This window comes from Rhinichthys klamathensis, unplaced genomic scaffold (assembly GCF_029890125.1).
Source record: "Rhinichthys klamathensis goyatoka isolate OS25496 unplaced genomic scaffold, OSU_Roscu_1.1 h1tg000150l_1, whole genome shotgun sequence".
NCBI lineage: Eukaryota > Metazoa > Chordata > Actinopteri > Cypriniformes > Leuciscidae > Rhinichthys > Rhinichthys klamathensis.
The window spans coordinates 2,580,799-2,724,977 of NW_026606685.1; the positions used below are offsets into that span (position 1 = coordinate 2,580,799).

A 144,179-nucleotide genomic window follows, 5' to 3' on the forward strand; every position below is an offset into this window, starting at 1 on the left:
GTCATATTCCACCCCAAAATCCTAAAAAGATTTATTTGTGTATTGGAGAAAACCAAGCCTTTTTTAAGGACCAAAAAGTTTTTTTTTCTTTTTTTTTCTTCTTCTCCTCTTTTACTGAATTTTGTAACAAAAAAAACAACAACTCAATTTCACTGCAATAATGGTCTTTATGATACATAATGAGAAATAGACTTTTTTTTAAAAAATAAGGTGTTTTTTTTTTGTAGTGAAACATGACCTGTATATATGTTTATGAGAGGTTTTGTGACATTTGCCTAAAAAATTGTGAGTGTGCCATTTCTTTTTTTTTCTTTTTACTTTGTGTCAGTTCCCATCACACCAATTCATTTAGGTTGAGATGTAGATTTTTAAATGCCCTAGCAGCCAGATACCCTTATTTCACTCTTTAAAGTTTTCAAATATACAGCAGTCTTCAGTTGTTAAATGCTTTTACCTGGCATGAGATGGTACTACAAACCTTAATCAAGATAGTCCAGAGAAACATGAGTGTGTTACTGTTGATACTGTTCAAATTATATCAAGCACTTTCCTCTGAGATGGAATCATTTTTGAAAGATGTCTCTGAGGGGAGATATATAGGTTATTGGGGACCTCATATGGCGCATCATGAATAAAAGTGCTGCGTTATCATTTTGTTTTTATTTTTTAATTTTCACCTTTATAGGTACAAAAACATCCTCTTTAAGCTCACTTTCCATGTACAATTTATTTTGACATGTGTTGCTTCAAAATCATGATTAAATTGTAATGTGTGGCGTGTGGGTGCTTGTTGATGCTGGTGGATCTCATGTAGTCAAGGTCACCCAAAAATTAAAAGAAAAAATAAGAAAATGAACTTTGCATAAAGTATTTTAGGATACTTTTTTTTATGATTTACCATTACGTAAACATACATTCCTCTCTCTCTCTAGATATAGATAAAAACAAGGCTTGGACAATGAAACTGAAACACCTGGTTAATATGGTGTAGGGCCTCCTTTTGCGGGCAATACTGCTTCCATTCGTCTTGGGAATGACAGACACAAGTTCTTCACAGTGGCCAGATTGATTTTGAGCCATTCCTCTTAGAACATTGGCCAAGTCACTATGTGATGCTGGTGGAAGAAGACGTCTCCTCAAAATACCCCAAAGTGTCTCAAAAATCTTTAGATGTGGTGACTGTGCAGGCCATGGGAGATTTTCAACTTCACTTTCATGTTAATCAAACCATTCTGTCACAAGTCTTGGTGTGTGTATTGGTGCAATATCATTCTGAAACACGGCACCTCCTTCAGGGTACAATGTTTTTGAACCATTAGGTGCACATGGTACTCCGGAATAGTTCGGTTGTCCCTGGCAGCGCCCATCAAGCACAGTTGTGAATGCCATGCCCAAACCCATCACTTATCCACCTCCGTGCTTCACTCTGGGCAGCAGCAGTCGGGAAGTTAAGCCTCTTTGGGGCTTCTCCACACCGTAACTCCCACGAATGTGGGGAAGACGGTGGTCTCATCAGAGAACATGTTTCACATTGTCCACAGCCCAAGATTTGCACTGTTGGCAGTTGGCACCAATGAAACTGACTTGGCATTGACACGAGTGACCAAAGGTTTGGCAGCCCGACCATGAATGTTAACTCAATGGAGCTCCTGACAAATAATTTTCTTGGAAACAGGAGAGTCAAGGTGTGCATTTAATTCTGCTGTATTTTTCTGTTTTTTGGATACAATCCGGGTTAGTGCCTGGACATCCCTTTCAGACAGCTTCCTCTTGCTTCAACAGTTACTCCTGTTGGATGTGGTTCGTCCTACGTGGTGGTATGCCAAAATTACCCTGGATACAATAGCTCTCAATACACCAAAAAGACTTGGTGTCCTGGTCACAGATGTGCTAGTTAGGGGTGGAACGGTACACAGAAGTCACGGTTCGGTTCATACCTCGGTTCAGACATCACGGTTCGGTACGATTTCGGTACAATGGAGTGAAAAGCAAAGCAAAAATGCAGAAGGCATTTTTATAAATGTCTTAAACCTTGTATTTTTTAAAATAAGTTTTATTAATAAAGGCATAGAACCAGTTTATTTGTAGTGCACTGACAGTAGTTTTATATAATTAGTTTATTAATTAAATTATTAAAAAGACGAAAAGACCTTGAGATATGTTTGGTAATTGTACCTGAATGAATTTAAAATTAATTTGCTATTTCAGATCAAGATATTTGTTTTCCTTCATTTTAATTAACTAACTTTATTCTCATCTGAATTATAAATAATTGATTTCCGTATAAAATAATACTACCATAAAAACTTTTGTTAACAGTTGTAGGTTACAGTTTGACAAGAGTTTAGAGTGTGACAAAAGCACAATGTTGTGTTTTATTGCCAGTGTACACAAATATAAGTAAACAATTTGCAGTTTTAATGATGTCCTGTATGAAAAAAATGACGGAGTATGTTTTTACGTTTCCACTGTTCGATCGCCCGTGCCTCTCTCTCTCTCTCACACACACACACACACACACACTGTTCATCGCGCGATTCGCGCCCGCGCCTCTCTCTCTCTCGCACGCGCGCGCACACACACACACACACACTGTTCATCGCGCGATTCGCGCCCGCGCCTCTCTCTCTCGCGCGCGCGCACACGCGCACACACACACACACACACTGTTCATCGCGCGATTCGCGCCCGCGCCTCTCTCTCTCTCGCACCCGCGCGCACACACACACACACTGTTCGATCGCGCCTCTCTCTCTCTCGCACACACACACACACACTGTTCATCGCGCCTCTCTCTCTCTCTCTCTCTCTCGCTCTCTCTCTCTCTCTCTCTCTCTCTCTCTCTCTCTCTCTCTCTCTCTCGCGCGCACACAGACACACACACTCCTGCATTGCAATCTTGATCGCAGCCTGTTCATTGCTGCGTTAACAGTCACACCAAAAGCGAATAGAGCGAAATTTATCGCTATTTAAGAGGGTTTTTTTTTTATTTGTACCGTGTATTCTGCGTGCAAATTCGTGCACCGAACCGTGACGCCCGTACCGTTTCGGTTCAATACGAATACATGTACCGTTCCACCCCTAGTGCTAGTGAGACTTGTCTTCTTTTGAACTCTGATATGTCTCCCATTATGTTGTGTGGATTGCAATTTTTGATGTACAGCTGTGCTATTACTCTGCTAATTCAACCTTCACACACTGCTCTTACTGACGGAATGTAAAATCAGTTAAGATTGGCCACCAGGCCTAGCATAAGGTATAGGCGTGAAACCTTCAACACTATATTGGACAGTGTTTCAGTTTCATTGTCCAACCCCTATATATATATATATATATATATATATATATAGTCTTGAAATTGTCTTGATGCAAAATCTACTATTTTTTCTTCTTTTTTTTTTTTAGATGAAATATGACCCGCATATGTTCTTGACAGATTTCAAGAGGTTCACCCATCCCGCACTGGACTGATTATTCAAATAAAGTAAACATGGTTCTTCCTCGTCTACTTTTTGTGTCAGCATCCCTCAGTCTAGGCTGAACAGACTAGAAAAGGCTGAAAAGAACAGAGCAAACCCACTGCTGGATGCATCACAAAGAGCATTCTGGCCTGGAGTTAGTCAGCGCTCAAATGCAGATCTATTGTTATAATTGTAAATGGGGAAATGTGCTGAACCTGATGGACAGGTAGAGCAGATCAGAGGGCTTTTGTTTTGACGATACAGAGATCTGTTGCTCTTAAAAGTGTAGCGTTTTAAAATGTTTAGTTTTATTTAAAATTATTTCAGACTTCAGTATGATAAAACTTAATCTTCTTTTCAAAAAAATGTGGCTGTCACTGCACTGGTGTTTCTGATGCACAGATTTTGTCCAGGAGCAGCAAAAAAAAAAAAGGATTAACTCTTGCTGGTATGGTGAAACTTCCAGTGGAACAGAAATAAGCAGCAACAAAGGTCACACCCCACATGTTGAACAGCAAATTGTGTGTCGGACAAAATAAACGATCAGCCAATGGCATTGAACTGGGGAAACATTTTCATCACGTTCATAATTAGAGAGGAGGGCATTCAGTAATGTGAATTTCCACACTTTTATTAATTAAATAAATTATTAGTCATTTGTAATTATGTAGCTCCTTACACTCTGGACTTTCTTTCAACCAACTTCACGAGGTGCTGGACACTTATTTCCTCTTTTCCTTCACTGTTCAGTCATCCTTTTAAAACAAAGTTTAGTACTTTATATTTCTCTTAAAAACTCATTTAAAGAATGTTTATATAATGTTTATATATTTCATATATATTATAAAATTTAATAAGTTATACAGGTCAATTTCAATGATATACAATCATATAATTTAACTTAGCGAGGCCCCTAATAAATCATAGCATAATAGACTTTAGGTTTTAACCTAATAAATTATTTTCTACTACGATTACTACGTCTATAAATGTACATTAACATAACGACCACCAAATACATTAAAGGAGTCATAATGTGCAATTTTCACTTTTCCATGAGAATCAATGTATGTTATGATTGACTAACGATTATACATTGGCCGGGATGCCGATATCTATGACCAGAGCTTATTTTTATCCAGCCAATTTTAATGATAAAAATGACATGCATCATTCATGAGACATTGTACATTATAAATGCCATAAACTTTTTTTGTGGATTTAAATAAAGCACATAATTGTAAGAATGAATATATAACTACAGCAAAACAAACCATTTAGTTTACAAGTAGAAAATGATACGTGAGCCGTAAACCATGGCCGTAAAACGTGAGAAGGTAGAGCGTGCGCGCGCACGCACGCAACAGTCGCGCACGCGTACGCTTGACCTTGTTTTTGTTGATGTTTGACTAGAGTGCGGCTGCGCGCGGCGATGTACGTTGTCGGATGACGCGTTTTGTCAGGAGAACGACGGACAGAGACAGAGAAAGAAGATAGGTGAAAAGTGAGCTCGGTGCAGGGGAGGGGCAGCTGTACCGTTGTAGCTCCTCCACACAGACGGAAAACAAACAATCCTGCCCTGAAAAAGATCTCAATCAAACGGATCGGGGATCGGCCACTAAAACAGAGTCGGACGGTTAACGTTATTCGATTCATCCTCGGCCGACGCGACTCCATTGGATTCGATTAGTCGCGCCGCTTTACCAGCCCAGAGGCCGCCGAAATAACCCCATGGCCATTATATGATCCACTTCCCAGCGTCGCTGCTACCCTCCATGTGGGTGAGGGAACTGTGCGTGTCGGGCTATGGCGAGAAAAACAGTTAGCAGGAAAAGGAAAGCAGAGGAGCCCAAGGAACAACAGGTAAAAAAACAAAAACAAACATCTGTTATACCTAACAAAAACACTAGCTACATGCTAACCTCTCGTTTGATATGAAATGATAACCACGTATAATGTAAAACAGAAGCTCGAAATGTGACAGTTTACAAACAGGAACAGATTGCAGTCTAATGTTAGCATCAGTCTGCTGGCTAAAGGCTAACGTTAATGGTGTGGTTGTTAACTTAGTTGTTGTTGACATTGATCTGGCATTGGTGAGCTGGTTTATTAATGTGTAATCATTTATCAGTTGCCTTGGACGTTGAGGTTGTGTGTCTGAGTACGTCTTAATCCTGCAATAGATTACAGGATAATGGTACTCCTGCAAGAGACAGACAGCATTAACGTTAGCTGGTTAGTCGCCCTGTAGGACTGAGATCTGCTATAGTTCTCTATTATTTCATCATTAAGATGAGAAATATCAAAAACACAATGTGTTTTTTTGCTGCACAATGATATAACGTTAGTCTCAAAATCAAGATTAATGTTCTTAACATATGTATCAATGTATTCGATTGTCTCTTTATTGATATAACCATAAGCCACATTTCTTCAGACTTATTAAATATTTTATATAATTAGATATATTTTTAAACATAAGAAAACGGGCATATAAATGCAGTCTTTAAAGAAACATTACCACTATGTCCTGACAGCAGGAAGAGTTTAATTTTAGCCAGATTTCACAGATGTGTCTGTACTTTCTGTCAAAAATGTGACGTTTTAATGAAAACATTTATATAATAACTTAAGGCAATATCAAAGTCAACCTTCATCCTGAAGGTCCTCTTTCTATATTCCACCTGCTATGAGTTCAACAAGGTCATATAACGTTAGGTGCTGTTGAATTTGTATCATTTAAAATAATTGTCAATGTCAATATGTTTAACTTGTCTAGTTTTATCAATATTCCTGATGAATATCTGACACATTCTTTTGAATCTGTTGATTATTGATCTGTATGGATTGATTGGCCAGTAATGGCTTATTATGGCCTTGTAGTGATGTAGATGTGGATTCACAGGACAGGATACAGATACAGTCCTCATATGGGCCGGGGAAGGTGGTCTTCAGTGCAACACACTGACTACCGGTAGTTGCTTTCCTTATTTGGTTTCGTTGAAGGTTTATTTCTGTTATCACAGGTTAACACTAAACGTGTCCCTGTGTGACAGCCATATCTAGAAGAGAAAATCATTCAAAAAAATTCACTGATATATCATAGGCCTCAACAATTGATGTTAGTAGTACCTAACTAGACCTTATGAGGTGAATGATTGTCCTGACTTTATATTATGTTCATCTCACTGATTATTTAAATTTCATATTATTTTATTACTATAATATTGTAAATATCATATAATAATACAGTGAGTTTATGAAGTCTATAATTTAAAGAAAAGTTTTTTTCATGCTTCAAAACTTTCACATATCATAGCTTAATATACAGAAACGGTTACATCTAAGTAAGCCGTTTGCAGGTTTATTTCTCTAAAAATGTTTGTTTGTGTATCCCGACCAGCACAACCCAGCATCAACCAATGTGTGAATTTGGGGGCGGGACTAGTCAGATGAGATATTTTTGTAGTACAGCTTGATTGTTAATGTTGATTCTTTGAGGGTTTCCCACAGCTTTAACACTCTTGAAGGGTTTTTTTTTTGGTATGATAATACACTTGCAGAGTTTGTGAATGGGAAGGTGGCCGTGTCTTGACTAAGATCCTATTCTGACCTACTTGGCCGCTAGGATCTGGGTCAGTCAGATAGGACCGACGTTTACTGGCCTGAAGGGGGATTGGAAGAGCTTTACAAGAGTAGAAACGCATCAGTGTTTATGACTAGATCTCGCGTAGGACAGATTATGTCATTTCAGCGAGAGTTATTTATATGGGTGATGATGTCTTGATTATAAGCGTTATGATGTCAGTGCTGTTTAGTGGGAACAAGCATTAAAATGAATGAGTCTCCGTCTCACACACACTGATTGTTGGGCCTACGGGAGCTGATATACTTCAAGCCATTGGTTTTACACACCCCTGTCATGGCTATATTTGATTTGTCGATGCTTGCCGGGAGCACAGAATCGCTTTGTCTGCCATCTGGCGTTAGCATAAGATGGATGCCCTCACTTTTGTTGTTTGGCTGTTTTGGTGCAATATATTGTGTTTGATTGTATAGAGTGCTGTTAGCAGGGTGAGGTGATGGGTTTTCAGTGCCACCAGGTGTTTTTCTTCGAATGCAAGCTGTTTTTAAAAGCTGCAAAAGTGCCTACACAGTGCTGGATTGCAAAGGAGCCACCTTAAACCTGATGTCCTGTGAGATTTTTCTCATAATTTATGGTTTCTGTTTGAAAAAAAGTTACATAATCAGAATGAGAGAGAGAATATGCAATTTACTACCAAAGAGCATTTTTGTGAAGTAAAATTAAGGTTTAAATTAATTAACAAAGTTTTATGAAGAGGATCTAATGCTCACTCAAAGTTACTCTTGTAAACACTAAATTTCCAAATTAATATCCATTTTTTTAATGTTGTGATTAAAATGTATTTGTAGCATTTAACATGATTGATTTGAATTTTTAGTGGTTTATTTAATTTATTTAGTTAATATATTTGATTTATTTTGTGGTGATTTTTGCCCATTTGCACAGAATAAAATGCATATTTGAGCAGTTTCAACTAAAAGCAACTTGCAGTGACACATCTTAAAATATGTCAGCGCCATTATTTTTCTAAGACACATTTATGAAAGCTACTTAAATGTCCTAATAACCTAGCCCTGTCTGTGAAACCATGTCGAAAATTATTATCAGTAACTGCCAGTAAATGCTTTACAGTTTGTTTTAGGTCATAGCATTTTTTAAAATCACATTTATTATGAAAGTAAATTGTTTTCATTTAGATTTTTAACATGTTGTGGAATCACTCCTTTTTGTCCCTCTGACAGTTTGACTGGTGTCAGAGTGCGTTCAAGCGTGCCCGCGTGTCCAGCTCAGCGCGTCATGCCCAGCACTGGTGGCAGAGTCGGCGGTCGGTGGTGTGCTCTGTGAGAGGGAGGGAGTTTCGCCCCCAGCAGCAGCACGAGTGGAGCTTCCAGCGGAGTCTGCGCGGGTTCGCCGCTGGACGCATCCCCGGGATCCTGAGAGAGAGAGAGTTCTCCCTCGGCCGCCTCAACAAGGTGTTCGCTTCCCAATGGCTCAACCACAGACAGGTGGTGTGCGGGACCAAATGCAACACGGTGAGGTGGTTTATGATTAGTACTTCATGTAATGTTATCAATGCTGTACTGTTCTTTCCTCACATTTAAATCGTGATATATTTGAAAGTTTACTGTTAATTTTGATGTTTGGTGTAAACTGGAAAATAGTTTACTCTATTTCACAGTTTACACTTTCTTTCACTCTTTTGCTTTCACTCCCCACACATACAGGATGCAAGTTACTTTTAAAACCAGATTTACTTAACCGTACTTAATTTCCCTTAGCCTGGTTAAAACCAGACCATTCTCAGTTGTAACTGAGTTATGGTCTGGCAAAGCGTCATAGACAAATCATTTCCAGAGTGGCGTCACCAACGGACGTCGCGGATAGACCTAAAACCAATCAGAGCGATGAAGGAGATGACGTATGCAGAGCGGCAGAGAAACATCTCCGAGTGTTGTTCTTTGCTCGGTTTTTAACAAAATAGGAAACGCTTAAATCGCTTAAAACAGACGCGATAGCTGATTCGAACGAGTGATGTTCGACGGCGGCATCCATCTTTGTAATGTAGGCTAAAATCTGCTTCAAAATCCCAGCGCTGTCGTCACCGTGTAAAGCCCGCCCCAACGTTTCTGATTGGTGCCTCGATTTCGACGGATTGGAAATGGGCTTGAATGAGCTCTTTGCCAGACTAACTTTCAGAGCAAATCTAAATTTGCCGGAAGTTGTCTGGGTTTTCCCAGGCTAAATTTCCCTGAGACACTTGCAGGATATAATTCTGCATATGAGTTGGGTATTTACATTATTAAAGTGCAAGACACAAATCTTCCAAGAGAAAAGGCAAAAAAGTAGACCTACTATTATTATAGTTTACAATCTATATATATTAGGGCTGGCAAACGATTAATCACGATTAATCGCATCCAAAATAAAAGTTTGTGTTTACATAATATATGTGTGTGTACTGTGTATAATTATTTTATATATAAATACAGACACGTATATATTTAAGAAAAATATGTTATTTATATATAAAATGTTTATATTTATATAAAATATACATTATATATAGGCTACATTCAGTCTATATACATGAAAATATTTCTTAAATACACATGCATGTGTGGGTATTTATGTATTAAAAATAATTATACACAGTACACACACATATATTATGTAAACACAAACTTTTATTTTGGATGCGATTAATCGCGATTAATCGTTTGACAGCCCTAATATATATATATTCAACTAGTATTTTTTTTAAATGACAAAGACACACAGCAAAATTAACTAAAATTTAAAATATTAATAAAAATATTGAATCTCATTGATACTAAAATAACTATCCCTACCAGTTTGCAAAAGGATTTTCGAGGCACATGTCACCCTACAAGAATATTCCTGGTTAAATGAGCTCTATTGACAGCTACTGTGACATGCTGTTGATTGAAACAGAAAATAATTTTGGCCTGTAAATTGATGCTCTTATAGAGTTTAACTTATTTAAAGTCCCTCTTAAAACTCATCTTTGATCACCAAAATGATATATTTAAATGTTTTTTCCTGTCAAAATAATTTCTTCATGCCCTAAAATAGCTTCAATGTAACTCTACACCCTTGCTTCATTTAGTACGTGGAATCATGAATATGCATATTAGTCTCCTCCTCCACTCAATCACACGCTACACGATTGCAAGAGGAAATACTGGTTTAATTCAGCCATATATGTTTGAACCAGAAACTGATTCAGAAGAAGTGGAAAAACGAATTATACAGGCTTTTCTACAAGTCGATTATAAGCCTTTGGCTTGACTACTTTAGCAAACAACTAATAATGTGTTGCTAATTTTACATGTTCAAACCATGTTCCCGTTCACTATCTCAGTCAGATGGCTGCCTTCTGAAAATCAGTATCTTAGAAATGCTTTTAACAACTTAGAAAGCCTGTGGAGAAAGGCATATAGTCCATCACAACATAATATATATCATGAACATAATTCTACCGCTCTATTGCTAAATGTACCTGATTTTTAATATCAACAGAAAAATATACCGGGATAACCTGGCTTCTCTTTTAGCATGATATGTTAAATTCCGCCCCGCACGTTGACGGGATTGTTTACAACATGTTTGTGATGTAGAGAAGTTTTTGAGGTATTTTTTTCACTGCAGTTTTAAGGAGAAAATACTCAGCAATGGTGTTGACTGATGAATTTGCACATGATTTGTCTTAAAGCATATTAAAAACACCACATAGACATATTATAAACAACATGAAAAACTTGATTTTCATCACAGGGGGTCTTAAATATTCCTTTAAAGGTACAGTTCACCCAAAAATGAAAATCTCCATCATGCTTTTCCATACAACTAAAGAGAATTGCAACTGTCAAGCTCCAATATGACACAAAAGTACAAAGAATATGCCCAGCTGTTTTGCTATATGCTTCTAAGACTTTCACCATGGTTCTGAGATGTTCCAGAGTACAATTTAGAGCTTGATAGATTTGACCTATTTATGTGTTTTATTTGTGTGTGGATTTCCAAAATGATCTAATTATTTTTGATACAGAATTCCTACAAGGATGACTTTTACTAATCCTGTTTTTCTTGTTCTTTTAGCTATTTGTGGTGGACGTCCTTTCAGGACAGATAACCAGGATACCCATGCTGAAAGACAGAGAGGGCAGGGGAGATATCTCCCAGGGTTCGGGTGGAGTGGGAGGCCATTTCCATTTCCAAAATCCAGGATCAGTCGGTGGCCTGGATGTCCAGCAGGGATGTGGCATCCACGCCATAGAGCTGAACCCCTCTCGTACTTTGCTGGCCACTGGAGGTGACAACCCCAACAGCCTGGCAGTGTACAGACTTCCCACACTTGACCCTGTCTGTGTCGGGGATGTGAGTCCGCCCTTTGCTCTCTTTCTAGTTGTGCAAGTAGTGTAAATGTCAAATGGATTAGTGGCTTCAGCCTTTGGCTCCATAAAAAGGAAAAACAAAAGTGCTCTTAGTGGCTAGCTTTGACTATCGTAATTGAAAACAACTCTGTTATTTAAAGACTCAAGTTTGGTTCTATATTTCTAACAGGATGGGCACAACGACTGGATATTCTCCATTGCGTGGATCAGTGATACCATGGCAGTCTCAGGTAAGAAGCTTGCAGATCCAGTTTTTTTTTTTTATTCTTTTTCCCCCCCAATTTTTTACATAGTGTATACATTTAAGAATACAAAGAAAACCAGACAATACAAACATAACAGAAGAAAACAAAACAAGAGGGGGTAGACTAGCATAGACAAGACCTAATCATAGATGAATTATTACAGCGAGAACAATAATTATACACTATTCAGACTTGAGGAAATCCACAAAGGGCTGCCATACAGTTTGAAATTGGCGATGAGATTTGGACTCCAAGGAACGTATCCTCTCTAGTTGTATGACATGAAACAGTTCACATAACCAAGCTATGAACGATGGAGAGTCTGACGATTTCCAGTTTAAAAGTATTGTTTTTTTCGCAAGAGTCATGCCCATCAATAGAGATCGTTGCTGAGATCTTGGAAGAGTATTCAATGTCACAGAGGATCCAAGAATTGCAAGACCATTGCAGATCCAGTTTTGAGCAAACACTTAACACCGTGTCCTAACACATTAAGTGCGAGTGTACATTTCAAGAATTGCCAAAATCATATTTCACCCCAAGCAGGTCATATTTCACCCAAAGGGAGAAAAGAAATAGAAAGTATGTTTTGCATGAAGAAAATGGGGCCTAGTTCCGGAACATTAAGATTTATATTACTTTCATTACAGTTTAGCACAGCCTGGGATGCATTTCTTAGTAACATACTGTAATGTGAAAATGACTCATTCTCATAACTGTAATGTGATTTGTATTTTTTACATAAATCTATTTCCTTCTGATTTTAATAAAAAAAAAAAATGTCATTAGTTTATTACAGTAATGGGAATGACATCTTGAGTTCTAGTAATGATTTTTTTTCTCTAAATTGTCTTGAATTTGTCACAGTGCAAAAATACTATTGAAACATGCATTTTTTTAATGCAACAAATTTATATCAGCCATGACAGTCAGCAGAATTGCACTTTTTGTGTTTCATGTGGTAGTCCTGTCGATCATATAATCTTATTAAATCAAATTTATGCTACACATGGATGTCTGCATACTTAAATATGCATGTTTTAATTATTCCTGTAATTTTTGTCATTTTGCACAGCTTTTCACTTCCATTCAGGACAGAAAAAGTGTCTGATACTTTAAATTTGATATGTTTTAACAAGAGGGGTAATATGTTATCAGGTTGTTATCTGGAATTTTTCTTGGAAGTTATCTGGAATCTTTTCTTGTTCCTCTTATTAACAATTCTTTTCACAATATTTCACTGTCTATTCGTTTGTTTATTTTTAGCTGTGTGATAAGCAGGATAATGTACAGTCAGCCAGTCATAATCACTCAAATAACCTGTTTAAAGCTATGCAAGACCCCTCTACTTTCCCTGACTACCCTGTCTGGGTGTATTTTGAGATGAATTATACATCATCTCTTGTTGTACACAATCCTATGTTGTACATGGTTTACAGATTCTACTGTTCCATTAAAGGAGAATGCATTTTTGTTCACTGGAGCAGGATCTCGTGATGGTTCCATGGGTCTGTGGGAGATATCAGAGGAGGTGTTGTCTCAAGCGGAGAAGCGTCAGAATGTGGAAGGGGTTCCTAGTTACTCCCACATTTCTCACCGCGCTCTCAAGGACATCCCGAAAGAGTACACCCACCCCTACAACTGCAAAGTGCGCGCACTAGCCTTCAACAACAGCCATAAGGTCAGCGGCTGTCTTTGACTCATGTGGCTGAACTGACTCAAAATTGATTGTCTTTGTGCGTCATTCAAGCTCACCGTTTCTCCAATTCTACTTTTCTTTTTCATTCATCCATTAGGAGTTGGGTGCCGTTTCTCTAGATGGATATTTCCATCTGTGGAAAGCACAAGACAACCTGTGTAAGGTACAGTTATCAGTATCAGTACCAGTATTTTTCTCTCTCTCATATATTGGCTTTTTATGCCAAGCTCAATATTTGGTTTCTCATGACTGTTTTTTTCCGTTAAATTCGATTTTCAGGAGCTTTCTACCAAACTTCCTTACTGTAAGGAGAATGTGTGTCTGGCGTACGGGATGGACTGGTCTGTTTATGCAGTCGGCTCTCAGGCTCACGTTTCCTTCCTTGACCCCCGGCAATCGACTCAGAACATCAAATCTGTGAGCTCCAGGGAGCGTGGCAGTGGTATGTTTGTTTTTTTTCTTCCAAGATAGTTCAGACAAAGTTAAAAAGTTATATTTTGCCAAGCAAACTGGTGTTCAATTTTCTGTTTTTTTTTATTTTTATTATTATTTCCTAGGTATTCGCTCTGTGAGCTTCTATGAACACATAGTGACAGTAGGCACTGGCCAAGGTTCCCTGCTCTTCTACGATATCAGGGCCCAGCGTTTTCTGGATGGCCCATCCAGCGCACCCGGCGGGTACCGGAATCGCACAGCAGAGGGCATCCTTAAACTCTCCACAGGGAGAGGATGGCTGGTAAGATTGTCCATTTTGACCCTGATTCTCTCTGCCTTGCATGCTGAAATTTTATATATTTTTATTTTATTTTATATTTTACATATCGATTAGACTAATATATGTATCTTTTATTTGATGTAGGCCATTGTTTATTATTATATTTTACATACATTAGAGCTGCATGAATCCGGAAAAATTTAGTTAAAAAAAATAAAGATCAAGATTCTCCCACGATTCTGAACAGACAACTAAAACAAAAAACATGTAATTTACTAGAGGTTCTTACTAAATGTTAGTTGCTGCAGTCTATTTAAAAGTGTTTAAATAAATGATTCAATGACTCTTAAAGACTTCACCTGAATGATTCAATGTCAAATACATTTTTAACAGTCATTTGTTGCCACCTATTGGCTTACCGTAATTATGTAATTGATATAATCTTGTCAAGTTACTTTCAAAAGGTGATTTACTCGATTTTGTTCACTACTGTAAACATTAGTGTTTGTATCTGAACTATAAACTTATCTCAGTACTTCTGTGATCTCAGCAAGGCTGCATTTCTTTGATCAAAAATACAGTAAAACCGTAATATTGTGAAATTATTATTTAAAATATTACAATTTTGATACATTTTAAAATGTAATTTATTCCTGTGATGTCAAAGCTGAATTTTCAGCATCATTACTCCAGTCTTCAGTGTCACATGATCCTTCAGAAATCATTCTAATATGCTGATTTGCTGCTAAAGAAACATTTATTCTTATTATTATCAATGTTGAAAACAGTTGTACTGCCATATATTTTGTGGAAACCATTATACTTATTCTTTATAAACATATTTATAGATTAATAAAAAGTTCAAAAGAGCAGCATTTATTTGAAATAACATTATACTGTGGAGTGCAGTAAGTGAGGAGACAAGAGACGGAGATGCGTCGAGTCAACTTTACTATCCACTTCAATAATTCTATCACACAGTACAGCGAGTGATATCAAAACAAAACACAACGTCAAAAAACGGAAATCGTCATCGACTAACCTCCCCTTCCTTAAAGGTACAGTCCCTTGGTGAATGTCTCTTTCAGACTTCCTTGTGGGTCACTACACAGGCCCCCCCAGAATTCACCCATAAACAGGGCCAGGCTGAACATGTACCCCAAATTAAACATGTGACACTATGCACTAGTGCAAAATAGAACAGTCCAGCACATAACAGTCCCTCCAACAAAGTCAACGTACAGGGGGGCGGACTGGGCGGCCATAGCGGCTGCGCTTAACAGTAGAGGGGCCAAGGGCAAGGGGCGGGGCAGGGGCAGGGGTCGAGGTTGCCGCAGGTGGGCGCCCTCGCCGTGGGGGCAGGGCCAGCTGAAGCGGTTCGCCAATATCCACATGAGCAGGCTTGAGACGGTCAATAGCCACCCGCTCAGGCCTGCCCCCCATATCCACAACAAAGTTCTTAGACCCCCCCACCAGGACACGGAAGGGCCCATCGTATGGGGGCTGCAGCGGTGTCCGATGGCCATCATGGCGGATGAAGACATACTTGGCTGATGGTAAATCCTTGGGCACATAGGACCGGGGAAGGCCATGGTGAGACGTCGGAATAGGAACAAAAGCATCTGCAATGTCCCGAGATGCAGCCCGATGTGAGGCAACTGACCACGGGGCCGTGGCATCTGGAAGAAACTCCCCCGGAACACGCAGAGGCTGGCCATACACCAGCTCGGCCGATGAGGCTTGAAGATCTTCCTTGGGGGCGGAGCGAAGGCCAAGCATAACCCATGGGAGGCGGTCAGCCCAGTCGCTGCCCGTAAGGCTGGCCCTGAGCGCGGCCTTCATGTCACGATGAAACCGCTCGCACAATCCGTTGCTCTGTGGGTTATAGGCTGTGGTACGGTGGACCTTCACCCCAAGGACCTCGGCGACCGCAGACCAAAGCTCCGATGTGAACTGCGGACCCCGGTCCGAGGAGAGGTCGGACGGTGTGCCAAAACGGGCCACCCAAGCCATAATGAACGCCCGGGCCACTTCCGCTGATGTAGTGGAGGACAGGGGAACTACTTCTGGCCACCTGGTGGTCCTGTCCACCATGGTGAGGAGGTAGGTGTAACCACGGGAGGGGGGAAGTGGGCCCACCAGGTCCACATTCACATGATCAAAACGTCTCTCTGGCACTTTGAAGGGTGCCAAAGGAGCCTTGGTATGACGAGTCACCTTTGCGCGCTGGCACGCCACACAGGCCGCAGCCCAGGCCCTGATGTCCCTCCGCAGTCCCGGCCAGACGAACTTGGCCCCCACCAGCTTGGTAGAGGCCTTCACCCCCGGGTGGGAAAGACCATGGATGGCATTAAAAACTTTATGCCTCCATCCAGCAGGTACCATGGGGCGAGGTTGGCCAGTGGAGACGTCGCAGAGGAGTGTAGCGTTGGCCGTGTCAAACATCACATCTTCCATGAGCAGCGCCGTGGGGGCCGTCCTGTAGGCTTGCACCTCAGAGTCCGCCATTTGATCCGCAGCCATAGCCGCATAGTCGAGGCCCAAGTGGACGGAACCAGCGACTGCCCGGGAGAGGCAGTCGGCGACGAAATTGTCCTTGCCAGCCACGTGCTGAATGTCAGTGGTAAACTCGGAGATGGCCGAGAGCTGACGCTGCTGTCGACCAGACCATGGCTCCGTAGACTTGGCCATAGCAAACGTCAGCGGCTTGTGGTCAACGAAAGCCGTGAACCGCCGACCCTCCAACAGGAAACGGAAATGACGGGTGGCAAGGAAAAGACCCAGGAGCTCCCTGTCGAAGGCGCTGTACTTCCTCTCATTGTCCCGGAGCTTCCTGCTGAAAAAGGCCAGCGGCTGCCAGGCCCCGTTCACCCACTGCTCACACACAGCCCCCACGGCGTAATCAGAAGCGTCCGTAGTAAGAGCAACTGGGGCGGTCGGGGACGGGTGCGCCAGCAGAGCAGCGTTGGCCAGCGCAGTTTTGGCAGCATCAAACGCATCAGCCATCTCTGGGGACCAAGCCAACACGTCCACCGGTCTCCTACCCCGCAAAGCGTAGTACAATGGACGCATGAGCTGGGCCGCACGGGGGAGGAAACGGTTGTAGAAGTTCACCATGCCCAGGAACTCCTGCAGGGACTTCACAGTGCGTGGGCGTGGAAAACTGGCGACGGCCTCCACCTTGGCAGGGAGGGGAACTGCCCCCTGTGGGGTGACGTGGTGGCCGAGGAAATTGATGGATGACCGGCCAAACTCGCACTTGGCCGGGTTGATGATGAGGCCATGCTCACTGAGCCGGCCGAACAGCTGCCGGAGATGCGTCCGGTGGTCGTCTGCGGACGCGCTGGCCACGAGAATGTCGTCCAAGTAAACAAACATGAATGGCATATCTCGCAGCACCGAGTCCATGAGACGCTGAAACGTCTGCGCTGCCCCCTTGAGGCCGAAAGGCATCCGTAGGAATTCGAAAAGGCCAAAGGGTGTGATGACTGCTGTTTTGGGGACATCCTGTGGGTGGACAGGCACCTGGTGGTAACCGCGCACCAGGTCCACCTTTGAGAAAATGGTGGCGCCGGCTAGGTGGGCGGAGAAGTCCTGGATGTGCGGCACTGGGTACCGGTCGGGTGTGGTGGCATCGTTCAGGCGACGGAAATCTCCACAGGGACGCCATCCGCCATCAGCCTTGGTCACCATGTGCAGGGGGGACGCCCACGGGCTGTTGGAGCGGCGCACGATGCCGAGGTGCTCCATGGTGGCGAACTCCTCCCTGGCGATAGCGAGCTTGGCAGAGTCGAGGCGCCGGGCTCGTGCGTAGACTGGGGGGCCCACCGTGGTGATGTAGTGCTCCACGCCATGCTTAGCCACCGCCGATGAAAACGTGGGTGTGGTGATGTCAGGGAACTCAGCAAGTAGGCGTTGATACAGGTCCCCGTTGGCCAGCGTGTTCGACAGACAAAGCGCCCCTGTCCCTCCCAGCGTGCAGGGGTACGAAGCAAAAGAGAGGGCATCGATCAGGCGGCAGTTTGTAACATCCACCAACAGTCTATAAGCGCAGAGAAAATCCGCCCCCAGGAGCGACGTAGACACAGCTGCCATGACGAAGTCCCAGCCGAAACGCCGCCCGCCGAAACACACTTCCACATGCCTCGTGCCATAGGTACGAATGGGTGTGCCGTTAGCAGCGTCCATCGGGGGGCCGTGCCCGCCAGCCATAGTGTCCACAGGCTGCGCCGGCAGGATGCTGCGCTGAGCCCCAGAATCGACCAGCAGCCGCCGGCCGGACAAGGTGTCAGTGATGAATAACAGCTTGCAGTCACGGCCAGCGCCCATAGCTGCTAATGAGCGCCGGCCCTGGCTTTTCCCTGGGCTCCGAAACTGCAAGGCTGACGACACTGCTTGGCTTTTGCCCCAAACCTGGAATGGTAATAACACCACCCGTCCTCACGCTGTCGGCGGGCCGTCACAGCAGCTGCAGTGTCTGGGTCGTCCTCCGAGGGTGGAACAGACGTGCGCTGGGTGGGCAGCAGTGCATGGACAAACTGCTGTCGGTTGGCGAGGAATATCCTGTCTGCCTCCACAGCCAGTGCTCGGTAGTCCCTGGAGGAAGGGAGGGGGGAACTAGCCAGTGCGGTGCGCACGGGTGCTGGAAGCTGCCGCAGGAATATGTGCGCGAAAAGGAACGAGGGATCCGCCGCGCCCAGCACCGCCAGCATCCTCTCCATTAACTCGGACGGCTTGCTGTCGCCAAGGCCGTTCAGGGACAGCAGGCGGTCTGCCTTTTCCAGTTCTGACAGTTCAAAGAGGCTCAACAGGAACGTTTTAAGTGCGTCGTACTTGCCGTCAGCTGGAGGAGCCTCTAACAGCGCCATAGCCCTGGCCGTCGTCGAGGCATCTAAGGCCGCTACCACGTGGAAATACTTTGTAACGTCCTGTGTTATTCCTCTCAGCTGGAACTGTGCCTCGATGTGCTGAAACCACGGCCGTGGATTGTGCTGCCAAAAGTCCGGTAACTTGATGGTGGCTGCGTAGATAGCGCCGACATTAGCCGCGCCGCTAGCAGCGGCCGGCGCCGCGGCCGCAGCGTTTTCACCACCGTCGTTGTGTGACATAATTCAGCCGTGTTCAACTCGCGTCGGGGGTCACCAATGTGGAGTGCAGTAAGTGAGGAGACAAGAGACGGAGATGCGTCGAGTCAACTTTACTATCCACTTCAATAATTCTATCACACAGTACAGCGAGTGATATCAAAACAAAACACAACGTCAAAAAACGGAAATCGTCATCGACTAACCTCCCCTTCCTTAAAGGTACAGTCCCTTGGTGAATGTCTCTTTCAGACTTCCTTGTGGGTCACTACAATACATATCTTTAGTTACTTTTGATCAGTTTTTAGCCATCCTTGCTGAATAAAGGTATTAATTTGTTTAAAGAAAGTCTAACTATTACCAAACGTTTTAAATTAAATCTGATACCTAAACAATTATTGTTTTGCATTTTGAACTTTCATACTCATTTGATGTACATGTAATATTGCTATTTTCTTCTTTTGCTTTCTACACCAACCCACTACCTAATTTTTACCATGGGCAAACCTTGCAATTAATTAGTCTATATATAAGCTCCTTTACAAAGTGCTTACTTTAGCAGTCGGTTGCCTGCAGCATCAGCCTCTGCTTACCATATGGAAGTTCATTAAGCAGAAATGCTGTCTGCTGCATTAATCAGGAGTCCACATGGAAGTATAACTGCTATTTGATTGGTTTAATTGACCCACTTAATTTGCTGTTCTTTTGAACTTTCTATTCATTAAAAAAATCCAAAAAAAAAAAAAAAAATGCATCACAATTTTCCCAAAAGTAGCAGCACAACTTTTTTCAACATTGAATAATAAGAAATGTTTTCACAAAATCAGCATATTAGAATGATTTCTGAAGGATCATTTGACACATAGAGTTGATTATGATTTCACTTTTTTAACTTTAGTAAGTGTGTAATGTTTGCTATCTGCAAAGTTACAACGCTCAAAGTTCAAATCAAAGGGAGATGTTTGCTTTTAAAGAAATAGTTTTTTACTGTTTATACTGTGTTTTTTATCAAATAAATGCAGCATCAATGAACATAAAAGACATCTTTCATTTAACTTGAACCAACATTTAAAAATATCTTACCGACCCCAAAATGAACGGTAGTGTATGTATATTTATTGAGGCTGAAATAATATCAGAAACGCAAAAATATCAGTCCATATCAGTCAGGTTCTTGTACCGTTTCTAAAATGCAGATTCTTCTCCCACAGAATCACGATGAAACGTGGAGAAGCTACTTTTCCGACGTGCGCTCCTTCCCGAACGCCGTGTACACACACTGCTACGACGACTCCGGCACCAAACTCTTCGTGGCCGGCGGACCCCTGTGTTCTGGCCTACACGGAAACTACGCCGGCCTCTGGAGCTAACCTCCGTCCATCATCCCTCCATTTCGCTCTCACGTACCATGGGCTTATATGCCATCTTCCATTTTTCTCCTCACTCTTTTTTACTTTCAGTTTAGCTTCTATCCAAGATCATCCTCTATTTCTCAAAGGACTCAGGAGCATAGATGTGATTCTCAGCTGTTTTTTTTTTTTTTTTGTGCTTGTTCTTCTGTCTTTAAATTTTCATTTGCCTATTGTACTCCTGAATTTACATCTGTTTTTGTGTGTGGCGAAAAAACGGCAAAGAAAAAAGCAGAGATGTGACCCTGGCTGATGTCTGATCTCCTGGAGAAGTTTGTTTGAGTCCTGAAAAAAATGGAGGAGGTTTTCTCTTCTGTGCATTGGCTGCCTGAACCTTTGAGAACTGTGGAATAGTGTAAAAATATATGGAAATATTTAACAGTCTCGCTGGGCATTACGCTTAAGATTTATTTTTGTTTCGTTTGCTGGTTTTTTAAAAAAATTTTTGGTTGCTATAAACATGGCGTGTTGAGTTTTTGATGTGTGATTTTCAAAGACCTGCTGATCAGCCCTCTTTCTTGGCTCGCAGTGGACTGACATTGTGCATCCTGAAAAGGCTAAGAATCGGCATTTGGAGATGAATCTTGGTAAATTGAACGGACAGCCTGACCTGTAACCTCACTGTGCAGTACTGGACACTGGAGTCAAGACTGCACATATATGAAGAGCACGGAGTAAACATGGACATGAATCACATAGTGGTCAATGAAGACTCGCCCGTTGTTTTCATTTTTCCCTTATGTTTTCCAAAATAATGGCAGGGAGAGACAATTGAAGGAAATCAGATACAGTTTGTGTTCTGTTGGAGGTATCTTGCCGAATGCCTCTTTTATTGCTGATTCTGAACTAACGCACGCACACACCCGCATCAAGATTGCAATTTTCCCTCTGTGACATTTAGACATCTTATTTATTTTGTATTGTTGCCATCACTAGCACTCATGACGTTCAGGTACAATCATATTTGTTAGGATTGTTGCTTCTTATCTTCTCTGCTCAAAGGCAGGGCAGTATTGTGTGACATTGTTGCCTTTCCAGAGTCTTTCTGTGAAAGACTTTTGCAGATTGAATTTGTTTAGGCTTTTCTTTTTTCTTTCTTTTTCTTTTTTTCTTTTTCTTTTTTAACATGAAACTTTCATGAAATTGTTAGTACAATGACCACAGTAACAGGCATATATTAAGCAGAAATTAACCATCACTTTTAAAATGTATTTTATATATAAAATGTATATGTATACATATTTGGAATCTAATAGAGGGAGAATACAGTTTATGTAAATGTCAGAGGATATATGTGCGTGTGTGTGAGTGAACTAATCTGTCATTATTTTGGTGGTGCCCTTTTTTATACACACTTCCTGAATGTTTTTACAGATTACCGAAGTGTAAAGATATTGTACAATATAAAAACAAAACAAGCAAAAGAACAGTAACATGAGACATTCTTCAAAAAGAAAATGAATAAAACTTTATTGATGTATTTTTCTTCCATTCTGGCTTTGCATCATGATGTGTCTTTATGCTGAAGACTTTTAAAGCTTTTAATATCAATTTATAATTCAATTTATTAAAAAAAGATTATATATTTATATATTATTTATTATAATGTTTTTTTGGGCCATTTTGTGAGGAACACTGCACTGTAGTGATTCATTTGACCGCGGGGGGTGCAAATCGTATTGTGACCTATGATTGTGACCATAGGTTGTGACAGAATGCTCGTTCACGATAATGATCTGTAGGGACCCGCAATACAATCACTCGATACAATAAAGCATCATTCAATAGATGAAGAGAGGGACAACTTTTATTTTAAACTCCATACGCATAAAGAATATATCCTTTCAGAAATGGATTAGTGAGAAATGGCGAGTAATAATGACAGAATGATCCTTTAAGATGTTATACAATTTATGAATTGCATTTTAATTCATTACTCGTATATTGTTAAAGTGTGTTGTTTGTATAAGTTGTTGTGTACGTGTGCGCGCACTTGTGAATGTGCCTGCTGGTGCGGGAGCGCGCCTCTATTCTGCATGGAGAGAATCGGCAGCAGCGGTGACGGTCACGTGACGGAGTCTGCTGCTGGCTGAGTGAAGCGTGTTAGCAGGTAATAAAAAAAACAAATCTCTCTTTCAGACTGTTTTTTTTTTATACATCAGATGTTACGTAATAAATATTTCTATTTCTTTGTCGCTCATCTGTTTTAATCCGTCGCTGACTGTTTTTCGAGGTTATGTTGCCGTTTGTATGGCTTTGTTTTTCCTCAGTTTAGCTTATTCGGCTGTAGCTCTGTTGTGAGACCGTTTTCCTCAAATATTCCTTCACAACAAGCCCGTATCACTATAAAGCCAATTTTTTTTACATTAAAACATCATATTGATATACATCTTGGTGTTTAAATGCTCATAAGGGTTTAAATGTTATGAACAAGGACGCCGGGCGGTCGTGAGTTAGCCCGCTAAGCTACAACAATTGGAGAGAGGAAATGACATTAGAGATCATGGACAAAGGAGAGCAGAGACTCTATGCGCTTATGCTCTTCACAAACTCAGTTTTTGCACATTCATGGCGTCAAAAAGATGCCACATGTAACTTAAATGTATCCGAACATCTCTAATGAATCTGTAAAGTTAAACTAGGATGCTGACCCTGGTCCTGGGTCTAAATTCCCTTTGTTTGAGCCGTCACATATATATTTTTTAACCTTGTTATGTTTATGCATGTCGTTTTTTGGGGGGTGTATGGAACATGGTTATAGAAACTCAGAAAGCAAACAAAGTCATCTGTTCATGTGCTTTGATTATGGTCGTTTGTTTAAAGTTTTCTAATGTGAGCGAGCAGCCGCCATGTATTTTGTTTTGATTGGGAATGTTTCTTGCAATTTGTCAATAGTTGCTAATTTTATAGATTTTATTAGTGTTAGAAACTGAAAAAGTCAAACCAAGTTATCTGTTTTAGTGATAAACCAATTATTTGGCTGATATTTGGCCATTTAGAGATTATTGACATTGGCCAATAACTATGCTCATTTGATCAGTTAACTGAAGTGGTATTATGCTTATGTTAAAGCTAAAAAAAAAATATATATATATATCAAAATCTATTTCAAAATTCACATTTTGGTGCATTTTGGGTGAATGTTGTCAATGTTCATTAACCCCCCAACCCCCCGATTTGCCCCATTCTATTTTTAAATGTAAATTTTCATCTTCATAATCATTTCTGTTTAATTATGGATCACTAATTATTCCATTGAGCTACCTATTCCTAATCAAAGATGAAACTGATTGAAATATCTGTGAGTTTTTTGGCTTATCAATCTGCATTTCTAAAAGTGCTTTATATACACAATATCTGTGAATTCGAGGACACTATGGTTGGTCTGCTGACCAAGAGAAAGGCTTTGTTTTTCCATTTTGTAAGGATCTCAGAAATGTCCCCACATGAGACCATTGTCAGCTGGTGGAATCACTTTTGTGGGTTGTTTTGCATGCTGTCATCATTAAATCGTTGGTGACCAGCAGCGCTTGCCCAGCCAGTTTCACCCCAGTAAGATCTTTATTAATGTATGTATTTTGCAAGCTGGGAATTCTTGCTGGATATTATCTGATGATCTCTATACTTCAGAATCTAGCTGGAACGTTGTTGTCGGGCGTTTTCTGTGTGACTGCGTACTGCGTAGAAGGATTAAACATGCACAATAAGATCTCTTCTAGCAGCCAAGAAAAGCCCACTGTATCCATCACAGATGTTATGTGTGTTGCCTTGTCTTCTGTGTGAGAAGTGATTCTTGCTGATGTTTTAGTCTTTAGTTTCATGGATGTGAAGAATCTAATGTACTGTAGTGTCACAAGTGAAGTCTTTAATTTGGTGGAAAATCATCTAAGAAGGTTTTTCAGGAATAGCTCAGCCAAAAATGAAAATCCTGTCATTTACCCATGTCATTCCAAACCCATTTGACGGATTTCTTTGGAACACAAAAGCAAAAATTTAGCATACATCCGCTCTTTTCCTTGCATAGAGAAAGAGGACAGTGGTATCCAAAAATCATTTTAAAAGTATCATAAAAACTCTATTTTACTTGTGCCTATATTCCAAGTCTGTCGAAGCCATATGATTGCTTTGTGTGAAAAACAGACCAATTTTTTAATTATAATCCATTAAAAATCTACTTCCTATCCATTAGGGCTGGGCGATGTGACGATATTATCATATAACGATATCTCACGAGTGCCCTGATGTCGATTTCAACTGTCAGTTGCCAGATGTATTTTACATAGCCCCATAGTTACCGTACGCATCTATTTATTTTTTTGACCCTTTTTGAGACTACACAATTAAAAACATCAACCCTCTACGGACACACAGCTCGAGTTGCCATTGGCTAGTACATTTTTTATTTTACTCACCAAAATTTTTACTTGAAATGCAAGAACAATAAAAAGTCAAGTAAACTGTCAGTCTGTAATAAAATAAGAACAAATAATCAAACTATAGGGAATAGCACAAATAAACACACTAGAACAAAGATGCAAATTAAATAAACAGTTCTTTTCAGGTTTTACATGTAGATCAAACAGTTGTTCGATACAGATTAGGTACAGAAATTGAATAAAGTAGGCTAATCAAATGTAAAATAACACTGCATAGTCTTCACTATATAAATGAAATATAGATGAATCCTTATTAATGTTCCAAAAGTTATTCAGTCAAGAGCATTAAGTGATTAATATTTTTTTGTCTGTTGCTTGATTAACATTAAAAACACAGACAGCAGGAATAATAGGCTGCTGTCACTTTAAGACAATGCATGGATCCAATATATTGATACTGTTACACATGCGTTTTCTTTCTCCACTGTTTACACTCAAGACATAACCGACTATGTTTAATAAGATAGTCGCCAAGACGGACATTTTGACAATTTTGTCTTAATTCAGAAGTGGCTTTCTGGACGCGCGCTTCGGATGTGCAGTTTGAGCAGACAAAACTTCTCACGCAGCGTAAGTGACTTGTCTTTAGGGTCGTTTTGCGCTTGAGTGATTAAATTGGCAAGGCTTTAAAATGCGTGCAAATGATAAAATTTCATGACGACGCAGCACTGGTCAGATTGAGACAATGAAAGTTCTGCCAACGAGCCCTGTAGTCGTGCTCTCTTTATCTCACAGTGAGTGCACATGTGTGTGAGAAAGCGACAGCCCTCCAAGCAACGGTACGTAAAGCTCAGCAGGCAATGGAACTTTTTTTTTTTATTTGCCTCAAGCTCAATTACAGGCAACTGTAATCATACAATTTACTAGCCATTGGCTAATTAAAGAAATTTTTTGTCGTTTCATGAAATTTTGATTTATTCACGTGATTTACTCGCATTGTAGAGGGTTGAACATTAAAGGGGTGATGAACTGAGAAATCAAATTTTCCTTGAGCTTTTGACATCTAAGAGGTCGTCATATTATAAGAATATCCTGTAAGTTTCAGAACTGAAAACGTCCTTGTTAGTCCAATAAAAGCTTTTATTGACACCAGGCTCAGCAAACGACTCGTTTTTCAAAGTGGGGAACTATGACGACAAAGAGGATAAAGCACCACCCCCGCAGAAGAAGATCAACGCCTACTTCAACACGGCCGGTTTAGCCCCGCCCACTGATTCGCGCATTACACGAAACTCATTATAATATGCTAAACTGTTATCCACTCACAGCAGTGGGCGTTTACTTCCAAGTCTTCAATGCGAGACGCCCATAAAAACCGAGCGTTTTTGAGCTAGGCTCAAAACTAGGGTAGAAAATAGCCTATTATTACTTATTCATTTTGATGTTTTTGAATGTAAAAACCAAGCGAACGTCATAAGTTGACCTCAGACAACAATATAAAAAAATGTAAAAAGCCAGTTCATGACCCCTTTAAAGGTATTATGGACAAGATGCCGGTTGGCTATTTTTGACACACACACGCACACAATGCAAGAGCATTAATGAAATATTTACTCTAGTAGTTAGCCTACAGCCTATACATATTACATATTGCCCTGCCCTATCCAGCAGATATTACTCGCACTTCCAGATAATATTCAAACACAATTGGTTACTGAATGTGAGAAACATTGGTGTTTAGTTGAGGTCATCAAATGAATCGGTTGTGCAGATTAATCAGCACCGATAACTGATTGCTGGAACAATTGGTTATCAGCAAAAATCTGCACTAGTTTCCAGGTTGCTTCCAAGAGCAGCTGATGCACTGTCATTATACAGTACAAAGAGTGGCCTCTAGAGGCAAAATAAAAACTTTCACTGACACCTCGTAGAGTTTTTTTTGACACGTGAGACTGTGCACGGAACGGGACACTTCAGATTTAAAATGTAGACAACGAGTACACTACATGTTTCCATAAAGTAATTAATTTAACTAGATGCTGCATTAGTAGAGAAAGAACAGCAGTATGTTTGCTATCAAGGCTGAGAGGACGCTAATATTAGTACCTCAAGCAGTTAAAGGACAAGTTCGGTATTTTACACTTAAAGGGACACTGCAGTTTTTTTTTAGCTTAACTGAACAGCTTCGGAGTTATTGAAATGGTTATGATAAGTTTAATGCGTTTTAGGAAGGATTGTTCCAGTTCACCTATGCAACCATTGTGGAGGTGGGGGGGGGGGGTGCTACCACAGAAACCGAACATTCTCGGGACAGCAGCATGTGTCCAAATTTCAATCTTAACCGTTCTATTTCATCAGAAACGATCTTAAAACAGGGCTTTAAGTGTAAAATACCGAACTTGTCCTTTAAAACAGTGTGACAAAATACACTCAAGTCCGACCCAAATATGATTGTTACCGTTTTTAGCATCATTAACATCAAACTTGGCGCCTTTGAATCTATGAAAATTAGATTTCAGGGCTCGACCATAAAGACTGCCTGGTGTTATATTATAACCAAGCGGCAACCTTCCGGCGGCGGAGTACAGTTTAATGCGGATCCTCTCTCTTGGATCCAACATGGAAGTGACTTAAACTGCAATTCATGGACTGGCCGCTAGAGACAGGCTCCTAAAGAGAGTCAATGCCCAACTTTACAGCAGGAAAAAAACATTTAGCAGTTTGTCTGCTGTCTGTTAGCTGTCGCGTCACCTCAGCTAATCCCGCCTTTTTGCCCATTTTCGTTTATCCGGGAGTGACGCGCTGCCAAGATGGTGACGGCCGGCTCCGCCCACTTTGGGCTTCAAAAATGCTCTTCAGAAACCTACGGGTGACGTCATGGACACTATGTCCATATTTTTTTTTTACAGTCTATGGTTAGAACTGATTCTTGTTTAATAATTTTTATTTAGTTAGGCTAGAACATTGAAATTTCACTTGTATCTAAAATGTTGGTGTCGTCAGAAGAACCTTGTTTATTAGAGTACAAGGTTGAAAACGGTAACACTTTTTAAAAAGTATTTGTTCACTTTTTTTGTGAATGGGCCAGTGAAAGTATTGATAGGGCAAGTAAAAATTAAAAGAAAAAATCCTTAGCATTTAGCCCTGGATTTAATTGTGAATATTAACCTTTTTCTCACACAGAACTATTATATGGACTGAGAAGACTTGTAATATAGAGCATTAATCGTACTAATTTTATAATGCTTTTTTTTTCTAAACGGACAGCTTATATGCCAGCATGGCAACGAAAATAATTAAAGATGGAAAATCTTGCAGGTTTTGAAACAACATCAGTCAGTGATGACAGAATTTTCATTTTAAGGTGAGCCATCCCTTTAATATTACCTTGTTTCAACATTTTAAGTTGTTGTGTAAATGTGCTTTTTGTGGTTAATGAAAGAGTCTGGCAAGAAAATTTCTGTTATGTAAACATTTCTTCTGTGAAATAGCTAGATTTTTAGATCATCAATACATGCTTCAGTGTAGATTCAAGGATTTTAGGACTAAGTTGTTGTTTTGTATGCATGAGGAATGGCTATGTGATGTGATCGGAGTGTGAGCGTTTTAGAAGGACACTACAGGATAGTTGCGAAGTGTTAGCGGACACCAGTGTGGGCTCGTGGCGTGGTCTTCATTTCAGCGGGGCTCGGATAAGCTTGATTGTTTTTTCTACAAGGGTTTCTGGCGGTCAGAGTATTGCTCAATCTTGCCCAACTGGGTTTAGGAGAAAGGAAATCCGATACGCCCCCTGTGTGTTTGCTCCAACACTGCGCGGGACACTGAAGGGGAGATCTGCAGAAAACGTCAGCTAGCTCGCTTGAACAAAACCTCATCTGGTGTCTGCAAATATTTGGACTAGAAACTAGGACATGGAAATGTTTTCCCAATAATAACCACTTCCTGTTTTTGGCCTTGTTTTTCTTCTAGATTTTTCTGTTTTGTACATACATTGTTTTGTATATACTGTATATGATGACCTCGGTGGGCATCGAACGAGCCCGGGGCACTCGGGACAAAGCGCTGCCCACTACCACACAGACCACACAGCCACAGAAACAGCTTCAGGTGAGTGAACAACAACATATTGAAACATATGCTATGTTAGGAATAACATACTACCATGCTACTCTTACTATTTCTGCAGTATATAGTATGACCATACTCTGCTGGAATGTATCCCAGAATGCAATATGCTAGACCTTCCAGTTTCCTTGGGGGGGATTTTCATAAGACACTCTTTCATTAAAAAATAACAGCTAGATGGAGCACAAAGGGGAACGGATGGCTGGGGTTTTAAGCCGCACCTTTATAAGTTGAACTAAGTTGAACTGTTTTAAAGTGACATCTTCACACAGTGCTTATGCTAGGATGTTTAAAAAACAGAGCAAGACAAATGTGTTTTGGCTTTAAAGAGGATGAATTTAACAATCTAGTCAAAATCCCTAATTGATTAGTCAGTTGCTATTTAATTACACTACTAAAAGTCAACACATTTTTCACTACATTAAATTTCTACATTTTTATTTCAGAGATGATAACTGGACTCCACTTGCTTAATGAAACCTACTGAGGTCTTGATGAGAAAATTTACTACTATTTGAAATGTTTATTGTTGTAATTACTTTTACAGTATATACTGCACAGTAGGCTAGTAGCCAAACATACTTTCATTGGCCCATGTCTACTTCCACTTGTATGTGACAGGTCATGAATCTGACTGCTCATTCAATTCCCTTTTTTTTTTTTTTTTTTTAAGATCCTAGGACGCTCATTCTGATAACTTGTGCTTCCGATTGCAGGCTACAGCCGAACAGATCCGACTGGCTCAGATGATCTATGACAAGAACGATGCAGATTTTGAGGATAAAGTGAAGCAGGTATGAGGAGCTCTCTTCTATCAGAGTAAAGTTATGATTAAAATCCTCTGATAAACCCCAGTGATGACCATATTTGCTCATAGCTCATAGAGGTCACAGGGAAGAACCAAGACGATTGCATGGTTGCTCTCCATGACTGCAACGAGGATGTCAACAGAGCCATCAACTTCCTGCTTGAGGGAACCTCTGATGCAGTAAGAATTCCATCTAACAAATGCACATGTGATCTTAGACTACTTAGTAGGCACTAAAACACACAAGTTATTCAAAAAAGTGAAGTAAAACTGGTTTTATTTAAAATGTTGTTGCTACTGTCAGCTGTTTTGTGGCTGTACTTTCAAATGCAAAACAATGATTTGTCAAGCAAGCTGGGCTTTATTATTTTTCTGAATGTCTTTTTTTCTTTCCTTTTTTAGCTTAACAAACATATAGCAGCACGTAATGCCCATATTCATGTGTGATTGATGCTAATCTATTTCAGAGATAAAGAGTCTGTGACTTTTGTGGTGACATTTGAGAGGCCTCTTCTTATAGACTAGGATTTGTTTGAATTATTTCTGGGAATGAAACTCAAAAATAGAAAGTGGGTCACTTCTGTAGTGTTGATCAGAAGGTAATCCTGTGTCATAACAGACCTCTGCCTCCACCACTGTGTCAAAATACAAGTTCCCAAATGTACTTCATCAGTAATGAGGATTCAGCAGTGCTGATTAGCAAACCTGTATTTAAATCAGTTATGTAAATGGCACTTCATTGACACCTAACATCTGCTGAACAATTATCTTCTTTTACTTTTTTTGTGTTTGTTCTGACTAGTAGTAATTTTATTACTTGCAGACCTCTTGGGAAACGGTGGGGAAAAAGAAGAGTCTTGGGAAGGATGGAACCTCCACTGAGAGTAAGGAGAACAAGGAGAACAGGGAGAAGAAAGAGAGGGAAAGCAGCAGGGGTCGTGGAGGAGCGAGTCGCCGTGGCAGAGGGACCAGTCGCAACAGGCCAGGTCAGTGTGTTGATGAGGTTTCCTTGTTTTTTTTACATAGCTGTTTAGGGCCTATTTACACTAATCTCTAAATGCGTTTTTACTGATCGGATAGCAACCCGCTTGTTAAAATTGTTCATTTACACTGTTCGCAAAACAAATATAAATCCAATCTTCAATTCCAGCGTTATATACACATTCAGTTCACATCAACAAAAGCAGCTGATCAAATAGGAGAAATAGGAGCGGCATCAGCACTGGTATGATAATTAAGTCTACTACTTTTAATGAAGATGACTGTGTTGAGCTTCAGGATGCGATGCCAAAATTTCGGTTTAATTTGCTGCTTTATGTGTGTCGGCTTGCTAAAGTGGCAACTCATCTGTGGTGGGCCATATCTGTGGCGATGCGAGTAGCAGTATATATCTGGCTATATGTGTCATATCTGGCTATCGGGAGTCAGTATAACACGCTCTCACACCTTTGTTTTTGCCATTTTAGGAGGAGTGAAATGTACATATTTGGCTTGTGACAATCAGACACATTTACACTTGTCCAGTTGCATCTGGAATGCATCTCAGACCACCTTTGTGGTGATCGAATTGCAGTCTTTTTCGGAGGGCATTTACACCTGGTATAGCTATCCCCAATCAGAGAGAGCGCATAAAGTGGATAAGTGTATCCAACAGCAATATTTAGACAATATTTAGGTGCAATTTTGAAAACTGATAGCAATGCCAGCGTCTCTGCATCCTTGTGACCTATTTTCTTATTTGTGCTGTGGTTAGTTATAGTATGCCTATTTACAGCAACCATGAATTTTCATGAAGAAACAGAATTTTAAAATTATACATTGTCTCATTGTGAACGTCTTCAAACAAATATCTTTTCTTTTTTCTTTCTTTCTTTTTTGTGTGGACGGCAACAATTCATTGGGGAATCCAGACCCCCACCCCTTTAATAATAAAACGAAAATTGGCATCAGATTCAGAGGGAATAGTAATTGCGCAACAACAACTTTTGTACTTGTTTTTTTTTTTGCTTGTTTTTTTACAGTTTAATTGTGCGGAGTAGGTTTTACATTTTAAAAGGCTTATGTTTGATCTCATGTTGTTTATCTGTATAGCAAGGACAGAGGAGAATGGTGTGGAACCTGCTCCTGTTGAGAGAGGTGCTGACCGTGGCCGCAGGGGAAGAGGCAGAGGTGAGCCCACACACAGTAAAAATATATTATTATTTTTTTTACATTTTTTCATATAATTTACATCAATTGTGCTTATTAGGGATGTGCAAATCTACGTTTACAAACTCAGTTAGTCCGGTTTTCTCTATTAGGGAAGCTGTTTAATTAGTCTCATAACCACCCGGGACAGATCGGACATGTTTTGTTTTTTAGAGATTTACAGATATGGCTCTTCGGTAGGGTGACTAACACATATTCAACAAATAAATCCACCAAACCTTTTGTTACACCAAATTGACCATGGTCCTCATAAAACACTGAGATAAGAATGTTACTTCCAGCAGGTGATTTGAAGTCTTTATTGTTGAAAGCAGTGCTTTGATGTCTGTGGTGGTTGTGCTTTAAAGGGGATGAATTTCTCCTGGGTTTTTAGTGGGTTTTAGTCCCCTGACAGTTATAGTAGCTATAGACTGTCAGCAGCGCATTAAAACCTCTGAGAAGCTGCGTTTCCCCATTTGAAGTGCTAAATACCTTAAAGATGAAACTCTAAGAAAAAAAATCGAGCTGTTGGACAATTGGGGTGTTTGACCATCCTGACCCATCCCTAGTGCTTGAGTTTTTATAAGTGCTTATGAAGTTTTATTTATTTATTTACAGTGTCTGGAGGTAGAGGCAGAGGTCGGGCTCCAGTTACCAGCAGGTTTACAGCACAGGGGATGGGGTGAGTATCACTCAAATGTTATTTAAACCTATAATCAATTTTCATTATCATACAGCCACTAAAACCCCTTCTCACACTCTGTGTATCCTCTTGCAGGACCTTTAACCCTGCAGACTACACCACAGACAGTGGGACATCAAACTCGCACGCTGATGTTTGGGAGACGGGGGCCAATGACACTACAGATGGGACAGGTGAGAGACTCACCTCTGTTGCACAGAACTTTTCACAATCCTTTGGCCCACTCTCATCTCTCTTTCTCTCTTTGACACATTCAGTGCCATGGCAGAATACTCTGGACGAGTGGGCAGCTGAAGACTGGAGTGAAGATGTGAGTGTGAGTCATGCTCTATAATTAACCTCCTATGAATTATGGGATTTACAGAGCTTGAAATGAATAAGCCTGAAAAGACATGGTATATGTGTTGTCCAGAAATGTTAAAGAATCATATGTGGACGATAAATGAATAATACAAATGATTTATCACTAATGACACAGTATCTCTTTTTTATGTTTTTTATGTAAAATTATTATTATTACCACCATATTATTATTATTATATATTTATAGTTAGAATTCTTTAATATATAATTATAAATGTAATGTTTATATTTTGTACATCTGTATAATCTCTTCATATATTATATAAATTATAATCATTTTATATAATTGTAATATAATTATTATACATTATATACTATTTATATTTTTCTTGTATTATTTTATATCTCTCCCTCATATTTGTACACTATATTTAGCATTTTTCTGCCACAAAAATAAAAGCACTAACTGGCACGTTTTGATCTCTAAAGCTCTCCGAGACCAAAGTGTTCACGTCCTCTTGTGCACCTCCAACTGAGAACCACATCACACCTGGCCAGAGGTAATAGTCAGAGCTGGGGTTCTGTTTTCATGTGTTTGAGTTCAGCAAAGACAAACTTTAGGAAATCTATTCTTTTAATTCCAATCATAGCATTGTATTGTGAATATAACGTCTTGTTTATTTCACTGACTGTATTGTGTGTTTGTTGTAGTCTGGATCTGTCGTCTCTGCTGCAGAAGCCTGTGGATCGAGAAGAGGCGGGGGGTCTGAAGGCCGTGGGCTCCTCTCAGGGGCTCGGCCACAGTCTGGTCTTCACCAACTCCCACCACCAGCCTGCTCGAAACGGAGGCACATCTTCTGGCTCCAACAGCTACACACACGCCACTCTGGTGAGACAATCCACAGCCATGATTTACAGCACTTGCACAAATGTTTTCCTAGAGAAGGAATGGCAATGACTGGCAGGGTGCTTATAGGATCTTTTCAGAAACTTTGTTCATTTTCAGGTGTTTATTTTCTAGCTAGTAATTTTAAGACTGAGTGTATTGTGCAACATCACTAGTGCTGATACAACGAGATCTGAATGGGTTTCCTAATGGCACCTTTCCTTTGTCTTTTCCCAGTCCTCTGTTTTGGGTTCTGGTTTTGGAGAGCTGGGTGGTCCAAAACTCGGGCAGACGGCCGGGCAGCAAATACTGGAACAGCTGAAGGGGCCTGGTCTTGGGCAGCTTACCTCCCCGCCCTCCAGCACAGGGACCAACTGCACCCCTGTAGGGGGGCTGGTGGGGACAGGGATTTCGGTGCCCTCCTCTTCTTGGGACAGAAAACCTCCTGGAACACAGAGCTCTGCTTCACTCCCGTCCCAATTCAGTCGTGAGTTTTATAATTGCTTTACTGGCCCGGAAACACAAACTTGGTCATACTTGCAAACACGTAGCTATGCATTAACATTATTAACCTATTCATTCCAAATCTGACTTTTTTTTCTTATTTATTCACACGTGACTAAGTGTGAACGGGCTTTTTCTGTATTGTTTGCCCTGTAGGGGAGTTTCAGATGCAGCCAGAGCCATCTTTGGTGCTAAGCCAACTTGCCCAGCGACAGCAGGGCTCTCTGACCCACACGGGGCCTCTAGCCAGGCAGCCCAGCCCTCCCCCTCTGAGTGCCCCTTCGCCTGCCTCGGGAACACCGGAAGCCTTTCCAAAAGCGCCGGAACCATCACAGCACCGTGACGGGCCCTCAATGGCCCCCTCACAGGCTGCCGAGTCTCAGGGCAGCAGCACACAGCAGCGGCAGATAAAGACCCAAAAGCGACGGATACCTCCCACTTCCAAGGTGACTGAGATTTAAAAAACATTGAGGTGGAATGCTTTGTAAGATCTCTTGGTGAGCTCTCTATTACCTGGTACAGTTTGTAGATGAACATACATAAAATGGCCGTCACAACTAGTGCTGCACAATTAATCATATCGCTATCGTAATCGCGATGTCAAGCCTATGCGATTATATGACGCAAAATACTGCGATTTTATATGAAATAAACAAATTAGGGCTGTTAACGCAGCATCTGTTATTTTTTGTCATCCTTTGGCTAGTGTTACATGATCCTGCTCTTATTCATGCGAATGCTTTAAACCATTCTGTGAGACAAGTCAAAAGAGAGCGTGCTGCCTGTGAATGTCCTGACTGAAAGACGCGCGCCAGTATCATGCGCATGCAGACCGCGCGCCAGAATACAGTTCTCTTTCCGCTTGAAGTGAGCGAACAATAACACACACAATTATGCCAAAATATAATTTGTCGAGTGTCTTCATAACATAAGAGCAGTCTTATGATGGTCGTAAAGAGTTGTGAGAGAATAAGGCGCGTGTGAGATCCGCGTCTCTGTCAGCAACTCTTAAAGGGCCAGCATCCAATAATGCTTTCTGTCAGTAAAGTTAATCAAAGAACAAAGGGAACAGAGAAAAACACTCACTGCTCTTGACCAAAGAACTTGTGTAGCTTTAAATAGGATTTTAGTCTATATAATTTATAATTTATGCAGCGCAGACTGTTTGATAACTTTATTCAATTTCTGTATATGTCCTACCTGTTAGACAGGAAGAGCACAGGTAAATATGACATTTATTATGGGTTTATTTGAGGATTGTTTGAAGTTCACTTAAATTAAAATTAAATAAATTTTTATCCAGACATCAATGGCTCATTGATCATTATAGGTATTATCAATCATTTAGTTGTTGTTGCTAGTTTGAGTTGAGAAATACACATTTCAGAATTATCACTAATCTGTGTGTGCATTTTGCTTTAGAACCAAGCAAGTTGACTCATGAAACCATTTGTTTATTATATCGCAATCGCATATCGCAATATTGACCTCAATAATCGCAATATGACATTTTCCCCAAATCGTGCAGCCCTATTTTGCTTATATAATCTGGCCTTATTTCTGGGTTCAGTGGGATTTTCAGCCAAAAAGAGTATAGGGTGGGGCTTGATTTTATCCATCTGGAATTTATTAAATCGTAAAAAGTGGGTGTTACCAGAATGGAGGGGGGAGCAAGTTATGAAGAAGAAAATACACAGATGAATTGCTCGAGCATGGTTTAGGAAATTAAATAGTCCATTTTGAATTTGTTGAAATGTTTCTCAAAATTTTTCTTTTGCATATGTGTTTACTCCTGTAAACAGCATTACTGTTTAAAAATGTTGAGTCGGTAAGATTTTTAACATTTTTGAAAAGTCAAAAAGTGCTCACCAAGGCTGCATTTATTTGATCAGGAATACAGTAAAACCGTTATATTGTGAAATATTACAATTTAAAACAATTTATATTTTTTATATATATATATTTTAAAATGTAATTTATTCCTGATTATCAAAGTTAAATTTTCAGCATCATTACTCCAGTCTTCAGTGTCAAATGATCCTTCAGAAATCATTCTAATATACTGATTTGGTGATAAAGAAACATTCCTAATATTATTGTAGATAAAAGTTAAAAATTAAACTTTTTGTCAATTTAATGCATCCTTTTAGAATGGTTTTACAACATTTAGCTGTAACTATTACAAAGCTTGTTTGTTTTCGTTGATGTTTTGTCAGTATATGCTGTGTGATTTACATGTGTTTGTACACATCCAGATTCCTGCATCAGCGGTAGAGATGCCCGGGTCAGCAGATGTGTCTGGTCTAAATGTGCAGTTTGGTGCCCTGGACTTTGGTTCAGAATCTGCCCTGCCAGACTTCGGCCAGTCGGAGAACTGCAACAGTGAACCCATAAGGGAGGCTGCAGTGGTTCCTCAGTCACAGAGCAGCCTTTACTCTAAACCAATCAGGTCAGTCAGTGGGAGAAATGGACATAATGAAGACAAAATGGTCTCGCTGTTGTCTAAATTGAGTTTAAGTGCTTTTTCTTTTTCTTTGAGCAGTGGACTTCATGTATTGCTGATTTTCCTAAATCTCTCAACGCATGTCTTTCAAACCAGTGTGCTGTCTTTAGCTTTAAAACTCTCCATTCTGCATGCTAATATGTTTCCCATGATCTCCCCTGCAGTGAATCTATGACCAGTCCGGTCCCTTTGCTGCTGCCTCTGGCCTCTTCTGACAGCATCTACCCCTCTCCCTCGGTACCTCTCCCCAGCCTCGCCCCCTCCCACACCACCCCCAGCTCGGTGACAGCCCCCTCGTCCTCCTCATCTTCCTCTTCCTCCTCCGCTGCATCATCGACGGGTAACAGCTTTGACTGCGGTGTGGCCCCTCACTCAAGACTGACCTTTTCTCAGAGCAAGGAGCTTTCTGGACCTGTGACGGTAGGTGCACACAGAGAAACCTTATCTTCCACAGCTACAGAGCTATTCTCAGTTAAAGGGCTACGTCAACCAAAAATAAAAATTGCCATCATTTACATTACTGTCTAAAACTTTGGTGTCAGTAAGATATTTTTTTTTATTTTTTTTATAATACTTATTTAAATAATAATACTTTTATTCAGCAAATATGCATGGATATTTATAATGTTACAAAAGATTTCTATTTCAAATAAATGCTGATCTTTTGAACTTTCTATTCATGAAAGAAATCATTAAATGTTTTCCACAAAAATATTAAGCAGCACAACTGTTTTCAACATTGATAGTAAGAAATGTTTCTTGCACCAAATCAGTATATTAGAATGATTTCTGAAGGATCATGTTACACTGAAGACTGGTGTAATGATGCTGAAACATTTAGCTTTGCCATCAATGGTTTAAATTACATGTTAAAATATGTTAAAACGGTTATTTTAAATTCAAGGAATATTTCACATTTTTACTGTTTATACTGCATTTTTGATTGAATAAATGCAGCTATGGTAAGAAAAAGAGACTTCTTTCAAAAACATAAAAAAATCTTAGTGACCCCAAACTTTTGAACGGTTGTGCACATGCTCTCATGTTGTACCATGGATGCACTATTTCTTTAGTGCACCGTACATCAGGGATGTTATGCTGCTAATATTGATTTGATTCAGTATTCTTTGTTTGCATCTCTGACAGAACGGTTTCAATGGTGCGAGGACCTCTGCTGCTTTAGACAGTAAGTCGCACTCATCAGTTTTACCCTTCTTTCTGTGTCATGCATTAAAGATTTAACTTCACGCTTTTTAACTGCTTTATTTTTTGTAATATATGACATTTTATGCCTTCTCCATCAGCCACATCGAGTTCCTCCACTCCAAAACAAGAGTCTCCTTCTCTGGTCAGCAGCACAAGTGTTGCCCCCTCTGCCCCATCCTCACTGTTGCCCCCTTCCGTTACACCACACAGCTCTGTTTTGCCCAGCCTGGCATCTGAGCTGTCCTCTGCCAGCTTACCTCCCCTCAGCAGGTAAGCAAGATGTTTATTTACACCTTTTTTTTGCATTTTACATTTGACTTCATGTTTTGACAAATGTTATGTGGGCTACATATATCTGTGACACTGCCTGTTTTTCCTGTAGTCATGTGAGCAGTGGCCATCCCTCTGTGTCGGCACTTTGCACCACATCTTCACTTACAGTGAGTTCTTTAGGATACACTGACACACAATTTCCTCACCACCTCCACTGTCTGTAACAACTCTGTGTGTGTGTATGTGTCCTCAGTATACAAGTGTGGACAGCGTGAACTCTCTCGCCCCCTCATCGATGGCATTTTCCTCCCAGCCTGTGTCCGCTCTGTCCAGCGGCAGCGTGAACAGTGCTACGAGTGGCGGCAACAGTCTGCACGGGTCTGGAATTTTGGGTCATGGCACCAATTGTAGCGCACTTTCTGGTATCAGGGCTGCCCCGCTACTGTCTTCCTCCAGCGGTGAGAGAGCACACACGCATCACGATATTGTGATCACACAGCAATTATCACAACACCATGTAGTATCATGACATCATTTGTGTCATTTAGATGTACTTTTACACTTCTAAGTAGGGTCAGAGTGTTGACATTCTGCTGTCGTATTAAGTCTTACGCTCACCTAAAGGATTATTAGGAACACCATACTAATACTGTGTTTGACCCCCTTTCGCCTTCAGAACTGCCTTAATTCTACGTGGCATTGATTCAACAAGGTGCTGAAAGCATTCTTTAGAAACGTTGGCCCATATTGATAGAATAGCATCTTGCAGGTGATGGAGATTTGTGGGATGCACATCCAGGACACGAAGCTCCCGTTCCACCACATCCCAAAGATGCTCTATTGGGTTGAGATCTGGTGACTGTGGGGGCCATTTTAGTACAGTGAACTCATTGTCATGTTCAAGAAACCAATTTGAAATGATTCGAGCTTTGTGACATGGTGCATTATCCTGCTGGAAGTAGCCATCAGAGGATGGGTACATGGTAGCCATAAAGGGATGGACATGGTCAGAAACAATGCTCAGGTAGGCCGTGGCAATTAAACGATGCCCAATTGGCACTAAGGGGCCTAAAGTGTGCCAAGAAAACATCCCCCACACCATTACACCACCACCACCAGCCTGCACTGTGGTAACAAGGCATGATGGATCCATGTTTTCATTCTGTTTATGCCAAATTCTGACTCTACCATCTGAATGTCTCAACAGAAATCGAGACTCATCAGACCAGGCAACATTTTTCCAGTCTTCAACTGTCCAAATTTGGTGAGCTCTTGCAAATTGTAGCCTCTTTTTCCTATTTGTAGTGGAGATGAGTGGTACCCGGTGGGGTCTTCTGCTGTTGTAGCCCATCCGCCTCAAGGTTGTGCGTATTGTGGCTTCACAAATGCTTTGCTGCATACCTCGGTTGTAACGAGTGGTTATTTCAGTCAAAGTTGCTCTTCTATCAGCTTAAATCAGTCGGCCCATTCTCCTCTGACCTCTAGCATCAACAAGGCATTTTCGCCCACAGGACTGCTGCATACTGGATGTTTTTCCCTTTTCACACCATTCTTTGTAAACCCTAGAAATGGTTGTGCGTGAAAATCCCAGTAACTGAGCAGATTGTGAAATACTCAGACCGGCCCGTCTGGCACCAACAACCATGCCGCGCTCAAAATTGCTTAAATCACCTTTCTTTCCCATTCTGACATTCAGTTTGGAGTTCAGGAGATTGTCTTGACCAGGACCACACCCCTAAATGCATTGAAGCAACTGCCATGTGATTGGTTGATTAGATAATTGCATTAAAGGGTCACTTCACCCATTTCAACATTAATCTTTATTGAAAGTGGGTCATATATGTAGTCGAAATGTAAAATAAATTTTGAATTTGATGCCCTCTTGACCGAGAAAAGACAGAAAATAACTTTAGTGCGCATTTGTATGCAAGACAACAACTCCCACAATGCACCACATTGCACAGCTCCGCAAGCCACTCCCACTAATCCAGAACAGCGCAAACATCAGAGAAATCACTTTTCCGTCTACAAGGCTAACGTTAGCTGCCACCAGAGTTAGAAATTCATTTCACACAAAATTTCTAGTTAGTTGGCTGTGGCGAGCAGGACGAGGGCGAGGGATGTGATAGGACAGCGCGAGGCCGGTGGCGCGAGTGATAATGAACGACACCTGTGAGACGCACCGGTCTCTCTCGCGTCTCTCACCGAGGAGCGGACGCATAAAACGAGGAGCGACGACAGGGCAGATCGAGAGAGGAACAGGCCTGATTTTATGTTGTGTTTTGTTTCTGTTGTGTGTGGCCAGCAGTGAGGGGCTGCTCGCTTATATTTTTGTTTTGTATTTGTTTATTTTACTATTAAAATGTTTAAATGTTTGCCGGTTCCCGCCTCATTCTTCCCACAACAACGAACCCCGTTACATTGGCAAACTCATTAGTGAATTACTCCTCGTTTGTATTTCTTTCTATATGGTGAATTATTGCATGATGATGATAAAGTTACCTGGATGTTCAGTCAGAACATATGCGGTGCGAAACTTGGATGGATCACAACACAAACGTCCGTGTGCTCGTCTGATTCAGAGGTTTCGTCAAGGTGATATTGCGATCGTTGAAATTCTCTGCAGCAGACGGACTCTATCTGTGTCCGTAGCGCACAGCGAGAGCCGAGAGCACGACATGTAGGCACCAGCAGTCCGCCCAGCTCGAGCCAGTCCGGGCTTCTCGTCTGCGCCGGGCTGGTCTCCTGCGGCGGCCGCTACCGCAGCCGACGCCGCCGCCTCTTGTTCCTCCATCAGCCTCAGCTGCTCTTCGCTATATTGTGGCTCGTATAAATAGCCACGAACATCAGTTTCGAGCAAAAGATTTTCAAAATCCTCGTCTTCCATATCGTGTGTCGTAAATTCAGGCATTATGGTAAATCTAACTCCTTGAGCGCTTGTTAGCTTAGCTTGCTGTCTTCCAAGCAAGATGGCGGATTAATAGTTTAGTTTCTTCAGGTTTAGTCCCACCCACTGATCTGTAATAGGCCGGTGGGGTGAGTGGGTCCCACGCCCTTGAATAATAATGAGCTAAAGGCTGTAGTTTTCTTAATATGCAATGAAATTTATCTTCCGTCCTATCGTGACGCAAAATGACGATATTTACGTCACGATAGGACGGAAGTAAAACACTTAAATCCTTTTTTCTCCCATCTCAGAAAAAAAACAAGCAAAATTCCACCATCATTATAATATATGACTGGGTTTCTAACAATACAAACCTTAATGCAAATGGGTGAAGTGACCCTTTAATGATAAATTGAACAGGTGTTCCTAATAATCCTTTAGGTGAGTGTATATCTTATTTATTTCTACAAAGCTTCACTAATTAAATAAAATAGTACTATGAAGTACTAATAGCACTTTTACTTAGGATTTGAAAAAATCAACAAGCAATTTTTCATGGTTGGGCGTGTAAAACACCTTATGAGTTTTGCTACGGACTTGAATGATGCCTCAAATCATGTGGCTTGTTGAGGAGAAATTTGCTGATTGAGGTCTAATGATTTTTGTACAAACACTACCATTAAAAAGTTTGGAGTAAGACGTTTTTGAAATAAGTCTTATGCCCAGCAAGGCGTCATTTATTTGATAAAAAATACAGTAAAACGGTAATATTGTGAAATATTATTACAATTTAAAATAACTGTTTTCTATTTTAATATAGTTTAAAATGTAATTTATTCCTGTGATGGCAAAGCTGAATTACTCCAGTGTCACATGATCCTTTGGAAATCTTTTTAATATGCTGATTCGGTGCTTAAGAAACATTTCTTACTACTAGCAATGTTGAAAACAGTTGCTTAATATTTTTGTGAAATCTGTGATACATCAGGAATGGCCAACTTATGGACAATTCTGTAATAATTCTGTCAACATGTTCCAAGCATGTATAATATATAAACAAGAAAAGGTGTTCATAATTTTCATATTTGCTTTAAATCTAATTAGGCTTGCTGCGGTTGTCAGTGTTACATTACTTGGCCACCGCAGCACCGACACTGTCTTTTTGCTATTTTATACAAATAAAAACCATTTAGTTCAGTTGGACAATGGACACTACAATTATAAACTGAAAGAGTCTGTTCTGCTCCATACTGCTACTGCGCTGTGACTCTGCAGCTAGTGGAGTCAGAATCATATTACTTATCACACGAAGAGAGTAAGGAGAGATGACCGACAGGACAGATGATTTGTAGTGCAAAAGATGATAAATATCTCATCTTGTAAAATGTGCGGTCAGTACCACTGCTCCCTATACACAGAGTACGCATGATTGGGAACTTGAAAGTTAAAGATATGTATGCGTGATCACAAAATCAAAAGCAAAAAGTGAAAAGCAAGCTCACATTCAAAACCCCCTCCCGCTTTTATCAGTAATACCGGTTTTGTCGCAAGTTTATATACCCGTGTGCAAATTTCCTCACAGTGACATCCCTAAATCTTATCAGCAACTCCTGCTTCCATTTTTAGTTCAATCTGCAATCTTCATTCTCCAACAACTCTTCCTTGTCTGTGTGCAGGTAAAGCTCCTCCTAATCTCTCTCAGGGGGTTCCTCCACTGCTGCCTAACCAGTACATCATGGGACCCGGAGGTCTGTTGCCTGCCTACCCGGTAAGAACACTCATCCTCTTAAAACAAAACAGATCAGCTTTCATCCCTCTGCAAAGTATTGTAGTGTATGTGGAATTTCAGGATTTGTGTGTGTGTTTTGTGTTGGGTGATTCAGTGTTGTTGCTTTTATGGACTCTTGAAAAAGTGGTGTGTTATTGTGTGCACGACTTGTAAAGAGTTTGTGATCCATATTTCATTATGTGGCTCAGTACAAGCTCTGAGCCTGTGAATAATGAAATACTGAATATTGATTTCAGTAACATCTATAGTGTGCAAGGTGCTGAAAGTTGTTGTTTGTTGTGTAGCAGATTTATGGCTATGAAGACCTCCACATGCTCCAATCCAGACTACCAATGGTGAGTCTGAGACCATCAAATTCCCTCTTCAAATGCATTAGAGCAGTGGTTCTCAACCAGGCCGCCTCAACACACTTCCAAAGGGCCTCAAGATGACTTGATTATTTTAATGGTTGTTTTGTCTTATTTTAGATAAACTGAAACAACTAAAAACCAAGATATTTCTTATTATTTGGTTATTTTTATAATGAATAAATGTCTTTTTAGTCTTTTGGGGAGGGGGGTTCATATGTTGTTGTGGACAATAAAGGGGGAGGGGGGGGTTCAAAATGGTGGAGATCCACTGCTGAGCTTTACATTTCCTTTTAAAACTTCATTTCTATTTTCTTGACTATTGGTTGACTGGCATTAGACGTCTTGAGTGTAGAATGGTGAATATAGGTCTATGATATTAGACAAAGACAACTGCTGATATGACGAGATAGAAATATTTTGGGAAACAAAAGAAGGGCTAACATCTGTTAATGTGCCAAGCATGTGTGGTTATCAGCTCAAAAAGCCCAAAGACAAATGGGCCTGACCCAGGCTTGTTGCAGTTATTACATAATTTGGGATATATTTGAGATAACATGATTATTGTGCACAGTGTATTCCAGTCCATTTAAAATGACCATCCAAATAAGGTATTAAATAATTTTAAAATGATTCAAATCCAGTGTAAAGTGAAGAAATTAGGTCAAATATATTTATGCAATTTTTGTAATAATAATATTTAATTCTTATTATATACATATAATAAAACAACTAATTATAGTACTTTAATATTCAAGCATTAAAGGAAATATTTAAATATTCATTAAAATAAAATAAAATCTGTCCTGTGCAGTATTTGATCACATGGCCTTAAAATCATGTAGGCCTAATTTTTCAAGTTCATTGTTAATAACTCTCTGTGAATGTATAATACATTTTAAAATGAAAATAACTGACAAAATGATTTGCTAAGCACAATTATCAATTGTCAGCCCTAGTCTAGACAAATGTTCATTCTGCAATCTCTGCGTTTTGTGATCCCTGTAGGATTACTATGGAATCACATTCCCAGGGCCGACTCCTACGCTGTCTGGCAGAGATGGAAGCCTCGCCAACAACCCTTACTCAGGTACCGCATTGCTATATTCAGTTGCTTTTTATCGGTCTGGAAGCTTTGATTCATGATATCTGTGTAGATTAAAGCAGAAAATAAAAAGTATCTGGTATTCTTTTTTTCTCCACTCAGGTGACATCACAAAGTTTGGCCGAGGTGAATCCGCCTCACCAGCACCCTCTGCCAGCCTGTCTGCTGCTCACGGCCCACAGACGGCACAGCCTCCGCAGGCTCAGAGCCAAGGACAGAACCAGCCCCAGCCGCAGGGCCACCACAACACCCAACAGACCTTTCTAAACCCAGCCCTCCCCCCTGGATACAGCTATACAGGCCTTCCCTACTACCCCGGGGTGCCTGGCGTGCCCAGCGCATTCCAGTATGGCCCCACCATGTTCGTGCCCCCTAGCTCGGCCAAGCAGCATGGCATGGGTCTGAGCAACCCCACCACGCCATTCCAGCAGCCCAGCGGCTACGGCCAGCACGCCTTCAGCTCAGGTTTGTGCCGATTAGACACATGCACACATTCACATGCATACTCTGTGCTGTTGAGTGTTAAAGTATTTTGTCTATTTCAAGGGTATGATGACCTGACGCAAGGCCCAGCAGGAACTGAGTACAGCAAAGGCTACAGTAACTCTTCTCAAACACAGGCCAAATCTGCTGCCTCTGGCCCAGGGAAAGGTACAAACACACCATCTCAGTTTTTATCTATAAATTGACCCTATCCACTAAATTAAAATAATTGATGCATCAATTTGTGTCCCAGTTGTCTCTGTGACATCTAGCAATTCTGGGGTGCCAGACATCAGTGGAACTGTTTACAATAAAACACAGGTGCTTTAATTAATTTATGCTTTACACACACATATACACTACCGTTCAAAAGTTTGCGGTTGGTAAGATGTTTTTGTAGGTTGGTAAGATGTTTAAGTATTTGATCAGAAATACTTTTCTATTGCAATGTATTTTAAAATGTAATTTGTTCCTGTGATGCAGCCATTCATTTAGCATCACATATGATCCTTCAGTTGAAAAGAACAGCATTCTAAAATAGAAATATCTTTGAACATTATAAATGTTTTTATAGTCACTTTTGATCAGTGTAATGCTTCCTTGCTGAATAAGAAAAAAAAACTGACCCTAAACTTTTCTATAAATATAAATGCATGTATATAAAGAGAGAAATATTAGTTATATAATGTGTGTGTATATGTCCGTGTACTTTTTTCCTGCAGCCGTTTGATAAGCAGGGTTTCCATGCTGGCACACCTCCTCCTTTCAACCTCCCCTCGGCTCTGGGCGGCACGGGACCTTTGACCCCTGGTGCTGCCCCTGGTTATCCTGCTCCATTCCTTCACATTCTGCCGGCACACCAGCAGCCCCACTCACAGCTGCTCCATCATCACCTCACCCAGGACGGACAGGTCAGTCCCTGTCTATTCACACAAAGTCTGACATTTTGAAATAATGCATGTCAAACAAAACCCTTATACAGAGTCTGAGATATTATTTAAATGTACATCAACCAAAACGGACAAAAATGAATAAATGTATTTTATACTTTTACTGTAATTTCAGTCACAGAGAACATGGCTATACTGTCTTCAAGTATTAGGATTTTATAGATGTAAGTACAAAAGTTGTCAACATGGTAACCTTTCCCCCTTGTAACCTCATCCGTTTGGTGTGTCTTCACGTAGGGTGGGCCAAACCAGAGAAGCCAGTCTAGCGTCATGCAGCAGAAGACCCAGGTCAACAAGTCCAACTATGGCAGCTCTCCCTACTGGGGCAACTGAGCACAGTCCAGGTGCCGTCCCGCACCCAACGACACGCCGATCAGAGCAGAGGGACGCCCGTACACTACCATCATCCTCCTCCTCCTCCTACATTCTCATCTCCCCTTTTCAAAGTTTTGGCTGTTGTATGTAAAGTATATTTATGTATGTATTTATACAGTATATATGTATTGGTAGAATATAAAATGTGGTTTTTCTGCATTTTGTTTTTGAAGGAATTTTCTTTCTTTTTTTTTCATTGCTAACTGGTTAAGAGGATATGATGACAGAAGTGATGAGAACATAACAGAAGAGTGAATATACTTGAAGCAGAGCAGGCATCATGATTTAAACATGGGAGTTTTTATTTGTATACATACCCCTGATAATGTATGTACATTACTGCTAAGCTTGATCACTTGATGGTGAAGCCTTTTTTTAACTTTTGTATTTTGCTCCTCTCCCACCCCCCCCCCCCCCCCCCCCTTCACCTGTGAACTTTTTTTCTATCGAGGGGGATTTTTAATTTCAGTTCTTCATTTTGTTCCCTCTGCCCTTCATTTGTGAAATCCCTCCCACCCACCAAATTGGCTAAATGGTAGCATTTTAGACCAGATTTCATTTTAACATTGGTTTTACCCTTGTTGTCAAAATAAAACTGTCCAGTTTACTCGTTTCAGTCTGATTTTGCACACACACAGTACTTCTGCACACATGAGCAGTAATAAGAATATATTTTATTTATTAAAAATATATTGCCATGAGGAAAAAAACTCACACTTTTTGTAAAACTTGTGATTGGAGGTTAATTTAAAATTAATTCATTATGGGGCTTAGATTAAGAACTAGGCCTTATTAGGACATTTAAGTAGCTTTTATAAATGTGCCTTAAAAAAACATTACTGAACACTGGAGAAGAAATTGTTGAATAAAGTAGTTATTTGTATTTTTTGCACAGTATTATAGTCGCAAATGTACACTTCAAAAGTTTGAGGACAGGAAGATGCTTATTTTATACATGAGTTCAAACTATTGCAGTAACAATTTTCACCATATTATATGGTAGTTAACATGCTAATATTGCTGACTAATTTGTATAATTATAAATTAATATAAACAAATTTATAAGATTAATCTTAAATGCTAAGGTGCATTAAACTCTGTAAATACATCTAACTGTAACATCTCTATAGTGTGTCTCTTCTTTAAAATGTAAGATTTAAAGGATTAGTTCACCCAAAAATTAAAATTGTCATAATTTACTCATCCAGGACCTTAAGTTGACAGTAGCCATTGACTTCCATAGTAGGGAAAAAAATACCATGGAAGTCAATGGCTAGAGTCAACTGTCGGGTTACAGACCTTCAAAATATATTTTTAGTTCAACAGAAGAAACTCATACAAGTTTGAAACAAGGGTGAGTAAATAACAGAATTTTCACTTTTGGGTGAACGATCCCTTTAACGTACAACTTAACATTACCCAAGATTAACTGCTATATATATATATATATAAAAAAGTTAATTGTCATGTTAGCCATTACATTAACTACTGTATAAACTTGACTCCTTTGTAAAGTTGTTTATTTGTTAATGCCATGTCATCTTCTAACAGCAATTAACATGACAGGAACAGCTTAAGTTACACAATCACATTAATTTATTGAAATGCCAATCATTTATGCATTATGCATCATTAGATGGAGTACTTGCTAATAACGGCTAGGTAGACACCACATGTATGATACCAGTTCATTTTCCATCTCTGTAAATAAATTTCAGTACGTGCAACTATAAAAATATGCTTTACTACAAACAGTTCCAAATCAGATTAATGAATAATCAAACCAGCACACTTCAAGAAAAACCTTTTCATCAATTAAAAGCATGTGACATTTAAAGTGAAACTCAGATGGCAAGCTTTGAAATATTTTCACTGATGCCAAAGGGCCGTCATTTTATTAGAGCAAGGCACGTAAATGAACGGTTTCAGAAAGGTGCTTCGAGAATGACAGGAAATAAAAGCAGTTTGTATAAAAAAAACACATGATAGCTCAATGCCTTACTTTTCTTGCGCACAGCTCTCAAACATCTTATTCTTGAGTCCAACATTCAAAAAAAATATATAACTGTACAATACTGAAAGTCCAGTCAGAAGGAACACGCTTATTCATCCTCCTCAGCCTACTTTTTCTTTTTTTTCTTTTTCTTCTCCACCTGTGTCACATCAGCCTCCTCCGTCACCTCAGGCTCCGCCTCCACGGCATCAATCGTCCTCTTCTTTTTCTTAGAAGGCGTGGCCTCGCCACCGTTTGTCGTGACCTCTTCCTCCACCTCTGGCGTCTCCTCAGCTGCCGGCTTCTTTTTCTTTTTCTTCTTTATGGAATCCGGTTTCTCCTGAAGAACAAAAGGAAGCCATTAACACAACGTATGAAACGGACTTCAGATTATCAAGCTCAGAGATGATCATGTCCTGCTCACTTCAGTGATCAAACCCACAGAGTTGGGCCTGTCAATGGTTCGGAGGAGATTTGCTTTAGCATGACAAGATATGAGACAGGTCCATGAGAAGGTCCAGCCTCCAGTATAGCCATGCTACATGTCTTTCAATCTTTTTAGATGCCATGGAACCCAAAATATGACCACTTTTAAAAAAGGCATCAATGCTAAAATTATACGCAGCAGTATAGTGAAAAAAAAGAAACTAAGGTATATTTAAACCAATCTTATATGATTGTCATTTAAAATCAAGTTACGTGAATAATTTGAAACGTTATTTTATACCCCTGTGCTAAATGACACAGATGAAATGTTATTCACAAGTACCTCAGCATCGCCATTGGCTTTCTCATCATCTCCTTCTGCTGTGGAAAGAGCTTCCAGTTTCCTCTTTTCACGCTTCTTTTTCTTCTTTTCCTTCTTCTCGAGTTTGCGCTTGATTTCAGCAGTCACCTCAGTGGCCTGCGGGCGAGAAAAAAAGTTAATGTATCTGCATTTGTACAAGCCTAGTGAAACCCAAACTTCACAGTGCTGTGTCAGGCTCATTAAATCAGTAAAGCCTCCATGTAGGAGTCAGGAAAGAAGAATCATCACTCACAGCACTTCCGGAAACTATAGTAACAACGATTTATAGTGAGAAATATTCACAATCAGCACTTTAAAAGGCATTATTAGCTATGAAAAAGCAGTTACAAAGGCAGCTCACTACCTTTAAGTGGCACAAGTCAACACATTCAAACTACACTACATCGAACCCACGTCAAAAAAAAAAGAATTGTTGCATTTAGTGATATTATCAGATAATATTTCAAGCAAAAAAGTTTCATTAACTTGGATACATTAGATAGTTATTGGGCATGAATAACGTTACATTACCAGCATGCTAGCTAAAATGAAACCTTTTAAGTGACTAATAATCTGCCCATGTTGTTCTGGTTTCTGAACACTGCTATGGTTGAGTTGTCACCTCTGCAACAGCTTCTTTCATGACATCCAGGTTCTTCCGTGGGGCTTCACCGGTCTCATAGAAGGCCAGACGTTCTTCTACTTGACCACGTAGCTTGTCACCAAACACACACGTGGGAACCTCTGTGTGAACAGAACGAAGACATCAAGATAACAAACAAGTACTACTGAAAATGTGTTTGGCCCAAAGTTCTGCTCAGGATTACAATTTCAACAACCACTGAGGTGGGTTACTGTTGACGAAAAATAAAAGCATCATAGCAAAAGCCAAGCAGAGGTTACCAAATAAACGAGGGAAGATGGGATCCTCACCAGAAAAGCAGTCAATGCGTGATGCAATGGTGCACTTGTTGGCCAGGTAACGCGAGATGCGACCCTTGTTCTTGGCAGCGGCACGCCCAATGAACGTCGAATGGAAAATGAGACCGTACTTTGGGGTGTTTCCTTTGGTCTTCAGCGCCCTAATTCACAGGACAGAACAAAATCCATCTACAACGGCCGTCTCAGACGCATCAATTTAGTGATGCACCAAATTTTAGTACGGAACCCAAAATTAAAGATCTCATTTTGCCAAATTTTTTTTTTTTTTTTTTTTTAAATACATTTTGTTAATTAAATTGGGTAACTGAACTCTGTATGCTGTACAGAATGTTATGACCAATTAAACCAGTCGTAGTAAATTTAGAGAGGCTAACTAACTTACTTTACATATTACTACTATAGGATCATAAAACGATTTCAGCCAAAAAAAAAAGTTTGCGCCGTTTCGGCCAAATATTTTCATATGCCAAAATGGTGCATCAATATCTAAAATTACTGAAAATATACTACTATACTAGAAACTCAAGGACTACTTCGTGATCAAAAATCAGAGTTGTGTGTTTAACAGGACATCTTCAAATGTATCTACCTCTCAAAACCCTCAGCAGCTGCTCAGACTGGGGGGGGGGGGTTACGTGAGATCGAGCGGGATCATTTTACAGTGTGTTCGATGACACCCCAAATCACCCGCTCCTGCTACGCCCCGGCCCTGCCATCACTGCAGCTGTGTGAAACCCCAGCAGGGAAGGGGAGCCCCAGTACCTGAACAGGGCCTTCTCTGCCCCCAGGATCTGCACGGTGGAGGCGGGATATTTGGCCAGGTTTGTCAAACTGCCAGCGTGAGAGATGAGACGGGCACCAACCTATTAAAAGAAAAATAAATGTCAAAGAACATTTATGATCAGGTTAATCTTAAAGAAATGTCCAGGGGACACATTTTTCACTTTAACAATACAATTATATATTTTAAGAAATATGCTTTTTCAATGTCCGTTGTACAAAATTGTATAATTATTGGCCTAGTTTCACAAACCAGGCTTATATTAAGCCAGGATTGGGCCTTAGTTCAATAAGGACATTTAAAGCAGCACTAAGTAGGAATTCCGTTTTTGTCAAACAGCGACCCCTAGAGACGCTGTGGAGTACTTGTACTGTCGTGAATAGCACTCACGGCCGGATCCCCTCCCCCTGTACACCGGGTACCTGTTCAGTAGGATGGACGCTGTAACAAGTGGAAATAAGGTATGGCCCCTTTAAGAGCTGCGCGCCCTGTTTAACTGTCGGCAGTCTGTATTGTATGTGCGCCTCGGTTATTTCTGTTTGATGCTCATTTTATCAGATCTGCCCGCCGGCCCAAAGTTGCAAGAGTGGTTTTGCGGCTCACAGGCACCAGGGGGGTGCGAGACGACCACCATTCAACACGAAATCAGTAATATAAACATTACAACGACTCCAAAGCTGTTCAGTTAAGGTAAAAAAGTTACTTCGTTCACCTTTAAGTAGCTTTTATAAACATGCCTTCAACATTACTGCAGTGCACCTTGAGAAAAAACAATGGCACTGACATTAAGATATCTCAGTGCAAGTTGACGTGGCTTCCAGGTAAAACAGCTCAAACATGCATTTTACTCTGGGATGCGGAGACAAACACATACCACGTCACCAATGAGAGCCGCGAGATTTGGGGCCACCTGGCCCATTTTGGATCGCAGGTACTCTTGCAGTTCCTGTCTGTAGTTTGTGAGAGATATCACACGATTGGAGAAGCTCTCAATGTTGATCAGGTCAATAGGAGAGATATCCATACCTTTAGAAAAAAACAATGACACAAACTTAGTACAAATCAATGGAACACTTAAACTGGTTGAGCTAAAGTGACTCAAAGGTTCAGTAAATGAGGTATGTTGTCAACACATGGTTTCAGTGGATTGACAGATTATTATAACATCATAACATCCGAGACACTCACACAGAGCTATATTCATGACATCAGTGAGCTCATCTTACCCATAGAGCTTCGGGACGCGTCAAGGACGGCCTGAGCTTTGGCACTGTCCATTGTGATCTCCTCCATAGCTTCCAGCATCTCCTCATTCAGTTCCTTCCTGTTCCCGATCAGCTTGGCCATCTTACAGTATGTACTGTTATCGCTCACTATCTTTATTAGCTCTGGGAAGTGGTAACCGTACCATTCACTGCACAGATAAAAGAAAGAATTAGGAACTGTGCCAAAGGGCTGCACTATTTGGAAAAATAAATAGCAATTTCTCTTATTACTGGGACTACATTTAAAAAATGTTTTACAACATTGTTAAAAACTCCAGATTTGATTAATACTACAACTAGGGATGTCCCGATCCGATACTCAGGATCGGTATCGGCTCCGATACTGCCATTTTTGCGGGATCGGGTATCGATCAGACATCGATCAGACGAGGCCGATCCAAATCCGATATTGTGGGTATACTATTATGTGTTATTGTTAAGCCCCACAAAATGCACAAAAACATTCTAAAGTACCATAACGTTTTCGTGCACTCTATTATAAGTGTTCTGTAACTATTATGTGAGATATAAATTAATATTTAAGTCATTAAATTCAAGATCACGTAAATTTTTCCCTCTCGCGGCTGTCAGTCATTCTCCATTCAGCATTCAAACAGCGCGTCGCGTTCGGTTGCAGTCAATGATGAAACTATCTTCAAGATGATTCAATGTTAATACTATTATACTTGATCTGTAAGATAAAGGTCTATGTTTTCGCATAAAACAACTTTATCTTGCTGGACTTTATTGCTGTAACTCAATCGTGTTACTCTCTACCGGGTGTCGGACGCTGTCAGTTTGATCACAACACTAGAGTCAGAGCACTATAATTGTTCTTCACGCGCACAGTAACTGAAATTTAAAACTGTTAAAAGAAAAGGCTCAATAAACGATTGCATAGATAGATACTGTATAATACACTGTCCATCAATATGTATCTCCGTTGTGCTTTGAACTTTTCAAAGCGGACTCGACGCGCTGCGTGCTGTAACTCCACGTGGCTTCAAGCGCATCATTCTCCGCTCGGGATGCGCATAAGCGCTTTGTGCCGCACTGTATTGGAGCCTTTCATATCATAATGCATTGACGCAATTAAAGCTTATTAACATTAATAATTATTAATGTTGCTGCCTCATTAAATAGCTGTGCAATACACTTAAAACATGTCTCAATTTTATAGCAGATTTAGCTATATCTAAAATAATTATCTTTTTCATTTTTGTTATCTTGTTTTTCATGAATGTATTTTACAACAATAAAAAGAGCAATGTGTATTATCCACTAATCTAGTTTATAATAGCATTTTTGTCATAGATTATGATCATATATTTTGGGGATTTGTTGTTTATCTTTATAATGAAGCTGTCTGTATTAAGTAGATTGTGTTTAACACACACAAGAGTGATAATCAGTTTAACACACAGTTATAGATATTCTACTTGATTTAAAAAACAAAAACTGTACTGGTATTTACAATGTAGAATGCTGCTGTTTAAATTGTTTTAACTTTAAACCTGTTGGTAGCTAGCTAGCTTTAAGTACTGAAGTACCTGTATTTTCTTTCATTTATATATTTCTTTATTTTTTTGTAGTGTTTGAATAAAGGGTGGCAATCTTTCATAATCAACTGTTGTTGTGGACTATATAGGAGGTATATTTTAGGTGGCTAATTGAGAAAATTGCTATATTTTTTATTAGTTTAAGAATAAAATAAAAATATCGGATTAATATCGGTATCGGCAAAAGCCAAAGCTGCGGCATCGGTATCGGTATCGGAAGTGAAAAAGTGGTATCGGGACATCCCTAACTACAACTATTATTATTAAGTTATTACCAAAAATTCTCATTTTACTGTACAAAAACACTATGAAAGAAATAAACTAATGCAATATTAAAAAGTATGGCTTTCATTTTCAGGGCTTAAACTAAGCTTTAATTTACGATTGGATGATCTAACTAAGCCATAATCACAATATCTTGATTATTTTGATTAATCGTGAGCCCATACATTACGAAATCTAAGCTCCAAATAACGGGTGTGAAGCCACTCAAAGGTCTGTCTCCCCCTCAGGTTGTGTTCGTTCCAGTTTGAGGGACCAAACACCCCAGAGGAAGGACTTTACTGTGCCTCCACTTTCTGTACAGCCAGTGCACTAGGGGGCGCTGTCTGTGGTAAGCATTAGGAGGCGGCTGGATTAGATCCAACTAGAGGAAAGTCCCACAAAAAAACATCTTACCGCACACGCATGGAGAACGTGTTGATGTCCTTGTCCAGCTGGTCCAGGAGGGCGATCGACTGGATGATCATGTTGTCAGCCCTATTGACATTGAACTTGACTTTGGCTCTGGAGTAGCTGTGACCCAAACCCAATTGAGCTTTGGACGCAGCCAGAGCAGTGAGTCCCTTTACCAGGGAATGGAAGTGCAGACGCACACCTGTCAATTACAAACAGATGCATTGCATTAACAACAGTTGACACTGTTGGACTCTTAAAAACACATTTTTTTGTTGCCTCTGTTCAGCTTTTCAGTATAAAGCATCAGAAATCAGGTTATCTAGGTACATCATTACAGCAGGCTGTTCAAAACTGTTTGGATATGCGATTTGCATAATAAGGATTTAAACCAGGGGATTTCAACCTGAGGTCCAGGGATCTTTTTATTAGAAAAAAGTATAGGAATAAAAATAAATGAAACTGAAATATTTCAATACATACAACATATGTACTACTATAGTGAATAGGGAAAGCAATAGAAGCTAAATATTTTCCAAATAATGTCACATTTATATTTATTTTTACAGTAAAATTGGGTCTTTATAAATGAAATATAGCTGCCTTTTACATGTTAAGATTGGGGCCGGATGTCTATTCTACTAAGTTGATGATATTTGGGGGTCCATGGCACCTTAAAGATTGAAAACCCCCGATTTGAATCACCATGCTCACCCCTTATGATTTCAGCTACAACTCCTCCAGTCTGAATGGACAGATTAAGCTCTTCCTGAAGCGCTGCACCAATCTTAGCATCGGACACCCCCAACATGGACTTCTTTTTACCCCCGGACGGAAGGTTGGTCTCCAAGAACAACTTGAGATCCGCATGGACAACTCCTGCCAGGATCAAATGAGGAACAAAGTGTCACTAATTGTAGGTCACAATTTGTAAGTCAACAAATCAACCTCAAATGATCAGTTTGTAGGTATGCTGTCATCACAAGAATTCAGTGGATTGACAGATTATATGTACATCATTTCATCAGCGAAGCAATTTGAAATAACCTTCTTGTCTTTTACCTTCTGAAATGGCATTGATATTTTCCAGAGCAGTCTGGGCGGATTTAAAGGGGAAGAATGCACTCAGTCGGATTACGCTACTGAATTTGCCAACATTTAGGACACTTTCCTCCACCTATGAAAGACCAAGAATCATAATTATTATTAAAAAAGACACTTATATTTGAACTACATTAGCCACTTTCACACTGGGTTGTTCCAGGAACTATCCACCAGGGTGGTTCCCCGAAAATTAAATGTCTTGTTCTTGTTTATTTATTTAGCACTGTTAAAACAACCAAGGTTGAACCAAAGTGCTTTACATACAGATTCTATAAAATGTTTCAGATTATATAAAATGTCCCCTAGGGCTATTTTTCTGGTTGCATCCGCACCACCAGTAGGAACTCAGAAGAGACGTAAGCCACACTTGTTTTGACGGTGCGTCGGACATTTATTTTGGCGGCGCTGAGAACACCAGAGCTTGATCACACAGCGCTCTCATTCTCTGTCTTCATTAGTTTACGAACTGTCTAACACGTTATTAGATAGAACTGTTATTCAAAAAAGTAAACTTCTGCCGTGGTAGATATCCAATGTCGCCATCTAAGCAGAAATACATAATCATGTTTCGCTTGGTTCCCTCCAAGTTGCATTGGATTTTCCCCCCAAAAGGCATTCATAAAATCATTCCCAGTTCCCACGGTGCAAACACGCCAAAAAGTTAGTACTTCGCCCATTAGATCTAGAAAGGAACTACGAAAAGGTTCATCCGATGCAAAAGCCCTAATAGCAACAGATCTCTATATTCTGACATACATCCAAATGTAACAAATGATCGAAAAAAGGGGGGGGGGGCCTAAATGGTTGAAAAAGTCACCAGAAAAGTCTGTCAGTTTCACTGTAAAATCCAGTTGTGACATTAAAAACAGCTCTAGAAATTCATTTACAAGTGGATCTATAACATGAATTTCTCATTTAATAAAAAAAAAAAAGCATCTTCAAATCCTACAATCTTTCCATCTTTAAAATCTAGAATTCTATGCTCACATAAGGACTATTTTTCAATGGTACTTTTATGGCTGGGATTTGAACCAACAGCCTTCTGAATACATGCCCAAATCTTTAAACCCTTTTCCACATTGTTAGTATGGACAAAAATGTACTTTATTTGAATTTCCTTAATATACAAACCTGAGGTAGCAGCATTCCAATCTCTTCAACTTCTTTGACAGCAAATAATGCATATCCAGCGGCATGCTCAAACAACACGTGTAAAAGCACCTGAGAGAAAGAGAGTACAAATATTCATTACCACTAATACCATAAAAATAAATTACAACAAAAAGGGACAAAGTCCTAAATGCTTAATTCCCATATTAACAACCAAAAAATAATACAAATAAATGTTGTGAATCTGAACGGTTGAATTTGCAGGTGAATACCAGCACGTGTTTAAAAGCCCACATGGTGGTGGCACTTCCAGGCACAAAGAAGCATCGTTTTTAAGTATTTAATATGATAATACAACATTGCGTAAGCAGAAGATAACAACAGTCGTTAATAAACTACCCATGTTTAGATTTTATTACATTAGAGGTTGAAGCTGGGGAGAAACACATTAGCATGGGTTAGCACAGACACACGTGCTACTCCAGTGGATCAAATACTCAGCGCGTCACTTTTAGAATTGAACAACATCTTAAAGCACTGAGATCAGAACCAGAACATCGGTCCAAAACACTAACAGGAGGTGAGTGAAACATTACGAGCTCGTTAGATTGACTGAAATGGCTGCGGTGGGCTTTAATATCACATTGAGGCCTTGTGTCACCGGATTCGCCCATTTATCTTCTCAAGTAACGTTAGGCTGCAGTAATTGTATATAACTTTATGCGATTTGTATCGTGCGAGCGCATAATAAATGTGCTCAATAAACTAAAACAATTGTTATAACTCTGTAATAGCAACAAATCGCACATCTACAATCCTACAAGTCGGCCATCATAAAAGCCAGATTTATAATACAACACGGTGGTGATGTTTAAAACGTTGCAAAACACCGCTCTGCTAATTTCTAAAGATTGCATAAAGAAATAGTGCATGTTTTACCATGTTTACTGATCTCGTGCGCCACGCACGAGGGAGCGTTCCGTTCCTTCGGATCACTTGAACAGGAAAGAATTCACATGCGCTCAAGTACGAAAACCCACATGATTCAGTCACGCAGCCTATCGCGAGACTTCAAAAGGGCGGGATTTTGCGGGCATGTGTGCGTCGCCTGTTGGAAATGTTTGGAAATGCATGCAAGATGCGTGGCACACGAATAGACATCCCGTTTGCTGGAGAAAAATGCATATGGTAGAATTGATGCCCATGAGAGGACTGATAAAATATTTTAAAAAGTAACACAATTAAATATAGAGTGTACTGGTAAAGGGTAGGCATAATACGCATAGTACTTAAATCATTTTAGGTGCAATTAATTATAGAATTGATATGAACAGTTTTTATGCAAAAATAGTTAAAATAAAACAAATCACTGTGTTAATTATTTAAAAGTCATTCTGATTTAAATAATAGTATATCAATTTAATAGGCTATTTTATGTCAAAAAACGATGACGGCCAGTCTGTGTTTTTAATCTTGTTAATTTAAAGTTTATAGGCCTATTAATAGTATTTAAATAATAGTATTTCAAACACATTAATACGTCTCAAAAAGTTAAATAGGCTATGTGCTTCTTTCTAACGTGAATAAGCTAATCTAGCTGTATGCTGCAAGCATTTGCCCAATAAAACTTTATAAATGCGACTCAGAGTGTTTAGGAAAGACAAACTGCCAAAATATATTTGATGCAGGAAACATTTCAAGAGTTATGATATAAATAGTGCTGGTTGCACACTCATCCTTCCACTAATTATCAGACAAATGTGCCTTAATGTTTGACCCACAGCAATAAATACCAGTGTTGACTTCATATTTTAAAAGAGAATTGAATTTATGACTTTATATAGCCTACATCAGATGGGAATGCAGAGTCCTTATAGCAACAACAAAACGCACACACTTTGGAATAAAAGTTGTTTCTAATTTTGCCCTTATAGTTCACCCGAAAAAATTAAAATTCTGTCATCATTTAGCCTACCCTCAAGTTGTATGAATTTCTTTCTTCTGCAGAACACAAAAGAATATATTTGGAATACGGGCTCTATTGACTTTGGGGGGGAAAAAATCAAAATCAAATGTTTGGTTATCCATATTCTTCAAAATATATTTTATTCTTCAGGTTTTGAACAACTTGAGGGTGAGTAAATGATGACAGGATTTTCATTTTTGGGTGAACTATCCCTATCATGTTTTAATGTTGTATTCTGGAATACTCAAAATTCTTAATACCCAGCTATCAACAGAGAATGTTCTCAGAACTTTGACTAATGTTCTGGCAAGGTTCTCAAAGTTATAAACAAATGTTCTTTAATAGAAAGTTAGTTGAAAGTTATCTGGTCTTTCATAATATTCACAGAACATTAGCACAAAAGCATTATACATTGTTCATGGAACTTTTATTTTTTTTAAATGTTACTAGTTGTTTCAGAACATTTAGAGAACATCAAGGTAGTGTTCCCTAGTGTTTGCAGAATTATAAAATGGAATGTTCCTTTAACTTTAGCATAACAAAGAAAAAACGTTTTTAAAGCATTTTTTTTTTTAAACTGGAGCAGAACGTTACCTGGGTAATTACACTTACTAAACTCTAACATACAAAAAACGTAACTATATAGGTATTACAACCAAGTTATGTCAAGTCCTTACAATGTCTCTCGCTTGTCTCCATGGTCCAGGTGGAGGAGTTTATGGAAACATACGTCAGAGATAGTAAATAAGAGCTTTGAGGGTTCCTATAAATCGGACTGCTCTCTGACCACTGACACAAACATAAAGCCTGTCACGGGGGCCACCTGCATGCTGTACAAAGGTACTAGTCTCTCGACCTCTCTGTCTCTCTCACTCTTCCTGATTTTATCATAAAATATATCCTATCTCGAATTATCTCTGATGTACGTCACAACTGGAACTAACTTATCAACAAAAGCATGAGTATACCCCATGTTATCTCCAATGTTGTGTTTAACTCTAGCTGATTTGTGTTTTTACATGTCGCCCCAAAGATGCGCGGAGCGGTTACAGGATGTTTGGTCCTGCTGTATATCGTTGCTCTTCAGGCTGATCAGGCAGATGGACACATCACATTCTTCAGCCCCAAAGAGATGAGAGAGCTCAGGGTGAGTGTTCATTTCAATTCAACCTCCAGTTAAACCTGAGCTGTTCAAGAAAGAAGTTATTTTGTTTCTCCCTTCATCTTCAACAGGAAAAGGAGGGAAGGAAGGATGCTGATCCACAGGCAGAGGAAGTTTTGATTGACGAGACTGGAGGAGAGCCAGTGGTGAGGGATCTCAGCATTTTTTTTAAAAGGATTTCGTAATGTATTCGAGTTTCTGATTGGCTGATTTCATCTGAAGGGCCAGCCTATAGAAATAGGAGTGAAGCTCACTGCTAAAAAGGGCCACATTGGATCCGCTTTTGGTAAGATGCTGCAGAACATTGTAGGAGAGCCAGAGACGGGTAAGGAGAATTTAAATCCATGCAGTAAAATGTATTTCTATATTCCACACTGACCACTCTGATGTTTGTGCTCTATTTTGACAGTGAAATAAGGCTGGAATTCTGCATTCAACGACAATTGCAGTCTGATGATTCGGCCACAATTGCAAGCACAAATATTTTGTCTATGAATGTAAATGAATCACAATAAAATGAAATTACATGCAAATTCAGTTTCTTGTCATATGGCTATAGATTAATTTCTAAACTGTTAAACAACATGCTAAATTCCTGTTTGCATCTGTTTTAATTTTACTCTTAATTTGCCTTGTTTCCTGTAATTTTGTTAAATTTCTTACTATTTCTATTATTAAATATCGTTATTTAATATACCAAATGCTTACAGTAAAATCATCTCAGCTTTACATTTTATACCTTGCGATTTACACTACCACTCAAAAGTTTTTTGTAAAGAAGTCCCTTATACTCACCAAGGCTGCATTTTTCTAATGAAAACACAGTCAAATTAGAAATAATGTGAAATATTATTGTAATTTCAAATATCTGTTTTTTATTTAAATATTTTAAAATGTAATTTAATCCTGTGATGGCAAGGCTGAATTTCTAACATCATTACTCCAGTATTCAGTGTCACATGATCCTTCAGAAATAATTATAATATGCTAATTTGTTGCTCAAGAAATATTTATTAGTTATGCTGCTCAACATTTTTAAAGAACAGCCTAGAAATAGAAATATATATATTTTTTAACAATGTAAAAGTCTTGACTGTCACTTTCAATCAATTTAATGCATCCTCGCTCAATAAAATGATTAATTTCTTCTAAAAATCTTACCAACCACAAACTTTTAAATGACTAGTCGCGTTTCCACTGTCGGGCCAGTGCTAGGCCAGGGCTTTAAACGGGCCGTGCCGGGCTAATAGCCTCGGGCCAGTAGCACCTGGCCTGCGTTTCCACTGTCGGGCCAGAAGCTCCACAGCGCGTCACTAAAACACGCCCGCAACACGCCTCTCTGGAACAACGTCACACTAACCCATCATTTCACCAACAAATGGAAGTTTTATCAGAAAACTAATCAGAAAGAAATCACTGGAAACAGCGTGCATCGCAAAACAAACATGATAAAAGCAGCCGTTTGCTGGCATTTTTGTTTACTTGAATATTTAAAACCCAAGCATCGATGTTTTACCACAGGTTTACAATAAAAAGTGATACATTGATCAAAATGAATTAATTTATGTCAAAATTGCACATTAGTCACACAGAAATAAATGACCGTTAACGTTAGGTCTATTTCACAAAAGAAAGAGGACACACTATACTTATTCAGTTGAGGCTGTTTCTGTTTATTTGGTAGTTACAGGACATATATCACATTTAGAAACAATGATAATTTCTACAAATAATGTTATATGCCACCAAAAATACGACCTGAGGAGCGTTAGCACAGTCTCGACTCCCAGTAGCTACAGATAGCTTCAGTCAGAGAAACAGGAAGCTCCCGAAAAAAAGTAGATAGTCCGGTATAAAGAGACTACTAGTATATGTAGGCTACTGACAGATAAAATAAAAACATGATTGTGATAGCCTTTATGATTGGTCTGACTTCTTCAAGCGTTCACCATGTTTTTTTACTATGCGTATCTTCAAGCGTTTACTATGTTTACTATGGTAATGGTTAGCACGCATAGTCTTTTGCATCGCGTATAAATATTTCTACCTTATACGGTGATCAAAATCCACATCGGATCACAAACAGAAGGCATTAAAACATGAAAGTGAGTTAAATTATTTTAAAAGTCTTTAATGCTGACAGAATCATTCGGCGCTCCTGTCTCTCGACTCAGGTAATCCCCGCCTCTGTTCGTAACCACTCCTCTAGCCCGAGCTGGCCCGCTTTGGCCCAAGGTATTCGACGGGCCAGAAATCCTGGCCGTTGGCCCCGAGTAAGCCCCGATCAAGCCCCGGAAGTGACAGTGGAAACGCGACTGGCCCTGGCACGCACTAGCACGGCCCGGCAGTGGAAAAGTGGAAATGATGCGTGTTTTAGTCATAAATAGCATAAAAGTGTTTGTGTGAATTGAATGTTCACAGTGGTCAATATGTATAGTGTCAGCTTGAGTAGAGGTCAGCATGTTGGTTGGAAATAATAGGATTCATGCCCAGATTTGAGCTTTTATTTATTATAGAGGCAGTCTGTTATTGCAAAACTCTTTATAGCAAATAGAGAACATGTTGAATCCTTTGGATGTGTTTACATGGGAAAAGTGGGAATTCACATTGCAATTTGAGAGTGCTTCTTCATTCTGTTTCCCATTGTTAAGTTTGAGAAAATAACTACCAGATTGCAGAAAGTAACATCAAAAACATCATGTTTGAAAGATCAAAGTTGTTGAGTGGACAAAAAAGAGAGACATAATGGCAGAATTAGCCTTTATATGTTATTTATTCAAAGAGGTTTTGTAAAATATGTTCAATATGCTTGATCTTCTCTATAAAAAAGGTTAACATTCCAACAATCAGAAACAGCCGAGTCTGACTCTGATGGAGCTTAAGAGAAAGTTTATATTGGGCAAAAGTTACAGTTCAGTCTGTTCCCCACATAAAGCTTTCAAAAGATGGTTTCATGGACTGCTTACATGGTACATCTGTGTTCGGTGTATGGTGAAGAACAGCATGGCCATTCTGCTAAACTAACCTCTTTTCATATGGTTTGGAGAAACATGACGATGAATTAATGATGACAGAATTTCTAGGTGGACTGTCCCTTTATGGTTTAGCAGTCAGTCTCTCACAGAACTCATATTCCTTCACTCCAAGAGCAGGATCTCTGGCAAGAAATGCTGGAAGTACAAGGGAACAGTCACTGTCGAAGTATTTTCCACTTACTCCATCTGTTTCCTCCGACACTGCACAGTATATTGGGCAGAAAGCCCCCTCTTCAGCAGTCTGTGGTGGAAAAATGCACACACACATAAAGTCAATGGATAATAAACCATTTTTGTTGAATATTCACCACATGTTAAAACAAGTGTCATTTGACAAATCGCATTTGCTATTATAATATTGTAGTGCACTTGTGGGGTTTGTGTCCTATAGTGTTTAAACGAAACTGGATTTTTTTTTATAATGCAATTCTTACTGATATCGTGACCAGTGACTGGTCTCGATATCAGTAAGAATTGCATAATAAAAAAATTCCAATTACCAGGTACTTTTGATTTCACACCTTCCAGGAAACTAGGCCATTTCTGCTTCTTAGTTCCTGACTGTTCATGCATCACTAGTGACTCCTGTTCTCTCTTTCCCTCTCTTTTGTAACAATCAATGTTATTGCACTATTATGCTTTTTCGGATATTACTTTTGATGCAGTGTAATATAGCTGTTTGTGAATTTAAAAGGTCAGCAAAGTTTCAAAGATCAAAGTGCACAATAAAACAAGTTATTGTCCCCCAAAAGAAAGAACCGATTCTGAACTGCCTGAAACGAGTCATCAGTAATTCCAGTCTTACTTCCTGCCCAAACCTATGTAAGTTTGTCACACATTTGAGCCGCCCTCAAACACTAGTTGTTAGAGACTGGAAGACGCCAGTTGTGTTGTGGACATGCCAAGAAGACGCTGTTTGCACTGCGAAAACAAATCAACTTTGCATGCACTTCCAAAAGACGAGGACTCGGGCTCGAATTGATATGGTAAAATCGACTCCATCCGTACTGTTGTATCACTGTGTATCAAGCACTGAGGCAGCCTCCGGAGCTGAAATCCAGATATGGTAATAGTGGTAGACCAATCACAACAGACTGGGCCATCTGACGTAAATGACATTTGTATACAACCTAAATAAAATATATAGATTGTACTGAATGTCAGCTTGCTTATTTTACTCAAGACAAGGTTTTATTAAGTCCACATGTCATGCAAACGTCTCAGTTACTTACGTAACCTCGGTTCCCTGACATGAGGAAACGAGAATTGCATAAGGCTAGCTTCCGCTATGGGAAAACTCCTTTTCTCAAGAATATTGAAGCCCAATTTTTAAAACGCAGTGCAGCTGCACAGCGAACACAGATGAGCGACTAGCGCGGTCATTGGCTGTGCCTCATCTCAGGGAACCGAGGTTACGTAAGTAACCGAGACGTTCCCTTTCGAGAGGTCTCTCGTATTGCGTAAGGCTAGCTTACGCGAACCCCCTTCAAAATGCTGTGCGTGCTTAACTTCGCTCCATACTGTAACCCAAAGCAGATGCCTGAGGCCCACAGAGGAGAGAAAGTTACAATCCCAATAGAAACCGGTCATTTGACGAGCCTTATATAGGAAAACAAGGATATGGGCATAACAGGGCCAAGTCCTTATAATGTATATATATATATATATATATATATATATATATATGAACCGTAGTTCGAGTTTGGCCACGGCCAGATATACTGTACATATCGAGCCCTATGGCCTAGGGGGTTAGTGCTTAAACTTACACTGAAAGAACCCTCGCTTGTAAAGCGGGAACTTCCAGGTTATAAAATCTGATAAATGTGGACGGCGAGGCCCGGCCGGTCGCCGTACAAATATCTTCAATAGGTATTCCACTTGACCAAGCCCATGCCTCTCGTGGAATGAGCTCTGACGCCTAAGGGGCAATGAAGGCCCGATACAGCCCCGTGGTTTCGCTCTGATTTGTAAGTGGCCCGATCGCCATGCGTGAGTTGGTACACTGGGTTTTAGCCAGCGCTGGAGAGGACGCATGTGCATTAGTCCGAGCTGGAGTACTGATGACGCTGAGGCCATAAGACCCAACATCCTCTGAAATCTCTTGAGAGAGATCGCTTTCATTTGTATGGAGTCTATCACTGTTCACAGGAAAGAAATATTCTGGCTGGGAGACAATGTGCTCTTGGAAGCATTGATCCTGAGCCCTAGGCATTCAATATGGCTGAGGAGCCAGGATCTGTGAGTTATCAACTGTTCCTCTGATTGGGCTATAACCAGCCAAACGTTGAGGTAGTTTAACACTCACACTCCCCGCTGTCTCAGGGGGGTAAGTGCTGCATTCATGCACTTCATAAAAGTACGAGGTGCTAGTGATAGGGCGAACGGAAGTACTGTGTACTGGTAAGCCTGCCCCTTCGAAGGCGAATCTGAGAAATGGCCTGTGATGGGGCAATATCTGGATGTGAAAATAAGCATCCTTCAGATCCACTGAGAAAAACCAATCCCCTGGGCGAATCAGCGGAAGGATTTGTTTAGTTGTCAGCATCCTGAACGGCCGTGTCATAAGCGCTTTGTTCAGGTGTCTGAGGTCTAGGATGGGTCTGAGGCCGCCATCCTTCTTTGGAACGAGGAAGTAGCGACTGTAAAAGCCCGACTCACTTTGTGAAAATGGGACTGCTTCCACAGCGACCTTTTCTAACAGTTTCGACACTTCGGTGCGAAGGACGTTAGCCACGTCTCTTCTCACTGTCGTCTTGACCACGGCTAAAAAGCGCGGGGGTCTGCAAGCAAACTGTAGCGAGTAGCCTCGTTTTATTATGGTCAACACCCATTCTGATATACCGGGGATGGCTTGCCAGGCCTCGGCGGCCCGACCGCCCAGCTGTCTTGTGTTTGCACTGCTGCTGAGCGAACAGTGTTCACGTGTGGTGGTGCATACTTTATAGTTGGCACACAACTCACATTTATTACATCTCCCACACGAGCAGGGGGGAGAATTTATATTATGGTGGCCGTGTTTATATGTAGGGGTGCACACTTCATAGTGGGCACACGTACATTCAGATCCTTGCGCAGCGCAGATCCTTGAAAGCCTCTGGTTCAGGTCCAGACTCGTCTATTGCATGGAGAAGTTTGGCCTGAAAGACTTGGAGTACATCCATGGTGTGAAGCGCCATACCAGCTTGGCCAGCGACGGTGTATGCACGGCCGGAGAGAGCTGAAGTGGTGCGGCAAGGCTTCGACGGATGTGATGCTTTAGCTCTCCATCCTGTAGCAGTTGGCGACGGCGAATACACTAGTTTTGCGTTTGAAAGAATATAGCGCCGGATGGCACAGCAGAACAGAGGGCTGAAGGCGGCGTCCAGTAAAAACAGGAAGCCGGCATCCTCAGAACTGCAAAGCAGGTGGCTTGTTCCGCTGAAGGCTTTTCGATGGCGGCGAAGGCTTATTTCCAGAGATCAGCGAAGTGGTGAGTTCGTTGAAGGAGACAAAATCTGACTATACCTTTGGCTGAATGGGCCATCATAAAGGCTTAGGCCACGCCCATTCTGGCGGGCTCTGACGCGGCAGGGTGCGAAGCAGCCTGATTGGTTCTCGCGTCTGAGCCGCCTCGCCATAGGTTCGTGCAGTAGCTGCGGCACAGCCAAAGACCGCGCTAGTCGCTCATCTGTGTTCGCTGTCCTGCTTGCGACCATAGTTGGCTAACGATGCTTTCGGGAAATGCACCCCAGCTTCGGCCTTTCCGTAACAACATCGAAAGCTCGGCCGAACAGCTGATCATAGCTGTGCAGAGTGGGTTTTTATTTCTCATCTCCATAAATATATCTAGTAGTAAAGCTAATGCAAGGGCTAGAAATCAAGGTAACACTTTATTTTGATGGTCCCCTTTGAACATCCTGTTGACTATGAGTAACTTTGCAACTACATGTCAACTAACTCTCATTAGAGTATTAGTAGACTGTCTGCTTAATATCTGCCCACTCTTTATTGTGATGCTCCTCCAACAGACAATCTACTGACAATAAGTAACATTGCAACTACATGTCAACTTATTCTATCCCTAACCCTACCAGTCTACTAATGCTCTACTAACACTCTAATGAGAGTTAGAAGAGATGTAGGTGCAACGTTACTTATACTCAACTGAATGTGTTAAAGGGACCATCCAAATAAAGTGAAACCGAAATCAATGAATCCTTTGCTGATACTTCCTCGTCATCATGTCATGGAGAGCACAGTTCATGGTTGCATAGCAACGACAGACGCTACGGGAGCACAAACGCATGTGGAAACAAGGAGAAAGCGGCACGGCCCTTAAAATAGTCCCAATATAAACACTTATCATAGGTATACTTCAGTGATTCAGGATAAGACAAAAACACGGTTTGAAAAATGGATTCATGATGTACTCGCTCATTACATAAATACAAAAAGTTACGGATTTAATAATAATAATAATAATGATAATAATAATAAGAAAATAAGGACGTGAATAATATACATTATTATTATTAAAACAAAATGATAACCAGCATACATGGATGCTGTAATCAGCTGGATAATGGATAGCGGGCGCTGGCCCAAAAAAGGTCGAGAACCAGTGCTATAATAGGAGACCATCAAAACAAAATTAGGAACCTTTAAAACAGCATAACACTTTAAACTAACCAAACTAAATAAAACAGAAAAACAGCATAACGCTTAAACATAACAAACTTCTAAGTTTAGTAGCTCCCGTGTACAGCTAAACTTTAGATGTTATTAAATGGAATGTTTAGGCAAGGCAAGGCAAGGCAAGTTTATTTATATAGCACATTTCATACACAATGGTAATTCAAAGTGCTTTACATAAAAGAAATTAAAATTAATCAAAACAAATAAGAATAATTAAAACAGTTTAGAATAAAAAATAAAATAAAGTACAGTAAAAACAGTCAGACGAACAGTGGCACAGTGCTCATTCAGTAAATGCATAGCTAAACAGATGTGTTTTGAGTCTGGATTTGAATGTGACTACTGTAGGAGCACACCTGATCTCTTCTGGAAGCTGGTTCCAGCTGCGGCTGGCATAGTAGCTAAAAGCAGACTCTCCGTGCTTAGAGTGAACCCTTGGTATTTCTAGCTGATATAATGATCTGAGTGATCTGTTAGGTTTATATTCAGTGAGCATATCTGCAATATATTGAGGTCCTAGCCCATTAAAAGATAATACCAGTAATAATACTTTAAAATCAATCCTAAATGTAACTGGGAGCCAGTGTAAAGACCTGAGGACTGGTGTGATATGTTCATATTTTCTGGTTCTGCTCAGAATCCTGGCAGCAGCGCTCTGTATGAGCTGAAACTGTCTTATGGTCTTTTTAGGAAGGCTGAGGAGTCCATTACAATAATCCACCCTGCTGGTGATGAAAGCATTCACAAGTTTCTCTAAGTCTTGACTGGAAACAAAGCATCTAATTCTTGCAATATTTTTCAGATGATAGTATGCTGATTTAGTTATTGCTTTGACATGACTACTGAAACTAAGGTCTGACTCTAGAGACACACCAAGATTCCTGACTTGATTTTTAGTTGTTAGACCCCTAGCGTCAAGGTATGCATTCACCTTGAGAACTTCATCTTTGTTTCCAAACGCAATGACTTCAGTTTTGTCTTTGTTAAACTGAAGAAAGTTTTTGCACATCCAACTGTTGACTTCATCAATGCATTGGCACAGGGAGTCAATGGGGCTGTAGTCGTTAGGCGATAGGGCTAAGTAGAGCCGTGTGTCTTCTGCATAGCTGTGGTAAGCAATTTGGTTCTTTCTCATTATTTGGCTCATTGGGAGCATATACATGTTGAACAGGAGTGGCGCAAGAATTGAGCCTTGAGGGACTCCGCATGTCATGGATGTCCACTCAGACTTATGGTCTCCTATACTCACATCATAACCTCTCCCTTCTAAGTATGACCTGACCCATTTTAGGACTATCCCAGAAAGCCCCACCCAGTTTTCAAGCCTGTCAAGAATTTGTTTAGGAATTTGTTCCAGAATTGCAGTGAGAATGAAAAGCACTAACACATGTCATCTATTTTGGGAACTAGTCCACTAGTGGTGCCAGAGAAATTGGCAGCCAGGAGATGTTGAGTGTTGTTTAACGTCATTGAATTGATGGGTGACTCACTTTGAAGAAGAAAAAGCCGATCAAGTTGAAGAGGAATCGGATAATGAAGTTATAGTTTCTCATTACATCTGTCATAACTACACCAGGATGCAGAGAGTTTGCCGTCACTCCTGAAACACACACACAAAATCGTGGTTTGAATGGTAGTAAAATTCTCATCTTTCCAACATGTGTCTTGCCTTTTCATCAACAACATGTCTAGTCATAAAAATCTTTTCTTTGAAAAGAAAGCGAAAACACATGTGTGAGGCCCAGTTGTTAAATTCTCTCTCTGTCGCTCAACTTGAGAGTTTTGAGTCAGGACATTGTTTTAAGAAAAAATAATACTAATTTTTAGCTATAAAGTGCATTAAATTGATCATGGTTATAATATAACATCATAAGTTATAATGTATATTGTATTGCATTATACACATTATACAGAATACTGAATCATCAATGCCAAGCAATCACAATCTAATTATGACTCTACTCATTTTCTAATAACAGACAGCAGACAGTCAGTATTGAGATTCAGTTTGGACATGTATACCAGTGCCCTGAAGTCTGCGTGCCAACTCATTGGTCCAAATGACATTGTGCAGCTTAGTGTGGTTATATGTAGCATCCATCACATGGTTTAGATTGTCCCCACGGAAATGAGCGAAATCCACTTCACCTTTCCAGTGATTTATTGAAGAAACATTTACGATGCGCGCTGGGGCTGATTTCTTCAAATGGTCTGTGTGACAATAGAAAGAAAAGGCATTATTTATGAGTGTTGCTTGGAGATGTGTCTTTCTAAGATTGGGAATGTTTGACCTAAAAGCAAACTGGTGAGCAGGAACGGCCCAATGTGGTTGGTTGCAAATGTGATTTCCAACCCATCAGCGGTGATCTTACTGGGTAGGCCTGCAGGAATGAACAAACCACTGTTTGTATGGACATAAACAACACAATATGGACATTTATGAGAAAGAGAGCGAGCGAAATGGCCGTTCCACCTGAGGCCCCAGCGTTATTGACCAGGATGTGTAATTCCTTCTCTTCCTCCAAGATCCGTGCTGCAAACTTCCGGACAGACTCGAGCGACGAGGTGTCAAGCAGACGCAGATGCACGTTCTGGTTCCCAGTGCTGTCTCTGATTTCTTGCAGCGCTGCAGTCCCACGAGCCTCGCTCCGGCACGCCAGGATCACCCGCGCCCCACGACGGGCAAAGTCCAGGGCAATGAACTTCCCAATCCCTGAGAGGTCAAAACAAGAGTTGAATGACCCAGCAGTAAGCCTAACTGCTAAAAAAAAAAAAAAAAAAAAGGTTCCAAAAGGGGGCTTTTGCAGTGATGCCATAGAATAACCATTTTTGGTTCCTCAAATAACCTTTTAGTGAACCTGTTCTTCTTGTTGTGAAGAACATTCGAATAATCTAGAACCTTTCGTGAAATTGAAAGATGGGCGTTACAGATTAGTCATGAAACCATCAATGCCAATAAAGAACCTTTATTTTTAAATTGTACTGGGGAATAACAGAATTATTTAAGACTTCATGCAACAGAACAGCACATTCCAACAGCGTTTCGGTTATAAAAATATATCTTTACTTTGATCATAATCATGTTAAACTTCCACCATGAACTAATCAGTCACGCCAGACACATACCACATGTGAAACATCTACATTCCCGAGCCTGTCTGCTGGTTTAACCAGTTTGGCAGAGATTTTACACGACTCTGCGTAAATACGAAGGCATACTAGTTTAGGCTTTCTAATAATAAAACATGTTTTGAACTTCCTTGTATTTTTTCCCCCCAGTCACATTATTTATTGTTTCACACTCTGTCATTCGTCTTCTGCGTAAAGGGGATTTATTCTTCAATTCTTCCCAATTAAGCATTTGTATGCTCACCAACATTCATTAAAACATTTAAAAAAAAAAACATTTTAAATGGTAACAGTGAGATTCTTACCTGTATTTGCTCCAGTGATAATCGCAGTTTTCCCTTTTAACTCTACGGGACACGCGCGTGGGTTCCACTGTGCTTTCCGCAGCGCGCGCACAATTATGGCCAAGATCGCGGTTGAAAACATCCATAACGGATGGGAATATATGTCACTCCACTCCCAGTTCATTTAACAAGTCCGTGGTACTCAGTTAAAATCCTCGGTTTACTTAGAAGAGACAATATGCCTAGTCCGAATGACCCTTGCAGCACTGCCCACTGTGCGCACGAACAGGGCAAAGACTAGCTGTAAATTCCCTGAAGTCATGATTCAAGACTACCTCATTCAAACAGAGTAAACACAGGCTCCTCTGGGTCTTAACGTCTGAAATCCTTTTATAATATACCTGAAGCTATAAGCCTACAATTATGAGTAAAAGCAGCCCCAATTATATTATCAGAGCATGATTGTTGTGTTGTTGTTGCTGCAGATAAGGCATGTTGAAGTTTTACTTGGGAACCTATGAAAAAAATATTCTCACCTGAGAGAAAAAACATCCATAAGGACTATTCAATAAGTGTTGCATACATTTCAGAGTAGTAAATCCACATTTCATAAATAAAATACATTCATTTATTTATTATAAATTTTTTTATATTGATATTTTTAATATTTAATATTTATATATTTACATTTTTATTATTATATATTTTTTTTAATCTGAGAGGTCTGGCCCATGCCAGGAATGCAGTAACACTGGTTGCTCATTTAGCCCGGCTTCCGGAAATGAAATATGGACTTGTTTTGTTTGAGAAATGTCTTTAATGTGTACACAGATATATGCTCTAGCTCACCATGACAACTATAGGTCACAAGGGTTATTTGGAATCATTTCTTAGCTAAAGTTACTGTTAGATTGAAGCGTCCTCTCGCTGAGAGAAAGAACACATTATCTGGATGTTTTGAGAAGAGCTTTAGTTAAAGCCTGACCAAATCCAACCTTGAAAAAGCTGTGTCATTAACCCCTCATTTACACTGCACACGTCTGCGGCGCATTTACGGCTGCGACACGGTTTTATTCCGTCCTTCACACAGTGCCAACTCACACCAGGAGCATTTCAGACGCGAAGCGACTGGATGCGCGAGACCACGTGATTTGCCTGTCCGGCGTGGTTTTTCTTGATTTTTGTGTGTCTACCTACAGTCTATGGATTTTACCAAGGATATATTGGTGTGCAATACAATTGGGATTCTGCACAGGGTGTTTATTATGAAATTGACGGTGTTTTTGTTTACTTTTATTTTGTATTTACGGTGCGGCTTGGACGCGGCGTCCGTCAAAAATAGACTAGGCGCCTAGCGAAGCGGCGTGTGCAGTGTAAATGAGGGGTTATTCTGTGTGTCACATTCAGGACATTCACAGGCAGCGCGCTCTCTTTTGACTTCTTGTCGTGCAAAATGGTTTTTAGGCATGTGCGGCATTTTGCGTTATATAATCGCATAGGTTTGACATCGCGATTACGATTGCGATACGATTAATCGTGCAGCACTAGTTTGAATATAGTAAATTTGTAGTGTTCGACGGTCATTCAGCTGGTGTACATGTACATTGAGTCGCTGTGTGCGTTCATACCAAGTTCATATTTCTATGTTTGTTCCGTTGATATTCAGTAACTGGTAGTCAGGGCTAGCCTAGAAATCTAGACGCACCCTAGCGGCAGCGAAAATTATTTCATCGGTTCCCGCTGAACTCTTCAGCTTCTTACAGTAGAAATCATTTTGGGCTGACATGAACAGAAGCAGACATACAGTAGGGTCACCAAATATGATAAGGCTATTTTAATGGTCACCGAATTCTGTTACCCTCCTTTATTTCACTCATAATGAATGTGACACACTCCAAATTCACTCTGATGATGTGTGAACTCTTCAGCCTCTTACAGTAGAAATCATTTTGGGCTGACATGAACAGAAGCGGACATACAGTAGGGTCACCGAATATAATAAGGCTATTTTAAAGGTCACCGAATTCTGTTACCCTCCTCTATTTCACTCATAATGAATGTGACACACTCCAAATTCACTCTGATGATGTGTGAACTCTTCAGCTTCTTACAGTAGAAATCATTTTGGGCTGACATGAACAGAAGCGGACATACAGTAGGGTCACCAAATATGATAAGGCTATTGGTGACCGAATTCTGTTACCCTCCTCTATTTCACTCATAATGAATGTGATGTTATTCTTTTGCAACTTATTGTTTCTTTTGGACAGGAAGTGTTTTAAATAAAACCATTGCAATATTTTATAATGAAATGTTTTAATAATTAATTTTTTTTTAAAACATTAGAAACATTGATTTCAAACATTAACCATTTACAAATTTGACGAACTAAGCAAAAAAAAAAGAAAAAAAAAAGAAAAAAATTTTTAAATGCATGCTGCACAGCAGTAGGATTTCTTGTGGTCGGGCTCCCCAACACATTTCATGTGGAACCAACGGGCACAGACATCACACTGGATCTGTATCAACAAAGATAATAATTAGCATTTTCAGGGTGAATATGAGTTATACAGAGGTGAGTATCCAAAAACTGTACTCAAGTAAAAGTACAAGTACTTATAGAAATATTTACTCAAAGTAAAAGTAAAAGTAAAAGTAATAATCTTAAAAGTTACTTGAGTAAGAGTAAAAAAGTATCCAATGAAAAAACTACTCAGTTACTAGTTACTTTGGATCACATAAGCCTATATATATATATATATATATATATATATATATATATATATATAACATGATATTATTTAGATATTTTTTAATTTTAATGACTAAAATTATCATAATTAGATAAGCTATCTTTGCAACAAAAACAGAAGAGACAAACATTATTTCTGTATATCTGTATATTATATCTATAGCCCGAAAACCATTGCCTGTCCTTTGGTTTGTATAATAGTATAATAACTTATACAACTACATTTGGATTATTAGACAATGTCGGAATAAAGTGACTCTATGGAGTTTTGCATTCATATGTAAAGGGATGGGAACCATTGACACAGATTAGAAAGTGTTAAAACTCTGCACATGTGCCCGCAGCAGTCATGTCATGCCAAACAACGATCAAATGCACGGATCTTCTTCTGTCTGTTCTCCAAAATGTATTTAAATGTAGGCTATATTTATGAAAGCATCTTTAAACTGGTTAACTGTGTCTAATAAGGCAGGCAACGGCATTCGTTTTCAAGCCGAGTTCGCACGCCACTGCGCAATACACACATTGTGTATGTAGGCCTACACACATTCATAAACTGGACGATGATAGCTTATTTAATGTATAAAGTAATGTATATGTCCAAAAAAAGGGTAATGTCATACTTTGTAGTAGCCTAGTGCTATATGGCGTAATAATCTGTTTTGTTGTAAAATGTATTACCTGAATGAAATGAAATCGAATGTATCGTCGTGTGGAATAATTCATTCACAGACAGCTTACGAAGTAACATACGAAGATGTTCAACTAATAAAGATCTTCATCGCTGGCAAAAAAATGATGTATTTGCAGATTTACTTTCCAGACTGTAGACTGTGGACCGCCACTTCATACAACGCTCTTGATGTTCTTAAATCTTCCTTTTACGACTCCGAGACGATTCAGTGCGTGCAGGAAACTGAACAGATCATTCAAACTGATTCGCGAACCGATTTAGACAGATCTGCCCAACTTGTTTGATGAAGTCTTTGAACAGAATCGACTCAAAAGTGTGATTCATTTGTGAATTGAGAATCGCTCATGCCCAGAAAAAAAGAGAGAGCGCGCGCTTAGAATAAACTACGCTTTTAACAACATATTGCATTAAAATAAAGTAACGAGAGGAACGTCGTCCAACGTAACGAAGTAAAAGTACCGTTTTTTCATTAGAAATGTACTCGAGTTAAAGTAAAAGTACCCACAATTAAATCTTAAAAGTAAAAAATTTCCAAAAAAATACTCAAGTAAATGTAACGAAGTAAATGTACTTCGTTACTACCCACCTCTGGAGTTATATATACCTGGTGTAACACCGGCCCCAGGCATAAGCGAACTAAGCAGCTGCTTGGGGCCCCTTGGCCACCAGGGAGCCCCCAATCGAGTCGAAAAATCGAAAAATATATTTTTTAGATAACTTAAACAAGTGACATAAATGAATGAATTAATATAAATGAATGAATAATTAAAGACAAAAAAAATTCTGATTTCATGATCAATATAGCCTATCTCCCTACAACTGCTGCTGCGTCTGCCAGCGTTTAAGTCATGCGCATAATCTAGACACCTCGCGCGTGCATAGACAATTCGTGCGCAACTGCGCATAGTCGCGGACTCGCGGTAATGTTATGGCATGTCACAAAAAAAGGACGTATCCCTCTGGTGCCGAAAATAGAACGAAGAGAATGACACGGCAGGAGAAAAAAAGAGCAAGATAAAAGTATGCTTGGATGATTACTAACGGTATGTTTTGTGCAGCAATTGACCCATTCCTATCTACGGCAAGCCCCGAGGGGAAAAATACATTGCATACACATATACAACGAGCGCCAGTGCATCATTACCGGTATTATAGTAACAGACTTTGTTGGATTTTGTCATGTACAATCTAACAAAGTCTGTTACAATAAAAAAAAATAAAAAAAAATTAAAAAAAGATTTTGTGGACAGTTACATTGTATTGAAACAGTTGAGAAATAATACTATTTTTACAGTTTTCAACAATAATTGTCATTGTTGAACCCTTGCTCTTATTATGTTTTTGATTTCTCAGTTTTCTCAAGAGTTAGTAAAAGAGTAAAGTAAAAGTTAAAAAAATATTTTAGTAGGCTATCTATTTTTTATTAAGTATTTATTTTGTATTTATACATAACCTCACTGTATTAATTTATAATGTATCATTATTGCGTGACATTTGTGTCAATAATCGTCAAGCACAGGTGACTCCGTGTAGTGGGAGGCGCCCCCAATTCAAATTCTGCTTAGGGCCCCCAAAAGGCTCGGGCCGGCTCTGCTGGTAGTCTATGTTCATCAGCGCGAGCACCAGCCGATTAGTATGAATATGCTGTATTACTTTCTATTCAGTATCATTTCAGAGTTTCTATATGTTACTAATGTAATGTATTAGATATTATGTTATTATTGGTTGTACGGTTACTTTGGAGATGATTATTATCACGCGGTGATCAGCGTTCTATCATGGTTATATGGCATGTCTATTGGAACGCATTTACGTGCTATCAGCGCCTTCTTGTGGCGATGTTTAGTATTATTATTCTGTCTAATAATACTTCTTTATGGGATTGTATATGGCCTGAATGCTGATAATGTTTATGTTATGTATAATGTTTATGTATCCTAATGTTTATCTCTTTGTTGTTTTGTTATAGAACCACACTCACATACCCATATGTAAATCTACCAGCTATTCAGTAAAGTACATCTTAAACCCTGCTTGGAGTATCTGTTCAATTAAGCGTCAACTTATACAGTTCTGACCGACTGCCTGCTGCGTTTCACATCCATTAAAAGTAGTCTATAATCGAACCTCTTCATTAAATGGTCCTTCGAGCCGGATAGTGAATCACAGCAGAGAGATGACATCCCACTTTGAGCTAGATACTCCTGTTGTTCGACCTAGACGACAGATAAGGCTACCTGCACATCTAGCAGATTATCAAGTTACTGATTCAGCGAATATGAAGAGAGCATTACCTCTGTTTCCGCCTACGGCTAAGAGCGTGTCACGATCATCTTCTCCTCCAGAGAGCCAGTCACCGTATGCAGATGATCTACTACTATGTGATGAATGGCCAGATCCAGCAGAAGACGTGGCACCAGATACCTGCGACCTCTGGCTTAGTCAAGGCCAACAAGACGTCCATGAGTCTACGCTCGGACTACACTGGCATTGTCAGTCTGACACTCTACGTTACAAGCACCGAGCTAGCTGCTGCTCCACTGTGACAATGCGCAGCATCTACCATGTACTGGCCAGCCAATATGACCCCCTCGGTTAAATTGTCCCTTACACCACCAGGGCGAAGATATTGGTACAGCGATTATGGGATAAAAAGCGCGACTGGGATGATCCGCAGTTACCTGAGGAACTCCTTGCTTCATGGTTCGAGTGGGAGAAAGAGTTGAGTGGACTAGAGAAGATATCCTTACCCCGATGCTATGTCAGCTCACAGATGGATCACCCGTCCTGCAGATACGACATCCACGTCTTCTGTGATGCATCTGAGCAGGCATATGGTTCCGTGGCCTATCTGCGGACAGAAGACAAAGAAGGTCAAGTAGAAGTCATCTTTATCGCCGCCAGATCCCGTGTTGCGCCCCGCAAGCATCAATCTATACCCCGCTTAGAGCTGTGTGCCGCTCTTACTGGAGCACAACTCTCTCAACTCTCTGACTACAGAGCTTACAATTCCCATTCACTCCACCACGCTCTGGTCAGACTCCACCACCGTGCTCACATGGCTCACTTCCAGTTCATGTCGTTACAAGGTGTTTGTAGGAACTCGGGTGGCAGAGATCCAAGAAATAACAGCTTCGTCCACCTGGTGCTATGTCAGATCCGCAGACAACCCAGCGGATGACATCACGCGAGGCAAGCCTCTTCGTGACCTTGCTACAGGGAGCCGGTGGAGCCAGGGGCCGGCATTCCTCAAGCTGCCACCTGATAGTTGGCCCGGACAGCCCTCTCTGTCAATTGAAGAGCCAAGCAGTGAGTTAAGACAGTCAGCCTTCTCTGGGCTAATGACCACAACTGCACACTCACTTCAGTCACCGCACTATAACACGCTGTCGGAGTGCCTGAACGCCTATGGGGAGAAGCTTCACGGGGCAGCCTACACCTCCAGTGCTGATCTCCAAAGAGACCTTCAACAAGCAGTCCTTCGCCAAGCTCAATCAGAGTCCTTTCCCGATGAGCTGAAGCTTCTAAAGTCAGGCAAACCAGTGTCAGCCGCAAGCAGACTTGTTTCACTCTCCCCTGAGCTTGACGCTGCTGCTGGATTGATTCGTGTAGGAGGCCGTCTCCGACACTGTGAGGTATTAGAAGCGGATGTTGCTCATCCGGTGGTCCCTCGACATCCTACTACAGAGCTAATTATCAAGGATTATGATGATAGACTGCATCACCCCGGAACAGAGAGACTGTTCACAGAGATCAGAAGGACTTACTGGATTCTGAAAGGCCGAGAAGCTGTCCGCCGATACCAGCGTCAGTGTACAGAGTGTAGGAAATGGAGAGGTCGTCCAGAAGTTCCCCTCATGGCTGACCTACCCCTGACCAGACAGAGATATTTCCGTCCAGCCTTTTACTCGACTGGCATGGACTGTTTTGGCCCTTTCATAATTAAGATCGGCCGACGTAACGAGAAGAGGTGGGGCATAATCTTCAAGTGTATGACCACCAGGGCAGTCCATATCGATTTTCTAATCAGTATGGACTCTGATTCGTACTTGATGTCTCTACGGCGGTTCATTGCACGCCGAGGGAAGCCGTGCGAGTTATTGAGCGACCAAGGCACCAACTTTAAGGGAGGAGAACGGGAATTAGATGACTCTTTCGCCACCCTCCAAGATGAGCTACAGAGTCACCTCGCCAGCCAGCAGATAAAGTTTGTTTACAACCCGCCAGGCGCCCCTCACTTCGGCGGTTGCTGGGAGAGAGAGATCCGCTCGATCAAAACAGTCCTCAGAGTGACCATCAGGGCTCAAACCGTCACGGAGGAAGTCCTAAGAACAGTTCTGATCGAGGTCAAAGGTATTCTCAACTCAAAGCCCCTTGGGTATACCTCCTCGGACGTGGCTGACCCTGATCCAATAACCCCATACTGCTTCATAATCGGCCGTCGAGACACATCCTTACCTCAGGTAGTCTACCAAGAGTCCGAGATTCTGAGTCGCAGACGTTGGCGCCACAGCCAACTGCTGGCTGACCACTTTTGGAGACATTTTCTCAAGTACTACTTACCTGGTCTCCAAGCTCGCCAGAAGTGGAGGACCGAGAAGAAGTCATTGGAAAGTGGAGACGTGGTCATGATCGTCGATCCCCAACTTCCTCGTGCTCTCTGGCCAGTAGGCAGGATCACCCAGGTGTTTCCAGGTTCCGATGGGCGTGTCCGGACAGCCAGTGTAGATGTCAAGGGTAAGACTTACACGCGGATCGCGGCTCGCCTCATCCAGCTTCCAGCTCTACCTGAGGACGACCAGGACAAAATTTAGACCCTTCGAGATGATCAAATTCAGTTCTTGAATTCGGGGGCGGCTGTACAAAAGGCCCGGACGTCCTTAAATGTCCTGGATGTTTTAGACCAATCACAGCGTGCGAGGTTGCTATAGTGACATTCGTTCTATCATGGTTATATGGCATGTCTAGCGGAACGCATTTACGTGCTATCAGCGCCTTCTTGTGGCGATGTTTAGTATAATTATTCTGTCTAATAATATTTCTTTATGGGATTGTATATGGCCTGAATGCTGATAATGTTTATGTTATGTATAATGTTCATGTATCCTAATGTTTATCTCTTTGTTGTTTTGTTATAGAACCACACTCACATACCCATATGTAAATCTACCAGCTATTCAGTAAAGTAAATCTTAAACCCTGCTTGGAGTATCTGTTCAATTAAGCGTCAACTTATACAGTTCTGACCGACTGCCTGCTGCGTTTCACATCCATTAAAAGTAGTCTATAATCTAACCTCTTCAGTTCAGAGATTATTGACTGACTTGTTTTCTTCGAGAGCAAAATATCCAGTGTAGTTTAGTTTAGAGTTGTTTTTATGGTGTTAATTTATCAGAGTTAAAAAGTGTTGATTCTAGTGTTGATTTGAATGGCATCAACACTTGCAGAGTAAATCAGTGGTCGGAGTCAGCGTAATTAGAGCGAGTTGACATAATTGACACTGGTGATGAGTTGATCCAATTTGCGGTCCTTGCACATTATTTCCTCTTTGATTAATTGCGGACGACCACGAGGAGAGGAGTGTTCAAACAGGAATAATATTTTATAACCACTTAAAAATGTTCATGTTTAGTTCACATTTCTGATCATTCAGAATAATATTAGTATGTTTCTCAACATTGCCTGAGTGCTAACATTATTTCCTTTCAGATAACACGACAGACCACTGATATGATCTCGAGGCTAGTTTGCTAGTTGCATAGTTTAAGTTAGTTAGCAGTTTTAATCTTAATGTAACCGTGGCGTCCCTTTTGCCACACTAGTCCCGACTACGCCACCAGGGTTATATACCCACGGACATAACAGCAACCCAAGTTCAAACAAACAGTAATTGATAAAAGAACGAAGACGTGACCTTCAAGTTTAATAACTTTTATTGGCAATGGGTTATAAACCTCTGAATAAATAATCACTTTTAGTTGTGTGTATTATAAAAGGAGCACTAAAACTTAATCACATAAACATTAAGTTATCATTAAATAGCTCAATTACAAATAGGAGTAACCAAGCCTGTGTGGAAAATAGAGGAGGGTCATTGGCCGCGGACCCGCCGCCCTAAGAGCACACACTACACGTGTACTATTCTCAAGATGATAAAACCACTTCTAAAAGCAAATTCAGTGCATAATACAAACCACTCTACACCCCCACATCAATACGCATGCAGTGCAGGAAATCTCACACCAGCTGCAGTGAAGGAAAGGCCCAAACGACCCCAGAGGAAGTACTCCCACACAGGCTGGCTCCTAGGACACAAAAGAATATAAGTTAACACTCCCCCTTACATATACTCAAACACAGCGGTTGGTCTAAACCAAAATCAAATAATATGATCAGTACACAAAAATAATAAACCACAATTTAAGCAGCAGGAAATCAGTATATAACCAAAACTTTGAGGTTATTATAACGAAAATAAATCATAAACAAAACAGCAGGGCCTAGACATCAGAGATCCACGTGCATAGGGCTCCACAAAGGAGGATCTCTATCATAATCCAAGAATAAAACAGACTGGGTGAATGATTCGTGGCTATGGATTAAACACGGCATCCAGCGCTCGGCACTAGCCCCATTACATCACCCACGCGCTCACACTCTTGTATCAAGGACTTCCGCCGGCTCGCTATGCGCTTCAAGTCACAATACCGGAAGGAGACGGAAAAGGTCAAATCGTCAGGAAGTTCTCCCGTCTACACGGTTGCGCTATTTATAGCATGAAATAAATACACGCCCCGCCCTATACCGAATCCTTACTCGGTCACAATCCATCCCCACATTCTGTGTCGACGCCCCGTCGGCAATATATAAAAAAAAATAAAAAATACAAAAATAATTTAAATTTTTAAAATACACAAAACCCAAGGAAAACTCACTCAATACTTAAATGACCTAAGTCTAAGGTCTAGCAACAATTGTCACCCCTTCACTATGGCCAAAGAAAGGAGTTGCAGCCCCATTAGCACTAGTCCCCACAGCCCTAGGCAAGCGATGAAGGTTGGAATGTGTCCCTGCGGTTTCTCTTGTAGATCTGCGTGGGAAATTTACTCCACTGCTCGATGCCTCTTGCCAGTCATCAGGATGTAATAAGCCAGCTACAGACTCTGCACGGCCAGGGGAAGACACAGCTGGATCGGGCACAGAATTTACTCCACTGCAGGAAGGGAAAGGGCAACTTGCAACCGCTCCCGATGTTCCTCCATCCAGTCCATTACGGTCCCTGCCGTCGGCTGTGGAACTCTTCCAAGGAGAAAATCAACTGGCAAATTAGGTTCCTGGCCAAACATTACAAAATGTGGGCACTCGCCTGTGGTCTGATGTATGGTAGTATTATAAGAGAACAATAGTTGGGGCAAATACTTAGGCCAGTCAACTTTAGCAGACTTTGGAAGTGTACAAAGAAGGCTATGCAGTGTTCGGTTAAACCTTTTACATTGGCCGTTGCCTTGAGGATGGTAGGGTGTTGTGCGGGTCTTCTGTATCCCATACAGGTCACAAAGTTGTTGTATCAGTGCCCCTTCAAAACTCCGACCCTGGTGAATGCGAGCTGGAACCCTAAACCGGCAAAACCATTCCTTCACCAGGACATTTGCTACAGTGGAAGCCCTTTGGTCATAGGTTGGAACTGCCTGCGTAAATTTGGAGAAAACATCCGTCATTATTAGTACTTGCTCCTTCCCATCCCTTGAACGCTCCAGAAAAGTAAAATCGATTGCTAGAATTTGATTTGGTCTTGCAGCAATCAAGTGTCCCATTGGTCCCTTCACAGAAGGATGTGCGGGTTTAGCCAGCGTACAACGTTCACATTCCTCACACCACTTCTTAACGGCTTTATACATTCCAGGCCAGTAACACCTTGAACGAACCAGCTCAGTTGTCCTCTCAATACCTTGATGACCGTGCCCCTGATGTAACTGCTGTAACACTTCCTCCTGTAGAGATTCTGGCAATACTAGTTGCAGCACCTCTTCTCCACCATCAGGACGAAAAGTCCTACGGTACAGTACCTCCTCTCTCTCCACCAACCGTTCCCATTGTCGCATCAACTCCAATACAGACTTACTCAATGCTTGTCGTTCCCCGTGATCTGGCCTTCGTTTGTTTTGCCAAAATTGAAAAAAGGTACCAATTATAGGGTCATCTTGTTGAAGTTTAGCAATATCATTCATGGCATAAGCTGGTAAGACAGATATCTCTGACTGGCAAGCAATGACTGGTGTCTGACCTACTACCTGTTCCAACTGTACTGGAATCGAAGTTCCTGGAAGAACCTGGTCCACCAGAGATCCCACATCCGGGGAATGTTGTCTTGACAAGGAATCTGCATTCCGATTGGCCCGTCCTGGACGATACCGGATGGTGTAGTCAAACGCTTCCAACTCTGCTGCCCACCGTAACTCTGTAGCTCCAAGTTTTGCGGTGTTTAAATGACTCAGGGGGTTGTTATCGGTCCAAACGATGCACTTATGGCCCAGCAAATATTCTCGAAATTTCCCCGCCATTGCCCATTTCAGAGCAAGAAACTCGAGCTTCATGGAACTATAGTTTGGCATCCTCTTCTCAGTTCGACTCAATGTTCTACTTGCGTACGCAAGAGGCCTCACTTTCCCTTCCTGCTCCTGTGACAACACTGCTCCCAGTCCATTCTGGCAAGCATCCACTTCCAGGATAAAAGGCAATGAAAATTAGCATAGGCCAACACAGGAGTAGTAGTCAGACGTACCTTCAGTTCTTAAAAACTCTTCTCACAAGCCTCAGTCCAAGCACTGTTCACGGGTCCCGGCGAGCCCTTTTTGTTCTTACTCCCACCCAGTTCTCCGACCAGATGATACAAGGGAGCCGCCATCACTGAGAAATCTTTGACAAATCGTCTGTAATAACTCGAGAACCCCAGAAAGGATCTTAGCGCTGCTACGTCCGTTGGTCGGGGCCAATTGGCTACAACAGCAATCTTCTCAGGGTCAGTCGAAACTCCCTTATTAGATATCACATGTCCCAGATATTTGACCTCCGTCTGGAAGAAACAACACTTCTCCAACTTTACCTTAAGACCCTCTTGGTGCAGTCGGCTCAAAACCTTGTCCAGACGTTCCAAATGTTGATCTATAGAACTGGAAAATACGATCACATCGTCAAGGTAAAGCAACAGAGTTTGAAAGTGCTGGGACCCAAACATGCGCTCCATTAGTCGCTGAAATGTACTTGGTGCGTTACATAACCCAAAGGGCATACGATTAAATTCAAAGAGCCCAAAAGGGGTACAGAAAGCGGTCTTACTTTTATCCCTCTCTTCAACAGGCACCTGATTGTAGCCACTTGCCAGATCTAAGGTTGAAAACCAGCGGGCACCTGAAAGAGCATCAAGGGACTCCTCGATGCGAGGGAGGGGAAAAGCGTCTCTCCGAGTCCTGCGATTAAGCTGGCGATAATCCACACATAACCGCAGAGTACCATCTTTTTTCTTCACTAGGACTATTGGCGATGCATAGGGGCTGCAACTCTCCCTTATCACCTGACTTTCCAAAAGTTGATTTATATGTGCCTTCACAGCATCATATTCAGTCGGTGGGATGCGCCTATATCGTTGTCGTACAGGGGCGTCATCAGTTAGGGGGATCTCATGGCTAATAAGGTTAGTACAACCCAAATCGCCCTCATGGGTAGCAAACACTGACTGATACTTTGTCAATAACCCAATAGCTTTACTCTGCTCTGAATCAGAGAGGGCGGATAGGTCAACTGACTGTATCAGCTGCTGCACTTTACCAACTTGCCCCTGTTGCATACTGACTGTTGCCTGGACTTTCCCCACCCCCAATGGAAAAGAAACCTCCTCAACTCCTGCAGGTAAGCTAACTATTTGTGCCGGCTTTAACGTCCCTAAGGCGCAACGCGAAGGAACGCGGGCATCAACACTACCAACGTTAATCACAGGAACATAAGCAGTACCCTTAAACATCTGTACCACAGCAGGAACCACTAGTAACCCAGCAGGAAGCATAACATTGGGAAATGGCTCAAAAACAACAGTCTTAGACTGATCAGTAAGGTGCTGAGAGCAGGTAGCCGCCACTAATTTCATGGCGCCCCCTGGTAGATGGGCAGGGTACCTACCCCTAACTCTTGCAATCCCGGTGCTGGGCCTAAGCGACAAGGGAGTATTATGACAAAACTGGAGAGCCTGTTTCCACCCCTTCGGGGCCTGCTGGACACATGGAAGGCTGAAAAGAGAAGGACCATGCTGACTGAACAACAAGTCATAACACTCACCAATAATGTTCATTCCCAAAACACCTGGAATATTTGAAGAGTTCAGATGCAAAAGCCTCTAAGTGCCATTTGAAATTTTCTTCTAGAATGATAATTTTTATCAAGCTTGTATATTTAAGTTCAGTAATTTCACTTAAATAGCAATGAAGATTACCTATTAATTGTCATTTAAGTGAAATTACTGAACTTAAATATACAAGTTTGATAAAAATGATCATTCTAGAAGAAAATTTCAAATGGCACTTAGAGGCTTTTGCATCTGAACTCTTCATTTGTTTTTGACCATAGACCAGGGGTGTCTTTTACCACAAGGATGCCCTTCTTTGGTATACACTTTCCAAAAATCTCAACATTCACTTCTGCATAACCAACATAGAGTATTTCAAGCCCATTGGCGGCTTTGAGTTGTAACCAATTACAAGAATGAAGCTGTTCACTAAAATGTTGGGAAAAAAACTTTCTGTTACCGTGGACACCATTGATCCAGTATCCAAAAGGCATGGTACCCTGACCCCCCCCATCAATATCATAACTGACGGGCATGGTCCTACTAATTTCGGTAAATTGAGGCGGCTTACCTCATTGGGATTACTTGAGTCAAAGTTATCCCCTTCTGAACCGTGACTCAACGACTCAGAGGGAGTTAGTTTTCCGACGGCTGCTGCTGGGATCCTACCCCCTGTCTGAAATGAGACTGTGATCGAGGTTGAACACGTTCATTGTCACAATGGCTAGCAAATTGACCCGGCTGTTGACAACGTCTACACATGACTTGATTACGATGCATAGGGGGTCGTTTGGGAGAATGGTGTAACCGGTAAAGCTGTTCCCCAAGCTGGTTTAACTGTGCTTGTTGTTGTTTTAACAGTTCTTTTATTTCAGCAATTTCAGCCGGATAGTTACTGGTACTAGAGGTATTTGATGTAGTAGATACCTGCGTAGCACACAATGAAGGCACAGAATAACTCTGTGCCCGCCCCTCTAAAGACATACCTACCCGCTCCCAACGAATGGCCTCTTTACGAATATCCAAAAGTGTATGGCTTGGATGGACTCGGACAATTTGTTTCAGTGCCCTTCGAAGGGCTGGATCAGTCACATGTTCAACAAACTGGTCTCTTAACAATATGGCAGAATTAGGCATTGCATCTGGGGCAGTTTCCAACACCTCATTTATAAGCCCAAACAGAGCATGAGAATACTCCTGTAATGATTCACCCTCAAGTTTTTTACGGGAAAATAATTTTTCTTGCAATGCCACATAAGACTGAGAACACCCATACATTTCTTGGAGGGTAGAAAGAATCTTTTCTGGATCCTCTCTCTCTTCTCTAGACCTATATTTAATTTCATTTTTGGCTTCCCCCTCCAAATGGTCATAGATAAAGTAAGCTTGATCAACAGATGTCAAACCCCGGGCCCGCATACTTGCGCGGACCTCATCTACCCATTCGGCTATTCCAATTCCCACAGTACCTCTAAAGATAGGGCACATCCTTTCCCTGGGCACATACAACAACCGATCATGGGACCCATTAGACTGAGCCGAAGGCCTGGGAATATCAGGAACAACGTTAATGGGTTCAGTTCTTGTAGGAGCAGTCTGAGCCTCTACAAGGCGTTGATCATCAGTCCTTAACTGCTGAACCAAGTCCCGCAACTCTTGCAACTCCATGGTCACCAGGCACAGTTCCTTCCGTCGTCCTCACTAGAAGCAATCTCCTGGCGAAACACCTTCCCGTTGATAGGCCACTGCTGTTTTGTAAAGCACCCCCCCCCCCCCCCCCCAAAAAAAAACACCAACCGCTAAGTAAACCGCTGATAAAAAAAAAAATATAGCTATACACCTGGAGGTCACGTCCCGCTTTACACAAGAAAACTGCAACCCTGCCGACTACGCCAGATGTAACCGTGGCGTCCCTTTTGCCACACTAGTCCCGACTACGCCACCGGGGTTATATACCCACGGACATAACAGCAACCCAAGTTCAAACAAACAGTAATTGATAAAAGAACGAAGACGTGACCTTCAAGTTTAATAACTTTTATTGGCAATGGGTTATAAACCTCTGAATAAATAATCACTTTTAGTTGTGTGTATTATAAAAGGAGCACTAAAACTTAATCACATAAACATTAAGTTATCATTAAATAGCTCAATTACAAATAGGAGTAACCAAGCCTGTGTGGAAAATAGAGGAGGGTCATTGGCCGCGGACCCGCCGCCCTAAGAGCACACACCACACGTGTACTATTCTCAAGATGATAAAATCACTTCTAAAAGCAAATTCAGTGCATAATACAAACCACTCTACACTCCCACTTCAATACGCATGCAGTGCAGGAAATCTCACACCAGCTGCAGTGAAGGAAAGGCCCAAACGACCCCAGAGGAAGTACTCCCACACAGGCTGGCTCCTAGGACACAAAAGAATATAAGTTAACACTCCCCCTTACATATACTCAAACACAGCGGTTGGTCTAAACCAAAATCAAATTAAATGATCAGTACACAAAAATAATAAACCACAATTTAAGCAGCAGGAAATCAGTATATAACCAAAACTTTGAGGGTATTATAACGAAAATAAATCATAAACAAAACAGCAGGGGCTAGATGTCAGAGGTCCACGTGCATAGGGCTCCACAAAGGAGGATCTCTATCGTAATCCAAGAATAAAACAGACTGGGTGAATGATTCGTGGCTATGGATTAAACACGGCATCCAGCGCTCGGCACTAGCCCCATTACATCACCCACGCGCTCACACTCTTGTATCAAGGACTTCCGCCGGCTCGCTATGCGCTTCGGGTCACAACACCGGAAGGAGACGGAAAAGGTCAAATCGTCAGGAAGTTCTCCCGTCTACACGGTTGCGCTATTTATAGCATGAAATAAATACACGCCCCGCCCTATACCGAATCCTTACTCGGTCACATTAAATTTTCTTATATTTTAGAATCTGGGATAGATAACAGGGTAATGTCTGTGATTTGTTCAACTTAACTGTTTAATGAGTTAAATTAACTTAAATTACGCAGCATCCATATTCCCCTTCTTGGGGCTCACGTTATTTGTACTGCCGAATAATAGCATTGTAATGCATTTTTATCTCCTATATTTTAGTATAACTGTGCATTGTTCCACAAATAATCTCTGAATGTTTAAGTGAGCAGCAGTAACGAGCAAATCTTTATTTATTTTTTACGTGGACCTTGAACGCGCAGCTTCGGATGGTCAGGAATTTACAAGTGATTACAAATGTACATAGCGATTACTCTTGTCTGCAAGGTAAAAGTCAGCGGAGATAAATGATCAGATAATCAAGCAGGAAACGTTTTGCTGAACTTTCTGCCAGCTTATGACTATGAACTAATGTTTGCTCATCATATGAGACGTGTGTTTGACGTGCACGCTTCATATGCAATGTTTACAATTAGTAGATACGAATTAATTTGCTGCAATTTCCCTATAATGTAACATTTGTGGGGTGACAAATGGAGCTTCTTACAACAGCGGCTCGCTGGAACTTCTTTAATATTATTAACACTTAACAGCGTCATAATTTGCATTTTTCTTGACCAACAGCTTTCATCATGCTGGTTAAAGTTCAGTATAAAGGTGTAAAGAAATTTGTGAAATTGCTTAGCGATTGTACGTTTCAAGATTTTCTCAATGAAGGTAAGTTAAGAAGCTTGTGTTGCTACTTAGAAATGTACTTCGTCATGTAGCAATATGCTTGAGGTATAAGCGTGTTGCAAGTCCACAGGGCTTGTGTATGTTAACACAATAAGGTCTCATTTGTTAACATTAAAAACTCACTGTGTTAACTAACATTAAATAACTTTAGTATTAGTTAAAAGTAGAACTGTTTGTTTGTTCATTTTAGTTCATAGTGCTTTCATGTTAACAGATACAACTTTTGATTTTTATAATGTATTATATGTTGAGATTAACATTAACAAATGCTGTAGAAGTATTGTTCATTCTTAGTCCATGTTAACAAATTAAACATTATTTATATATTTTTTGTCAACCATTGATTCATGACAAAGATTCTAGAGACAGATGGTATTGAACCATATCAACGAGTAGAGTTTATGGCACAATATGTCAAGTAATTGGAGACAACTTGGGGATGCACTCAATACTTGGGTTCACAGAATCATTTAGTGGACATTACTCCTGTCGTCTATGTTTAACTGAAAAAGCTGATGTCCAGTTAGTTTACAATGAGGATGATTTTAGGATTATTTTGCGTGATCGTTCAATTTATGAACAGCACTGCAGTAAGTTAGAATCTGACCCTCAACTCAAGTCAACACATGGCCTCAAAAGAAACTCAACACTCAATAGTCTGCATTTTCATGTGTGCCACAACTACTTTCTAGATGAGATGCATGACCTCCTGGAAGGAGTTGTGCAACTTGAAATGAAACTACTGTTTGAGTATCTTTCAGAAAAAATGTGTTACATGGAGTGAATTGCTCTCCAGAATATATTCATATGATTATGGATATTTGGAGAGAAAAAATCGTCCTACAAAGGTTAATCTAGAGCACAGTGGAAATAGCATAGGCCTCGATTCTATCCAGGCACTCTGTCTTGTCAAAAACATTCCATTGCTGTTTGGTGATATTGTACCCTTAGGTGATAAAAATTTACATTTGCTCCTGCTCTTACTTCAAATTCTAAACCTGGTGTTTTCCCCTTGTATTTCTAAAGGCATGACTGTCCTCCTGAAGTATTTGACAATTGAGCACCATGAATTATTTAAAGAGTTGTATCCACAAAAAGACTTGCTGCCCAAACACCATTTTATGGTGCATTATCCAGACTGTATTCGCAAAGTTGGGCCGTTAGTGCACATGTGGAGCATGAGGTTCGAGGCTAAGCATAAAGTTTTTAAGAATACAATAAAACATTTCAAAAACATCACCAAATCTCTGGCAAAAGGTCATCAGATGTCAATAGGCTATCTTTGGGAAACTACACCATTGAGTCAAGTTGAGTGTGGACCAATGAAAACATTTAGTTGGAATGTTGACAATGGTGAAAAGTTGTCAGGAATGCTACATAATCCCATTCAGACAATCCATGAACTGGGTCAAAATAGATGGGACGGAATATAGACAAGACCTCATTGTATGCAATGAAATTGAGGATGAAATTCCTGTTTTCAGTCAGATTCGGAAAATACTTTTCATTGACGGCACTGTGTATTTTGTTGTCGACAAACTTTTCACAGAACATTTTTCAGAACATCATCATGCATTTAAAGTACAGAGATACTGTGAGTTGGGTGAACATTTAAAAGCCAACAGCTTGAAGTTCTACTCCACTTCCTGTTCAGCTACTGTTCGGACGCTCTTGCTTACTGCTCCGCGCTTTGCTCTATCGCTTTTATATTTTTTAATCGCTCTATTGCTTCTATATTTTTAAATTTTATCTCCTTTTATCACCTAATTTTAACTTCAACAAATCAGCACAGTGCTCAAACGCTTGATTACTACAAAAAAGCAGAATTATTTTCTCCGACCAGCCTCCCACTGAAAGCTTACATTCCGGGGAAGGGAAAACACAACTGCAAAAGGATAAGAGAAAATGCCTCTTCTGGAATCTACTTGCTGCACTAACTGCCAGAGACTTTCACAAAGGATTGCAGTTCTTGAAACAAAGTTACTTGTGGGACCACCAAACCAGACGGAACACACAACAGAGCTTCGTCATGGACGCCCTCAGCATACAGCCGGTGAGTCCCATGAATCTAGTGCTCCAATACAGGGCATACTGAGTGTCGAGAAACAAGCCGATCGACTTACAAATCGATGGCACAAACAGGGAGCGAGACCCAAAGGCACTCGAGACATCAGATTGTCACGAGCATCACATATTGCTGCAGTAGCATCCTCTACCCCAGATACGGCTCTGACAAGGATTGCAAACACTGGTCTACTACCACCGCCTATACATCTTGAGAACAGATTTGAAGTATTAATGAATGAGGAATCCCTGAATGTGATGAATGTGATCGAACACAGACTGAATCAGCCAGTTACCAACACTGCTAACTGGCGCTCAAGGTCGAGCAGACAGCGCCACTCAGCTCAGAGCGCAGCCGAGCACAGGACTCTGATAGTGGGTGACTCCATAATCAGAAACATTATTAGCAGGGATACAACTACGTGCTGCCTTCCACAAGCAACGACTTCTGATGTAAATAGGGAACTTCAGAACATTCTGATGAAACATAAGACTGCAAATCGACTCATCATTCATGTGGGGAAAAATGATATTCATAAAGAGCAGTCAGAACTCCTTAAGTAGGATTTCAATGAACTTTTTGAAACACTTAAAAGACTGAAAGTTCAGCCATTCATCAGTGGACCACTCCCAGCAAGAGGAACAAACAGGTTTTCACGGTTGCTTAGGCTCAACACATGGCTGCAAAAAACCTGCAATATAAAAGGAGTGAACTTCATTGACAACTTCAATCTTTTCTGGAGTCAGAGGCAACTGTTTCAACAGGATGGGCTCCACCCAAACAAACTTGGTTCAAGAGTGCTAAAGGACAACATCTACTTCTCTCTCAATCATCCTTCTGCAGTGTGTGCCAATCCACTCAACCTGAATGGCACACACACACCTGGACACAGTATGAATGACCACAGGACTTCACTTCGGCACCTGAATGGACATGCGGTTGACATATCACACAAGGACAACGATAACACCATGCAGCCACAACAACTTCTGCTCACGGACACAATCTCAGCAGAGCCCCGCCCACAGAGCTCTCCACAGACAGACCGGGACATATCAGAACTGCTCCAAGATTCAGCTCCCAAGGACACTTTTCTGGAAAACAGCGAGGGAAACCAGGACAGCATATTACAGCAACAGCCCCTCTCCCCAGACACGTTCTCCCTCTCTCCAGCATCTCCACTTCTGTGCTTCTCAGAGAAAATGGAAAAACTGGTGTTTGCTGGAACCAAACTATCGCACTCTTTTGCTGCAAGTCCCCAGATGTCAACCAAAAAGCGGCAGGCCCCACAACCACCAAAGCCTGCGGGCCCAGCTCGCCCTCCCCCTCCTCCTCCTCCTGTGAGAGCTCTTCGGCCTCTGCCACAGCGCCAGGGCTCACACCCTCCTCCAGCGGCTCGAGGTGAACCAAAAACAACTGATACCAGCTCTCAGTGATATGTGTCGGGTCCCCGCTATGAAAACAGTAACTTTCTTAAATGTTTACAAAACAAGCAGGAACCCAGTGTGCCTGAATCTTTCTCTATTGCCGTTCAATTACATGATAGAAAATCTAAGGCCTTCAAAAGCCGTACAGCAAACCCATCTAATCTGGTGCCTATCACACGCCAAACTAAGATTGCTGTGGGGACAAAAAGTAAGACTGTTAAGTTAGCACTTTTAAACATCCGCTCACTTAAAAATAAATCACTTCTAGTCAACGATTTAATAACCACATACAACCTGGACTTCATGTTTCTAAATGAAACTTGGTTAGAAGACAGCTGCAGTGGAACAGTCCTCAATGAAACATCCCCTCCTAACTTTACTTTTATGAGTGTCTGCAGAGCGGGTAAGAGAGGCGGGGGCTTAGCTGCTCTTTTTAAAGATGTCTAGCAATGTAAGCAAATATCATTTGGGAATTACCCGTCTTTCGAATATCTGGGTATTGTGTTAAAAGGTGCTCCACGTATTTTACTTATCATTATTTACAGGCCTCCAAAATACTCTCCAGCCTTTGCTGAGGACTTTACAGAACTGCTATCAACAATTTCCTCACAGTTTGACTGTTTTGCCATTGCTGGAGATTTTATCATTCACATAGATAATGCAGAAAACAATATGGCAAAAGAAATCAAAACTGTTTTAAAAACGTTTGATCTGACTCAGCATGTACATGGTCCCACACACAATCATGGACACACTCTAGATTTACTTATCAGTAAGGGTTTAAACATCTCATCGATTGTTATTAAGGATGTAGCACTGTCTGATCATTTCTGTATTTTCTTTGATATATTGATCTCTCCTGCCATTGAAGCTAGATCTGTGTCTGTCAAGAAGAGATGCTTAAATGAGAACACTAGTGTGCTATTTATGAAGGCCATATCTTTAAAACCAAGCATATCTGCTGACTCTGTTGATTTTCTCCTTGATTCTTTTAACTCAAAAGTTAAAAGTGCAATTGATGATATTGCTCCTGTGAAAGTCAGGAAGAGTGGTAGACAAAAAGCACCTTGGAGAAACTCAACAGCTGTGCAAAATATGAAAAGACAATGCAGAAGAGCAGAGCGCATGTGGCGGAAGACAAAACTTGTAGTCCATTATAACATCTACAAAGACAGCATCCATGCTTTTAATATTGAACTAGGCAAAGCTAGACAGACCTTCTTCTCGAATATTATAAACAGAAACTTAAATAACACACGCACACTTTTTGCTACTATAGAGAGACTGACAAACCCCCCAAGCCAGATTCCCAGTGAAATGCTCTCAGACGGCAAGTGCAGTGAGTTTGCTTCTTTCTTCTCTGAGAAAATCAATAATATCAGAAAGGTGATCAGCACATCATTGAGTTGCGCTGGGGTCAGACAGATCAGACCACAACCTGAGAAAGTAGTTACTTTGTCTGTTTTCGAAGAAATTGAAGGCACAATTTTGGAAGATACCGTACAGCACCTTAAAACATCAACCTGCGCCCTTGACGCACTTCCCACATCTTTTTTCAAAAGTGTGTTAAACAGCTTAGAAGCAGATCTCCTAGAAGTGGTAAATGCCTCACTTCTCTCTGGGAGTTTTCCAAACTCCCTGAAAACTGCAGTTGTCAAGCCCCTCCTGAAAAAGAGCAATCTGGATAAGACCATCTTGAGCAATTATAGACCGATCTCAAATCTTCCTTTCATAGGCAAGATCATTGAAAAAGTTGTCTTCAATCAGCTGAACAAATTCTTAATCTCGAATAGATACTTCGAGAATTTTCAATCTGGTTTCCGATCGCATCACAGCACAGAGACAGCTCTCATAAAGATAATAAACGATATTCGCTTAAATACTGATTCAGGCAAATTATCAGTGCTGGTACTACTCGACCTCAGTGCTGCATTTGACACGGTTGATCACGACATACTTCTTGACAGGCTGGAAAACTGGGTGGGGCTTTCTGGGATAGTCCTAAAATGGTTCAGGTCATACTTAGAAGGGAGAGGTTATTATGTGAGTATAGGAGACCATAAGTCTGAGTGGACATCCATGACTTGCGGAGTCCCTCAAGGCTCAATTCTTGCACCACTCCTGTTCAACCTGTATATGCTCCCAATGAGCCAAATAATGAGAAAGAACAAAATTGCTTACCACAGCTATGCAGACGACACACAGCTCTACTTAGCCCTATCGCCTAACGACTACAGCCCCATTGACTCCCTGTGCCAATGCATTGATGAAGTCAACAGTTGGATGTGCCAAAACTTTCTTCAGTTAAACAAAGACAAAACTGAAGTTATTGCATTTGGAAACAAAGATGAAGTTCTCAAGGTGAATGCATACCTTGACGCTAGGGGTCTAACAACTAAAAATCAAGTCAGGAATCTTGGTGTGTCTCTAGAGTCAGACCTTAGTTTCAGTAGTCATATCAAAGCAATAACTAAATCAGCATACTATCATCTGAAAAATATTGCAAGAATTAGATGCTTTGTTTCCAATCAAGACTTAGAGAAACTTGTGCATGCTTTCATCACCAGCAGGGTGGATTATTTTAATGGACTCCTCACTGGCCTTCCTAAAAAGACCATAAGACAGTTGCAGCTCATACAGAACGCTGCTGCCAGGATTCTGAGCAGAACCAGAAAATATGACCATATCACACCAGTCCTCAGGTCTTTACACTGGCTCCCAGTTACATTTAGGATCGATTTTAAAGTATTATTACTGGTATATAAATCATTCAATGGGCTAGGACCTCAATATATTGCAGATATCCTCACTGAATATAAACCTAACAGATCACTCAGATCATTAGGATCACATCAGCTAGAAATACCAAGGGTTCGCTCTAAGCATGGAGAGTCTGCTTTTAGCTATTATGCCAGCAGCAGCTGGAACCAGCTTCCAGAGGAGATCAGATGTGCTCCTACAGTAGTCACTTTCAAATCCAGACTCAAAACACATCTGTTTAGCTATGCATTTACTGAATGAGCACTGTGCCACTGTCCGTCCGACTGTTTTTACTGTACTGGTTTTGTCTTTGTTTGTTTTCTAATTTCTAATTTATTTATTTACTTATTTTTATAATCTCTGGAAGAGATTTTGAAGGAGAGCGGGAGAGTCTTCACTCCGATGAGGCGAGTGAAGGAGTAAGTTATACTGCTGTATAAGAAGTCGCTGAGAGCGTCGTTAAGGGTAACGGCAGCAGACAGCGCACACGAAGCGTGCTCTGTGGGGGCCCCGCTGGGCATTACTGGTGTAGCACCACCCCAGTAGAGTACGTCCCTGGGCTAGAGGTCCAGTGGCACCGTAAACCGGCTCAATCTCTTCCATCTCAGATAGGGGTGGACCAGTACTACTTTATTTGATTTTTTATTCTAAACTGTTTTAATTATTCTTATTTGTTTTGATTATTTTAATTTCTTCTATGTAAAGCACTTTGAATTGCCATTGTGTATGAAATGTGCTATATAAATAAACTTGCCTTGCCTTGCCTTACAGGCCTTTTGATCTGCAGTGTTTATATAGGTCAGATGATGGTGAATATATTATACCTTTTGTGTTGGTGTAATTGTTACACTAATGGTGTTAACAGTGAACACTTGCAGTGTTGTTTTTACACTAAGCAAGTGTAAAAAAGTAACACTATTTAAAGTGTAAGTTTAACTATTTAGTGTGGACCTGTATAAAGTGTTAATTTTCACACTGTGCGTGTTAATTTAACACTTTCAAATTTGCTGTTGGCACCCATCTGCGACCTGGAAGGTCACAAAGTGCCTTTCAGGGTCAGAGTGTCAGCCGCATAATCGATGGAGATATGCTTCAGTCTATATATGTGGAAATTTACAATGTTGATCTATTTCTTAGCCAATCAGAATAATTTAACCTGAAGCAAGACGTAGCTTAGACCGTAGTAGAGTATAATTGCTGTGATCTTTGTAACTGTAAATGGGGTGGCCTATACAAACTCCTTATGAGTCTTGAAGCTGACTTCTGCCTGATGAAACTGCAAACTATCCAGTAAAAAATTCTTCAATTTATTATAATTCTGACTCTTGTCTTAAATTGACTGCACTTTTAACTAGTCTTAATTATTCATATCTGGTCCTTGGGTCTTTAACTGTATATGCCCTATAGTGGCAAAGAAATTACGCAAGTCACCTTTAATTTCACAATAAAAAAAAAAAACTATACATATTGCAACTGGCATACCAGCTGGAGTTGCTAGATGAAAAACTAAACGAAAATGAGAAAGGTTGCCTTGCAACTAACTAAAATAATTTGAAGTTGAAGTAAAAGTGAAATAAAACTAAAAATGAAATAAAAAAATAGAAATAGTTCACAACATTTTTTAAATATAACTCATTGAATTTAACTAATTGAAAATGAAATCTGAAAATATAAAAATAAAAGCTAATTCAAAATATTACTAAAATTATATATATACACACACACACACACACACACACACACACACACTATTGTGTTGTACTTTGGTCAGCTTTTAGCTGTTTATCTCTTACAACTTCAAATACAAATCATTTAGAGATAAACTATCTTTATAACAAGCACAAGGTGTATATGATAGATTATGAGAGTACAAAGTGCAAAGAAGAATAAATGATTCAATAATTACTTATCTATTGAATTGCTTGATTGTTCAAGTCTATTAATAATAACTACAAAAATCAGTTCAAACTAAATAAGGTTTTTGTCAGGTGTGCGTATATATCAGTGTTTTAAAGTGAGGAGGCAAAGTCCTCACATTTTTTTATATACTGTATATCAAATGTAAATTTATGTCTGCTACACTTAGTTTTCCTAACTAAATAAAGATTACATAAAAAGAGGCCTAATTGAATCCAAATTCAATTATTTTATTTTTTGCAATAAATGTAATGTTCTATTTATTAAAACCAAGTATAAATTTCAACAAGTTAGTATTTTTACGCATTTTTACATTTATTCCAAGATAATAACTAAAGACAGCAATTTAAACAATATTATTTGTGAACTAATGTTCAGCTTTTCTTTTTAATAGTCAACTTATTTTCAGCAGTCATCAAGCTTGTACACACTGGTCAGACATGAATTTCCCCAAACTGATTGCTCACAAAAAAAACCCCACAGTCATTATGTTTTCAATTAATTTCAAGTAGGATCTTGACGTGACATAAAGTGTTGAAATGGCTGATTAGTTTACTTACTTTTTAATTAGTCTTCCCAATTCCCATTAATGCCATCATTGCCTTCATTCAAGCTGATGAGAATGCGCACGAAAACAAGAGGCTGGATTTATCGTACAAACCAATCATATCCAATCAAAACCGATCATATCCAATCAAAGCGCGATGGAGCCATTGCCTCCTCTCACGTGACTTTCCCCCATTCATTATTGGTGCTTGCCAAAGACAAGGCATCACTATTGTTCTCTTGCTTGCATACTTATTATTATTGTTTCGGACAAAAGCTACTCCTCCCGCAGCGTTTGTCATAGACCCATGAATGAGGTGTCAAATCGACCAGCTAATTGAGGAGAGGTGTGCTATTACTTTTCTAAGAGATTGGACTTACGATCTTCGCACAGGTGACGAAAAAGCGTTAACTGTCTAGCCATACCCTAGTAACCCAAACCCAAAGAGGGATATCTTCAAATCTAAACGTCATAGCGTTGGTTTATATCATTCATACTGACAAGCAGCATTTGGAGTATCATCATTGGCAGCTGCCAAGCCACTCCCTGGCAACCAAATATAGTACCCTAGCAACCGTTTAGCAAGACCTATATCTCTGCATCAGAACATCGTATAGAGTTGGGCGTTGGCTCTTTTTGACTCATGCTAATGAACAGCCCTTCCATAATGCTACACATGCTAGCAGAGAATAGCTACATGCTAATAATGACTAAGTAAGTGTTAAAACACTTTAGCTTATTCACCGTATCCCCCACCGTTAGATAAGTTCATACATACTCTTTTCATCTCTGTGCGTGCCATAACTCTGTCTGACGCACCCACCGCTAGCCTAGCTTCGCACAAAGACTGGAGGTAAATGGCTCCAGCTAGCATACTGCTCCCACTAAGTGACAAAATAACACCAACATTTTTCTATTTACATGTTGTGATTTGTATAGTCACAGCATGTACAAATAACAAGGTCACACGAGACAGTCATCTTCTACTGTATATTCTCAGAAGGCGAAGCACTGCTACTTGGGCGGAGTGATTAGCGCAACACTCTGAGCGAACTCTCTGCTCCTCACCACGGGGCTTCTCAGGTGCTGCAAGCAAATCACTCTGGAGAAGTAGCAGTGCTTCGCCTTCTGAGAATATAGTTCCCAGTATGTATACGGTTATCTAACTCTGGGGGATACGGTGAATAAGTCCCAAAAATTCGGCGTGTTCCTTTAATAACATACTAAGAAGCAGTGTTGGGGTAGTTACTCAAAAAAGGTAATTAGTTACTAGTTACTAGTTACTTCTGTAAATTGTAATGAGATTACTTTACTAGTTACTGCGTTTGAAAAGTAACTTCACTACTTATTACTTTACTTTCCCGTTTCTTAATTTATGGACAAATATCATAGCCCTATCATCACTTAGCCTGTCTACATAGTGTTTATTGTATAAATATATACAAAATGGCATGTAAAACCATATGAAAGAACAATATCCCTGTCTGCACAAGGAAATATATCTCACTGTAAAATCCACAAACAACAGGATAAAGGAGGCTATATGGTGCGGTCATTTTAAAATGGGGTCAACACACAAGTTTTAAAACACAGGCTTTGGGAAACATGAGAATAAACTCTTCTCCTGAGAACAAAACAAGCTTTTTATTCGACTCATGGCAATAAAAAAAAAAATGAAGTGGTCAATGAAAAATAATAAAATAAAGGTCACTTTTACATTTTTAATCTTAATTTAAAATGCATTTTTCTTGGCGATTCAATAGTCGGCAGGGGAAGCATTCCTCTACAATGAACCCTGCAACAAGCCTGTTCATTTTGTTTTGTGTTACCTGCTGTGCTCCAAGACTTGAGAAGAGTTTTTGTAACAGCGCGCGCGGCGCCGAATCCGAGGATGAACGACTTCAAGAAGCCGAATCTGCCCGAGCATGTAGTCTCACCGTGACCGCACCGGCACACAGTTTGCGTGTCTAAATCAGTTGCTTATGTTTACAAAATGAGCCTACAATAGCATAATAAGCATTTTTAATAGAAATATCCATGTTTTATAAAATGTCCACGAAACTAAATGAAATGTTTAGTGAAATTAGAAACTATTTAAGAGATCGTTGATTTAGTTCTATAGTCTACATACATGTTTTTATATCCACATTTTGTTCTAATGTCACAAGTAATAATCTCAGGGTTTACTGGATTTTACGTACACGATTCTTTTTGTAGTGTTATTGGTGGTGATGTAGCCTACTAAAATAAACATCGTCACGTGTGGACCTTTCTTCTTCTCACCGTTGATTCCTGATGGTTAAGAGGACAATTACTCGAGTCGCCCCGTCGTTTCACAGAATAGTACAATGGCGAGCGCGTCGAGTATAAACGCCTCGTCCGTTTGGGGAGGTGCGCGTGCAGTCAGCGGAGACTCGCGCTGCAGAGACCCCCTGTCTCCGTCTCCGTCTCCATTTCCCTCTCTCCTTCGCACCGGCAGCTATGTCACTCAAATTGATCTCTATGGCAACGGTGCGCACGCACCACTAGACAGAACTTTACACACAAGCAAACACGGCTTGGGTAACGCAGGAAAGCGCGTTCCTATAGTATAGTAAAGTAGTGTAGTTACCGATATTTTTAGTGTAATGCGTTACTTTACTTCGTTACCCAAAAAAGTAATATCGTTACTGTAATCCGTTACTTTGTAACTCGTTACCCCCAACACTGCTAAGAAGTCTATAAAAACTCCATGGTAAACCATCTGTGACAACTACAAACCGCCTAGCATCACCCTAGCAACCACTCAGAACACCCTAGCAACGAGTGCCGAGTTTTGCCACTGCAAGCACCACTCACATTTTCTTCAGAAATGTACATTCTAGTTCCCAATATACCCCACTTAACCCACCGCATGGAGTGTCTGTTTTTAGTCAATGGGAACATAGGAGGCACGAGTGACACGGACTCCCGCTGTAAAATCACCTGCGGGTGTCGCTGTTGGACACAGTTACTTTAGAAAAACGAGTGACTTTTTAATGTCACAAATTGTCATTTTTTACATTATTTGTAATAATGATTATTTTTTCATCCAGTTTTTTTGAGGAGACACTGCCTCCCTTGCATGTGTATTATATTATAAATGTATATTATAGATACAGTATATAAAAATCGCTATATACTGTATATATATATTTTATATAATGCACCAACATAAACTCAGGAATACGTAGGAGAAACAATGTTACACAACCACTACATAAAGACGAGAACAGACAAAGAATTGAACAAAATAGGGAGAATAAATACACAGACTAAATAAGGGAGCTAAACAAGCACACTAACAAGGATACAGGCAGGCACAGAAGACAGACTGTACAAGTGACATTACACCTCCTCCCTCCCTACGCCCTAAACAAAGTCCAACTGAGGAGGGAGGGTTCTCTTATGGAGGGTGTGGTGTTGGAGAGCGGTGAAACCAAACAGGGGTAGACAGAACTGTCCATGGGGGAGTGGAGGGTGGGAGGAGAAAGGAGGGAACCAGGAGCAGGAGTAAGGATGCAGGAACCAAGAGTCCAACCAGGATGGGGACCCACGGTGGTGTGAAGGGAGGGAGGAGCCATGGTGGAGAACTCCTCGACAAAGCCATTGGGACCACGGATGGAGACAGAGCCAGTGGTAAGGGAACCCAGAGTGCAGATGGACCAGAACGACACCACAGGCTTTGGAGGCCGGAACAGAGCCAAAGCGAAGACCCTTAGGTGGAACCATTGTAGTACCGGAGGGCTGAGGCCGGAATGACTAAGGGACGAGGTGGAGCCGGAGGGAGGGCGGAGCTAGACGGAGGCGTAGTGGTTGGAAAGACAGAGCGTAGCGGACGCCTTGCAAGTCCATGCCGCAGGTGAGTGACTGAGGTGGAGCCGGAGGATCAAGGGAGCCCGGTGGAGACGTAAGGCCAATGGTCCCAGGCGGAGTGGAGGGAGGGAGGAGCTAATGCGGAGTTGTCAGGCCGACGGGCCGAGGTGGAGTGACGGGAACAACGACTGGAGGCGGAGCCGGGGGATCCATTCGCCTGGTTGGAGCTGGATAGCGGAAGGCCCTGGGTGTATCCACGTCACAGAGGGGAGGCAGAGGAGGAGCCGAGGGGCTGATGACAGACAGCGGAGATGAGACTGATAGACTGGCTGATTTTGAAAGAGGAGGCAGGAGAGGGAGGGTGGGTGGGAACTAGACTTTAAGCTGGACAGAACCAGCGGGGACGCAGGAGATTCCGAGCTGGGCAGAACCAGCGGGACGGGAGATGCAGGTAAACATCCTTTTTCAAATCATTAAATAGTTCAGAGGCCAGCGGCAGCTCATCCTCAATGGCAGGAGTGTGGGCTGAGCTCTTTTCCATTCCCTCAAACAAAAAAAATCCCACAATGACGCATGGTGTTGCCGGCTCACACACTTGGTTCGACGTTAGTTGTGGTTTAGGCACAGGGGCAATGTGTGGCTAAGTACTTATAGTAGTCTCTGGCTTGTTCATCGAGGCAGGCTCAATTCCTCTATCTGCAGATGGCTCTGCCGTTGTATCCATGTAGTCTCTGGGCTCAGAGGAGTTGGGCTGGTGATGTTGTCCTCAGCGCGGCCGATGGATAATGCCGCTCTGTTGTTCACCCACTCCACAAACGTGGCGAAATTCCCCCAAGGACCAACACTGTGTAGGCGTGCTTTGTCTATGTGTTCAGACTCGTTAGATAGAATTCGCTCAATGATCAGTCTTGAAAGTTCGTTAAGCACGCCAGGTGTGGGCCTCGAATGACTGCTGCTCCTGGTCTAAAACAAAGCAGCTGTACAGCTGGTAAATCCATGTCTGTTTTTCTGTCAGGCGTGGTTGTATATATAAATCACACGATATAGGAGATTAGAAACAAATGAGTCTTTAATAGCAGGAGAAACAACATTACACAACCACTACATAAAGACAAGAACGGACAAATAACTGAACAAAACAGGCAAAATAAAAAAACGCAGACTAAATGAGGGAGCTAAACAGACACAGCTAAACAGAATGATTAACTGATGGGAAACTGAGGCAAATAACAAGGACACAAGCAGGTGCAGAACAGAAAACAGAACATACAGGTGACAGTTGTAAATATAGCTGAGACTTTGAACCAATTCAATTGTGAAATCGAATGTGTAAAATCACATACACATGCGCAAGGTTAAATTTGAAGTGAATTATTAGTTTTGCTGTAAAAACATGTATATCAGTTCATATGATATATTGCAGGATTATTTTAACTGTAATTGATACTGATAGACCATTTGAAAGTTTGAATAACTCGTGATACTGCTGTCAATGTGTTTTTTTTGTCTATTTCCTGTCCCTCTCCCTGTACCAAAGGGTACACACATGAGTAATGGGGAGGGGCAAAGACTTCATATAAATAGACATCGCTGACAAACACTGCAGTACAATCTAGACACGCTCAATGGCAACAATTCAAAAAACCTAAATAGCAAACTTGGGGAGAAGAGCCCTTTGCAAAAAAAGAGCAAAAGGAAATGAAACAGGAAGTCAACATAATGGAAGACGGTTTTCAAGGCCATAAGGCACCTACTGTGGTATCCATGTTGAAGATCAAGAATGAATGCATTCGAGTGGTCCTGGCAGAGACCCTCTGCACATTTATCATGATGGTGAGATGCTGTTTCTTTTGTGAGAGTTCATTATGCTGTTTAATAGTGGCTCATTTGCATGTTCATTGTATACATACTGGAATAATTGTCATTGTTATGCTTTGGATCACATAGCCACAGTTGCAGTTGAGTGGCCAGTAACCTGTGGTCAGTGCATTGGTGATTGGCGTCAGACCATGTGCTACATTATATTCTATTCTTAGAAAGACTGGCTGGACATACTACTTTCCATGATCAGGTGGAATCAATGTGACGATGTCAATTGCAAAAACTTGGCCAACAGCAATGCTAACTGACCAGTCATTTGCGAAAAATATGTTATAAATTGAGTAGCTGTAATCAGTCCAGTTTTATTTTAGTATTATTCATAGACTATTATAGTTTTATTAAAATTTTGAATAAGCTTTTGTTTTTATATTTTCATTTTCATTTTACTTTAATTTTGAGTTATTTTGCGCTACACTCACTTTTGATCTTAAAAATGTATTAGTAAGTGCTGAGATTAGCAATAAATAAGATTATTAAATGCTGTAGAAGTATTGTTCTTTGTACATGTTAACTAATAACTTATGTTAACAAATAAAACCTTGTGTTACCTTTTATTTTGGTTTTAGTTTTAGTTCAGTTTTAGTTTAGTAATTTTTTACGTCATCGTAATGGTACGAAGTTTGGTAAAGTTTTTGCCACTTGCACACACGCGCGCACACACACACACACACACACCCATGGGGACTTTCCATAGACATAATGATTTTTATACTGTACAGACTGTATATTCTATTCCCTTACACTAACCCTATCCCTAAACCTACCCATCACAGGAAACATTCTGCATTTTTACATTTTCAAACAACATCACTTAGTATGATTTATAAGCTGATTTCCTCATGGGGACCAAAAAATGTCCCCACACGAACAAGGATTTCGGATATTGCCATCCTTGTGGGGACATTTTGTCCCCATAACGTAGGGTTTACCAGGCCACACACACACACACACACACACACACACACACACATTATGGACATGATTCGAAAAGCTTAAACGGTCCTGAAAAAAATATTCACACTTGTATTGTCCGTGGTAAAAATGATAGGATTGGAAAAAAATGGGAAATTAATTTCATCTAGTGGAAACGTTTGGTACTGCACCCAAACATAATCTTACTGAAAGCTCTTTTTTTTTTTTTGAGATATCAAGCTCAAATTTGGAACACAACTTTTAGATTTAGTTTAGATTTATGGCTTTGATTTTCTTACAGTTTTAGAGTAAAACATGTTTTGGAAAATACATATTTCATATAAATTTTAATTTTTAAATAGTATTTTTTGTGCATTTTTCATAATAATAAACTTAAACTTCTATAACTTAAAAAAATTATAATTAAACTCCACCTTTTAAACTTTAAGCAATATTCTGCCAAGTGTCATCTTTAAAAAGAGACCAAACTTAAGTCTGTGCTCAAGATTTCAAGATTTTTAAGTGAATTGCTATGGTTAACAGACAATAAATGGATCATAACTATTCCATAAATTGAATTTAGTACCACAAAATCCCCTAAAAATACTAAATATTAAATAAAAAACATTATCAAACTAAAATACAGTGCATTCATTTCATTGAAGAAAAAAAAAAAAAAACATGCTGTCATCACCACCACGTGTGCAGCACAAGGGGGTTAATAGTTTTACTTGCAGTTTTAGTTAACAATAATAACTATTTCTGTCTAATCATTGTCTCTTTAGTTAAAACTAAAATTTTATGTTCATTCATAAATTGTTATTTTTTTAAATCTGAGAAGTAGCCATGAAATAAGCCTTAAATCAGGGTTTATTTTCCTGTCTAGCTGTACATCATCCATGATAAGCATATTTAGTTTCTCTGACAGACTATTTTTGAATTCCAGGTGTTCGGCCTTGGCTGTGTTGCACAAGTGGTCACAGGAAATGGTTTTTTCGGAGATTACCTCAGCATAAATATAGGCTTTGGACTGAGTGTGGCTATGGGTGTGCACATTGGTGGAAAAGTGTCAGGTGAGACCCTCTTGACCCCAAGGTCAGAGCTCTCCTAATTCACTGTTTTCCATATTAATGACTATTAATACTGCAATATGTTTTACTCCATCGCATAGGAGCTCACATGAATGCAGCTGTTTCGTTCACAATGTGCGTGTTCGGCCGTTTGCGCTGGAAGATGCTGCCACTGTATGTTTTCGCCCAGTTTCTGGGTTCCTTCCTCGCTGCCGGGACCATTTTTTCACTTTATTACGGTGAGGAGGAGTTATTTTTGTTCTTAGTGTTGGAGTAGGTCATATAAATTGCCACAAGGTTTCTTCGCTCACATCTGTACTGTGCTTTATAGATGCTATACATCATTACTGTGGGGGCAATTTCACTGTGTCTGGTCCCAAAGCAACAGCTGGGATCTTTGCCACATATCCAGCACCTTACATCTCGATCTACACTGGATTCTTCGACCAGGTATTTTTAAAAATGAATCCTGTGCAAAAATATTGCTCAACTGTACCCATTAAGCACTTTTAGAGGAAGATATTTTTAAATTCTCCGGATTAGGTTGTGGGCACCGCCATGCTGTTGCTGTGTCTGATGGCTCTGGCAGACCAGAGAAACCAGCCGGTTGTGTCTGGAGGTGAGCCTGTGGGAGTGGGGCTCGTGGTGCTGCTCATTGGTGTGTCTCTGGGGAGCAACAGCGGCTATGCCATCAATCCCACACGAGATCTAGGGCCAAGAGTCTTCACACTGATGGCAGGTTGGGGCATGGAGGTTTTCAGGTGAATAAATATAAAATCAAGCTATAAAACACTCTTTGATATTTGTTTGGATCAGGGTTAATGATTTGTAACCCCTCCTGCATTTTCAGCCACAATAACCCTGAATTCTTGATATGCATCACTTGAAACCATCCATTATGTTTTGGATTTTGATCAAGTAAGTCACGGTTATCTACAGAGCCCCTAAGGGACATGATGAAAAAAATATGAGATGGGAGGAAAAAAATGTGCACGCAAAGAACTCAAAAGGTTTCTCGGGGAAACGCAAACATTTTGCAAGCGAACACAAAGTTTCTCAAGAGAATGCAAAAGCATTGACATTTAATTTTTTCCTCCCATCTCATATATTTTTTTTCCGTCCCCATGTCCCTTTAGGGAAGCGTTCCTCAAATCAGATCCTGGAGGGCCACTGCTCTGCAGAGTTTAGTTCTAACCCCAGCTAAACTCTACAGGACAGTGGGTTTGAGGAACCCTGCTTTATGGGCCCTATAAGATCTATAACAGGAAAATATTTTGGTAACACTTTACAATAAGGTCTCATTTGTTAATGCATTAACTAACATGAACTAACAATGAGCAGTACAGTTGTTGCAGTATTTATTAATCTTTGTTAATGTTAGTTTAGTTAATAAAAATAGTCGTTCATGTTAGTTCGCAGTGCATCAACTAATGTTAACAAATACAACTTTTGATTTGAATAATGCATTAGTAAATGTTGAAATAAATACTAAAGTAGTTAACTAATGTTAACTAATAAAAGTTGTATTCCTAAAAATAAAAATGTATTATGTTTACATGATTGTTTATTAAAATAATACTGAAGTATTACAATTATGTAGACATAATACATATTACATTATTATTTAATCATACATTGATTAAAGAAACGTTGACAATAGGAAAAAAATCACAATAGAAAAAAAAATCAAAATTATAAGATCAGATATTATGTAACAAGAAAAAAAAAACATTTAAAGTAGTATGCCTAAATATGGTGTATGATCACTGTAAAACTATGTAAAATTAAGTTTTAAGAACTTGATTTAATAATAAATAATATATTTTTAATTATTAAAACATTTAATTACATGAAAATATAAAATAATATATTATTTTACATGTATATTTATTGAAAAGAATAATTAATAAAGCATTTTTTTTTAAACATTATTCATTATTTAATTTGAAAGTGTAAATAACAGTAACAGTACATCATAATTTGATAACATTTAATTAAAGTGTTGCCTCAATGTATTTCCAGGGCAGGCAATGGATGGTGGTGGGTACCTTTGGTGGCCCCCTTTATTGGTGGAGTGACCGGGGCTTTAATCTACAAAGCATTTGTAGAGCTACACCACCCTGATCTTAAAAGCACTAACACACAGTCTACTGAAGATCCTGAATGTGTTCCTCTGGAAAAGTGCAAGAATGGCAGTACAGAGATATCTGTGTGAGACCTGCTCAAGTTAAGGACCAAGAATGTTACAGAGACCAAAGAAAGAAAGTGCCATTTCTACCGAAGGCAGCTGGGATGTTTACAGGAATAATATGAAACATGGATAACGGTCGAAAAGCCTATGGGGTTCATTTTTTCAGGCAAACTTTCTCAGTCCAGTGTGCACTACAGTACTACCTTTTGAGTAATAGAGGAATAAGCTTATGAAGAATCTCAGGACTCAGGATTGTCCATGTTTGATCTTTAATAAATACACGCACACACACACAGACTAATGGGCACCAATAGATGAAATTAAGCTGGTAAAGTCAGGATAAATGCCCAGCATTAGCCAAAAGAACAGTCAACACGCCTGTATGTCAGTTGGGACGACGGGGTCACCGTTTAGTCACGCTGTGTCTCCACGAGACCCCCTGTCCTTTGGCTGTACTGCCGCCGCTCGCTGGGACCTGCGCTGGCTGCTTCTTCTTGGGAGTGGGTGGCTTGGCCTTGCCGCGGAACGCCTTGGCTGGGTCCAGCTTGTTCAATAAAGGTTCACTGGATGTGTCAAGATGGGGATCACCACAGAACGTCAGGGGTTGGTAGAGAGCGGCCCATTGCTGTATCAAGAAATCAATGGAGAAGTTGTTTTGGAGCAGTTGATTACATAATGAAAGTGTGTGAACATACACTATTGAAGGAGTGGATTCTGGAATCCACTGCTGCTTCAATCTATATCTAATGAGTGATTATAATCAAGGTATTAATCAATATTTTTCCTTCTAAATATAACATTTAATGAGTTCTCTAGGCTTATGAGATTTTCCTTAGTTATAGAAGTTACCAGTGTGATTACTGAAATGTTCTTTTCATGTATTCTTTAATGTCTGTATTAAATATCTGAGAGGTGACTGAAGGTCTGGCCGATGCCAGGAATGCAGTAACACTGGTTGCTCATTTAGCCTGGCTTCCAGAAATTAAATATGGACTTTGCTTATCTATATTAAAGCGTCCTCTCGCTGAGAGAAAGAACACATTATCTGGATGTTTTGGGAAGAGCCGACTGTTGATAGTTAGAGCCTGACCAAATCCAACCTTGAAGAAGCTGTGTGTCTGTGTGTGTAAGTATTCTTGGTTACAGGTTAAGGAACAAGTGGCATTATTGTAGATTGACTGACTTGTTTTCTTCAACATGCTGGTGCCTAGACACACAGCCTTGTGACCTCGGAGGGACACTCGTACGTAACTCAGGGTCCTGGTGGCAGCTGTACAGACTATGGAGATGTGCTACTGCCTATCAGTCCATGTGTGGACATTTTCTATGTTTATCTATTTCTTAGCCAATCAGAATCATTCAACCTGAAGCAAGGACGTAGCTTAGACCTTGGTGAAGGGTATAATTGCTGAGATTTTTGTTAATGTAGAGGAGTGGCCTACAAACTCCTTGTGAGTCTTAAGCTGACTTCTGCTGGATGAATCTTCAAACTATCTTCAGTAAAAATGTTATTTAATCTATTATAATTCTGACTCCTGTCTTAAATTGACTGGACTACTAACTCCTGGTCTTCATTAATCATCTGGTCAAATTTCCTTAACATTATCATTCAAAAGTTTGGGCACAGTAAGATTTTTTTCCCCCAAAGAAATGAATACTTTTATTCAGCAAGCACACATTAAAATTGATTAAAAGTGATTTATATTTAAAATAAATTATTTTCAGAGTTTCCACAAAAATATGAAACAAAATATTAGGCCGCACAACTGTTTTCAACATAGATAAAAAAATAAAATAAATCTTAAGCATCAAATCAGCATATTAGAAGGATCATGTGACACTGAAGACTGGAATGCTGTGATTGCCATCACATGAATAAATTACATTTTATGTAAACAGTTATTTTAATTTGTAATAATATTTCACAATAATACTGTTCTCCTGTATATTTGATCCAAAAATTCAGTATTAGTGAGCTGTGAGCATAAGATAATTCTTTCAAAAACAATAAAAAGTCTTACCAACCCCACACTTTTACTACAGATGGTAAAGTGTATTTAAAACAGGCCATTTAAAGTCATTGAAGTGATTGTTACTTTATACATGTTTGGATATATTAAATAAAATATACAGAATAAAATAAGGAAGCCAAGGCTATTAAGTATTTTAACAGAAAAAAATACACACATCTCATTTAATTCAATTTGTTCTGGCTGTAAAAAACAAAACAAATGTTGTATCCATATATATGGTATCCGCCACCAACTATATATGTGTAAAAACATACAGTATAAATATAAATGTTTAAAAAAACTTTTTGTAGACTTTAGTCAAATAAAAAAACAATAATTTATAATTAATAATAATTTAAATATTCTGATTTGATAGAACGAACTAGATAATGCTTACCTTAGCTTGTGGGCTGGGGCCATACGGAGTGAAATTACACTGCCACTCCGGAAGCCCCAGATGAGTGATCATAAGTCGGTAGTAGGCAGTGAAGGAGGGGGTGAGATAGTGCCAGAAAAGTGATCGGTCCAAGAACCACACCTCACACTGCTGGGCCATTACACCTACACGACCTAGAACGGGCCAGCAGACACAGGGCCAGATGGTAGATTAAAATGATATAAACCTTTTTTTGTATGCTAACTCTTCATATCCTTCTGGATTAAGTGTGGGATGCATAATCACCTGGAGTGCAGCTCTTGTAAACAAGGCAGACTTTGCCATTACCATTGCAGGGGTCCAGCTCAAATATGCGACTACGACAATCAAAGTGAGGTTGTTCAGGGCCATCAGATTCTAAAAAAAGAGACATGACATAGGGTATATAATTCATGCAAATTTGCATGCAATGAAATGAAGATAAATGCCTAAAGATGAAATAAAATTTCACCCTGTAAGTCATCATCGAAGTCAAGATCAGCTAAGGTAGGTGCATTGGGGAGGGAATATACATTGGACTGAATCAGGGGTCTTAGCTGAGCAACACTGTTTATCACCATGCATCCCACTGGAACCACTTCATCTGTAAGACAGAAAGCATATATAGTTTTTTAGAATAAAAGCGTAACCAATAATATGGAATCAAAAAATGATGTGCATGTATAATGATGTGGTCGCAGAAGTAAAACACTGATCAGATCTGAAAAAGCAGTATACTAGGGCTAAATTTAAAGTATCATTATGGTTTATCTACACTATAAGATTTCATTCGATCAGTGCATGTTTCAGGGTGCTTACTTTCCAGCTTGGAGTTCCAGGCAAGCATGAAGCCATCTGTTGTGAGATAGAAATCTCTGAGATCTTCCGGCAAAGCACAGTTGTTTTTCTGGAGAACACACAGGAAAAACACACCTGATATAAATATACCCACATCAAAGACCTGCTTTGAGAATATTCTCTGTTATATTGAAATAACTCGATACCTGCTCCCAGGAGAGAAGGCATCTCTTTTCTGCAGGGGCTTTCTCTGCAAATCGTACATCCAGCACACCAGGGAGGTTCTCTGTCAAGCAGAAAATATGCAAAAGAATCACGCATATCATGTATGTAATAACTGACTTGGTTTGCATTAGTGCTAAGACAGCCACACACACTTGTTTTTATATCTTTACATAGACGTACATCTTTTTATACTGTACAAACGGTATATTCTCTCCCCCATACACTTACCCTACCTATAAACCTAAACCTATACATCACAGAAAACTCAACAAAAAAAAAAACCCATCACTTGGTATGATTTTTAAGCTGTTTTCCTCATGGGGCCCGGCCAAATGGCCCCTCAATGTAAACATTTTCATCTTTCACTATCTTTGTGGAGACATTTGGTCCTCTGTGTTGGTTAAACAAGAACATACACAGTCACAAAATATTAAATCACCCTAAGCTGCTTTGTTGGTCTTAGCTGGTTTAAGATGGTATCCCAGTCTAGCCAAGCTGGTCGCCAGGTGGCCTCCCAGCCTGATCCACTAACACGAACCCAAAACCAGACCAACCTGGGAGACCAACTAGCCATGATGTTTTCTTTAGCAGGGCATGCAGCTTATTGTAGGATGCAGTCTACAATTATTTTTTATTTAACATCGTCCACTCACCCAAAACCCGAGTAATACCGAGGGTGAGTCTATCTACAAACCCCTTGAATGTCTTCTCATCTTTTACCTCCTCCATTCCAAAATAACACAAAAAGCATCTATATAATTCTAGGACATTTATTGCTGCAGTCACACACCGACGGATGCTGAGGTTACCAAGCACGCAAAACCAAAACATTGCGGTTCTGCACTCCTATTGGCTGAGAAAATGAGAGACGAGTGATTTGACCAATAGTACACTGGAGGGGCGGGCGAAGCAAGTTAATGTCATCCAATCACACTCACCAACGATGAAAAATAGGAGAGGCTCCTGCACGCAATCTGGAAGTGGCGGTTGTTTCAGTATGGCGTCTGTTGCTGAGGGCGCAAATGGCAATGGAATCTACTGGATTCATGACAGTATCCTTCTTACATTTTTTCGTATTTTTCTTCGATGAGTTGGTTTAAATTAGTTATATTATATTGGTTTGGCAAGCATAAAGGTTAACCGTGGTCAGTGTGTATGAGAAAAGGGAGGCTAATAACTTATTAGCGGATTTTCATTGTCAGCTTAACCGAACTCTAGTTTTAGTAACGTTAACGTACACAAAGCTGCAGTTGAACGGAACTATACATGTACTGTTCTGAATTTAAGTTGTATTATTGAAAAGACACATAGAGTGTAGATAGTGAACGTAGTACAATACTACAGTAAAATGCATGCAATTACAGTTCTTATCCCTAGAACTGTAAAAGCATCATCACATAACTGCATTTTTTTCATGTAGATTGGAGTACTAGCAACTGCTACTGCTTTAGTCTTATGTTATTCTGTTCAATATATTTTTTAGACTGTTTGGCTCCTTTTATTTTTTATTGTAGGCTTAGGTGCTTCTCTTGTGTTTTCTTTAACTTGCATAGAATCAGATGAAGAACAGGGACAGCCCATGGTTTTTGTTACAGGTGAGACTCTATTTTTAAAAATTTAGCCTGTTACTGTTATAGCCTACTAAAATATCCTGTTCATCATTCTGGCACCTCATGTTTGATATTTGAAAACTGTCACTCCCATCGTCTTTTAGGGATGAGCAGGAACGTCGGCCTAAAGTTTGGTTCAGCAAATAATACAGAGGGAAAGATAAAAAGGAGAGCTGGCAGCATGGATAAAAGTGGCAAGAAACCAGGATTGCATTTGGGAATACAAAATGCTGAGATGGCAGCGGGAAAAGCTTCAGATCGGAAGCTGCCTTCTACTGTAGCCAAATCCAAAACCACTACACCTGCACCAGAACCAGACCTTCCTCCTTTCACTTCAGCTCAGGTGAGCAGTGACTTCTGAATATTTACAGTGTTTGTGTGGTGAAATGCTTTTGACTTTTCACAATTGTCTGCAGGGATGCAAAATTGACACTGTTTGCAGAAAAAAGTAATTTGTGGGATTTCACCAAACACTCTTCCCAAATTTGAAAGAATCGTTTATAAATCGGTCAAACAAAAGAGACGTTTTAAAGTTGGCATGAAATTCAAATGAAATTTCTTCCTTATTGTGACACATCCGAGGGAAATGGCTTTTCGAATCAGAAAAAAAATGTAGTGTGGGACATGATGATGATGATGATGATGATGTTTATTTCAAACCTGCATTCTAGTTTTCTCACAAATCAACATAACAGGCTACATAACAGACAAATTGTACAAGTGCATGATTTTGTACTTCTCTGGAATTAATTGGATCGTTGTCATTTTAACATTTTTCTCACCCTCCTTATGCTGGTTGCATCTTTGTCACCTTTTTCATCCCTGATAAGTTTACATTTCTGCGTCTCTAATTAATTAAACTCCAATCAATTAACACTAGTCAAAAGTCTGTTCATTCTTTATTTTTACTAATTTCCATGTTCAATAATATATAGTTATCAAAACTATGAAATGGCACACATGGAGGTTCGAAAGTTATGCAGTGACCAAAATATGTTTAATAAATCCAAAAATATATAATATTTGACCTATAATTGAACTCTGGACATTCCAATAGATGCTGGACTCCTTCTGCTTTTATAATATCCATTCCAGCATCCATTAAAAAATATCAAATAAAAATAAATTGAGAAATGTGTATTCTTTATCTGTTTACAAAGCTAATTTCAAGCATATAAGCATTAGCCTTAAAGTTTTTTTGAGCTTTTGAGAAACATGCAAATGTTTCCAAATTATGTCTTGACCTGTTAGGCTATATTATGTTTTAGTTTTCACAATTAATCCAACAGCCAATTAGTTTTGGATTTTTCTTTCTTTTTTCTTTTTTTTATAATTTCAGCAGCGGTGCTTTAATTAGGATAGATTTTAGATATTTTGCACATAAATGTTTGCATGTTGTGTTTTAATTTGTCTTTTTATTTTTAATTTAACATTTTTAGTGTTTTGCGCCATGAATATTGAAAACTTTTGTTAATGTAAGAACATGTGTTTTGTGAAGGCCCCTTAAAGAAATGCATCTAATCAGGGTAAAGTGAACCTGAAACCAACTAAATTATTCAGGTATTCAATAAGACCAGTCAACTTGTTGATTTTGTCAATGTGTTGTTTTGCATTATATCCCTAATGTATGTAAACTTAATATTTGCATATTGAATTTTTGTCTGTATCAAACATCAATTTGCAATAACTGATATTTCCTTCAGGAAATGTAAAATCTAACTATCGTTGACAGTCATAAATCGGCAGGTTCTTTTTTAAAGGATATACAAAGAACCAGCTATCCAGGTTTGTTTTTTTGATTTGTACTTGAAATCTTCTGTTCTGGATTGTAGACTCTCTTCAGCGCTGCCCAAGCCAAAAGTAAGCCATCGTTGAAGGATCTCTGCCCAGAGGACAAGCGTCGGATTGCCAATCTCATTCAGGAGCTGGCCAGGTAAAGGCCTCTCATTATAGTGGTCTGATGAATGAATGATTACAGTGCACCTCAAGCCAATGTGATTTACTGTGCATGGATCTGATTTTGTTTACGTGTTTCTTTTCAGAGTGAGTGAAGAAAAAGAGGAATCCGTACAGAAACTCAGGGATGAACAGGAAACCTTTGAGAAACAAATCATACAGTTAGAGCAACAAAACCAGCTCATCGTACAAGAGAGAGAAAGTATCCTTTTACAACAGAAACAGTAAGAATGCTTATCGAGTTTAGGTTTTAGGCTTTCATGTAAATGAAAAGCTGCCATCAATCACAGCAAATTAACATCAATTACATTTTAATGGCAAACAGTCAGTGGAGGGTGGTGGCTATGACCGATCTCGTATTATTGTTTACGTTTTTATTTCACAATAGTTATTTTTTGCTGGTAATAAAAAAAAAAAAATGGTAACACTATACAATAAGGTTCGTTAGTTAACATTAGTTAACTACATTAGTTAACATTAACTAATAATGAACTGCACTTATCCAGCATTTATTAATCTTTGTTAATGTTAATTTTAACATTTACTAATACTTTATTAAAATCTTGTTAACATTAGTTAATGCACTGTGAATTAACATGAACAAACAATGAACAGCTGTATTTTTATTAACTAACATTAACAAATATTAATAAATACATTAACAAATGTATTTCTCATTGTTAGTTCATGTTAGTTAATACATTATCTAATGTTAACTAATGAACCTCATTGTAAAGTGTTTCCAAAAATATATACACTGTGTTCCAAATTATTATGCAAGTGACATATTAGTAGGATTTCAGTATAATAAACATTCAAATTTTAGTGTTTGTTTGTTTTATTCCTCAAGTCTTTTTAGATAACTGGTATCAGTCTCTGACAGGTTTGTTAAAGTAACAACAGGTCGTTTTTTGCTCTCGGGCTCCCCCTACAGTTGGGAAACAGTATTGTCCTCTACTACTGTCGTAAACTCTGTCATCCTACATGCACGTGCAATTGTTGACAACCAGGATAGCCCTGAACACTGTAGGAGGAGGTCACATGCAGGTGTTCTGCTTGCGTCGCGTGTGAAATGTCTTCATCCCAGGTACAGTGGCATATATTTCAGCATGTCATATGAATATAATTTCATGGGTTTTATTTTTTTTCTAACGACAAATGATCGCGATGCTCACGTTTACAAGCCAGCGTCATTATAGTAGCCTAGTCTATTGGTTACCGTTTTACTGGATCTATATGATACTTCAATGCAATGTTTGAGTGGTTGATAATAACCATATATCGTCAATATTATAATATCAAGCTACCATAAATGAATCTGCAAATTTTACAAATCGATTTGCATTATAGCTTGAGGCAAGACAAATAAACAAATATCACAGACATGTTAGGTATCCTAAAATATGATTTTATTAATAATCTTCCTCCTTTCTTTGTACATGTTGAGTAGACTACACTTTTTAGGTCAAACATTTGCTATTTGCATTTCATCGATTGCAAAGTTCAAATCAGAACGAGAATACTAGCGATAGCTAACCATCAAAAACTAGAATATCGTTTACTAGCTACCAGATTGATAATTCGCTACTACTCTAGCGAATTAGAGAGGTTAGAGAGAGGCATTCTTTTTTCGATGGGGGGTTCGATGCTCCCTGCACACGCAAGGTCTCTCGCTCGCTTTCTCTCTCTGCCGTCCGCGCGCGTTGGAGCACAGTCTCTGTCTCGCGTGCGCGCTCGCTCTAGATTCCGGGAAATTTGAACTAATTTGCGGTATAACTTGTCGATCACGAGTGGCTCAACAGGTAGATCTATAGATAAACTCATCTTTCAGGGATTTGACCGACCGGGTTGACAATTTAGCGTGAGAAACCGGGGGTGTGGCGTACGTGTGAGCGTGTGAAACCAATCAAATGCGGGTGTCTCACGGCCAATGCGTGAGTTGGCAGCTCTGCAATGTTGATCCTCGTTCTGCCTTTAACGCGATCACTTTCTCTTTTTCTCTTTTTGCTTTGCTCCGATAAAACCTTTGCTTTCTTGTTTTTCTGTGCTGCTTCGGCCATGACTATAACATTTGGCTCGCAAGTCCGATTTTAAGGAAGTGGGGGTGGTGGTGGAAGTGACGTATATGCCGTAAAGCAGTCGAATTTTGTAGTTCTCTTTGTTCGCCGGTTACTACCCGAAACCCGAAGTTTAAAAGTACGATTAAAAACGCTACAGACCCCGTCAGGCTATGGCAGACGTGTCATTCAACCTATTGTAAGTCGATGTACCATCACAAGAGACTTGGAAATATATTATGAAGGTTGAAAAGTTACCTGTTGTTACTTTAAAGGCAGGGTAGGCAGTTTGTTTCTAAAACACTTTTTCCCAAATTTGTTTAAACTGTGTTTATATACCAATACATATCTAAAATGTAAGTACTCGATAAAAATCGAGTGTCTGTAGTCCTCTCAGGGCTGCAATAAACACAGCTACTCTTTCCATTCGGAACGAATGCAATGATTGGCTGGGCGACTGTCACTCTCCCTCGCTACCATGGCTACCACCCCTGCTGCTACAGGAGCTGCCCACATGCGCGCACCCGGTTGACTCGCTCATTTCGAAAGAGGAGAGGCACGTACCGGCCGGAAGCTAGGAAGTCTCACAATTATGGCAGAGAAAGAGCAGTCAAAATTCCCAGTACCACCTGTACCTGCATATACAGTCAGCGCAGGCAAACAAGGCAAAAAAAAAGGTGATGTCACTCCATGCACTGCGCTCCTCTCCACTCGGCGCTGGTAAACGCGTCCTCCAGCTAAGCGGTCGGCATCACGCGTTCATGTGTTTTGGGGGCGTGGCTTTGGAAGGAGTCCAGAAGGGAGGGGGTGGGAGTTTCTCTGTTGGATACTTTCAAAATCCAGCAGTTTTCTGCTAGTTTCTCAAACTTACCTACCCTGCCTTTAGGTAGTTTGCCAGGTCTTCTTAGGAAAATGGAAACCCCACCTACAGAGGTTGTTCCACATTTTTAAGCAAGTCACAGTTCTCATGCAATATGGGGAGGAAGAAAGATCATTCTAAAGATGAAAAGCATGAAATGGTGCAATGTCTTGCAAAAGGCATGAAAACAACTAATATTTTGCTAAAACAAAATATCAAAATATTTGTGAGTGATTTGGAGCACAGAAGAACTTGGTCAGATAAAGGCTTATTAAGGAAAGTTTCTGTCAAACAAATGAATTGTATTTAAGGGCAGATATAAAAAAAGCCACTGTTGAGCAGCTGGTGTGTCTGGAGTCTCAATAACCTCTCCATTCAGGCTGCTAGTTGTGCGTAAAGTGGCATTTCAGCCACCCCTAACCAAAGCTCACAAAGAGAAACGTTTGCATAATAATTTGGAACTCATTGTATTAAACATATACTCAGGTGTCATCCTTCCTGGTGATATTAATTCAGAATATACATTTATGGTTATGTGAGTAATTTAAATTATTTCATACATACACTACCATTCAAAAGTCTTGGGTTGGTAAGATTTAAAAAAATGTTTTTTGATGTTTGCTTATATATTTGATCAAAAATACAGTAAAAACAGTAATATTATGAAACTGTTTTCTATTGTCATACATTTTTAAAAGTAATTTATTTCTGTGAGGGCAAAGCTGAATTTTCAGCATCATTACTCCAGTCTTCAGTGTCACATGATCCTTCAGAAATCATTCTAATATGCTGATTTGGTGCTCAAGAAACATTTCTTTTATCAATGTTGAAAACAGCTCTGCTGCTTAATATTTTTGTGGAAACTGTGACAACAGCGTTTATTTGAAATAGAAATCTTTTGTAACATTATTAAATGTCTTTGCTGTCACTTTTGAGGCCTGTTGCACGAAGCTAGTTGAACAAACTGAGTTTCACAGTAGGTTTAGAGTTTACAAATCCATATAAATCCAACCAGGTTTAACGGGCTCACACCTCTCAGAATATATACGTTCTCTGTCGACTCCGGTTTAATTCAGGGTTTGCGAAGCGCATGTACCTGAAAGTGTGACACGTGCAGCAAACACGTGTCATTATGAAAAAATGTCATGAAATTAAATGCATACAAAGCAGGAATAAACACTGAAAGTTTGAGAAGGCAGATGAAAGAAAATATCTGATTATATCAATGCAAGTGAATCAAACAAATAGGCCTTATGCATTTAGTTTCACAAAGAGATCAAAAGAGTAAGCTTAATCTTAAAAGCTTAGATATTAAAGCTTGCATATATACGTACAGTATGTATATATATATACACTCACCGGCCACTTTATTAGGTACACCTGTCCAACTGCTCGTTAACACTTAATTTCTAAGCAGCCAATCACATGGCGGCAACTCAGTGCATTTAGGCATGTAGACATGGTCAAGACAATCTCCTGCAGTTCAAACCGAGCATCAGTATGGGGAAGAAAGGTGATTTGAGTGACTTTGAACGTGGCATGATTGTTGGTGCCAGAAGGGCTGGTCTGAGTATTTCAGAAACTGCTAATCTACTGGGATTTTCACGCACAACCATCTCTAGGGTTTACAGAGAATGGTCCGAAAAAGAAAAAACATCCAGTGAGCGGCAGTTCTGTGGGCGGAAATGCCTTGTTGATGCCAGAGGTCAGAGGAGAATGGCCAGACTGGTTCGAGCTGATAGAAGGGCAACAGTGACTGAAATAACCACTCGTTACAACCGAGGTATGCAGCAAAGCATTTGTGAAGCCACAACACACACAACCTTGAGGCGGATGGGCTACAACAGCAGAAGACTCCACCGGGTACCACTCATCTCCACTACAAATAGGAAAAAGAGGCTACAATTTGCAAGAGCTCACCAAAATTGAACAGTTGAAGACTGGAAAAATGTTGCCTGGTCTGATGAGTCTCGATTTCTGTTGAGACATTCAGATGTTAGAGTCAGAATTTGGCGTAAACAGAATGAGAACATGGAACCATCATGCCTTGTTACCACTGTGCAGGCTGGTGGTGGTGGTGTAATGGTGTGGGGGATGTTTTCCTGGCACACTTTAGGCCCCTTAGTGCCAATTGGGCATCGTTTAAATGCCACGGCCTACCTGAGCATTGTTTCTGACCATGTCCATCCCTTTATGGCCACCATGTACCCATCCTCTGATGGCTACTTCCACCATGTCACAAAGCTCTAATCATTTCAAATTGGTTTCTTGAACATGACAATGAGTTCACTGTACTAAAATGGCCTCCACAGTCACCAGATCTCAACCCAATAGAGCATCTTTGGGATGTGGTGGAACGGGAGATTCGCATCATGGATGTGCAGCCGACAAATCTGCGGCAACTGTGTGATGCCATCATGTCAATATGGACCAAACTCCCTGAGGAATGCTTCCAGCACCTTGTTGAATCTATGCCACGAAGAATTGAGGCAGTTCTGAAGGCAAAAGGGGGTCCAACCCGTTACTAGCATGGGGTACCTAATAAAGTGGCAGGTGAGTGTATATATATATATATAATAAATATAATTTAAAAGCAAAGTTTGATAACTATAAATTAATAAGAATTATATGAATATATTATATGAATTATACAGAAATAATTATAATTCATATAATATAAATATACAGTAATACATAATTAGCTGCAAAAGATGGGCAATTTTGTCTCTAAATTTCTTTCACTCTAAACTGCTGTAATTTGGAGCGAGAGATACAGGGGGAGTGGCTTTATTGCATCAGATACAGTCACTTTACTCACAGCTAATTGGTCCAGTCTGCGATCTCTAACCCAGAAAAAAATGAAACCTGCTAAAAACCAATCCAATCTTGTGCCTGAAAAAGTTTGCGCAAACTAATCTCAAACTTACCTGGGTAGCAGCTGAAACCGGCTTCATGCAACAGGCCACTGATCAATTTAGTGCATCCTTGCTGAATAAAAGTATTCATTTCTTTAAAAAAACAAACCCTATTGTCCCTAAACTTTTGAATGGTAGTGTAATTCACAATGTGGTGACTCAAATCACAGTCCACTCTTTGGAGAAAGTGAAGGACTGTTTTGTATTTTAGACTGACAGGGGGCAGTGTTGTCTAAGCATTGGATTCATGTTCAGCCTCGTCGTGACTGCTGTAGGGGCAATATAACCACAGGACGTCATTGAGACGGTTGTTGAATTACACTTGTACTTGGAGGGGTGAGGATCCACTTTCTTTGGCATATGTGTCACATTGGACTAGTCTAATATTGAATCTTTTCATTAAAGATGAAATGGGCTTTATTTGCACTCAGGATGGCTGTGTGAAATGTAACAGACAAACGACAAAGAGAATGCACACTGTGTTAGGTTTAATATTTGCTATTTTAGATGCCAGTTTTTGAGCTCAGGGATCGGACCCGTCCTTGGTTTGGGTTGAAATGCTTTTAATTTTCGTTTGAAATTGAAAGAGCTGGCACTGATCTCATGACCACTGGGAACGGCGTGGGTTTCTTCTCGTGCCAACCTGTCATCCGACTGGCACATCACAAACTTCGCACAGTTCGGATGCTCCCTTTTTTTTCCTTGCCGCTCTGCCAGCTTCGGTGATCTTGCTTTGGTCAAAAGACATGGCGAACCATCCGTTTCGTCCAACACTGTGAAATACGAAGAGCAATCGCAGGCTGCTAAATTGCGGATTTGGCAGGCGAGCTCAGAAATTAGGCGAGCTCAACTCAATTAAATGCACTTTGGCTCCGCGGCCTGGCATTTCCACTAAAATTCAAAACTCCATTAAAAAGAGATTGTAGTGCAAGACAAACTGTATGAAAGCCCCCTGTGGAGACAGGGCGGTCTCTAAAGGTATCAGACAGATGATGGCCCACAGAGCTGGTCTTAAAGGTTAAGGGGGACGCAAAAAGACAAACTGAGTCATGAGGCTCTGTGTAGAATAATTGCTCGCATTGTCTCCATCTCATCTGCCGGGATCGCGATTATCAAGAGGAAATATCTCCGTAGGAGGGGGAGAAAAATTATAAGTTACATTCTGTGCGTAGGAAGAATTTGAAGCCCGTGTACGGAATGAAATTAGAATTTTCTCAAGCCTGTCTTTGGCATTCTACACCACGTCTCTGAGCGGTAGATTCTATTACAGAGAAGCTCGCAATCTTTGTTCTTCACAAGGCATTTACATCAAGAAGCATGGAAGACACAAAGGAGAAGTTGAATGCATTCATCAATAATATTAATCTTATTGAAGTTTGCATGGTCGCTTTTCCGAACGCTTCGGATGGATCAGAGGAGCAGAAGTCCTTTTGTAATAGTTTGTTTGACTAGTTCTGAATCCGTGCATCCTGGCTGGATGAGCTTAGGTGGGGCATAAGCCCTCACAGAAATGCCACTTAATCACAAACCCACTGCTTGCATATTGTTTATGACCAATTAGTTTTGTAGACACACTAATAATTGGAAGTAATAAACCACATGCTCGCAGCAAATGAAGCCCCATGATATATAAATAATCAAATCATCAGTGGCTTGGTGAGTCATTTTCACTGTTATTCAAATCGAAGCGTGCGGTTGTGTGAACTGTCCTCCTATCGATTTACATCTCAACCTAACACACGCAGACCATCCTGCCGAGTGGCCCCGTAAAATATTCTCTTCGGCGCAATTTTGTTCTACCTCGAGGTGGATTTCATTATTTTATTTCTGCGCCGGGCTGACAGGGGAGTGAATCATGTTGACAGCGCCTGTCTGAAATATCGAATGCAAACTCTGATTTTGTGTATTTTTGGATGGGGGTGGAGACACACCGTGCCTGCAGCTTTCTTTTCTCCTGATGTAGGCCCTTGGAATGAGCTCTGATTGGCCGACAGCCAACAGAGGTGCCTGCGCGGCGGGAAGCGAGAGAGAATCTTATCAGTCCCGCTCCAGTCGCTCCAGATTACCAAGCGCTGAGCGTTCCCGCACGCCCTTCTGTTAATGTATTAATATGTGTGTTTACGCCCAACCTGTCTATCAGAGTATCAGAAGCCTCTCGTCAGCTGCGAGGTAGATGCCTGCGTGCGATGCACTCTATCTACGAGACAGGCTCTTCGTTCTCATTACAAATGAGAGGCCTATTTATGGTAAGGGTCCTTGTTGAACAGTTACTCATTTCATACCTGCTATTATACAGAGGTTTGACATGCAGCTGTCATAAAGGACATTGTATGTTGGCACCTCAGGATTTGATATGCCTTTGTATCCTCTCATTTTAGACAGTCAGATGTTGACTGATGATCTTGAATGAGCTATAATAACCTGATGGATTTAGGTAAGATATTTTCACCCACGTTCTTAACAAGGAATCAACCGTCAGTTTGTGGTTCCGCTTTCTTTTTGCGACCTGTGCATGCAGAACAAGGATGTCAAACTCCTGTTTGCGAGGGTTGTGTGTGGTACACTACAATTTAAACATTTAAAAAAAGGTTTTCAAAAAAAGCTCAACGAGGCTGCATTTATTTAATCAAATATTTGAACAGTAAAGACGGTTTCTATTTGAATATATTTTAAAATGTAATTTATTCCTCTGACGGCAAAGCTGAATTTTCAGCATCATTACTGCATTCTTCAGTGTCACATGATCCTTCAGAAATCATTCTAATGTTGATTTGGTGATCAAGAAACATGTCTTATTATTATCAATGTTGTGCTGCTTTATTATTATCCTGGAATTGTATGTTCGTTTGATCTGATACAGTCCAGAATCAAAAAAAAAAAAAAAAAAAAAAAAAAAAATCTGCTTTAAAAAATAATATTGGGGTAAACCAAATGGTAGCAGATGGAATTTGCAAATTTGATTTATCATAGGCCTTTATATTACATTTCTAATCACCAAATTAAACTGGTGGTAATTGGGGAACATTAGAACCACTCACTCTCTTGGTTCTTAACTTTAGTTTTTCTAATAGTCTGATATATTTAATAAATCTGAAACTGAGCATTAACACAAAGTTAGTAATTTGTAGTAATTGTATGGCTAATTGTAATTACAGGCCTGCTTCTCATTCAAACTGACAGCACTGTATTAGTGTATAGTGTATTCATTTTTTTATATCATAAACTTATATTATGCGTGAATACTGAATGTTGTTTGTAATCAAGCAAAACGTTACCACTTTAAGATGCGAGCTATAACGTGCAACGCAACAAATTGAATAATTGATCTGTCCTCTATGACCTGTTTAACTGACTGACTTCTGTGAAATGCAAGAGAGGATATTTCAAGACAACACTGGACCCCATTGAGTTTCATTATATGGGCAATTCATTTTATGTTCTGCAGAAGAAAGTCAGTCATACAGGTCTGGAATAACATGGGTGAGTAAAGGATGACAGAGTTTTTGTTTTTGGGTGAATTCTTCTTTAATGCACCATATTGCTTGGCAACTGTAAAGAAGTTATTTACAAATACTGTATTACTTTAATTATTTATTGAACACTGGTGTCCTGGTTCGTTCTTATACCAATAAGCCAGTGTGATTATACCACTTCACCTTGCCTTTACTAAGGTAACAATCACAAATCCATGGCCTTGTGGGTTATTTTTGTATTTATGAAATTCCTCTTCCTTTTTCTATTGTGCAGTATTCTGGAGATTTTAATACTAGACTTTGTTTTTAGGTAAGATTTACCATGCTTATCTTATGGGTATTGGATTGAGAGGCTGTTGAGCAGAGCCTGGATTTAGTGCTTATTGACATTGTAATAACGGAGATATGAGGACTATAAATAATCTCTATATCGTTCTAACTTTCAGTGGGTTTGATCTGTGTTGCCCCTTTCGAGTTCATGGGCCTTGAGGTATTATGATGATCGCTGAGCGCTTGTGCTCTACAGCCAGGCTGATTATTAAGAAAGACCAAAAAAAGTCGCTTTCCATTATTGCTTTCCACGTTGGAAAATTAGATCTACCGAATGGATTCCTGCAAAGCGTGTGAGAGTAAGAGGGCGTACGTCACACTGTCATTAGTCGGCGCAGTCGGCGTGGCTGTGGTTCTGCTCCAGATCAGTTGAGTTCTGCCCAATGCTGCATACGTGCCAGCTCTCTGTCTCTCAGCCTGGCATTGTGCCCGCCCCTGCCCAGACAGACCCAGATGGAGGAGTGTGTGAAGCCCTCACCCCGAAGAAACGCTTCTATCTCTTCTCTGCAGTGCTGCTGTCTCTTCTTGCTTTCTTCTCTGTCTGTGCACTTTTTCAAAAAGTCACAAACATGACTCCAGGTATTGGCGGCTGGGATTCAGCCAGAGAGACTCAAATGTCAGGAGCCAGAGTAGAAGTCCAACTGGTCTCCTCTTTTTGATATAAGGACACTGGACAACTGAGCTCTCTGTGGGAGAATTTGTTTTAAATATTTCAAGTTCTTCTTGTAGCTTTTCCTGTTATACCTAAACTTATTCAGTTGAATTTTTATTTTAGAATGTTTAAATTGTACCTGGCCAGTTGTATCAAAGACTATAGAATAACACAAGATGCGTCACTCGTATTGTTTTGAATGGGGAAAAGTGCAATGCTCAATATAGTGGAGTAAGTCCCGCCCACTAAATAAGAGCTAATCACTGATTTGTAAAGTCATCGCGTCATTGCAGCTGCTGTTAGAAGCTCCGGTTCCTATAGAAACAGTCTGACGGTGTTTTCTGTCATGATTCAAACGTTTAGAAACTAAATATGAGACAGTTGTCAGAGCCAGTGGTGATTTCAAATATGAAATTTAATCGTAAGATTGGCGAACTGTTTTGGAAAATTTGATGTTTCCTCATTCAAAGAGATAGGAGCTGTATTTGCAAGCCTGAGAGGCGTTTCAAAGATGGCCACCGAGTGAAATGACCTGTCTTAAAGGGACTTTGGTTGTATTTTATTTAATTTTATTTTGAACTCTTTTTTTCAATAAAACGGCATGATACAGATTTAGATTTTGGCATTCTCTAAAAAAACATCCTAATTATAACCTTTGATTATGACCCTTGGTTTATACCATATTCAGTGTTGCTTGTTACTGATACTGTTCTGAAAAACATTATAAATTAATTTCATCGAAACGAATTTGCCTAGCCATCCGAATAATAAAAATACCACCTCAAATCTTAGGGGAAACACCAACTTCCTCAAAACGATAAACTGGTGGGTTTTTTTTTTAATCACCCTTGTCAACTTGTATCACTGACCTTGACCAATCTTGAAATGTTATTTGTTTTACCTCTCAAGCTTGATGATATCGGCTTTGGGCATTTCAAAATATATTTGAGTGTTTACCTTGACATACAGCTGATTTTACAGTTACTAATTACCTTTGGGGCACTACCTTGAGGGAGGTTCTTTCCTTTTGTACCTTCTGTATAAAGTCTCCTGCCTGCTCAGCATTAGCTTGGCAACACTACATTGGGGGAAATGGATTACCATGTTTGGCTTGGGAGGAGAGAGGGTTTTAGTCTAAGTGGGAACAGTGGCAGAGTTATTCAGTGCGTGTTGACCCTTGACCCACGGCACAGGCCTGCAGCACCAGTACCGAGAGTGTCAGGAGCTGCTGGGACTCTATCAGCAGTACCTCTCCCAACAGCAAGAGAAACTCAACAAGTCTATCACACTGCTCAATCAGTCCTGCTCCCACAGCAAGGTGAGTACTAAGAGTGTCTGTGTGTGGGAGAGAGCGATAGATAGAGGCCACAAATGGCTCAGACTGAACATGTGCGTGCACTGAATTTGTATCCTCTATGCTATGTTGGAATTTTAGCTGATCAGTCACAGCATTGTATAACCATAGCAGGTAGAAATTCATTTGTATAGCCCGCTATCTTTATAACCTGGCAGACCAACCAATTTATTGGCTGATATTTGGCCATTTTGAGATTTTGAATGCAAACCCAGCAAATGTTCTATTTTCCTTAAAAAGAAAATATTGGGCGAATTTATGTTATTTCGATTACACATTTGTAAGATTCTTTTATCTAGAATGACTTTATATATATTTATTTCGATGTTTAAGACTGACCTTGAATACATGACGATAACTTTGCTCACCGCAGGCGTTTGGAAGTCCAGCAGTAATTCCCTAGATTAGATTGTGCTTGGCCAGTTGTGTCATTTTCCCAGCTACAGATTTTTTTTTTCCTGTATTTGTCCCTCTGTCTTGAACATGGTCAAAGAGAGAGATAAGACCACCAAGGTTGCACGAAACATGAAATGGCATTCATAATTCATTTTACTTCTGTAATATGACATTTTGAAATGAAAGAATATTTGACAAGGAAAAATGAATGCCACAGTTTAATATTATCAATCTGAAGTTGTTTGGACATCAGCTGAATTCATTGGTGTGGCAGAATTCATTGGTGTGGCAGAATATGTATGTACGTATGTATTTTTTTACGCGTTAACGCATGCAATTATTTTTTTCGGTTTAACACGTTAAAAATATATTAACGCAAAATGTCCATTTTGTCGAGTATCCTCGCCAGCACAGTCTTAAATTATATAAATGAAGTCTTAAATAAACGTAAGGAGTGAGAAAATGGGATGCGTGTCTGATCCGCGCCGTGCAGAATGTATTAAAGTGACAGCAGCCTAATAAACCCGCTGTCATTATGGATAGTCAAAGAACAAAATAAAAAGAGAAAATTACTGCTCTTGACTGAATAACATTTGTATCTTTAATAAGGATTAATCTATATTTAATTTATAATTTATGCCGTGAAGAATATGAAGTGTTTAATAACTTTATTCAATTTCTGTATATATCCATACTGTTAGACCTCCCTAAAAATATTAAAGCACTGTTTGCAAGGTTACATGGGTCAAAAACAACGAAAGCAAGAACTTTTTTGGCATTTTGACAGGGCAAGTAAAAATCTGAACTGGTCTGACTGGGCCAATAGAAAAAAAATGAGCCCTGAAAAATGATATATTGAAGCGCAGGTAAATGTGACTTTATTATGTGAATTTTAACACACAGTTGGAACAGTTGTTGCAACGTAACTATTCATACCAATTCTCAATTTTCATAAAAAAATAAAAAGAACTTTAGAAAGAATTTATAAATGAATTGCATCCAAAATAACTGCACTGTATGATTCTGAATAACAAACACCCCATACCTGGGGGAAACCCCCAAGTATTTAGTGATATGAAAAGAACCCTTAGTTAGAACCACTATTCAAATATGGTGTATTTATTTATTTCAACCTGCTGACCACTTTTATGACCTCTCGTAAATCTTTCATGACCACCAGTGACACATCCGGTCTGAACAGCGTAACTAACATATGATTCAACAAATAAAAAAACTTAATATCGACCTCTTTTTTGTTGCTCAAAATGATCATAGATCTTAAATTTATTCATAATAATAGTAACGTTGCTCACAGCAGGCAATTTGAAGTCCAACAGTTATTGCCTTGAAATGTGGTGAAGGTGAAGGTAAATTTGTTACAAAAGCTCTGTTTTGATGGCTCTATCGGCGGTGCTTTTAAAGAGGATGGATTTAGAGAAGCAGCCTCTCAGAGAGGGGTTTTGGCATGTTGACACTTTAGCATCTATAACTGTTAACCAGTCAGCACACTAAAACCCTCTCAGAGAAGTTCCATCTTTAAATTCATCCCCTTTAAAGCACTGTCACTAAAAATATTAAAGCTAAAACAAAATAAAACTCACTAACCGACACTGTAAAACTTGTACGTTGTTTTAGTTTAGAACGTGCTCCCTGTGCACCCTCCATCTTAAGCTTGTATAAGGGAAATGAGCTTGTCCTCTCTGAAACCTTGGCTGTGAGTAATGCATGTTTACATGCTCCACGACCTCATCTTGAATTAGTCAGTGGCCCATTTCTGTCCCCTCAGAGGCGGACGATTCTCCTTTGTCCTGAATGTTTATCTCTTCGGTGATTGACCTTGGGTTGTTGCGTCCTCTTGGGATGAGCCCACCCTCTCTGACTCCCTTGAGTAAAACCTGCTTTCGTTACTACATTATTAAAAGGTCAGAGGTGACATGTATACTTTCTCTACCTCTGCTTCATCCCACAGATTCCTAGCAGCGAAGGGGTGCCCAGGAGGTCTTCGTGTGGGAGAGGAACTGCTTTAGATGGATCTTACTTGGACCTTCCTTTATCAGGAAGTAGAACTGAGAGAGGTGGGTCAGTGGAGGGCACTCATTCTTTCTCAACAGGACCTTTTAGTGCACCCTCCAGCAACGAGCAGAACTGTGGAGTCCATGACGAGCACACCAATCACAATTCTGAAGGTGGACATAGTGATCCCAGCTTCTCCAACAGGGAGCCCTCGGCCTGTGATGCCCTGAAGCGGCCTGGTGCCTCTGAACTCAAGTGCTCTCATCAGTGCCACAGAATGGAGAGTGACAACATGCGTGGTGCTAATCGAACCGGACTTGCTCCGCCTCCTGGTCAGGAGAACTGGGAGGAGAAACGACAGTGTCTATTCCTGCAGAAGAAACAGCTGGAGATGGAGAGGGAGAGAATTCAAGCTCGGTTGGTTCAACAGGAAGAGAAACTTCTGCTCCAGAACCAGCAACTCCGTCAGTCTTACCTTCAGTACAGCAGGTAAGAGCCTGGCACAGGCCTTTTGTTTAAACAGTAGATAATAATACATAACTAATAGGGATGTAAACGGTTAATCGATTATCGATTAATTGTCGACAAATTTACTCGATTAAATTAAATTCATTGTCGGCTAATTGAACATTGTGAACGTGAGACGAGATTCTCACGCGAGAGACCCGGCACAAACTTGAGGCGGCAAAAAAGAAACCAAACATGAGGCGGTCAAAACGGAGTGGACTACCAGCTATACAGCATGCTAACCTCGAAAATCCAGCTGTAATCTAACAATAACTTAGCTCTCCTTATTAGCTAGACTCCTTGCATGCTGGCTAATAACTTTTTTTAAAGCTGGGTCATTAACAGCGCTGTGTTGGACAGATTTGTGCAGCGGTGTTCCATGAGGGAGAGAGAGCGCGAGAGGTACGGGTGAGTGAGAGCGCGAGAGGTAGTGCTGCGCGAATGCGCTACGGCGCTCTGCAATCAAATACGATTTTAAATAGGCTTAGTAAAAAAAAAAAAATCAATGTGTGGCGATCAGCGTTGATATTGTGGCGGGCCGCTACAAATAAATGAACGTATGGGAAACTCTGCCCTCTTATTTTACTGTAACCTTCCTCAGGGATGATTTAAGTTGTGTTCAGTTCTATATTTGAAGTTTCCAGGTCTAGTAATTTTACTTTTACCTTTCTCAGACCAAGGGGGATTATAAGTGCTGCTGCTAATGTTTCAAGTTTGTCATATACGTAGTTTACCAGATAGATTATTATATGTAGGCTTAATATAGTGTAGGCTAAGCCTACCCTTATAGATTTTTATTTAAAATGTATTTTATGTTGCTTAATGTTACACATGCAACAGGTGAGCCAGTGCACAATTATTTTTTCTGTATTTTAATTTTCTGTGCATAATTAATTTTGTTAAACTACATAAATGCCATCTGTACCGTATCCCAACTGTTACAATAAAACATCAATTGAGCAATATAACATGCATTTTTATTCAGTAGCCTATATAAGCAATATTTTGCTTTTAATGTTAAAGACACTATTGATACCGTGAGAAATTTAGATTCTCAGGAAAATAGCCGCTTATCAGTTAATCATTAATCGATCGATAAGGTCGATCAACTAACGATTAATGAATTAATCGATAATTTGCATCCCTAATAACTAATAATGCATACACAGAAGTTCATGCACCTAGAAATTGTTCTAGTTCACTGTACAATAATCATGATTTTTGTCTCATTAAAAAACAGAGACAAGTCCTGCTATTTTTGGTGCTACTGCTAATCAACATTATGCTACAAATTCTGTTAATAACTAACTTGAATTGAACCGCAAACATTATTTTAATTTTTGTCGTTTGAAGGCTTCAGCAAGCAACCACAACAGATTTTGAGAAGCCCTTAAATGGAGACCGCAGTTTTAATGAAGGTCCACAGTCCTGTTTTGTTATGGATCAGGTAACACGCAGGTAAAGATTGTCTTAAAAATAGCATTGAATGCAAAAAAGAGCCGGAGAGATAAAGAAGAAGTCAAAAGTACAAATCTTTAAATATACAAAAGTTCCCTATTCAAAAGATTGGGGTTATTGAGATTTGTTTTTGAAAGAATAATTTTCATCAAAGAAAATGTATTACAGTTTTCACAAAAATATGAAGCAGCACAACTGCACCAATTCAGCATATTACATGGATTTCTGAAGGATCATGTGACACTGATGACTGTAATAATGACTGCTAAAATTTCAGCTTTGCCATAACAAGTATTAAATATTTTAAAGGTGCATTGTGTAATATTTAGGAGGATCTGTAGACTGAAATGCAATATAATATACATAACTATGTTTTCAGTGGTGTATAAAGACCTTACTTAATGAACCGTTATGTTTTTATTACCTTAGAATGAGCCATTTCCTTCAAAATACACCGCGGGTCCCCTTACGTTGAAATGCACCATTTTGTGCCGACATGTTTCTACAGTGGCCCTAAACGGACAAACGCGTTTCGTCACTATGTTGTTCTTCGTGCAAAGAAGCTAGCTAAAGTCAGCGAATAAAACACTGACACAATGATGAACCAGTAACAATAATATTCGCAATAACATATCGTTTTACTGAATAATAAAGTAAACATAATTTCTTAATTTATCTTTGTAAAGAAACCTCATTGCTTAACTGGCTACTCTCTGCTGTCTCAGACGACGACATCATCTCCTGTCGGCCACTATACAGGGTTCCCGCGGATCCTTAAAAAGTCTTAAAAAGTCTTAAATTAGATTTTTAAAATTTAAGGCCATAAAAAGTCTTAAGTCTTATTTTTACTTATGAAAGGTCTTAAATTTTAGATGACACTTTGACTTAGACATATCTAAAAGCTTTCCAAATTAAAACCATCTAATTAGCGTATGTATTTTTATTTATTTATTATTCTATCTTTGTGGATTTGCTAGTTCACGTGACATTTCGCGTCACTCGCGAGTCGCGGCAGCATAACTGTCTCCTGCACGCGAGAGGAGAGAAGGAGAAGAAAGGTCGTAAATGTCAGTTCAGTTGTAAGTTCATTCTTTATGTGCGTATGGTGTGCGATGTGTATTGTCTTTTATGATATTGTAATCATTGTTTTAACAATGTACGAGGCACTGCGAGCTGACATCGCATTTGTCTCTCGTGCTTTCACTGCGTGATGTGTGCAGTGTAACTGTTATGTCCCCAAGTTAGTTTTTGTCTTATATTTATATCATATTATGTTCTTATATTAGAATATCACATCAGAAAGAGTGCCGTTTTCCCGTGCACAATTCCAATTGTGATATTTATGTTATACAACAGTTAAATTAACAATAAGTTAACATTGAGTTACTTTTTAGACACAATATTGTCAATATTGTTTGTTTGCCCTTTATTTCGCCGACTATAATTTCAAAATGAAACCGTAGCACTGAGTCTCAATGCAACCGACAGCGATTATTTCTTGACTGAAATCCGCGTTTTGAACGAATCACTTGCTTCTTTCCCGAATGAATCAGCCGTTTGAACGAATCGGTTGAATGAATGACTCCCTCAACTCACTTAAGACAGTGATTTGCCGCTGCGGTTTCATATTTAAAGTACCCTTTAAATAAAATGTTAAAATTAGAAATCATATCATATTTAAATATTGAATATTGATTTAAAAATATATATCTCATAGCTTTATTTATGCAGTTGTAAATGGAGTGTAAATAAATTAATGCCACTTCTGATGCCGCTTCTGTCACCTCTGCACTGCAAAGATGGATTTTGATTGAATGATTTAATTTGACTGGTAACAGTGGTACTGTATGATTATTATATAATTAAGTATTATTGTATAATTACTGTATAATTTAATTTGAATGATAGTATTTGACATTAAAGGTGATGCATAACTCTAAATAAGTTTAGAAAAAATGTCCATATATAGGTGAAAATGCCCCTGAAAAAATCAATTTGAGGTGGCAAATATTGCCCCTTAATTAAAATATTGATTTCTGTCACTGCTGTGAACTGACCACTGCATAGAATATGAAAAATATGAATATCTTCGTGAGTCAGCTGTCAACAGACCTAAACCAGCCATGGCACCAGCACAAAAACACAATCAGTAAAATATCATCTAATTATTATCAACAAAACGTTGAAAATATCAATATATATTTTTGTCAATACTGCACAGCCCTAATGTACGGTATTAATTTTGATTTCTTCAGGTCTTAAAAAGGTCTTAAAAAGCCTTAAATTTGACTTTCAAAAGTGTGCAGGAACCCTGCTATAACTTGATGGTTGCAATTCGTAACCTCACCACTAGATGCCGCTAAAAATCACACACTGCACCTTTAAAATAGAAAAGATTACATAGTAATATTATGAGATATTATTACAGTTTTTACTTTATTTTTGGTCAAATAAATGCAGTCGTGGTAAGAAACTCCAACTTTTAAATGGTGTAGAATAGTATCTTTCTCTCTCTTTCTTATTCAGCAGTGAAATAAAAGAGCGAGAGTCACACATTCTGCAGAGATGTGTTCAACAACCGTTGAGTAACCTACAGTCACAGGAACAAACAAGTATTAAGCAACCTACACCCAAGCTTTCACAAGGTACGTTAACAAGAAATTATGCTCAATAAGTTATTCCTTTCTGCTTTTTACTTTACCTTCTTAATGGGAAATTTGCATTACATCATTTCAAGTATCTCTAATTTTCTCCCTGCAGAGATCTCTATTACCAAGAAGGATATGGCCACTTCTCCTGTGATTCCAGAAAGCTTCCGGACATCTGCTCTTCCCAAAATTCCTCCTCTTGGTCTTCCCAGGACTCCACAGGCCTCCAGGTGAGTTAAGGTGTCCCTCAGGGTTCTGTCTTTGGTCCACTTCTGTTTTCTATGCCATGGATTGGTTTCTTTATACACTCATCTAAGTCATCACAGACTGTCTAGGTCAGGGGTAGGCAAGTTCGGTCCTAGAGAGCCGCTGTCCTGCAGAATTTAGTTCCAACCCTAATCAAACACACCTGAACAAGCTAATCAATGTCTTCAGGATTACTAAGGCTATAGGCAGGAGAGGTTTTTTTCAGTGTTGGAGCCAAACTCTGCAGGACAGCGGCTCTCTAGGACCGAACTTGTCTACCCCTGGTCTAGGTCCTGCCCAGCTGTCCAACACAACCAATGTGTTTTTCCACACCCTTTCTGTATTTTTAGATGAGCAAAACATTTAATTTTGCCATTTGTGTGGCCACTCTGCCAATTTGGGATTCTGTAGAGAGGCTGCTGTTGCAATTTAAAGAAGGGGGGAAAACTCCTGGTGCTTGAGATAAGCCACTTTCAGGAAACTCAATGAAAAGAACCATACAAGTAAATACAATTTAACAAGTTCAATTCAAAAAGGAGTGAAAAGAGGGAAATGACAGCAATTTTGGCTCAACAGCACAGCAGGGGCCAAGCCCATGTATTAATTGTGTTTTTGGAGTCCCTGCCTTTGTGATAGAGCTTCTTAATGCAAGAATGTGAAAGAGGAGAAGGGGAGGGAGATTTGATATATGGGGAAATCCAAATAAAACAGGGAAAAAGGAAGAAGAAGTGAAGGAAGAGGAAAAAAAAGAGAAAGCTGGTCTGGGTCCAACGCAGTGCAAGGCCTGTTTGATGAGTTAAATGAAGATTTTTGCCGGCCAGCGCTGAGGCTGACAGGAGCCAAGCTGAGTCCCATTAGCTGGCGTAGCAGGGCCCAGCAGCAGGTGTAATTGAACCGAGTCTTCCAGCTCGGGCCGAGAATGCGCCGCCTCCCTCAGCTTAATGAGAAAGAGTGAGGCAGAGAATGAATCACTGACCGCTAGCGCGAGACACACTCTGGGATAGGGAAGGAAATTCATTACCGTTTTCTTTTAACGTAGAAAGGTAATTAATGTGACAGCATGTCTTTTTTCCCCTCCCCCAACCCTCACTGCGAGAGTATGAGCATGTCTCGTTTAACACGCCATCTCTGAAAAATGCAGATTATTTGTAAGTCGTTTGTTAGGCGTATATCTAGGAGAAAATGTACTGACTTCAAAAGTAATTGCCTTTTTTCTCCCTGTATTATATGTTATGGTGAATATTTTGCATTAATATGTTCCTTTCTGTCTCAGATGTTTCATTACCAAGCCAGAACTTTTACAGGGGCTGGGAAAATTAGGTTGCTTTTTGTGCATGATATTTGTGGGAGGCATACCAACAGAATGTCAGAACTGACAGGGAATTGAATACTTGCGTATGCTTAATATGTACAGTACTAGAGAACTTGATAAGGGCTAAATGCGAACTAAGACTAAGGCAGAGATGTGTCTCTTAATGAAGTCAAACTGTTGAATTTTAAGTGACCGTTCTGGATTCACCTTTCATTGTGATGTCAAATAGGATAAAATGTGATAAAATAGGCAATAAAATAGATCTTTAGTTAGACATTTCTCTAAGTACTGTCTATTGATTAAAGATTTTAGTTGAATAAATGTTATGCCAGTTAAGGTATCGCACTTGTCAATATTTACTGGGAAAAGCCTGTAGATTAAATTGCTCAAATGGTAATAACATCTTTACATAATTTAAAGGGAATTAAAATAAATGTATAAAAAATAAATGTAAATTATGTAAATAATGCATGGGAATAGAACATTACATTTCTGTACATCTGGCATGCAAGTCATATTCTGATTTAAAAGGACACACTTGCCTTTGCTAATCTTGACATGGTTAGAAGAGCATCATGGGAAACGCTAATGCTAAAAAGGTGCATAAACTCTAACAAGATGACCGTTTACCCTAACCAACACTATGGAAAGTATATATATATATAGACGATAAATATTTTATTGTATCCCACTGTCTGGAGGGTACTTTTGCATTATTCAAAACCAAACCTGATTTGAGGAAATCAATGATGCGAGTCGTTTATTTATTTATTTTTAAGAACCCAGAGATTGGATGCTGCCAGGACAACCTCAGGTCTGATGGGTCTGATGCCACAGGGATACTCTTTAGAAGAACTACCAAATGCCCCTGTCAGCCAGCAATGAATCAATAGACAAGCACTGTATTACTACGAGTTTGCTTAAAAGGAGAGAGATGCCCTGGGGATAAAAGTTTGGGTTAATGAAAATAATTATAGATTATCATAACATGATATCATATCATAACATTTCACTCTACCTGAAACAGGTAGTTTTCTTTGATTGTCAGTATCCTTCGGGTGTGTGAACCCAATTACTGATTCTTGCTTTATTACACACTTAGATTGGTCCTGCCTTTTAAATTGAGGGATTTTAAAGTTTTGCTAAGGCAAGTGTCACACTTACTATTTTTCATACTTTGTGGTAGGAATGTTGAACCCAATATATTAAACTTTGGCATGTTTGTTGTCCCACACCGTTTGTGGAAATTAGGGATGCACGATGATATCGGGACAACATCGGTATCGGCCGATAAAAGCTTAAAATGACCATCATCGGCATCGGCCGATATGAATATTTCTGCCGATGAGCCTTGATAGGGTGGGGTGTTTCCTATGCGCACGTGACGCGAACGAAGCATGAGCGCCAGCAACTTAAACTTCCAACTAGGGGTGTGCGTCTCACGGTTTTTGATCGTGGACGATTAAAATGTCTCCACGATCTGCTTTTGAAGAAAAATCATAGTATTGTGCATTCTATCAGTTCAATTCTGGCGCCTTCATCTCAACGTACTGTACAACGCGCCGTACATTCACATCACATCACATGTAAACGCAGAGGTAGAGTTACACTCACGGTCACGGGACACCGCAATTCACAAAAGTTCATTATTTGCATGTGCGTCAAAGTCTTGCTAGGTAAACATATCATTCACGTGCTGATGCGCTGTTCTAACATCCGCTTTTCTGAGCGCGTACACCCGACGCTCACAGGAACTAAAAGCCTGTCACAGCGCCTGCATACTGGACTAATCTTTCGAGTCTTATTGCGCTGATACTGTCAAATACACACACGGTTTACATAAACAAAGTTGGTTATGTCTAAAGTGAAAGCAAACAGAGAAAATCTGCTTGTCAAATGCGTGTATATTAGACGCGTCGCGTGCAGTTCTTAAAGAGACAGTAATAATATGCTGCCGCTTGTCCTTAAAGAGATAGGCCTACTGCACCCAGAAATAAAAATTCTGTCATTATTTACTCACTCTAATGTTGTTCCAAACCTGTATTCATTTCTTTCTTGTGCTTAAATATACTATGGAAGTCACTGAAGTACAGCAACTGTTTGGTTAGCCACATTCTTCCAAATAACTTTTATAATTTCAACAGAAGAAAGAAACTTGAGAGAGTAAATGATGACAATTTAAATTTTGGGGAGAACTATCTCGTTAATGTTAATAAAACAACAAAACACAGAGGAAATCACTCACTGCTCTTGACTGAGAACTTTAATAGAAGCTTTAATAAGCTTTTTTTGCACTTAATATATCGCACAAATATAAATTAATATAAAATACAAATTAATATAAAAAACACAAATATATCGGTATCGGCATCGGGCAAAATTAGTCTGAAAATATCGGCATATCGAATATCGGCCAAAATCCTATATCGTGCATCCCTAGTGGAAATGAATGATTGAGGAGACTTACTATTTTCATGGTGGGCGATAAAACTGTCGTAAAATTCCTTACATTGAAAAAGATCACATAGACTTTGTGGTTTGCTCTTTTAACTTAGTTGAACATATACACTCACCGGCCACTTTATTAGGTACACCTGTCCAACTGCTCGTTAACACTTAATTTCTAAGCAGCCAATCACATGGCGGCAACTCAGTGCATTTAGGCATGTAGACATGGTCAAGACAATCTCCTGCAGTTCAAACCGAGCATCAGTATGGGGAAGAAAGTTGATTTGAGTGACTTTGAACGTGGCATGATTGTTGGTGCCAGAAGGGCTGGTCTGAGTATTTCAGAAACTGCTAATCTACTGGGATTTTCACGCACAACCATCTCTAGGGTTTACAGAGAATGGTCCGAAAAAGAAAAAACATCCAGTGAGCGGCAGTTCTGTGGGCGGAAATGCCTTGTTGATGCCACAGGTCAGAGGAGAATGGCCAGACTGGTTCGAGCTGATAGAAGGGCAACAGTGACTGAAATAACCACTCGTTACAACCGAGGTATGCAGCAAAGCATTTGTGAAGCCACAACACGCACAACCTTGAGGCGGATGGGCTACAACAGCAGAAGACTCCACCGGGTACCACTCATCTCCACTACAAATAGGAAAAAGAGGCTACAATTTGCAAGAGCTCACCAAAATTGAACAGTTGAAGACTGGAAAAATGTTGCCTGGTCTGATGAGTCTCGATTTCTGTTGAGACATTCAGATGTTAGAGTCAGAATTTGGCGTAAACAGAATGAGAACATGGAACCATCATGCCTTGTTACCACTGTGCAGGCTGGTGGTGGTGGTGTAATGGTGTGGGGGATGTTTTCCTGGCACACTTTAGGCCCCTTAGTGCCAATTGGGCATCGTTTAAATGCCACGGCCTACCTGAGCATTGTTTCTGACCATGTCCATCCCTTTATGGCCACCATGTACCCATCCTCTGATGGCTACTTCCACCATGTCACAAAGCTCTAATCATTTCAAATTGGTTTCTTGAACATGACAATGAGTTCACTGTACTAAAATGGCCTCCACAGTCACCAGATCTCAACCCAATAGAGCATCTTTGGGATGTGGTGGAACGGGAGATTCGCATCATGGATGTGCAGCCGACAAATCTGCGGCAACTGTGTGATGCCATCATGTCAATATGGACCAAACTCCCTGAGGAATGCTTCCAGCACCTTGTTGAATCTATGCCACGAAGAATTGAGGCAGTTCTGAAGGCAAAAGGGGGTCCAACCCGTTACTAGCATGGGGTACCTAATAAAGTGGCCGGTGAGTGTATATATATATATATATATATTAGGGCCGGGACTCAATTAAAAAAATTCTAATTAATTAGAGGCTTTGTAATTAATTAATCGAAATTAATCGCATTTTAATTGCATAAATATATTCGACCTGAGAACAGTGAGAAGTAATTTTTTCACATGGATTTTACTATACCATTGAATAATGACTGAATACATAAGCTTAAGCAACAAAATATTGTTTATTTTTGTTCAACCAAGTCCAGCAGACCAGTGCAATTGTAACGTTGTTTTGCATTGAGGTGATACTTGAGGCTCGATGTGCTGCGGTGATATGCGAATTCCTTGTTGCATAGCTTGCACACAACCATGCTCTTATCAACGCTTCCATCCGTTTTTCCCATCCAAGGGGCCAACCAAAGCGGTCTCGTCACTCGTCAGCTTCTTCGTTCATGTTCACTGTGGTTTGTTAACGTAACAGACGTTCTCTGTCTGAAGTCATTAACGCTAGTTGGTGCTCCAGTATAATCGGCCCGCCAAAACTCATCCAGTGAGAAACGTTCCGCGGTGCAAAAATAAGTGTGATTAAAATGCGTAAAAAATGTTTTTTTTTGTGTAATTAATTAATCTTAATTAACGTGTTAAAGTCCCGGCTCTACTATATATATATATATATATATATAGATATATATATATATATACACTCACCTAAAGGATTATTAGGAACACCTGTTCAATTTCTCATTAATGCAATTATCTAATCAACCAATCACATGGCAGTTGCTTTAATGCATTTAGGGGTGTGGTCCTGGTCAAGACAATCTCCTGAACTCCAAACTGAATGTCAGAATGGGAAATAAAGGTGATTTAAGCAATTTTGAGCGTGGCATGGTTGTTGGTGCCAGACGGGCCGGTCTGAGTATTTCACAATCTGCTCAGTTACTGGGATTTAACGCACAACCATTTCTAGGGTTTACAAAGAATGGTGTGAAAAGGGAAAAACATCCAGTATGCGGCAGTTCTGTGGGCGAAAATGCCTTGTTGATGCTAGAGGTCAGAGGAGAATGGGCCGACTGATTCAAGCTGATAGAAGAGCAACTTTGACTGAAATAACCACTCGTTACAACCGAGGTATGCAGCAAAGCATTTGTGAAGCCACAACACGCACAACCTCGAGGCGGATGGGCTACAACAGCAGAAGACCCCACCGGGTACCACTCATCTCCACTACAAATAGGAAAAAGAGGCTACAAAATTGGACAGTTGAAGACTGGAAAAATGTTGCCTGGTCTGATGAGTCTTGATTTCTGTTGAGACCTTCAGATGGTAGAGTCAGAATTTGGCGTAAACAGAATGAAAAATGTTCAACTTTGGGTAAAACGCAGCGCTTATCACTGTAACTTTTTACCCAGCCGTCCAATCACAGTGGAGGAGGGGCGGGACTAATACCACACCGACCAACTGTCACAACATTCTTTCTGTACAACGACATCAACCAGCAGAGCAAACCGAACAAAATGGATGAAACATTTTTAGTATGAAACAAATTATCTGCGAAATCAGTTACAAGTAAACTGTGCTGCGGATATTCTGTATCATAGCACCGAAACGTCTCAACGGAAAAAACGCTGCGCTGCCAAAACGTTCTCCAGCGCCCACAGCAAGGCGTATTCAGCAGAGCGTCTAGCGTTTTCAGCTGGCTAAAAACACTTTGGTGGAGACACGGCCTTAGTGCCAATTGGGCATCGTTTAAATGCCACGGCCTACCTGAGCATTGTTTCTGACCATGTCCATCCCTTTATGGCCACCATGTACCCATCCTCTGATGGCTACTTCCAGCAGGATAATGCACCATGTCACAAAGCTCGAATCATTTCAAATTGGTTTCTTGAACATGACAATGAGTTCACTTCACTAAAATGGCCCCCACAGTCACCAGATCTCAACCCAATAGAGCATCTTTGGGATGTGGTGTAACGGGAGCTTCGTGCCCTGGATGTGCATCCCACAAATCTCCATCAACTGCAAGATGCTATCCTATCAATATGGGCCAACGTTTCTAAAGAATGCTTTCAGCACCTTGTTGAATCAATGCCACGTAGAATTAAGGCAGTTCTGAAGGCGAAAGGGGGTCAAACACAGTATTAGTATGGTGTTCCTAATAATCCTTTAGGTGAGTGTATATATTACTACTTAAATAAATTTATACCACCATGATGGTGTATTTTGCATTGCTAGCTCCACTCACATTTCCTTTTGAAAATATAAAAGTCTTGTTCGAGTTGATCTCGCTCAGAAGAGTGGACTGCACTGCAAGTGTCACAAAAGAGAGAAGGCGATGAATGAATTATGCGGTCAGACTGATAAAACTCAACAACTTCTGCAAGACTCGTCAAAACAATACACTTATCAAACCACGTCCTTCTTTCAAATTACCTTCACCTTTTCAAATTAACCTGTGCAGTGCAGACTTGGGCCATCTCTTGTAAACTCCTCTTCACTTTACAAGGGGAAAAAAAAAAAAAAAAAATTGTGTCATTAAAATTTTCAGGGCTGTTTTGATAGAGCTGAAGAAGTGAGAAATGTCAGTGCTCCTGCCCATGGCCTGTGCTTCTCCTCAGCTTACTACTGATTTGAAAGAAAATTGACATGCAGCTTTGTCAGTACTTTCTGTTTAGGATATTTATATTACTGTTTGGGTACAAATTTGTTTGGGCTCTCAGGCGTGACAGACATTTTTAATGAGAACAGTAAAATAACTGGAGTCAGAGGCAAAGGAAACTGATAAACTGTCTTTTGTTTGGAATTATTGAAGTAGAACCTGATTCTTTTTCAGTGTCTTTCATCCTCTCTCTGCATTTTACTCTCACACTGATGAGAGTAGGAGCTTGAGTTGATGAGTTAAACAGTAGAGATTCTAGTATATTGTTTATAATGTGTAAAAAATCCACCGCCGAGCAGAAAACTACAGCGTACTCTTCAAAAGAGAATTGCAAATGGCTGCTTGCAGTGAAGACAGCTTCGCTGATAATTAAGTCACTTCGATTATTATTTTTTTAATTATTAAAATTATATATATATATTTCATTAAAAAATATTATATAATATAAAATCATTTTTTTATTGTATTAGTTTTGTAGAATTTAAGATTTAGTATTTTATTTTATTTTTCCCTTCAATAATCTAGAGGGTTAAATACTGCTATTGTAGTGCTCAGCTCAACTTTTTTTCCCCCCAGGCATCTTGAACTCTGTTCCCAATGCCTAGCTGATCCGTTGAATGAACAGATAGCGTTCGAGATTAGCAAACCTCCTCTTAAGTGATATTAATGTCTCGTGGTCATTCGCCAGTGGACCTTGTGAAAAGCAATGAAAGCTTTTGGGTAAATATGACTGCCAAACACATTAGCATTCTCTCTGGCAATTTCCTCCTACCAACGCCCTAACATCCCCCTCCCCCGCCCAAACTACACCTACCCCTTCCCTTGTTATAGATTGTGACCGGCGGTAAGAAATGCATTATTCATATCGGCAATGTCGTCCGTTGATGGATGGCTGTTTGAGAGGCCTGTCCGTTAAATAAATCAACAAATAAAAATGCTAATTCTCACATTTCTAGAGGGAGCTTTGCCAAAGTCCCACCCCAACAGCCATCCACCCTTAGTGTAAGCTCTCTTTCTCTGTCTCTTTCCCTCTGATGCATATGTGCAAAAGAATTGTCGGATGGCAATCGATTGTCATTCGCCCAAAACGACAAAATGAGATTCCCGGATTGGACATGACTATCATTGTCATTGGAATGGATGTAAACGAAACCTAGAGTCAAGTTTCAGGCTTAAAAGCAAAAGAACATTAGGCAGCTTGATCCATTATGATGTCATTAAATATTTGTAGCAATTTTTTATTCTGAGTAAATATATGAAGTTGCATACTGACATTTAGTGAGCAGGTCTCTTTCTCAAACAGGCTTGTAACTGGCTGTGTAATCTCTAGCAAATGAAACATACCTGACAGATAAAGTGCAAAAGTTGTTTGCTTTTGTTAGTTATGATCATAATTCTTGTTACATAATATTTATTGCAAAGTAATTTCATTAAGAAATCTCCATTTATATAAAATAACAGCAACATCAATGAGAGTGCCCAAAAACATTCAGTGTAAAGTTGCAAGAGTGAAATGAAACATTCTTGATTATGTATGTATTACTGGAAAATGTTTTGACAGGTTAACAGTGCAAAAACAATGTAGGAGTCAACATTAACTGTTTTATGCTGTTGCTGATTCTGTGTTCAAGAATTGGAAATGTGCAATGTAGTTACTTCACTATGTTTGCATCCATGAGTATAATGAGGGTGGCCACGAAGATAAGCAGGGAAGACCTGCTCTTTTCCAAAACCTATTGAACCACCTACTTAGGCAGTATTTGAATTAATAATTTTGCAAAAGGTAAACCTAAATTCTTGTGTGCTATTTATTTCGTTTATTAGAGTACTATCATCGTTAGCTTAGCAACATGTTGTTATCACACCAGTCTTGTTAAAAATCATTTTTATTAATTGAAATAAAGCTGAAATAAAATATTGGATGAAAAACTTAAAGGGGTAATGAATTGAGACATCCAGTTTAGCTTGATCTTTTGACACGTAAGTTTCAAAACTCAAAACTTCCTTGTTAGTCCAAAAACAGCTTTTATTGAAAGCGAAACCAAAACCAAGCTCCGAAACCGACACTTTTCGGATTTTGTCACATTATGACATAATAGTTTGACGAAAGACCGCCTCTGCAGAATCAGATCAACGGCTACTTCTACATCATCTTTACACCCCTACTTCTACACCACTGGCGTGTTAGTGAGATGAGAAGGAGAGAAGAGAGATACAGGATCACTGGACTAAAAATAACATTACCTTCCAAAGGATCCTAATGCTAGGAAAGTGGTTATTTATCCTAATGCTAGGAAAGTGGTTAATTATTTCCAAATATGTGAATGTCTCAGCATTACTTGTTTGTTCGGTGCATTTCACTTTGAGTTCTTTGGTAAATCAGTCGCTATTTCAGCGCAGGCTTTGCAAACACTTTTACTGTAAGATATGAACCCGACAGTAATGCCACAACATGTAAGAAACCATGTTAATTCTAATGCTTTATCTGTGATCAGTGATTTCTAATATGTAACGATTCATGTACAGTCAGACATACTTTGTCTTCAGAATCATTTATTTCTTTTTATGTGTCAGTAAATCACGCCAGTGAGTAAATGGTGAACTTCACATTGCTTCTCTTAGTAGCATGAAAATGTGTTATTTAAATTTGATTTAAATTATATATAGAAAGCGATCAAAGAACCCCCCTTTTATAATCGCTGGAGCTGTCAATCACACAGGGTGAGTGTATATGTGACTGAAGGTGCGTTCATGCCATGTTGTAATTACGAGATTTCAACTTGTTAAAAGCTTTCACATCCTTGTAGAACTCGTAATTACAGCTTGTAAGATGGGAATTTTCTGAGAGCTCCTACTTGTAGCATGTGACCGCTGTATCACCTGACCTCTGTAGATTAATTTAGGCGTTGATAGTTTTGCCGTAGAAACTCATAATTTCCAGTCTAAGGACGTGAACAGCGTATAATAGAACGTCACGTGTTGTCATCTTGAGCACCTGCGCACCTGTTATGTGGACCCCTGGTTATAATCAATGAGGCTGTCTACACTGCACAATGAATCTCTTATTTAAATCGTGTTTGCACTGTTAGTTATGGTGAAAGCATTCACGAGAGTGCAGAAATAGTTGCAATGATGAGATCACTGCATTCATGCGCTCAACAGACATGACTGTCATCAGCTAGAATGCTCATCACTGCAACCTTTCATGCGACCGGAGTAAAGGTCCTTTCACACTGGACGCGATTTTGACGCACGAATAATTCGCGCAATAGTTTTATTTTTTGATCAGCTGTTTGTGTAATGAGTGCTTCCACACCGAACGCGAATGTTCTGCGGCGAAAAAACGAGTTTTATCTTTTTCGCTTCGATGTCGATTTTTTTTTACTTTTGCGGCGACAGAAAAGGCTTCAGCCAATCACATACAGGGAAACAAAGGCAAAGCTTGTTGACGCTTTGGCTGCTCTGACGTAGCAGCATTATGTGCGAGAGAAGTCACAACATGAAGTAAACTAAAAACAAGCAATACATTGAAACTAGAAACCTTTTATAATGACAGCATTTTTATATT

The 144,179-nt window shown here is 40.0% G+C and overlaps 8 protein-coding genes and 1 non-coding gene across 13 annotated transcripts in view; 5 read left to right on the forward strand and 4 right to left on the reverse strand.

The window, feature by feature from the left end:
- The first annotated feature begins 4,907 nt into the window (after positions 1–4,907).
- On the forward strand, positions 4,908–20,906 carry dcaf12 (DDB1 and CUL4 associated factor 12). The gene is made up of 9 exons (XM_056258392.1): positions 4,908–5,324; positions 8,289–8,579; positions 11,167–11,445; positions 11,632–11,692; positions 13,195–13,388; positions 13,504–13,569; positions 13,686–13,848; positions 13,964–14,142; positions 20,417–20,906. Exons 1-9 carry the CDS (start codon positions 5,268–5,270, stop codon positions 20,573–20,575), a joined length of 1,449 nt encoding a protein of 482 aa, XP_056114367.1. The 5' UTR covers positions 4,908–5,267; the 3' UTR covers positions 20,576–20,906.
- Positions 20,907–22,627: 1,721 nt separating this feature from the next.
- ubap2a (ubiquitin associated protein 2a) lies at positions 22,628–47,031 on the forward strand. Of its 4 annotated transcripts, none has more exons than XM_056258394.1 (27): positions 22,629–22,724; positions 28,960–29,097; positions 29,832–29,909; positions 29,993–30,103; positions 30,747–30,909; positions 32,015–32,092; positions 32,729–32,792; positions 32,889–32,986; positions 33,071–33,129; positions 33,606–33,676; positions 33,828–34,005; positions 34,240–34,489; positions 34,663–34,952; positions 36,762–36,955; positions 37,174–37,429; positions 38,156–38,195; positions 38,314–38,485; positions 38,598–38,655; positions 38,742–38,946; positions 43,052–43,143; positions 43,449–43,499; positions 44,520–44,601; positions 44,719–45,081; positions 45,163–45,267; positions 45,353–45,420; positions 45,822–46,010; positions 46,287–47,031. In XM_056258394.1, exons 2-27 carry the CDS (start codon positions 29,002–29,004, stop codon positions 46,380–46,382), a joined length of 3,507 nt encoding a protein of 1,168 aa, XP_056114369.1. In that variant the 5' UTR covers positions 22,629–22,724; positions 28,960–29,001; the 3' UTR covers positions 46,383–47,031. The 4 variants fall into 4 exon arrangements, with proteins under 4 accessions (XP_056114371.1, XP_056114369.1, XP_056114370.1 ...); XM_056258395.1 differs by having other exon boundaries at positions 33,071–33,123; XM_056258396.1 differs by having other exon boundaries at positions 22,628–22,724; positions 32,889–33,123; positions 43,452–43,499.
- Positions 47,032–47,927: 896 nt separating this feature from the next.
- On the reverse strand, positions 47,928–57,716 carry nop56 (NOP56 ribonucleoprotein homolog). Its single transcript, XM_056258398.1, has 12 exons — positions 57,580–57,716; positions 56,662–56,751; positions 55,489–55,603; positions 55,141–55,305; positions 54,430–54,628; positions 52,154–52,341; positions 51,802–51,953; positions 50,909–51,009; positions 50,138–50,286; positions 49,827–49,948; positions 49,187–49,321; positions 47,928–48,757 (listed from the first exon to the last, which is right to left on the reverse strand). Exons 1-12 carry the CDS (start codon positions 57,580–57,582, stop codon positions 48,545–48,547), a joined length of 1,632 nt encoding a protein of 543 aa, XP_056114373.1. The 5' UTR covers positions 57,583–57,716; the 3' UTR covers positions 47,928–48,544.
- On the reverse strand, positions 49,393–49,458 carry LOC130090809 (small nucleolar RNA SNORD57). The gene has a single exon (XR_008807732.1). It is a non-coding gene; the product is annotated as a small nucleolar RNA SNORD57 (small nucleolar RNA).
- mlnl (motilin-like) lies at positions 56,967–60,301 on the forward strand. Its single transcript, XM_056258399.1, has 6 exons — positions 56,967–57,220; positions 59,313–59,446; positions 59,640–59,753; positions 59,840–59,914; positions 59,991–60,093; positions 60,178–60,301. The coding sequence occupies exons 3-6, from the start codon at positions 59,640–59,642 to the stop codon at positions 60,183–60,185; spliced, it is 300 nt and encodes a 99-aa protein (XP_056114374.1). The 5' UTR covers positions 56,967–57,220; positions 59,313–59,446; the 3' UTR covers positions 60,186–60,301.
- A 1,955-nt stretch (positions 60,302–62,256) lies between these two features.
- Positions 62,257–71,185, reverse strand: zgc:64106 (uncharacterized protein LOC393348 homolog). Its single transcript, XM_056258400.1, has 6 exons — positions 70,915–71,185; positions 69,954–70,193; positions 69,772–69,861; positions 69,503–69,691; positions 68,971–69,080; positions 62,257–63,044 (listed from the first exon to the last, which is right to left on the reverse strand). Exons 1-6 carry the CDS (start codon positions 71,075–71,077, stop codon positions 62,865–62,867), a joined length of 972 nt encoding a protein of 323 aa, XP_056114375.1. The 5' UTR covers positions 71,078–71,185; the 3' UTR covers positions 62,257–62,864.
- Positions 71,186–102,469: 31,284 nt separating this feature from the next.
- Positions 102,470–107,106, forward strand: aqp7 (aquaporin 7). Its single transcript, XM_056258401.1, has 6 exons — positions 102,470–102,750; positions 104,657–104,783; positions 104,882–105,019; positions 105,112–105,230; positions 105,324–105,541; positions 106,803–107,106. Exons 1-6 carry the CDS (start codon positions 102,616–102,618, stop codon positions 106,993–106,995), a joined length of 930 nt encoding a protein of 309 aa, XP_056114376.1. The 5' UTR covers positions 102,470–102,615; the 3' UTR covers positions 106,996–107,106.
- Positions 107,107–107,223: 117 nt separating this feature from the next.
- On the reverse strand, positions 107,224–111,190 carry tpgs2 (tubulin polyglutamylase complex subunit 2). The gene is made up of 7 exons (XM_056258402.1): positions 111,075–111,190; positions 110,403–110,482; positions 110,218–110,305; positions 109,871–110,002; positions 109,666–109,776; positions 109,381–109,553; positions 107,224–107,596 (listed from the first exon to the last, which is right to left on the reverse strand). Exons 1-7 carry the CDS (start codon positions 111,148–111,150, stop codon positions 107,375–107,377), a joined length of 882 nt encoding a protein of 293 aa, XP_056114377.1. The 5' UTR covers positions 111,151–111,190; the 3' UTR covers positions 107,224–107,374.
- A 187-nt stretch (positions 111,191–111,377) lies between these two features.
- kiaa1328 (KIAA1328 ortholog) overlaps positions 111,378–144,179 on the forward strand; it is a 37,521-nt gene continuing 4,719 nt past the window's right edge. The window contains exons 1-10 of one of the 2 annotated variants that reach the window (XM_056258403.1): positions 111,378–111,473; positions 111,975–112,016; positions 112,136–112,374; positions 113,864–113,964; positions 114,074–114,189; positions 125,467–125,591; positions 127,993–128,525; positions 129,897–130,001; positions 132,528–132,646; positions 132,762–132,879. In XM_056258403.1, the coding sequence (XP_056114378.1) occupies positions 111,419–111,473; positions 111,975–112,016; positions 112,136–112,374; positions 113,864–113,964; positions 114,074–114,189; positions 125,467–125,591; positions 127,993–128,525; positions 129,897–130,001; positions 132,528–132,646; positions 132,762–132,879 (1,553 nt within the window). In that variant the 5' untranslated portion in view covers positions 111,378–111,418. The remainder of the gene's footprint in view (positions 111,474–111,974; positions 112,017–112,135; positions 112,375–113,863; positions 113,965–114,073; positions 114,190–125,466; positions 125,592–127,992; positions 128,526–129,896; positions 130,002–132,527; positions 132,647–132,761; positions 132,880–144,179) is intronic. The other variant, XM_056258404.1, reaches the window with a different exon arrangement.

Coding starts and splice junctions, on each gene's coding strand:
- mlnl (XM_056258399.1), top strand. CDS start 59,640: ATGCGCGGAGCGGTTACAGGATGTTTGGTCCTGCTGTATATCGTTGCT. Junction 59,754..59,839: donor AAGAGATGAGAGAGCTCAGG/GTGAGTGTTCAT, acceptor CATCTTCAACAG/GAAAAGGAGGGAAGGAAGGA. Junction 59,915..59,990: donor AGACTGGAGGAGAGCCAGTG/GTGAGGGATCTC, acceptor TTTCATCTGAAG/GGCCAGCCTATAGAAATAGG.
- aqp7 (XM_056258401.1), top strand. CDS start 102,616: ATGAAACAGGAAGTCAACATAATGGAAGACGGTTTTCAAGGCCATAAG. Junction 105,020..105,111: donor CATTTTTTCACTTTATTACG/GTGAGGAGGAGT, acceptor TGTGCTTTATAG/ATGCTATACATCATTACTGT. Junction 105,231..105,323: donor ACACTGGATTCTTCGACCAG/GTATTTTTAAAA, acceptor TCTCCGGATTAG/GTTGTGGGCACCGCCATGCT.
- nop56 (XM_056258398.1), bottom strand. Junction 54,629..55,140: donor TGTAGCTGAAATCATAAGGG/GTGAGCATGGTG, acceptor TGTAATTGACAG/GTGTGCGTCTGCACTTCCAT. Junction 49,322..49,826: donor TGAAAGAAGCTGTTGCAGAG/GTGACAACTCAA, acceptor TCTCGCCCGCAG/GCCACTGAGGTGACTGCTGA.
- tpgs2 (XM_056258402.1), bottom strand. CDS start 111,150: ATGGAGGAGGTAAAAGATGAGAAGACATTCAAGGGGTTTGTAGATAGA. Junction 110,003..110,217: donor CTGGAACTCCAAGCTGGAAA/GTAAGCACCCTG, acceptor TCTGTCTTACAG/ATGAAGTGGTTCCAGTGGGA. Junction 109,777..109,870: donor CTTCGATGATGACTTACAGG/GTGAAATTTTAT, acceptor CTCTTTTTTTAG/AATCTGATGGCCCTGAACAA.
- zgc:64106 (XM_056258400.1), bottom strand. CDS start 71,077: ATGAACTGGGAGTGGAGTGACATATATTCCCATCCGTTATGGATGTTT. Junction 69,862..69,953: donor CAATAACGCTGGGGCCTCAG/GTGGAACGGCCA, acceptor TCATTCCTGCAG/GCCTACCCAGTAAGATCACC. Junction 69,081..69,502: donor ACGCAGACTTCAGGGCACTG/GTATACATGTCC, acceptor TGTGTGTTTCAG/GAGTGACGGCAAACTCTCTG.
- dcaf12 (XM_056258392.1), top strand. CDS start 5,268: ATGGCGAGAAAAACAGTTAGCAGGAAAAGGAAAGCAGAGGAGCCCAAG. Junction 5,325..8,288: donor AGGAGCCCAAGGAACAACAG/GTAAAAAAACAA, acceptor TCCCTCTGACAG/TTTGACTGGTGTCAGAGTGC. Junction 8,580..11,166: donor GCGGGACCAAATGCAACACG/GTGAGGTGGTTT, acceptor TTGTTCTTTTAG/CTATTTGTGGTGGACGTCCT.
- ubap2a (XM_056258393.1), top strand. CDS start 29,002: ATGATGACCTCGGTGGGCATCGAACGAGCCCGGGGCACTCGGGACAAA. Junction 33,124..33,605: donor CTGAAGACTGGAGTGAAGAT/GTGAGTGTGAGT, acceptor TGATCTCTAAAG/CTCTCCGAGACCAAAGTGTT. Junction 46,011..46,286: donor ACCTCACCCAGGACGGACAG/GTCAGTCCCTGT, acceptor GTCTTCACGTAG/GGTGGGCCAAACCAGAGAAG.